We start from the raw sequence: 139802 nt of genomic DNA on the forward strand, positions 1-139802 counted from the left end.
TTACGTTGTGCCTTTCTTTCACATGTATAATGTGGAGGTGTGCAACTCTACGCCGCTGTGAGCTATAGGTTCTGATGACACATTAGTTTTCACACCCAGTGAGCACCAAACTTTGATTTGATTGTTGATTTTCTGGTTGAAAACTGGTCTGAACGTCCAAGACCTATTCTCGCCGTCTTTTCATCCGGCTGTAATGAAGTTACAACATCACCGTGTCCCCAAACACCAATATGTTTGAAAATGTTGATGGTTTGTTCAGTTATAGGTTGAAAGAGAGACGATATTGGTTACTTTGAACGTATTTCTCCAAAGTCGTATTACAGTGCTTGGTGAAATGTGGTCTACACGAATATGTGTATTGAACGCATTTAATGTTTCATATAAAATGTCATAAATATGGAACTATGTAGACTGTGTGCTGTCAACAAGAAGCTTCCAGGCCATCGTAATGGGAGCAGTTCTTTATATTAATGTAAAATAAGGAAGTGTACTACTACTTTGAATGCATTGGGAGAGCCCACATCTGGACTTGTTGAGCAAAGTGAACGAGCTGACGAAATAAAAACCGACGAAATAAAAACCGAGCTCTGCAGCCGGACGCTATTGGAGAATTAGCTGAACCTTTGAATTATCACACTTGGCTGGGAAGGGTCTTTTTGGGGGCCCAAGCAGAACCAGACCCTCCTCCCCCATAACAAGTGGATATATGAATAAATACATGAATATGAGTTAAATAACATAAGCTTTTCTTAATATGAATTACAGACATACTATTAGAGACATTATGAATTGATAATACAGAAGGAAAGAGATACAATTCGACTAAAGCAGTTTGTGTTTTTCTTAAATGACCGTAGTACTTGAACATGGTAATAGAGGCAACATGTGGCTCAGTGGTTTGCACTCTCTGGCCCGTGTGGATGAGGTTCTCCTCATGCCTGCGGGTGTTCCCCACCCTCCGTCTCATTACTACGGCATGCAATGCAGCCATCAGCTGAACAGCTCAGTCGGAAGAGAGGATGGAAAAGAGGAAACTGGATGGAAAGTGACATTTGTGAGTGAGGGCACCACACCGCTAATGGTGTCACAGCGCATTTATCACTCCACATCCAAAGAGGTCACATTACTAAGGCTCCAGTGAGTAGGATCCTTTAATCATGGAAATGGGTGATCTGAATCACAGGGACTGTTCCTATCTTACATACAGAGTAGCAACAGCCACAGTGAGTTGGGCTACAGAATAAAACACACCGTCTTATTTAATTGTTTTTGACAGCTATAGGCATCACATTTCAATTTGGATTGGGATTTACAGACATGACATGGAAACAGTCTGGTATTTTAGTAATTTTTTGTTGATTTAGCATGTATTTAATTTCAAACATTACAAAAATAACTATTTTTTTTAGATATTTACAGATCATTCCCTTACCAGCTATTTGAGAATGTATTAAAATGGGGAAGTGGACCCCCATGCAAAAGGGAAGGTCTCTAAATTCTATAAGGACAGTACACAACATCAGCCCACCCTCAAGGGACAACATCAGACTAGCATGGGAACAGAACTTACATGTTGTGCTTTCTGAAGAGAAAACGTAGCCTAAAACACATTCACACCACCTTCCTTTGCATAAGACGTGGTCTGAATCAGTCCAAGCTTTTACACCTATTAGCAGTAGTACGGCTATCATTATCAACATCCACATGAATATTAAAGTCACCTACAATAATTACTTTATCTGTTTTAAGGACTAAACTTGATAAAAACTTTGAGAATTCAGATAGGAATCCAGAATATGGACCTGTGGCGCTGTTTTGATTAAATTCATTTAAGTGTCCGTGGGACAGACTTTGTGGGGTTTTGGGCGGGTAACTGTTCTAATGGAACACTAATAAACTGGGTCAGATTTCTAGATAAGAGATCCGCTCATATTTTTAAACCCCAATAAACTTAATCATAGTCAGACCATAGCTGGTGGGTTCCTAGATTGCATTTCGGCCAATTTGTTCCGTCTCTTTTGCACTCCGCACGGACTGTTTACCTGCATTCAACCCATATTGGGGCAACTGTGGCTCAGGGGTAGAGCAGGTCGTCCTTCAATCAGAAGATTTAATTCTGTTCTGTTTGTCTTTTGTTTTGCAATAAAATAAAGAATTAAAACATTTAAAAAGAAAAGTTACAAAAATAAGAAACATGTACTGTATGTGGCAGGTTATTTTCATTTATTTGTGGGTGTGGTGGACTGTCAAACTATTGCTTTGGTCCGTTAGAATTCTGTGGTTTCCCTTGACATCGTTGTGGGGAGAGAGCTTGGCCAAACATGTAACCAGATGCTCCCACAGGACAAAAGTATTTACCAAGGTCTTTGTATTGTAATGAAATGGGGAAGGGTGTGTGACCCTCACTCATTCTGTGTCTAAAGACATGAGACAGGTTAACTGACATGTTTCAGAAACATATTAGAAGCTTATTTATATAGTTCACTGTAAAAGACCTATGGCCATGTCTATTATATAACTTGAACGTTGGCAGAGAAAATGCTGCTGTGTAGAGACAATAACACATTTTTCTAAGGAATGTCAAATTGGGGGAGTGACCCTTTGATATCAGAGCAGGCTGTATATTAGTGTCCAAACTCTGCCTAGTGATTCAAATTACCCACATACATTCAAAATGAATATACGTTTAATAAAAGGGAAGGACCACAAAGCAGAACTTGTAATGCCTCAGGAATGGATTTTAAATATCTCAATTAATCGGAAATGTATTGTAACACAGTAACTACTTTGAGAAACCAGGTCTATCCTGGCTTAAATGAACAGTGTGTAGCATTGAGGTATCAAACTGGAGCCAACAGACAAACAAAGGAAATATAGCAGGATATACAACTTATTAGCAGAGTCTGGGACACAGACAGTGAATCCAAAAACTTGACTGAAGGGATGGTTCTGTATATGCTAAGCAAGCAAACAGACTAAGCCTAAAAATACAGAAACGGACTGCAGACTGCTGGCACTACACAGGAGAGGAAGGGTGATGAGGGACAGGTGTAACTTATTGACTGGCAGACAATCACACAGACGGGAAACACACAAGTTAAGATTTATTAAACAAGAGGAAAGGTGAGTATACCAAAATAAAACAGGAAATAATGACTGAAAAGTGGAAACAATGAAATCAGAACCTAATCAGGAGGCTGGGATGTAACATTTTGGGGGATCAATTGGCAGAAATGGAATATAATATTAATATGTATGTTTCTTTAGTGTATAATCACCTGAAAATAAGAATCATTTGCTTTCTTTACATTAGAATGAGCTGTTTGTATCTTCATAGAGAGACGGTCCTCTTCACAGAGTCCGCCATGTTTCTACAGTAGCCCAGAACGGACAAACCAAACACTAGCTATAGAAAGAGCAATTTGCATTTTTTTCGTTTTATGGGGATATTGTCGAGCGGTGGAAAGAGCACTTTGAGGAACTCCTGAACCCAACCAACACATGCTGAGGTAGTCAAAAAGCTCCTCTGAGGCAAGGCACCAGGGGTGGATGAGATCCTTGAGATGCTGAAATCTCTGGACATTGTTGGGCTGTCTTGGCTGGCACGCATCTTGAGTGTTGCGTGGGGGTCGAGGACAGTGCCTATGGAGTGGCAGACTGAGGTGGTTGTTCCCATTTTCAAAAAGGGTGTGATCCAATTATTGGGGTATCACACTGTTGAGATTTCAACGTGTGGCTCTGAACAAAGGATGGGCCTACAGCATTTCAGAGCTGTTCCTCATGGTTCCTCAGGAGGAGCTGGAAGGCGTTGCTGGGAAAAGATGTCTTGAATATCCTTCTAAGCCTGCTGCCCCTGCGACTGGGCCCGGACAAGTAGAAGAGATTGGATGGATGGATTTACTTTCTAGTCTTTCGAGCACTCAAAGCGCTGTCCACTACATGTTAACATTCACCAATTCATACACCGATAGCTGCCAAAGCGCTGTCCACTACATGTTAACATTCACCAATTCATACACCGATAGCTGCCATACAAAGTTGAGCAGCAAACTTGAAAAATGGCATAGATGTGTTCAGCAAATCAGTGTAAGCCTAAAATATGACATACATTCCAGAGATAGTCTGAGCCTCTGTATCCCTGGATGATGCTTACTGTGTTCTGCTTTTGCTAATTGGAGCAGAAAACATGAAGATGGTTAAATATTTTAACAAAAAAATCCTTCTGTAAGCTCGGGCTGCAACTCTTAGTGACATGTCTTCATTAAATGAGTCCCTGTCACATATTAAATTCCTAAATTACACGAATCATGCTGCTCATGTGATTTATTAAAAAGAATATATTCAAGTTAAAGACGAGGAGTGAAGGTCTCAATGAAAACCGCCATAAATGATGGAGAAGAGACAGTGTCGGCCCTAATCACGTCGATCAGATATGAGATTGTCTATGGAAAGAATATATTTAATGTTGCAGTGAACACCCACAGACTGTCTACCTCTGAGCAGGATAACAACACTATTTACAACATGGTGAAGTAATGGGAGTCACTGAATCACTCAAATTTTCAAATATCAAGTATAATTTTACTCCACCTACCTTGATGCCAGAAGCACAAAACTACACACATATCCTTTGCAATCGCAGTCTGTAATTTAACCAGGATCTAAATTTCCATGGTTCAATGTTGCCTCATTGTCCCACCAGAGGGGAACATCAGTGGAACTGTGGGCTAACACTTCCCTATTGGTACCAGAAATGCCTAAATTCACCCATAGTCTGATTAGCATAGGAAGGAATGACATATCAAATCCAAACTGGTAAGCCCCAAGAAATGAAAGTGACACCCACATATCATTAGAATGTAAGAACAGCTGGCCCTGGTTTGGTAAGAACACTCTTAAAACGGAAGGTGACAGCGGGCTTCAGGAGGAGCCCCCCTTCTTCACTGCCCTCCATCCCCACAGTGAACATCACTGTGGAAGCCTTCGCGTGTCTAGGATCCGCCATCTCCTGTGACCTTAAATGGACTTCAATCCCATCAAAGAACCTAAGAAGGAAGGGTCAAAACGTCATCCCGACATGATTCTGATTTTGCACTGGTGCCATACTTTAGTGCCAGTTCTGTTGAAGTTAATGAGGCGACATGGCAAGTCCCGCTATAACCCTTTGACTGAAAAAGGCTTTCACACAATAAAAAAAACATTGTGTAATGTTGAGTGATGCTTTTGTCTAAATGTGCGTCCTTGTTTTTCTTGTCATTGGTCTCCAAACGGATCATGGCTCTGTTAGCAGCTGCAAATAGCTCAACTCAACTCAAGATAGCTACATCATAATACATGACAAACTATTATCATTGACCAGACTGCAATTATAACTAGATTTATTTATTAATGGCTCTGATAATAACTGTATGGACTCAATGTCCGTCAGAGACTCAACTGTATGCTACAACGCCTGCAGTTTGCCTCTGTGACTTTGCAAGTCATCTAGCCTATATTATTAGCTAGCATACACATAACTCATGACAGCGATTAGGCCAGAGGCTGTAATATTCACCGACCCTGCAGTTCCATGTCTGTTTCTTTTACACCTTTACAGGATTATTTATTATTGACGGTAATGGTTTTATCCACAAATGAATGTAGGATGTCTCAACAGAGATATTGCTGGCTAACGTTAGCTAAATAAAGTGCAAATGGTAATTTAGTTCATTGAAGAATAAAGTAACAAGTACTGGTATAAAGGTCCAGATTTATAGAGGCATAAGGCACCACGACCGGTCTAGGGGAAACCTGAGCACAGCATACCGATGGGTCTCCCTCTCTCCCAAAAATGAGCAGTGCTGCTGCCATACAGTCCACAATTTATTTATTGACCAAGGTGTTGGTAGCAATATACGTCAGGGTGAGCCTGGCCCAACACAACAAACAAATCAATCTTCATTAATATACTAACACTATAAACTACCAGTTGCCAATCCGATCAGTAAAATAGATATTGATAATAAAGATGCTCTATTACAATCAAATTCATTAAGAATACCGCCTTGGCATCAATGTGAGTTCAGTGATGTACTGACCCTTCCCTCTTCTATAGGTTCCTGGGACACCATCAGGAAAAAGGTCCAAAAGAGGATGGTCTGGTCTCTGCATGTCCATCACTGTGTGGTTTGGATCAGCCACCAAACAGGACAAGAACAGACTACAACAGTCAGACTGCAGAGAACATCATTGGTGCCCTCTTGGAGGCGCAACAGAAGAATGTACGCCAAAAGAACAACACAAGAACAGATTCTTTCTGCAGGCCGTCACTCTGATACTAACTACTATTAGTCATACACTGTCAATGACCCTCTGACACCAAAACATCTACTGCTGCAACTATAGATTATAATCCTACAGTTTTTAATGTATTATTTGTTTTAAATATGTCAATATTATATGTCACTGTCAATATAAATGCTACACACTGTATATACAGTATATAGTCATCTTTACATGCACATACTATACACCAGGGGTGCCAAATACGTCGATCGCGATCGGAGGTAGTGCATGCGATCGCATGCCATTAAAAAAAATGAGATGTCCTCATGGCATTTGCCACTTGATTGATGTACAGGGCAGCCAGTCTGAGATAACGTCTATTCTAACACACGGGTCACCACGTATGCGCGGTCAACCGCACAACTCCGGCGAGCTAATTAGTTAGCCTCCCAATTTATTTCTACTACAGAAGCTAAAGCTGCAGCGCAAATGATTTGGGGAACATCCAAAACCTCGCGTCAGAGCTGGAGACGCAACGGAAGACGTGTGCGCAACTTGACAGTGCGCGCTACACAGAGCAGATTGACAAGTGTCTGCCAGAGTTTGACAAACGCTTTCAAGACTTTGCTTTACTCGAGCCAGTCGCTACATTTATGTGCTGCACATTTCGGGAAGATATTGAGGTTGATTCAAAAATTACAACGCTGTTTCACCTGAACTCGTCTGGAGTGGAGGATTTTGACACTACTGGCTGACATTCAACTGAAGTCCAGAGCTCGTTCCACCATGACTATATATATATCTATCTATATATATCTATCTATATATATATATTAAATGTTTCAGATCATCAAATGTTTTTTAATATTAGACAAAGATAACCCAAGTAAATACAAAATGCAGTTTTTAAATGATGATTTCATTTATTAAGGGAGAAAAGCTATCCAAACCTACTTGGCCCTATGTGAAAAAGTAATTGCCCCCCCTTGATAAATCATGAATCAACTGTGATTTTTTTTGGAAAACTGAGTTCAATTTCACTATCCACACCCAGGCCTGATTACTGCCAGACCTGTTGAATCAAGAGATCACTTAAATAGAACCTGTCTGACAAAGTGAAGTCGGCTAAAAGATCTCAAAAAGCAACACATCATGCCTCCATCTAAAGAAATTCAAGAACAGATGAGAGACAAAGTAACTGACATGAATCAGTCTGGAAAGACCCCAGAACAACATCTGAAGAACTGCAGGCCTCACTCGCCTCAGTTAAGGTCAGTGTTCATGATTCAACAATAAGAAACAGATAGGGCAGAAATAGCACCCATGGGAGAGTTCCAAGACGAAAGCCACTGCTGAGCAAAAAGAACACAAAGGCTCGTCTCACATTTACCAAGAAACATCTTGATGATCCCCGAGACTTTTGGGCAAATATTCTGTGGACTGACGAGACAAAAGTTTAACTTTTTGTAAGGTGTGCGTCCCGTTACATCTGGCGTAAAACTGACACAGCATTTCATAAAAACAACATCATACCAACAGTCAAACATGGTGGTAGTAGTGTGATGGTCTGGGGCTGCTTTGCAGCTTCAGGACCTGGACGACTTGTTATAATTGATGGAACCCTGAATTCTGCTCTCTACTAGAAGATCCTGAAGGAGAATGTCGAGCCATCAGTTCATGACCTCAATCTCAAGCACACTTGGGTTATGTAGCAGGACAATGATCCAAAACACACCAGCAAGTCCACCTCTGAATGCCTCAAAAAAAGCTAAATGAAGGTTCTGGAGTGGCCTAGTCAAAGTTTGGACTTAAATCTGATTGAGATGCTGTGGCGTGAGCTTAAACAAGCCGTTTATGCTCAAAAACCATCCAATGTGGCTGAATTAAAACAATTCTGCAAAGAAGAGTGGGCCAAAATTCTTCCACAGCGACATGAAAGACTCATTGTCAGTTATCGCAAACGCTGGATTGCAATTGTTGCTGCCAGGGGTGGCAAAACCAGTTATTAGGTTTAGGGGGCAATTACTTTTTCACATAGGGCCAAGTAGGTTTGGATAGCTTTTCTCCCTTAATAAATTAAATCATCATTTAAAAACTGCATTTTGTATTTACTCGGGTTATCTTTGTCTAATATCAAAATTAGTTCGATGATCTGACACATTTAAGTGTGACAAATATGCAAAACAATGAGAAACCAGGAAGGGGGCAAATACTTTTTCACAGCACTGTATATATATAGATATATATTAGATATATATATATATATATATATATATATATATATATATATCTATATATATATATATATATATATATAGATATATATATATAGATATAGATATATATACTGTAGCATTTAGCATTTTGAATGTAGGTAGATCATTTCGGCTTGGTCATTTTAAAAGTAGCTCACTGGAAATGCATTTGTTTTGTTTTCAAAGAACACTTGCATGTAGACATTTTATTTTATAATGTGAGTCCAGGTTTGTTGTCCTTATGTGTAATTATATTGTGAGGGATGAAAAAAAAGAGTCAAATTACTTGCATTCCTACTTGGACAAATAAAGCAGATTCGGATATCAGAACATGTACAGTTGTGGTCAAAAGTTTCCATACACTTGTAAAGAACATAATGTCATGGCTCTCTTGAGTTTCCAGTTATTTCTACAACTCTGATTTTTCTCTGATAGAGTGATTGGAACAGATACTTTTTTGCCACAAAAAACATTCATGAAGTTTGGTTCTTTCATGACTTTATTATGGGTTAACAGAAAAAGTGACAAAATCTGCTGGGTCAAAAATATACATACAGTAACATGAATTAGCAATTTTGGTGACTTAGAAAGTTGTGTCAATGAAATGAGCTTCATAGCATGGCCTCTTAACTTCTTGTGAGTGATTATGAGTGACTACAGCTGGTGACTTCTCTGAGGCCATTTAAATAGGGCTCATTGGATACAAACGGCCACAAACGCTACAATGGGAAAGTCAAAGGAGCTCAGCATGGATCTGAAAAAGCGAATCATTGACTTGAACAAGTCAGGAAAGTCACTTGGAGCCATTTCAAAGCAGCTGCAGGTCCCAAGAGCAACAGTGCAAACAATTGTTTGTAAGTATAAAGTGCATGGCACTGTTTTGTCACTGCCACGATCAGGAAGAAAACGCAAGCTATCACCTGCTGCTGAGAGAAAATTGGTCAGGAGGGTGAAGAGTCAACCGAGAACCACCAAAAAGCAGATCTGCCAAGAATTAGAAGCTGCTGGAACACAGGTGTCAGTGTCCACAGTCAAGCGTGTTTTGCATCTCCATGGACTGAGAGGCTGCCGTGCAAGAAGGAAGCCCTCGCTCCAAAAGCGGCACCTTAAGGCTTGACTGACGTTTGCTGCTGATCACATGGACAAAGATAAGACCTTCTGGAGGAAAGTTCTGTGGTCAGACGAAACAAAAATCGAGCTGTTTGGCCACAATGCCCAGCAATATGTTTGGAGGAGAAAAGGTGAGGCCTTTAACCCCAAGAACACCATGCCTACCGTCACGCACGGTGGTGGTAGTATTATGCTGTGGGGCTGTTTTGCTGCCAATGGAACTGGTGCTTTACAGAGAGTAAATGGGATAATGAAGAAGGAGGATTACCTTCAAATTCTTCAAGATAACCTAAAATCATCAGCCCGAAGGTTGGGTCTTGGGCGCAGTTGGGTGTTCCAACAGGACAATGACCCCAAACACACATCAAAAGTGGTAATGGAATGGCTAAATCAGGCTAGAATTAGGGTTTTAGAATGGCCTTCCCAAAGTCCTGACTTAAATCCCATTGAGAACATGTGGACAATGCTGAAGAAACAAGTCCATGTCAGAAAGCCATCAAATTTAACTGAACTGCACCAATTCTGTCAAGAGGAGTGGTCAAAGATTCAACGAGAAGCTTGCCAGAAGCTTGTGGATGGCTACCAAAAGCGCCTAATTGAAGTGAAAATGGCCAAGGGACATGTAACCAAATATTAGCACTGCTGTATGTATATTTTTGACCCAGCAGATTTGATCACTTTTTCTGTTAACCCATAATAAAGTCATGAAAGAACCAAACTTCATGAATGTTTTTTTGTGACAAAGAAGTATCTGTTCCAATCACTCTATCAGAGAAAAATCAGAGTTGTAGAAATAACTGGAAACTCAAGGGAGCCATGACATTATGTTCTTTACAAGTGTATGTAAACTTTTGACCACAACTGTATATCCAGAACAGCCATACACATCCACACTCCGGTCAGTAGATGGCGGTAATGCGTAAGATAGTTGTTTGCCAAGTGCCATTCATCGAATTCACAAAAAGAAAATAGACGAGCCTCCATCACAACAGCGCATGCGCGAATTCAAGGTGAAGCTAGCGTGAATGCGTCTATGGGATGAACTTTGCTGCTATTGTTATGCTAACTAGCAGACTAGACTTCGGTTTTTCTAAACATTTGCACGAGTAATAGAAAATATCACATAACGCTAGCAGATACAATTCCAACGTCTTTGTATTTGGGTGGTCTGTCCTACACTGCAAATGGGCGCTAAGTAAGGCTGGCTTCTACTTTGAACTGTTAGGTAAGTGCGGTTTCTTGCTCTGTTGTTAGCCTGTAAATGACTTTAACCGCTGGTGTGTTCCGTGACTCGTCAGATTTAGTGACGTTAGAGGACAATCAGTTACTGTAAAGTGGCCCTATCTAAATAACTACACAAGGTTTAGTTACAGCCATCTGTATAGTACAGTATGTGACCGAATGATAGAAGTATGGATCATAGAATACTTGGTTTAGTTCTGTCACATCTTGTAGGATGCAACGTTCTCCCTCTGGGTTAGGTTCTAATGTTACTGGTGTGTGTTTGGAGCTAGTTCCTGACTGCTTCACCTCTCTTCCTCTCACAGAAACATAAGTGGAGACTGCAGGAAAACAGGCCCACCAGGATGACTAGTGTAAGTCAACACGTACCTGTGTGTCTTTGAGTTAGTACAGAAGAAGAATTACTTCAGTAGTCCCTGGGGGAAATTCCGTTTGTTCACTCCTTGTTATTTGACATACATCGGCCTGAAATACATGCATGCACAGTGCACACAGTTGGAGATGTTAGGGGAACAGTGTGTAGGATGTAGGTTGATTTATTGGCAGAAGTTGTATATAATATTCATAACTAAGTTTCAGTGGTGTATACACACCTGAGACTAAGAATCGTTGTGTTTCTGTTAATTAAGAGTATGTTAAACCAAGTCTGTTACTAAAGTGTCTAGTGTATATTTGAAGAGCTCTTCGTGTCTACATAGGGAGCAGGTCTTCTTCACAGAGTCCTCCATGTTGCACCGCCATGTTTCTACAGCAGCCCAGAAGGGACAAACTGAACACAGACTCTAGGGAGAGACTTCCATGTTTTTACGTTGCTTGAAGGCCGCTGTAGTTCTCCTCTCTTTATGAACTCCATCATCCAAAATGATCACACAGTTGAATCAATAACAGGTGCTGTGCAGCAGAGCCAGACTGGTCTGTTACCTCCCAGGGCTCCATGTGTTGGTGCATCGTGTGGCTGGAGCCAGAGCCTCCTCTGCTGCTGGATCATCGGGCTCTGATGAGCCCCGCATAGCCATCACTCCCTCTGACATGGGTAGGGTGTTTGCTTTTCAACATGAATTAGCTGGAGCTGATGCTACAATATAAAATGAGAATCCTAATGTGTGGCCAGTTAACACAAAGCTTTGAAAGGGCATCAAAGGCAACAAGATGGCTGTGCAGCCTCTTCCTCTGAGCCATTGATGTTGGTGTAGACCAAGCCTGTAAGGAAATCATTTTATCTGTTACATTTATTTGACCTGTGAATAATGTAATCATTTTTATGAACTTTGGACAGTGTGGCCCGATGAGAGCATGGGCCCTTTTGGACCCCAGGACCAGCGCTTCCAGCTGCCCGGTAATGTGGGATTTGACTGTCACCTGGAGGGATTAGCAGAGCAGAAGAAGAGCCTGCCACCAAACATTATCCCTGACGTGCTGTCCTCCCCGTCCAGCAGTGACAGACATGATTTCATTCTGGCCCAGGTCATCGGAGAGTTCTTTGTAAGTCTAGTAATGTTGACACTAGTAGTTTTTGCAATAGCGTCCGGCTGCAGAGCTCCAGACTCAGCCACCTCTGTGCTTAAAACGGTGCGTCACGTTGTTGGCGACGAAAAGGAGCGTGTTTGAGTAATTAGCATATATATAAACTAAATTATTGACATCAATAAAATTATTAATGTCAGTAAAATTATTAACGATTATTAATAATAACGGGGAACCACCCTAAGATCAGGGACCAATAACCAAACTATAAACTAAGTCTCATAATTAGTGATTACTCACAATGTCAATAGTCAAAGTACTATTCCACATCCAGAGTGAAAAGTGAAGGTTTGAGTTTGAGAGCATAACTCCGAGCCAAACACGCTATCTAGAATCAACAAACTGTGTGTGTGTCTGTCTGTCTGTCTGTCTGTCTGTCTGTGTGTGTGTGTGTGTGTGTGTGTGTGTGTGTGTGTGTGTGTGTGTGTGTGTGTGTGTGTGAAGAAGTACTAGCCTGAGCCTTCCACTTAGCACTTATTGTATTCATATTAGTTTGTTTCTGTACTTTTGCTCTGGTTTATGCTCTTAGATGATTGTTTAAAAGAGGAGATGCACTTATGACTTGTGGTGACGAGTAGTTCTCTTGAATACACTTCTTGTAAATCACTGTGGATAAAAGCGTCTTCTGGTGTGTGTGTGTGTGTGTGTGTGTGTGTGTGTGTGTGTGTGTGTGTGTGTGTGTGTGTGTGTGTGTGTGTGTGTGTGTGTGTGTGTGTGTGTGTGTGTGTGTGTGTGTGTGTGTGTGTGTGTCAGGAGAAAGATGAGCCAGCCTCGTCTCAGAACGTCAGTAGAGCTGAGCAGTACTTTGACAGCTCCAGTCTGGAGTGTGCCATACAGTCCTGCCCTGAACTTCTAAAGAAAGGTACACAACTGAGACTGCATTGTAGCAACTCGCACAGTTATTATCCATGTTCATGTTTTGAATGATTTGGACCGGTTATTAAGAAACAGGCAGTGTGGCCTTAGTTAAAAGTTTAGTGAATGTTTGTGACTTTGTTCTTCAAATGTTTGTCATGGTCTTTCTGTCCACCTTCAGGAGAACGTGTTGCTCTTACTGCTGGGGAGCAGTGCTTCCTGTTTCTGTCTGATGTGGATGTTTCCTTTACCTTTTCCATCAACAGATTTCCAGTCCATGTTTCCTGAGGCACCATCCACTGGTATGATGGTGGTCACAGTGACCCAAAAGACCCAGAACGATATGACGTCATGGTGTGCTGAGGTGGAACAGGAGAGAGATCAGATGCTTGACAAGGTGAGCTGCTGTGGGGGGGGGGGGTTGCAACTGCTCCAGCCTTTGAGTCCAATAACCATGGAGTCAGAGTCTATCCTAAAGCTCTTCTCAACTAGAAGGCAATCAGAGAGCCCAGTCCTCCGTTAAAGGCTATTTCCATAAGTACAACATAATGCCTGTACATGCCCCATGATTTGGATCCACTCCTGAATGTAATGGCTTGTTCCTTGGCCCATGCTACACCCTTCCACCAAGTTTCTTGTAAACCGGGCCAGTAGTTCTTCTGTAATCCTGCTAACAAAGTGAACCGAAAACATAACTGCTTGGCTGAGGTAATAAATCAAGTGTTTGAGTATGAACTAGTTTAGGCACCGTTCTCTCCAACAGAGCTACGACCTAAAAGATGATTGTTAAGGGTGCCACAACATTTTTGCATGTCTAATTATAGGACTGTTACCGACTTGTGTGATCCAAACATTTCCAATAACTATAGAGCATTGTAAAGCATTTATTGAAAAAAAGAAAGATGAAATCATTTACAAAATCCCCGTTTTTCTCTAATGAAATATTCTGCTTTCATTTGTGCTTCATATTTGTTGGCTTTCAGCCTTCCAAAAACAACATTGTCACTGCAGTCAGGAATCTGTGAGACACAAAGAGAGGCTCACACTGATGACTTAGAGATAGTCTACACATTTATAAAAAATGAAGATTCATTTATTAGAAGGATTTGTGGAAATTAAGCTTTTGCCTGTTTGAATATTCTAATTGTGTCCCCCGTATTTCACACACTGGCTCCAATCAATACATTGCACCTGGCTTATCTTTTGTTGCAAAATCATCATCCGACAAGTCACTGCGTTAAGGACCAGAGAAGAGAGAAGGGTCAATCATCACAACAGAATGCGTACAGTCTCAGTGACGAAGAACAAAGTGAACGTGCTTTCTTTATACAGAAGGAGCAAAGGTGGGGGCCGATGGCCGATGTTACACATCTCGGTCTCAGACTGATAGAAACAACAATGAACAACAAACAGCCAGCAGCAAAAACAAGCGACAGGGCGGCCTAGCGCTGGAATGTTCTCACACAACACAGTTAATTATCTTTGCAAGGGTGAATTCTTCTTCTGCACAACAATAAAAAAAAAAGACACAGTGAAGTCTGAGTTCAGAGCAAACTAAGTAAAAAGATATACTATACTACTTAGAAATATCTATACTAAGTAGAAATATATATACTGAGTAGAAATGTACCATTACACTCCCCGTTAAGCAAACAGAAGGAGGGGAGGAGGGAGGGCCTACAGAGTTGTAATGTTGACAGCCATTGAGGAAACTACAAACAGTTCTGTCCCAATAGTCATGATCTTCTGTCACAACCTGGTGGTGATTTGGGATGACCTCGTGGGCTCATCCCTCTGTCTGTAGGTGAGGAATGGGCACCTGGTGGGTAATACCATCAGAGACCACCAGATGGCAGCATCAGATAACTATGGCAAGGATGATGGCTGGTGTCGAGCTGTCCATTGTGGAAATGAATGTAGATACATCAGATATCACCTCTGTTTCATGCTTGTAGTGATTGTCTGTAAGGCTGATGTTTTCTGGCCGCTTTGTTCCAGAAGAAAGATGTAGTCGGTCTGATGAACCCATCTGACTGAGTACAGGAGTCTGTTTAGAGTCAATATCACTATTAAGCCCACGCACCATAGAAGAAAATGTTGTGCTGTCATGTTTTTGCTGATGAAGCTTTTTGTTACATAAATTCCACTTGTATTGTAAGCTCAGAACAACCTGATATAACGTGATAATGTGACCCTTGTTGATTTCCTCTCTATATGAAGTCTCATTGTTTGTAATCTGGCCGATAACAGTCGTCCTTCTGCATTATCAATTTATACTTTTCACATTGTATCAGTGCACCATATATAGATTTACTTCATTTATATATATATATATATATATATAGTAATATATGTAATATTTAACCATAAATTCATAGATTTTTCCTTTAAGCCCACTTGAATGTGTTTCAATGAGGACTTTTGCCCTTTTGACATTTCCCTCCTTAATTTTGACCTCACCAGATAATGAATACCCATATTTACATATCAGTGATATTGCATGGGTCAATTCATTCTGGATAGACCGAGATTTACTTTCCATTTGAGCGTGACTTTGAGACGACTACAACTGAAGAACTACAGTTCATCACCGTAGAAGCATTGCTGTCTGTACGGAGAGGAAACGATGCAAACTCTTATCTCTGGCAAAAAGTTATGGAGGCGACAATTCAAAGTATTCACATAGCGTCAAATCCTAGCAGAAGTTATCTGGAGACACTTTGATCTCGAGCAGGTCTAGACCGTACTCTATAATTAGAGCCAACGTTCCATAACCGGCAGAACCGGGCTCCCAGATGTGATTTCAATAGAACTGTTTGTATTGTTACGATTTTAAACATCATAGAATTATAAGTGCCTCAAATGAATTTGACCAAACCAGGTGTCTTTTGGGTTTTTGGGAGAAAAATACTTTCAATGGTCTCTTAGCCACACATGGGTAGCTGAAGAGAGTGAATCCCTGATCTCTGAAGTTGTTTCTCTGCTTACAGTTTGTTGATGGAGCAAAGGAGATCTGCTCCGCTCTGCAGAGAGAGGGCTTCTGGGCCGACTTCATCGACCCGTCCTCAGGCCTGGCGGTAAGATAACGCTGTCACTCACTGTTGTCAAGGGACCTCTTCATAAGGGACAGCATTTCATCAAATCTGAATCCAGTTCTGAATCTGCTCATCAAATCCTTTTAAGTAGTTTGTTTGGTGGAATGCGAACATCTTTATGGAAAAAAACCCTCTCTCTTTTCCACAGAAGCCTTCAGGGTCCTTTGAGGAGAGTATTAGATTGGGTTCACTCAAAGTTCATATGGTTCTGTAGGCCTGCCCTGAATTTGAAATGTGCACAGTGACCTGGGAGAGATTACCTGAGACCCATGTTAAGTGGTCTGAGCTGGACTCAACAATGGGGAAAGGTTCAGAGTTGGTGCCGAGCGCCCAGCTCAATACTTTTGATTGATTTATAAGAACTGCTAAATTCCTGCTAAAGAAAAAAGCCAGACCGGCTTTGCAGTTTGAGTTCAAATCATTTTAACTTGGACTGTACAAGCAACTGGCACAATTAGAGCATTGTAGGATAAGGATACAGGCCGTGTTGTTGTTTTTTACATTGTTATACTGTCACCGTTAGGGATGTTAATAAGATGTTAATAATAATTAATAATAATTAACGGCCGACATCTTGTAGGTTTTAACGGGGGTGGGCTATCGATCAGAAAATAAATTCCAACTTAGCATCCTCAGTGAACATTCAAAGCTGCTGATGCATTGTAAACGCATTGAAGAGAATTGCATACGTTTTCCTGGAGATGGATGTGATCAGATAACTATATGATGGATGTGTGTTCCTCCCCAGTTCTTTGGCTCGTACACCAACAACACGCTGTTTGAGACAGATGACCGGTACCGTCACCTGGGCTTTCAGATCGAGGACCTGGGCTGCTGCAGAGTGATCCGACACTCTCTGTGGGGGAGCCATGTTTTTGTGGGGACTATATTCACCAGCGCACCACCCAGCAGCCTCATTATGAAGAAGCTGCAGAGCAGCTGAACACATGCTCAGGAACACTGGGTTGCTGTTAAATGTGTAACAGTTCTTTAAGAACATTATGAACTGTGTTTTTACCTTGCAATATGTATGTATTGATTTCTAATGTAGATTACAATCCCGCTGGCTGAAAGCTGCTGTCTTCATATTAAAGTGGTTGTTGACTAAACTGATTCAGAACCCTCTCAGTACCACAAGCCCTCTGTCTCACTACTGATGTGATTGTGTTGTCTGAACTGTCATCACGTTATTCCATGGCATGAACTCTACTGTAGCTGTGACTGTATCCTGACAATGTACACTTCACCTTACCATCTTAAAATGTACCTTTTTGGAAACTTCAAGAAGCAGAAAATAGATCCTGCTTCTTACTTCCGCTGCTTAAAAAAAAGACTATTTAGAGGAAAGCAGAAATATATGATACTCTAAATATTTTGTTATGTTTTACACTACATGTTCAGTGCTGGAAAACAAAACTGAAATTTTGGGAAAACGTTGTCAACAACACTGTTATTGTAGATAACTTGAAGTAGTTATGGTGAAACATGTTTGACAGTTGCGATAAGCTACCAAAAGTGTGGTGGTCCAGTTACCTGCGCAGTTTGGATCCCCGGTCCTCGTTGAGTGCAATGCATGTTGGGTAGTGATTTTGTCTGACTTCTTTTGGAGGCTCGACTGCATGAAAAATGTGAAAGTCCCCTGGGACGAATACGCACAAAGTTTTGAGCGCTACAGAAGAAATGGTTGATGGGAAATGCTGAGTGCTCACTGGGAGTTTTTACATTTGTGCTACTGATGAAACTCTCCATCAAAAGGCAACACTTCCATTATCATTTTTCATCTTTGGTCCACAATTTGTATCTACATGAACTTAAGCAGTATCAAATGTATTTAATGAGTACATTTCTGACCCATTTGTACTTTCTCCTTAAATGCAAACTGGTCAAAACCACGGACAGAAAACGCATTTAATCAGATTACCCAGGGGCCCTAACAGGTTAATCCAGCCATGTCTGGACCCAGAAAAATGATGAATGCCAGGAATTCTCTAAAGTCACTTGTGTCTACCGCTAAAGAAAAAAATGAGCATTTACACATTAAGTGGAACTAAAACATACAAAAACACTATGCATCTTGCTAAACTAATGTTACTGTTGTTTATTACAAGCACTACTGGCTATTACTGCTAATATGCTCACAGGAAAAGGGATTCACCTTCAAGGCTAGGGCTCAAAGAAAATATGAACATGGTCACAATTCTTTTAGGGCCCCTCATAACATTTTTTAAATATTTACATAAACTTTTGAATGTTGTCAGTATTGGTGAGTCTCTAGTCCTCCGTTCACACATACGCCTGCTATACAAAGGTTAGGGTTACACAACAACTTAAAGTCTTTCTACAAACCTCTCAGTCCCAGCTGCTCTCATTAACTGAGCTAAAAGGGTTTTTATTTTATTTTCCCATGTTTTTGTATCTAAGGTCCAGTCCCAATGTCCCCCTAGGGCCTTAAACCCTGAACCCTCCGGGTCTTATCTGATGTCACCTGGTTTCTGTCAGAGTGTACAGAAACCCACTCACTGTTCTAACCACACCCTTGACCTCGTTCTGGCATATGGCATTAAAATAAAAGATTGAATAGTCTTTCCACAGAACCCTCTTTTATCGGACCATTATTTAGCTCCATGGTATAACTCTCAAACCAGTAAATTAAAGCAAACATCACAACAACTTGAAAGAACAGGGAAGGTTAGAGCTCGGTCTATAGTTAGCCAACACTTCTGGATCGAGAGTGGGCTTCTTAAGAAGAGGTTTAATTACAGCTACTTTGAAGGACTGTGGTACATGGCCTGTTAGTAAAGACAGGTTGATCTTATCTAGTAAAGATGTGCTAATTAACAGTAAAACTTCCTTAAGCAGCCTAGTTGGTATAGGGTCTAAGAGACAGGTAGAAGGTTTAGACATAGACATCGTTGAAGTCAATTTGTCATGGTCGATGGAAGTAAAGCCATCTAAATGTATATCAGGGTTTACAGCTGTTTCCAAGGTTACTCTGTTTGAGGATAGATCAGTACTGGTTGAGGGCAGGAGATTATTAATGTTCTCTCTAATAATTATAATCTTATCATGAAAGATGTTAATGAAGTCATTACTACTGAGGTCTATAGGAATACATTATTAATGTTCTCTCTAATAGTTATAATCTTATCATTAAAGAAGTTACACTGCTGAAGAGAGTTCTTATTTTTCTCTATTAATGATGAATAATAGGCTGCTCTGGCATTACAGAGGGCCTTCTTATATGTTTAAAGACTGACGTGACATCTATCACACTTCTGTCCGTCCTGATAGAGGTGTCCCTCCCTTGTTGCTCTCTCTGAGGGTTCTTCCTTTTTTTCTCACCGTTAAAGGAGTCTTTTCCTCTTATAGAAGAAAATATTATATCTTCAAATTGTATTAACTGTATTCTTTCATATTGCCTGTGTATTCCTAACAGTTTTTGAGTCAGAAGAGTTGAATTACAGATATATGCAATATATGCATTCTAGCTATTAAATGTTAAAACGGCTTGCCATAATTCATTATTGTCTGCACTAGGTGTAAACATCTTGTGTACAGTCAAAATAAAGTCTCTAGTTTCTAAAGATGGTGACATGTGTGGAGGAGCTTTTAAACACATTCCCATCAAGATTTTTAACAGATGTCTGACTAGCTCATATGAAATCATTATAGCTGCAGTAATGCAATGAGTGCTCCAGTTTATGCCTGTGCTTGTGTATGTATACAGTAATACAGTATATATCACATTCACTCAGTATTAGAAAGCTGAACAACTATATTGCATCAGGAGACTATTTTTTTTTAAAGATAAAGGAAAGCCCTCAGTCTTGATACATGTGTAAAACAGTGTTAAGGAAGTGTGTGAAGGTATGAACATGCCAGTATCAGTGTTCTGCTGAAATCGACCAATGGGTTGCTGAGATATAGCCCTGCGTCATCACAGGGGTCTGAAATCGAAAAAAACTTGACTAGGCAGAGCAACAGAGAGAGGGTGCAGAGAGGATTCTGGCCTTCAAAACAAAGCCAAAACTGTATTTGGATGTATTGAACACCATTAGTGATATACAAGTGAAATATATAGTTTGGTACATGAGAAAATTCAAATGGCACACGTGCCAAAATTACCATTTTGGAGACCTCACCTGAAATGTCTGTACTAAAACCTCTCTAATTTTGTTCTGCTTCACTTTATGAAAGTCAAACTTTGCAGAGAAACTGTTCACATAGTGTGCTATGATTTGGGAGAGACTTAGACTTGCAGATGCATCATTCAAAAGAGATAATCATCCGGAAAGTGCTTTTGTTTTTCAGGCGAACCTGAAACATTTAAATTTGTGCTGTGTGCCATCTTCATTTACTCTTAACCAGAAACAAACATCTGAACAAATGTCACAAGTGTTTGTTTTGTTATATCACCAACATTATTCAAATACACCTTGTGGTTGCAGAGATATACTCTTTTTAGTATGGGTATGCAATTTTTGAGCAGAAGCCTAAAAATTAGGGTTAGGGTTCAAGAGGTTTTAAAGTGTTTCCTTGACTAATTTCAAACCATGTCCTGAGTTTCTGCATGTTGTACAACAACTCAAGTCTCAGCGTTCTCGCACACTGTGCCTGCTCACAGTGGCGTTGAGGTCAAGTATTCGTGGCTGTGCCTGTCTTAGGTTGTCCCCAGTTTTAACAGGGGGGATCTTACCCATCATAGGCAAACCAGTCTTCCATACTCGCCTGTTTTTTGGAATATGTTTTTTTTAAATGTAACTCAAAAAAACAGACAATATTGTCTTTTCAATTACCATACCAACACACTATAGAAACAAGGTTTCTATCACATGCAGACAGGAGAAACTGGAGAAAAAACTTGTTTTCTAACACGTAGATCGTAAACCCCTGAATATAAACAGCACCCATTGAAATCGGATGGGAAATGTAACTCAGTAACAGTCCGAATAAGTCAATCTATGATTTAAGTCAATCTAAATCAACGTCATGATTTAGGCCGTTTTGAAACAAAAATACAATCTTTACTGATTATTAGGCCTTAATAGCCAAAGATTATCCTCTGCTTATATGTAGGTGCCATTAGGTGCCACAAGCTGTGAGTGTCACCACTAGTCACAGGAGTGTCGCCAGTAGTCAGAGTAGTGCCACTAGGCGTCAGCCGGGTGCTGAAGTGCCACTGAGGTGCCAGTGCCACAAGGAGGATCTGGCTGTCTCTCTGCTCATGTCTCTTAAAGCATATTTCCTCGTTCCTCTCTCCTTGCATGGTTTCCTCCATGCATCCCTGGTGTGAGGGACTAAGACGCAAGGAAAGGACGCAAGTAAGGGAAACGGGGATGCAATTAAGAGACTTGGGATGTACCCCCGGTAGTTTTGGAAAACAACAATGCGCATGCTCAGAGCTCGTTGCCAGGTGACAACCATTTTTATATTTTTGTTTTCATTTGATTGGCAAATTGCTCAAGTCATGAGGTCTCGAGGTCTGCCTTGTGCAGGACTGAGCTGAAAGGCTTCATTTCAAGAGAGGAGCTTGCAGAGATGACACCAACTGAGGAGATTTAGTTATGAACCAAACTTCGTATTTCTTTGTCAACACTGCTAATGCTAGTTAGCTAATTCGTTGGACTCATTTCAGCCGCGGTTTTCAGCTAGCTGAGGACCCAGAAGGAGAGCTACACACAGTAAGAGCTGATATAACTACTTCTTATTTGTGTTGTGCTGCTTTGTGTTGTGTGGCCGCCGTGTCATCTTTAAGCCGATATGTTTGTTGTGACCGTGGTGTTATGTAGAAAAATGTCTTCTACTAACTTTATTAGCCGAACATTAGCTTATTAATACTGAGACTGACTGGATTCCCACGCTAGGTACTGTTACTTTCCATTTGTGCCATGTTTTTATCTTGAACTAGCTAAAGCCTGCTTGTGTTGCTTGTGTCATCTCTGAGGCGATATGTTTGATGTGTCTTTGGTCCTTTAGTCTGGGTGGTAGAGCCCTGAAAGATTTTACATTAGTTGAAGGTGCTCAGATGTTCCCATTGTTGGGGTGAAAATTGTAATACTTTAGTTAAATTGGTCCACTATTGTGCTGATGAAGATGAGTTATGTTTTATTTCCAAAAGAGGATTATTTAAACTTTGTTTTTAAAGATTCCTCTTCACTTGCATTGTTTGAAGTGTCATGGTCTTCATCATGTTCTTTATAAGTGAAGTTAACTTTCTAGTAGTGCTGGGCAAGTTAACGCGTTAATATTGCGTTAATGCATTAATTCATTAACTGCAACAATTATTATATCGCGCATTAACGCAGGACTGAGCTGAAGGGCTTAATTTCGAGATAGGAGCTTGCAGAGACGACACCAGCTGAGGAGATTTAGTTATGAACCAAACTTCGTATTTTTTTGTCAACACTGCTAAGGCTAGTTAGCTAATTCGTTGGACTCATTTAAGCCGCGGTTTTCATCTGGTCTGCAGACTTTTGAAGCTAGCTGCGGACCCAGAAGGAGAGCAACACACAGTAAGAGCTGATATAACTACTTCTTGTGTTGTGCTGCTTTGTGTTGTGTGGCCGCCGTGTCATCTTTAAGCCGATGTGTTTGTTGTGACCGTGGTCTTGTGTAGAAAAATGTCTTTTGCTAACTTTATTAGCCGAACATTAGCTTATTAATACTGAGACTGACTGGATTCTGTTGGGATTCTACCTCTCTCGCTATGGAAGGCCGCAGCTCACGCTCTCTACTGTACTTTTCGTAAACAGAGTCGTATCAAATAACCAGCTGGTTCCGATTTACAATCAAAAGTATTTAATAACTAACAGAAGTTAAACAATTACAAACTGAAGTACACTATCAATAGAACATGTTCCGCGGATCAGAGTTAAATCACGTTTCACCCAGCAAGCCAGTCCCCTGGTTTACTGCAAAATGGCAGCGTCGATAACTCCAGAGAAATCCTCGGCAACAAAGTCTTATACTCTACAGTTTCCTCCTGAAACTGTAAAAGTCCATTATCAGCTTTGTGATTGGCTGAAATCCAACTGTTCCCTCCTGGCTTCGGACAGTGTCCACTCTCGGTTGACCTCCTTGGCCTGGTCCGCCTCTCGTTCCATAGGGCTGTGTTCCTCAACATCTCTGCTTGTCCTTCCCCCGCTGTGTTCACACCTTTTAGCATTCCTGTAGTCGGCCTATTGAAACTCATCACGGTAGTATCTGTAAAGCCTCTCTTAAAATCCCTGTCTCACCCTCACAGCTCATCACTATACATTTAGTTAATACATCCAATAGGTAAACACATGATACACATATACTATCTTCTTCAAGTAAATATACTGTAAACATATAATACATTCCACAAATCAATATCCTGTGACATTTTAATACATTGTAATATTTAATACATTCCTCAAGGTGTGTTTTTAATCATCCTAAACATCCTTCTAAACTTAAATTCTTAACAATTTCCACGCTAGGTACTGTTACTTTCCATTTGTGCCATGTTTTTATCTTGAACTAGCTAAAGCCTGCTTGTGTTGCTTGTGTCATCTCTGAGGCGATATGTTTGATGTGTCTTTGGTCCTTTAGTCTGGGTGGTAGAGCCCTGAAAGATTTTACATTAGTTGAAGGTGCTCAGATGTTCCCATTGCTGGGGTGAAAATTGTAATACTTTAGTTAAATTGGTCCACTATTGTGCTGATGAAGATGAGTTATGTTTTATTTCCATAAGAGGATTATTTAAACTTTGTTTTTAAAGATTCCTCTTCACTTGCATTGTTTGAAGTGTCATGGTCTTCATCATGTTCTTTATAAGTGAAGTTAACTTTTTAGTAGTGCTGGGCAAGTTAATGCGTTAATATCGCGTTAACGCATTAATTCATTAACTGCAACAATTATTATATCGCGCATTAACGCAGGTTTTTTAAAATGTATTATTAAGCGGACATTTTTAACACAAGAACCGGTGTCATGGTTTAAACAGGGACCCTGTTAACTGGCGACCTTCAGCCGAATGCATCAATTTGCAACAGCTGCCATTACTATGACAACAACAGATGCATTGGTTAAATCATAACACCAGGCAGCCAGCGGTGAACAGCTGTTTGTGTGGCGTCTTTTCCTGTTTCCTTCATTCCCCTGGGTCCTAAGTCCCTCCCGCGCAGCCACTTATCACCCTCTATGTACCAATGTACATTTATAACAAATACCACACATATTACAAGGTACTCAGCGTTTAATATGTGTCTGACGAAAATACCAAAAAAATAAAAAAAATAAATGATTAATTTCAATCATTTTTGTAGAGTTTTTAAAGTGTTTTTGTTTGGAATATGTATAATAAGCATATAATTTAGTTTTGCTACTGAGAATTTAACAAACAAAAAAAGAGAGAAAAAAACATGACTGAGCATGACATGAACTGAGATGGACTGAACAAGAGACTGGAGTTATTGATGACTCCACTTCAAGTGCACATGTTGTTGATCTGAACTTCATATTCATCATTTGGTCTACTCATGTGCTGATAAAGTTAAATTCAGTTGTTTAATTTCCATTTGTGCAATGGTCTTCATCTTAACAGACTGGTTGAACCAGCTATAGACTGGTTGTGTGGTGCTGCTTGTGTTGTGCTGCTTGTGTTGTGCTGCTTGTGTTAACTGGCTGTGCCATCTTATTGTTTATTTGTGTTGTGCAGCTTGTTCTTTTTTGGCCGCCGTGCCATCAAGGAGCCAATATTTTTGTTGTGACCCTGGTTCTGCAGCAGGAGTGAAACATTGAAGGCTTGAAATCCTCTTCACCTCATACATTGTGAAGTGCCATGGACGTCCTCGCTACAGCCTGAACGCAGAAGGAGAGCTACGAACAGTAAGAGCAATTTATTTTAATATGCATTGTGCTTGTGTTGTGTTTTGTGGCCGCCGTGCCATCACAGAGCAGATATGGTTGTTGTGACTGTGGTGTTATGTAGAAAAATGTCTTTTGCTAGTTTTATTAGCCGAACATTAGTGTCTCTGTGACACTGTCTCACTCAGGCGGAGTGTCTGTCTGGTTGTCTGTCTCAGTTGGGGTGTCTGTCTGGTTGTCTGTCTGGTTGTTTGTCTCAGTCGGAGTGTCTGTCTGGTTGTCTGTCTCAGTCGGGGTGTCTGTCTGGTTGTCTGTCTCAGTCGGGAGTGTCTGTCTGGTTGTCTGTCTCAGGCGGGGTTTCTGTCTGGTTGTCTGTGAAGCATGAGCGGCGCCTGCCCCGTTTCTAGGCGGGGAAGTTGTTCGCACCTAACACGGTGGTCACTCCGTCGGCTGTCCCACCTGCAAGGATATACGTTCCTTTTTGAGGTGTTGGAACAAAACCTTCGGCCTTTTATCTCATCCCGTAGCTAAATCGTTAGGATTTCGGATTAATTGTCTTCTTGAAATTCTTTTACGGCTAAAGCCCTAGGCGTTCTCAATGGGATGCAACCCTAGCACCCTGTATATAATAGTTATGTACTTCGTCTGTACTTTACTATTGCCTATTGTGAACATTCTCACCATTTTATGACTAACACTGCCAAGTCTTCACTCAGGGTACTTACCTTAAGCTCCTCTGCATGCTTCAGTCGTCACTTCTGATCACACCATCAACGGACAGGGGAAGAGGGTTAAATTGTTTTAAACGACCAGAATACGTTGTTTGGTTTCAGTCTCTTACAAAATGTAAGGCCGGATTTTTATTTAGGTTTTTCGCACAACAATCACATACAACAATTTCAAGTCAATGAAACAGTTTCTGTGGTACAAGAAATAAGCTCCTTCTATACGGAGTTTTCCTCTTTATCAGTTCTCACTGATTTTGCTATGAGAATAATCCAGTCACTTTCTAAGGGGGTAAGACCCCTAAGTCTAGTTGGGGGGAAAAAAGCCCAAACTCACAGATTCTCTGCTCCTTTTTATGCTGCTAAAAAGCTCCACCTCCTTCAGGCTAATGAGTAACTCTCATGAAGCCTCCTCTCTCTAAGTCAGACACAGAAGGTAACTGGTTTGATCCTGTTCAGATGAGGAAGTAGTGTATAAGTTTAGAGTGAATACTTTATATAAGGCATATATGCAGTTTATATGTTTAATCATATCGATCAAAAAGTAAAGCAAGCTATAGGTTTAATCATTTCTATCAAAAAGTAAAAAGGTTTAGAGGTTCAATGGTTATACGTTGATTCAAAAGGTTACAGGTTATAACAGTTATAATTTTATACTTTCATACTTTTCTACAATCTCTCAACATTTGTCTCAGGCGGAGTGTCTAGTCTGGTTGTCTGTCTCAGTCGGGGTATCTGTCTGGTTGTCTGTCTCAGTCGGGGTGTCTGTCTGGTTGTCTGTCTCAGTCGGGGTGTCTGTCTGGTTGTCTGTCTCAGTCGGAGTGTCTGTCTGGTTGTCTGTCTCAGTCGGAGTGTCTGTCTGGTTGTCTGTCTCAGTCGGAGTGTCTGTCTCAGTCGGGGTGTCTGTCTGGTTGTCTGTCTCAGTCGGGGTGTCTGTCTGGTTGTCTGTCTCAGGCGGGGTGTCTGTCTGGTTGTCTGTCTCAGTCGGGGTGTCTGTCTGGTTGTCTGTCTCAGTCGGGGTGTCTGTCTGGTTGTCTGTCTCAGGCGGGGTGTCTGTCTGTTTGTCTGTCTCAGTCGGGGTGTCTGTCTGTTTGTCTGTCTCAGTCGGGGTGTCTGTCTGGTTGTCTGTCTCAGTCGGGGTGTCTGTCTGTTTGTCTGTCTCAGTCGGAGTGTCTGTCTGGTTGTCTGTCTCAGTCGGGGTGTCTGTCTGGTTGTCTGTCTCAGTCGGGGTGTCTGTCTGGTTGTCTGTCTCAGTCGGGGTGTCTGTCTGTTTGTCTGTCTCAGTCGGGGTGTCTGTCTGTTTGTCTGTCTCAGTCGGGGTGTCTGTCTGTTTGTCTGTCTCAGTCGGGGTGTCTGTCTGTTTGTCTGTCTCAGTCGGGGTGTCTGTCTGGTTGTCTGTCTCAGTCGGGGTGCCTGTCTGGTTGTCTGTCTCAGTCGGGGTGTCTGTCTGGTTGTCTGTCTCAGTCGGGGTGTCTGTCTGGTTGTCTGTCTCAGTCGGGGTGTCTGTCTGGTTGTCTGTCTCAGTCGGGGTGTCTGTCTGGTTGTCTGTCTCAGTCGGGGTGTCTGTCTGGTTGTCTGTCTGTTTGTCTGTCTCAGTCGGGGTGTCTGTCTGTCTCAGTCGGAGTGTCTGTCTGGTTGTCTGTCTCACTCAGGCGGAGTGTCTGTCTGGTTGTCTGCCTCACTCAGGCAGAGTGTCGGTCTGGTTGTCTGTCTCAGTCGGGGTGTCTGTCTGTTTGTCTGTCTCAGTCGGGGTGTCTGTCTGTTTGTCTGTCTCAGTCGGGGTGTCTGTCTGGTTGTCTGTCTCAGTCGGGGTGCCTGTCTGGTTGTCTGTCTCAGTCGGGGTGTCTGTCTGGTTGTCTGTCTCAGTCGGGGTGTCTGTCTGGTTGTCTGTCTCAGTCGGGGTGTCTGTCTGGTTGTCTGTCTCAGTCGGGGTGTCTGTCTGGTTGTCTGTCTCAGTCGGGGTGTCTGTCTGGTTGTCTGTCTGTTTGTCTGTCTCAGTCGGGGTGTCTGTCTGTCTCAGTCGGAGTGTCTGTCTCACTCAGGCGGAGTGTCTGTCTGGTTGTCTGCCTCACTCAGGCAGAGTGTCGGTCTGGTTGTCTGACTGCCTCACTCGGGCGGAGTGTCGGTCTGGTTGGTCGGTAGTGCTGTTTGTGTTAACTGGCCGCTGTGCCATCTTATTGTTTATTTGTGTTGTACAAAGTGTGTGTCTGTCGGCCTCACTCAGATGGAGTGTGTGTCTGTCGGCCTCACTAAGACGGAGTGTCTCTCGGCCAGACACTCCGTCTTAGTGACGCAGACAGACACACACTCCGTCTGAGTGACGCAGACAGACACACACTCCGTCTGAGTGACGCAGACAGACACACTCTCCGTCTGATTGACGCAGACAGACACACACTCCGTCTGAGTGACGTAGACAGACACACACTCCGTCTGAGTGACGCAGACAGACACACACTCCGTCTGAGTGACGCAGACAGACACACACTCCGTCTGAGTGACGCAGACAGACACACACTCCGTCTCAGTGACGCAGACAGACAGACACTCCGTCTGATTGACGCAGTCAGACACACACTCCGTCTGAGTGACGTAGACAGACACACACTCCGTCTGAGTGACGTAGACAGACACACACTCCGTCTGAGTGACACAAACAGTCTGTTTGTCCCACTCAGACGGAGTGTCTTTCTGTCGGCTTCACTCAGACGGCGTGTCTGTCTCTCGGCCTCACTCAGACGGAGTGTGTGTCTGTCGGCCTCACTAAGACAGAGTGTCTCTCGGCCTCACTCAGACAGAGTGTCTCTCGGTCTGTCTGTCTCACTCACACGGAGTATCGGTCTGTTGGCCTCACTCAGACAGAGTGTCTGTCTGTCGGCCTCACTCAGACGGAGCGTCGGTCTGTCTCACTCACACGGCGTATCGGTCTGTCGGCCTCACTCAGACAGAGTGTCTGTCTGTCGGCCTCACTCAGACGGAGTGTCGGTCTGTCTCACTCACACAGAGTATCGGTCTTTTGGCCTCACTCCTTCTTAGTGACGCAGACGGACACACACTCCGTCTGAGTGAGGCAGACAGACACACACTCCGTCTGAGTGAGGCAGACAGACACACACTCCGTCTGAGTGACGCAGACAGACACACACTCCGTCTGAGTGACGCAGACAGACACACACTCCGTCTCAGTGACGCAGACAGACACACACTCCGTCTGAGTGAGGTAGACAGACACACACTCCGTCTGAGTGAGGTAGACAGACACACACACTCCGTCTGAGTGACACAAACAGTCTGTTTGTCCCACTCAGACGGAGTGTCTGTCTGCCGGCTTCACTCAGACGGAGTGTCGGTCTCTCTCACTCAGACGGCGTGTCTGTCTCTCGGCCTCACTCAGATGGAGTGTTTGTTTGTCGGCCTCACTAACATGGAGTGTCTCTCAGCCTCACTCAGACAGAGTGTCTGTCGGTCTGTCTGTCTCACTCACACGGAGTATCGGCCTGTCGGCCTCACTCAGACAGAGTGTCTATCTGTCGGCTTCACTCAGACGGAGTGTCGGTCTCTCTCACTCAGACGGCGCGTCTGTCTCTTGGCCTCACTCAGATGGAGTGTTTGTCTGTCGGCCTCACTAACATGGAGTGTCTCTCGGCCTCACTCAGACAGAGTGTCGGTCTGTCTCACTCACACAGAGTATAGGTCTTTCGGCCTCACTCCTTCTTAGTGACGCAGACAGACACACACTCCGTCTGAGTGACGCAGACAGACACACACTCCGTCTCAGTGACGCAGACAGACACACACTCCGTCTGATTGACGCAGACAGACACACACTCCGTCTCAGTGACGCAGACAGACACACACTTCGTCTGATTGACGCAGACAGACACACACTCCGTCTGAGTGAGGTAGACAGACACACCCTCCGTCTGAGTGACACAAACAGTCTGTTTGTCCCATTCAGACGGAGTGTCTGTCTGTCGGCCTCACTCAGACGGAGTATCTGTCTCTCTGCCTCACTCACACGGAGTATTGGTCTGTCGGCCTCACTCCGTCTGAGTGACTCAGACGAACAGACACTCCGTCTTAGTGATGCAGACAGACACACACTCCGTCTGAGTGACGCAGACAGACCGACACTCCGTCTGAGTGACGCAGACAGACACACACTCCGTCTGAGTGGCGCAGACAGACACACACTCCGTCTCAGTGACCTAGACAGACACACACTCCGTCTGAGTGACACAAACAGTCTGTTTGTCCCACTCAGACGGAGTGTCGGTCTGTCGGCCTCACTCAGACGGAGTGTCGGTCTGTCTCACTCACACAGAGTATCGGTCTTTCGGCCTCACTCCTTCTTAGTGACGCAGACGGACACACACTCCTTCTTAGTGACGCAGACGGACACACACTCCTTCTTAGTGACGCAGACGGACACACACTCCGTCTCAGTGACGCAGACAGACACACATTCCGTCTGAGTGACGCAGACAGACACACACTCCGTCTCAGTGACCTAGACAGACACACACTCCGTCTGAGTGACACAAACAGTCTGTTTGTCCCACTCAGACGGAGTGTCTGTCTGTCGGCCTCACTCAGACGGAGTATCTGTCTCTCTGCCTCACTCACACGGAGTATCGGCCTGTCGGCCTGACTCAGACAGAGTGTCTGTCGGTCTGTCTGTCTCACTCACACAGAGTATAGGTCTTTCGGCCTCACTCCTTCTTAGTGACGCAGACAGACACACACTCCGTTTGAGTGACGCAGACAGACACACACTCCGTCTGAGTGACGCAGACAGACACACACTCCGTCTGAGTGACGCAGACAGACACACACTCTGTCTCAGTGACGCAGACAGACACACACTCCGTCTGATTGACGCAGACAGACACACACTCCGTCTGAGTGACGCAGACAGACACACACTCCGTCTGAGTGACGCAGACAGACACACACTCCGTCTGAGTGACGCAGACAGACACACATTCCGTCTCAGTGACGCAGACAGACACACACTCCGTCTGAGTGAGGTAGACAGACACACACACTCCGTCTGAGTGACACAAACAGTCTGTTTGTTCCACTCAGACGGAGTGTCTGTCTGTCGGCTTCACTCAAACGGCGTGTCTGTCTCTCGGCCTCACTCAGATGGAGTGTTTGTCTGTCGGCCTCACTAACATGGAATGTCTCTCGGCCTCACTCAGACAGAGTGTCTGTCGGTCTGTCTGTCTCACTCACACGGAGTATCGGTCTGTCGGCCTCACTCAGACAGAGTGTCTATCTGTCGGCTTCACTCAGACGGAGTGTCGGTCTCTCTCACTCAGACGGCGCGTCTGTCTCTCGGCCTCACTCAGATGGAGTGTTTGTCTGTCGGCCTCACTAACATGGAGTGTCTCTCGGCCTCACTCAGACAGAGTGTCTGTCTGTCTCACTCACACGGAGTATCGGTCTGTCGGCCTCACTCAGACAGAGTGTCTATCTGTCGGCCTCACTCAGACAGAGTGTCTATCTGTCGGCCTCACTCAGAGTGTCTATCTGTCGGCCTCACTCAGACGGAGTGTCGGTCTGTCTCACTCACACAGAGTATAGGTCTTTCGGCCTCACTCCTTCTTAGTGACGCAGACAGACACACACTCCGTCTGAGTGACGCAGACAGACACACACTCCGTCTGAGTGACGCAGACAGACACACACTCCGTCTGAGTGACGCAGACAGACACACACTCCGTCTCAGTGACGCAGACAGACAGACACTCCGTCTGATTGACGCAGTCAGACACACACTCCGTCTGAGTGGCGCAGACAGACACACACTCCGTCTCAGTGACCTAGACAGACACACACTCCGTCTGAGTGACACAAACAGTCTGTTTGTCCCACTCAGACGGAGTGTCGGTCTGTCGGCCTCACTCAGACGGAGTGTCGGTCTGTCTCACTCACACAGAGTATCGGTCTTTCGGCCTCACTCCTTCTTAGTGACGCAGACGGACACACACTCCTTCTTAGTGACGCAGACGGACACACACTCCTTCTTAGTGACGCAGATGGACACACACTCCGTCTCAGTGACGCAGACAGACACACATTCCGTCTGAGTGACGCAGACAGACACACACTCCGTCTCAGTGACCTAGACAGACACACACTCCGTCTGAGTGACACAAACAGTCTGTTTGTCCCACTCAGACGGAGTGTCTGTCTGTCGGCCTCACTCAGACGGAGTATCTGTCTCTCTGCCTCACTCACACGGAGTATCGGCCTGTCGGCCTGACTCAGACAGAGTGTCTGTCGGTCTGTCTGTCTCACTCACACAGAGTATAGGTCTTTCGGCCTCACTCCTTCTTAGTGACGCAGACAGACACACACTCCGTCTGAGTGACGCAGACAGACACACACTCCGTCTGAGTGACGCAGACAGACACACACTCCGTCTGAGTGACGCAGACAGACACACACTCCGTCTCAGTGACGCAGACAGACACACACTCCGTCTCAGTGACGCAGACAGACACACACTCCGTCTGATTGACGCAGACAGACACACACTCCGTCTGAGTGACGCAGACAGACACACACTCCGTCTGAGTGACGCAGACAGACACACACTCCGTCTGAGTGACGCAGACAGACACACATTCCGTCTCAGTGACGCAGACAGACACACACTCCGTCTGAGTGAGGTAGACAGACACACACACTCCGTCTCAGTGACGCAGACAGACACACACTTCGTCTGATTGACGCAGACAGACACACACTCCGTCTGAGTGAGGTAGACAGACACACCCTCCGTCTGAGTGACACAAACAGTCTGTTTGTCCCATTCAGACGGAGTGTCTGTCTGTCGGCCTCACTCAGACGGAGTATCTGTCTCTCTGCCTCACTCACACGGAGTATTGGTCTGTCGGCCTGACTCAGACAGAGTGTCTGTCGGTCTGTCTGTCTCACTCACACAGAGTATAGGTCTTTCGGCCTCACTCCTTCTTAGTGACGCAGACAGACACACACTCCGTCTGAGTGACGCAGACAGACACACACTCCGTCTGAGTGACGCAGACAGACACACACTCCGTCTGAGTGACGCAGACAGACACACACTCCGTCTCAGTGACGCAGACAGACACACACTCCGTCTCAGTGACGCAGACAGACACACACTCCGTCTGATTGACGCAGACAGACACACACTCCGTCTGAGTGACGCAGACAGACACACACTCCGTCTGAGTGACGCAGACAGACACACACTCCGTCTGAGTGACGCAGACAGACACACATTCCGTCTCAGTGACGCAGACAGACACACACTCCGTCTGAGTGAGGTAGACAGACACACACACTCCGTCTCAGTGACGCAGACAGACACACACTTCGTCTGATTGACGCAGACAGACACACACTCCGTCTGAGTGAGGTAGACAGACACACACTCCGTCTGAGTGACACAAACAGTCTGTTTGTCCCACTCAGACGGAGTGTCGGTCTGTCGGCCTCACTCAGACGGAGTGTCGGTCTGTCTCACTCACACAGAGTATCGGTCTTTCGGCCTCACTCCTTCTTAGTGACGCAGACGGACACACACTCCTTCTTAGTGACGCAGACGGACACACACTCCTTCTTAGTGACGCAGACGGACACACACTCCGTCTCAGTGACGCAGACAGACACACATTCCGTCTGAGTGACGCAGACAGACACACACTCCGTCTCAGTGACCTAGACAGACACACACTCCGTCTGAGTGACACAAACAGTCTGTTTGTCCCACTCAGACGGAGTGTCTGTCTGTCGGCCTCACTCAGACGGAGTATCTGTCTCTCTGCCTCACTCACACGGAGTATCGGCCTGTCGGCCTGACTCAGACAGAGTGTCTGTCGGTCTGTCTGTCTCACTCACACAGAGTATAGGTCTTTCGGCCTCACTCCTTCTTAGTGACGCAGACAGACACACACTCCGTTTGAGTGACGCAGACAGACACACACTCCGTCTGAGTGACGCAGACAGACACACACTCCGTCTGAGTGACGCAGACAGTCTGTTTGTCCCACTCAGACGGAGTGTCTGTCTGTCGGCCTCACTCAGAAGGAGTGTCTGTCTCTCGGCCTCACTCAGACGGAGCGTCGGTCTCTCTCACTCACACGGAGTATCGGTCTGTCGGCCTCACTCAGACAGAGTGTTTGTCTCTCGGCCTCACTAAGACGGAGTGTCTCTCGGCCTCACTCAGACGGAGTGTCTCTCGGTCTGTCTGTCTCACTCACACGGAGTATCGGCCTGTCTGCCTCACTCCTGAGTGACTCAGACGGCCAGACACTCCTTCTTAGTGACGCAGACAGACACACTCTCCGTCTGAGTGACGCAGACAGACACACACTCCGTCTGAGTGACGCAGACAGACACACACTCCTTCTTAGTGGCGCAGACAGACACACTCTCCGTCTGAGTGACGCAGACAGACACACACTTCGTCTGATTGACGCAGACACACATTCCGTCTGAGTGACGCAGACAGTCTGTTTGTCCCACTTAGACGGAGTGTCTGTCTGTCGGCCTCACTCAGACGGAGTGTCTGTCTCTCGGTCTCACTCAGACGGAGTGTCGGTCTGTCTCACTCACACGGAGTATCGGTCTGTCGGCCTCACTCAGACAGAGTGTCTGTCTGTCGGCCTCAGACCAAAACTCCGTCTGAGTGACACAAACAGACAGACCGAAAAAGTGTCGGTCTGTCTGTCTCACTCAGACGGAGTTTCGGTCTGTGGAACACTGGGAAACAAGTCGAAGCACGGCCACCTGGATGGGTTAAAAGTAATGTTCCTGTATGTGTAATGTCTCTTTTACAGGCTTGCCAGCTAGCGGTGGTGACCACGCGCAGGACAGCCACGCCCTGTGTCTCTTGGGTCTGGCACAGCTGGCTCAATATGACAACAACCCAAATTCAGACGGGTCATAGGAAGCCATAGCTGTCTGCATAGTGTGCTTACTGTCTCTGTCTATGTTAACAGTTATGACAGCCTTTTGGAAATTACCTGCTTGTTCATATTAAATCCCCTTTTTCTGTTTGCTCAGAACAGAAGTGGTGGCAGGACCGACCGGAGGCTGAAAATCGGAGAGCTGCCAAGCAGTCCATCGTCCAACCAGCAGGAGTGAAGGGGCCCTCTGAGACCAGCGTGGCCAAGAGAAAAGCTAAGCAGCCAAATCCAGCCAGAACCCCTGCAGCCAGGTGAGTCATGCGCTTGGCCGACGTATTGTGTGGTTGTTTGTTCGCACTGGATGATTTCCTGTGTGATGCTTACTTTTCCTCTCTTCTATCCTGCTGCATATTTATGTCAAGCTTCATGTGGGTTGTTAGCTTCACTGGAACAAGTTTGTTTCCTCGTAGAAACTGCAGGGAATTATTTGAATGAAGGAAACATTTAATGGTTTTGGAAAGTTTGAGTTTGGCAACGCTTAATTATGTCAAAAAGAAGTCCTGACTGTATATATTCAGTCGTCTGTTGTGTATCAAAATGTAGATTATGTCTTATGTGTTGTGTCCTGTAGGGGGAGAGCTGGAGCAGCAGCAGCAGCTGTCAGGCCAGAGAGATCAGCCAAACCTTCCAACAAATGAAGCTCTAGCGTAAGTTCAGACAGGAAGACTATACTCATACATGCCTAAGCCCGTAGCTTATTTACCTTACATCTGCCGTCACTCCTCATGCATGCACACATTATTTCCTTGTAGTTATTGTTTGGGGCTGTCAATCATGATATCAGCTGTCTAAGATCAGCTGGTCTCTAGCCAATAGCACAACGACACAAGGACATCATTAGCCTATCATCTTGCCGCTGTCTGTCTTTAAATATGACCGTCTCTCTACCTTCAGTAGTTCATGCTGCTGTTACGCAACCCTCCACCTCCCCATCTCCGCCCAATCTTCGCAGATTCATCAGCCTCATCAACTCATCATCCTATCAACCTCATCAGCCACCACCACCACCAGTGTCTGGACTCCACGGGGGGATTTATATTGTTGCCGCTCAGGGCAATCACAACTCGATCACAAATCTCCTCGTCGAGTTCAAGCGCCAACGAATTTCTGTGTAACTCATTAACGCACCATCTGTCATAATAAATGTTAACTACTCTAATCATTCACTTGTCTCTCCTGATTGAACTGCACAAAAGCCCAGCTCCCCACCAACAGGTCTAGACAGGACTGTTGCCCCGAAAAGGTTGAGACAGCGGCGGGTAAGGAGAGACAAAAGCATTGAGAGTGACACACATAGATGGATGGAAACCTTTCTACCCCAAAGTCTTAGTTTTTCATGATTTAGAGCCAACAACCGTCTGGTCGAAGCCCGAGCACACGCACAGGCCCCGCTTGTCGGGGCTCCAGTCCAGGCAGGCGATGGGCTGCGTGGACAGAGTGGCGTTCTGCAGGAGAGGTGATGGAGCCGGCGACGCCCTCCTCCGTGTCCTCGGAGTCCACCCTGCTTCTCTGAGCCGGATACTCGCTGCAAAAGAAATGTTTTATAGTAAAGCAGGAAACTTTGATTCTTAGAGAACACATCGTCGTAGGCAAAGGTGAATCGCTCACTATTTCCAGAGATGTAAGTTTCCTGCTCCCCCTGCAGTCATGAAGATGTCTCTGTTTTGGGGAAGATGCTTCACCTGCCAGATGGTCGACTTATGAGCCTAAAACAAAGATGAATCAGTTACTTCCTAAATTAATTCAAAGCACTGTGACCCTGAGGAGGAAACTCTAAACCACTTAAAAGCTATTGACTATTTTAGTAATTATTCCATTGCTTAATCGGCTAAAATATACGTGTGCTTAATTAAGGAGCAAAAGTAAATAGTTGGAGTAGGAGTTGCATTCACATGCTCTGACTGTAAAGAAAACAGTAACTGTCGTAATATCACTGGTACTTATAAGTGAGGGGAAAAATGTTGGATGTAGTTTTTTGAACAAAGTGTAAGCCACGCCTATAAAAGAAGGTCCGCCCAGTTTTACCTGACAGAAGACGACAGTGAGGCGCTGCGGGACTCAGTGGGCTGTTGTCACATGATAAACCGAGGTGTCTCATAACATCATTCAGAATTATTCAATGATTTATGAATGAGAACATGGGTACGTCACTAAAATACGAATGGACAGGAGAGGGCCGCATCACATCGTCTGTTCATTCATCAGGCAAAACAACATGAAGCGCACTTCCTCTGCTATCGACCTCGAACAGGTCTCTGCTCTTGAAGTAGAATGATTACTGCTGCGCGTTTACATTTCCAATGCAATTGTAAGAGCCATTTTGTTTGATATCACTTGATACAGGTGTTGCTGAGTAGACGGGAGCAAACCGTGCAATATTTAATGAATGTTAATGTCATGATGTCTTTAGTCTATGTTGAGGAAATGGATTATGACAGAGTAAGTAGTTGTCCTATGTTTATGTGAGAAATAATGTTGGACACTGGATTTCGTTATTTATAGCAATCAGCAGCCGTGGTGGCCTTTTTCTTGATAAGCAACGGTGTCACTTCACTTTATTCTTATTTTATTTGTCACCATACACTTTATAGTTTGTATTTATGTTGGAGTAAATAGTGGTTAGTGGCTTTTATTTTGTTCATGCTTCATTTGTAGTGCTTGCTCAGGATCAATAAAGTTTCTTATCTTATGATAAACGAGTGGAGAAACTTAACACATGCAGATTGTTCCAAACAGGACCAAACCACTCAGTGTTAAAATGATGTGAATAAAGCGCTGTGGCCTTTTAGTCACCATACCTCGTCCCACTTCAACACCTGGGGGAGATTTTGGTGTTTTCGCACTCTACCACCATCAAAACACCAAATGAGGGAAAATCTTTTGGCAGACTGGTAAACATCTGGGGTCAATGTATCGCGCTTCATAACAGTGAATAACAGAACAATTCTCATAACACTTTGACAACAGGCTGAAACAAAAAACTGTATGAGGCCACAGTCTGTCAGAGACTCAAGAAAACAATGTGGGTGTTATTACTCTGATGTCCACCAAGGGGAGACAGTAGTCTGTGTTTGTGGATGTAGACAATACTATCAGTAGAATGGATTTTCATTTTATTATTGAGAGGTGAACTCTTGTTTTATGCTCACAACATTTATTCTTTGAGAGAGGAGATTAGAGAATGAGTATGTATTTGTGTTTTTGTCTGTTTACATAAGCAACAATACTGGTTGAATAAATAAATACTACTGTAAAATAATACAAGATGTGCCACAGAAGACCTAATCATAAAGTATTGATTACCACTGCTTGTGTAAAAGCAATATTATAAGGACATATTTTTGAAATAATGAGAAATAAATATAAGACAACTGATAATGGTATGTATTGTTTTATTTGTGCGGTGTCAGGACAAGTACATTAACATGTAACAACGACTATAACATGGTAAAAAAATAACTGCAAGACGACATTGGATATTTTCATCTCGGGTACAAAAAAATACAAAAGATAACTTGAAAAAAACTAATTATAGAGTCAAAATGCACATTTTGAGCTGAGGTTGTGTTCACATTAACCAGGGAGTTATAGTACTGTTGCTTTGGCATTATAAAGCATACACAGTAAAGAATAGCTTTAAAGAGCAAGAAGCAAATACAACTCAGACTGAGTTGATCACCTGAGTGCAAATTTAATTAAGTGCCTTCAGTCTGTTTATTTTTAGGGGTATTGTAGTTTCTTGCACGTCACAGAGATAAAACCCTCAGTCAAAGCAGGCCAACAGTAACAGTAAGGATAGATTGAGATCATAAATTTGATGACATTTTGACTTGTGAATAACATGTCTCTCCTTTTTTTTAAATGGAATGTTTTAACTTCCTGTCTGGGTTAAGCCAAGGAAATTGCTCCCCCTCAATCTGAGCTTCCGTCTACACTTTATGGCCCAATCCCAATGTCCCCCCTTAGGCCTTAAACCCAGAACCCTCGGGGACTTACGACATCAACTGTTAAATGGTTGAGTGTGAGAGACTGTAAGGGCTTGAAATACAAACGGGACAATGTAAAAAAATATTATGTCCAATTTTGGGTGTTCATTTTAACTTTTTACTCCATGATTTAAAGGTCTTCCAGGCTCTTTCCTCACAAGATGAGAGGCCATTTTTAATGATCTATTTACTTGGTTTTGTCAAACAGCTTCAATGACAAAATGAAATGTTTGATGAATTAATCTGTGAAATATAATCTCTGTTTCATTCCTCTGATTTCATGTGTTTTTATGTTCCATGTTTAATGTTTCTGAATCAATGTAATATTCCAGGCTGAACACACATGTGCCGTCTTCTTTGTTTACCTATTTTTTAAGTCTCCATGCTTCCACTAATAACCCCTGTTTAACATCACATTGCTATGAATTGTGGGTAATTCCCTTGGGCAAAGTCTGCAGCAATGCAGACTGACGGAAAGGGCTCATAAAGGCCTCAAAATGTCTGTGAGAGATTTGACAGTGGGACAGCCCTAAATTAGGGTTGGGCTTTTATGTCAGCCAGTATATCTCTCTAACTTCCTGTCTTCCTGTCCGGTCCTCACTGAAACAGCAGCCTGGCTTCACTTACTGTAGGTGCTGGCACACGTGGTGCTTTGGGACCACATTTGTTTATCCAGCTAACAGGCTAAGTAATGTGGACATGTGATATTTATTTTTTTTTACTTGGACCCCCACACCTTTTTATCAGTTTTTTATTTTCTTCCTTATCTGAAGCGAGGGTCGAAAAGGATAGAGGGTGTCGTATATACTACATAAAACTGATTTGATTTGAACTTTTTCCTGTTTTGCTCTGCTCCCTTCTTTTCCTCTGTGGCCCCTCCATGATGTTTGCCTGATGTCTATTATTTTAATGTCATACCAGTTACAATCTGAACAATAAGGCCTTTTCATACACAACTAAAACCAGGTTTTAGCCCAGCAAGCTCATGCACACACATTTAAGCACCGAATAACTATATTAACTGAGTTGACCGAGGTTTGCTCCAGAGGGACTGAAATGTCACTGAGGTTAAGTATGAGCTGTGAAGTCAGATGGTGAGCAATCAAAGGCAACTTGGCAACTTGGCAACTTTATCCCCTTGTGAGTGTAAGAAAATGGTTGTTCCCAGTTTTCTGCTCACAACAACGTTAATTATTCACAACACCATGATCCCAGAGAGTTAAGTACATTGTGAGAAGAAAACAGAAAGCAAGCATTTCCTTCTCTTCCTGCTCCAATTGCAGGTCTTACCTGTCTGAAGTAACTGTACAATTGTACGTGCAACATCTCTCCGTCTCCCTGATTACCCCGTGAGATGACTTGTTCAAACACATGGGATGGCGCTGCCCCAGCCGGCTCTACTGCACGAGTCCTGGCATATAACAACTAACCTGTACAAGTTCAGTATGACCACCAGGAAGTTCTTAACGGCGAAGAACACCAGCATTTGGTGGAAAACGTCGAAGTAGGTCATGACGGTGAGCCTGACCACCAGGAAAGGCCCGTCTTGGATAAACAAGGCCTCCACGATGCTCCACATGTCCGTGCTGTACTTAGACAACAGGGACACCTCGCCGGCCTCCTGTTCACCCTCATTGTCTGGCTTGGAGTTCACCACTTTTTAAAAATGGGGAGACGGGAAAAAAAACAGGACTTCAGAATCAAAGTAACAGTCTGTTGTATCGATTTCTTTGCTTAGTTGTTTTAACCTGATTTAACCTGATTTAACCTGCTACTAAATGGACCTAACTTTTCTCAACTGCTGTTTCCAAAGTCAAAAATGAACTTTCAAAATCAGATGTGGATGCATCAGGGGTGCGACTAACAAATTACATTTACTGTTGATAATGTTGAGTTTTTTTTTTTATATTTCTACTTTGTTGTGTATTTTTTATTTCAAGTATTGTAGCCTGCTTAGTTGCATCAAGTTAAATCTATTACAGAGTACAAAAGTCCCACGAAAAAGTGATAAGAGCTTCACAGATTTGACTCTCCGGAAATGATACATGTTGTAGTTTGAGCTCACTGGCCGAGTGGGGATGCAAGGGGGTTAGCGGTTAGTGAATAGTACAAAAAATGAACAACAGTTCAGTCAAACACCAGTGAGCATGCTAGGTAACCAAAATCAAACACGCCCACAATGTCGAGTGACCAGGTGCATGCTGCATGTGGAGATGCTGCATGTGGTTGTGGAGACGACGTAGCGGAACTATCACAGAAGCGGTTTTCAGTACTTTGCCGTGTGTTCATGTCTGTGGACAGATTTTGTCACAAGAGAGAGTCACAACCATGCAAGATGCATACTCTAAACTTTACAGGTGTGTAGTTGAGATCAAAATGAATGCCGAGTTGGAAGATGGGTGTGGTCCGAGCAAGGGTGCAGGACGTAGGAAGAGATAGCCCCCCTTCCCCACTTCACGCCCCTGGCCCGATTTAGCATCACGGTTGTTTTGATGGTCTCTAGTTTATTCTACTGTTAATTCTATAAAAAAAAAAGTCAGGTTATTTAATTTATGTAGCTTGATAATGCTTGTTGCTCCTATAGTGTTTATATTTATTGAAAGCAATTTTTTTAAATTGTCAGATTTCTTTCCTCTTTTCTAGTTCATTTCCATCCCTTTATCTAAATATAATAATACTATTTTCACACAATACTTTTACTTTTCCTTCAGTAAATGTCATTAAAGTAACTTTAGTACAATATTCTAGTACTCCTTCCATCCCTGATGAACATGTTGCATCTGCGTCTGTCAACACTTTGTGTTTACATGCAAATATACTGGACATGACTGCATTAACTAAAAAAAAAGACACACCGATGTGAGCGGACACAAACACAAACTGAACACACGGAAATAAAAGCAGCTTCCTTTGTGAACACAACAGAAAACTTTGCATTCAAGCTCTGAGTGCTCGAAATGCATTATGACGGTAAAGCTACACATGAAAGTATCACTGTGAAGAACCTCAACATCCAATTGTAAATTATTGAATGTTGGGTTATGAATAATTGAGATAATTACTGCGGTTGTCCTTTCCAAGAACCAAGTAACGCTGTTTCTAATCACGTTATAATGTTCTTACTTTCAGTCTTTAATGAGACACCATCCTTTGTTCCCTCAGATTGGTTTACATCCTTTTCTCTGCTCAGCGTAGTAAGTTGCTGAAAGACATCTGCTAGTTGGGCCTTACCTGATAATGGCTGATTCCTCTTGTTTTAAGTTCAGATCAGGAGACTTTGTCGGTCCAAAGCTATTTATGTAATAGATGTGTGAGACTGGATTTCCTCCTAAAGAATATCAACATTTATACAAACTCCTTAAATACACTCTTCCTGTTAGTGATTTATTTTTGTGGTAAGTCTTTTTTAGGAAGTCTGAAAGTAGGGGCATTACCATGGCTCGCGAAGTGAAAACTGATTTTTGGATTAATAATTTGACAAAGCTGGAGACAGAGGAGCCAAACTGCTTTTCACTGTTTACTTACAGCAATGGCCTGGACGCTGCAGACTAAACACGTAGTTTGTCCCACACTGAGAGGAGGTCATGTACAGCAGTGCCCTGCTGTAACTGCTTAATAAGCAGCAAAGTTATTTGTTTAAGACACAAACACACACTGACCAGAAACATGTATAGGGAACTGCAGCATGCTCCAAGTCCATACAGCTAAGACGATGTAGACCAGCTGAGGACTCTTCTCTCTAGAAAAGACACAGAAAATACAGTCAAAGTCAGTCCCTATAGTTTTAATACATGTCAATGGGAAGCTGCTTTTACTAGTTAATGCATTGATGTAATGTCATAATTTGGGGACACAGATTATGTAAATTCCCTACCTTTGTGTCTATTGTTTGTACAATAGTATTTGTACTATGTGTGTGGACATACTTATATGCAATGCGTGATTAGCCACCCACTTGACATCTGACAGCATCTCACTAGTAAATTCGAGGATGTCTGCTGCAGTGCCAACAAAAATTAGGAGAAGCTGCGAGAGCTCATCACGCGTGACTCCGCCTCCCAGTGGGAGGAGCCACTTCCCCACGATGAGGAGGAGGAGCAGGTTCTGATGAAGAGCCAGGATCCAGTCGTTGGAACAGACAGTCGATAACACCTGGTTCAAATTCTGGAAAAGGAGGAGAGAGTTGAGAGTTATTTCTCTGTCAGAAAGTTAATGGTTTGCATCCGTCAATATGAAGCTGTCTCTCAGCTCATGTGATGCTGCCAGTTTCTGTCAGATATTATTGTAGACTTTTAGATTTACATCACTCTAAATTAAACTAAAATAAGGAAATAAGCTATATCAGACCAAAGACAATACTTGTCAGTAGCATAAATTCATTGTGAAAAAAAAAGAGAAAAATAGAGAATATAGCCTCAGAATTTTCCTTGAATGACTCCATTATGTTGCACAACGTGGACTTTGTTTTTCTAATTGAAACACAGTAAAGAGCTGAGGCATTCAGACAGCTTTTTGAGGTGTGTCCCCAGGCTTTCTAATTATCCTGGGCTACAGGGTGTGGTGGTGGTCTAGCTGTTATTTATAGAAGACATTTTTAATGTTCCCCTCTTACGGTTCTTGTCCACAGAGATTTTCAGGCTCTTGTGTTGGTTGTTAATGGCAGAAAGCCTCTGCCCTCTCATTCTAATGACGAAGTAAACTGTTTAAACCTGAGAATGCAAGATGTAGAGCAGCATTCAAAGTCATATGTATTCTCAGATCTGTCTCTATATCTAAAGCGAAGCAAAAAGACGACTCTTCCGTTGCAGTCACATCAGTGAACGTTACATTTGTGTTGTTCTTAATTGAAATGCTTCTATTGAACTGTTGACATACACTATTTAACCAGTTTATCTAAGACTGTGTTTCTCCCCATTTATGACTTTGCAAGTTCTTTGTGTGTATTTCTGGTTCCTCTGACCTGTGAAGTTTGTAATGGTCATTTGTTACGTAGTATATATTTCTACTCAGTATATTGTATTCATGCATAAGTCATTTTGCTCTGGACTTTGTTGAACTTCACCGTGTCTCTGTTGTGCAGAAGAATAATTCTCCCTCTCTGTTCACATAGATAACTAACTGTGTTGTATGACAATGTTCCAGCACCAAGGCCTTTGGGCTGCTTGTTTTGGTTGCTGGCTGTTTGTTTTTGAACGTTGTTCCCATCAGTCTGAGACCAAAAGTCTGAGACTGAGATGTCTGTAACGTTGGCCATCGGCCCCCACCTTTGCTCATTCTGTATAAAGAAAGCTTGTTCACTTTCTTCTTGGTTCTTCCTCACTGAGACTGTACGCATTCTGTTGTGATGATTGAACCTTCTCTGCGCAGAGATTAAATACTCAAAAGACAACCTGGTTTTTGGTATTCCTTATTTCAGCATGAAAAGACTCACGCGAAGGGGTGACCATGGATAAGTAGAGAGCAGGGCTGCCATTCAATCAGAGGGTCGGTGGTTCGATCCCCGGCTCCTGCTCTACTAGTCTCATGTCAATGTGTCCTTGAGCAAGACACTTAACCCCAAAATTGCTCCCGTAGCTGCGTCTACGGTGTGTAGATAGATACTGAATTATAAGTCGCTTTGGATAAAAGCGTCTGCTAAATGACCGTAATGCAAAGCGGGTGTAGGAATATTTTCCACTTTTCACCCCAGCAAAGGCTCGATGTGAACCAGATGAATACAGAGGCATCAGGAAGATCAGAGTCCCTTCAACTGACATATGGAAACCAGACCTGGTGCTGTACAACAAGTAAACACACACTACTCAAACTCACACACACACACACCTATACGTTCAAATGCCACACATGCTTCTCTCACACTCTCCCTCTGTCCCCGTCTTTCTCTTCCTCAGCGCTGACGGCGACTTTGCCATCATCCACGAAACCAAAGTCCTGTTGGAGCACACTGGGATGATAACGTGGAACCCTCCGGCAATCTATAAGAGCTACTGCGAGATCGTCGTCCTCCATTTCCCATTCGACCTGCAGAACTGCAGCATGAAGCTGGGGACCTGGACGTACGACGGACTGCTGGTCGTCATCAACCCAGTGAGTGTGACTTAGATATAATATATATATATATATATATATATATATATATATATATATATATATATTCACAGGGTTATGTTGACAGATCAGTGTGAAAGCTTGTGTCTGTGGTTTCAAATACTACAGATTTAGAAACCATCACCTTTATGGCCCTTTTTTTACTGCGGTGCATTGCCTCCTATACTCCTCTGTCTTCTAGGACAATGATCGCCCTGACCTCAGTAACTTCATGGAGTCTGGTGAATGGGCGCTAAAGGACTACAGGAGCTGGAAACACTGGGTTTACTACACCTGCTGCCCCGACATGCCATACCTCGACATCACCTACCACTCCCTGATGCTGCGTCTGCCTCTCTACTTCATCGTCAATGTCATCATTCCCTGAATGCTGTTCTCGTTCCTCACCGGACTGGTCTTCTACCTGCCCACCGACTCCGGTACGTAGGCGTATACAGAAACTTCTCCAAAAAAAAAAACTTTGAGGGTGTGACTAAATAAAGTAGGTTATGAGCATTTCACCAGTTGCTACAAGTGACACATTTACTTGCTCTCACATGTGGCAAATATCAGGTCGGTATTATGACTGTGGAAACTGAGGAGAAGCACATGAAGTCAGGTATTTTCACACCATTTTGGGGACACTTTCATACATGGAAAATACATGAAATCCAAAGGGATGTGCTTGTACTACATGAGCTTGTTATTCTGTAATATTAGAGCATAAATAAAACACAAGTTAGTTCATCAGTTTGCCTGTAAAGCCATAACTTGCCACCATTTCTACTATAAGAGCTGTTTAAAAGTGTAAAAGTAGCCTGAGTTTGTCTCTGTGTCCGTCTCCCTGTCTCTACAGGTGAAGAGATGACTCTCTCCAGCTCCGTCCTGCTGTCTCTGACCGTCTTCCTGCTGGTCACCGTGGAGCTGATCCCCTCCACCTCCAGCGCCGTGCCTCTCATCGGGAAGTACATGCTCTTCACGAAGGTGTTCGTTATCGCCTCCACCATCATCAACACGCATCACCGCTCGCCCAGCACGCACACCATGCCCGCCTGGATACGCAAGGTTTAGGGTTGTTGTTGTTGTTTTTAGCATCTATACTCGTGATGATTTAAGAAAGTGTTGTGTGTGACTGAATAAAAGGAATGCATCTGTTTGTGTCTCAGGTCTTCATCGAAACCATTCCCAACATGATGTTCTTCTCGACGATGAAGCGTCCCAGTCAGGAGATCCGGCAGAAGAGGTTGTTCCTCACCGACATGGACATCTCCAACATCTCAGGCAAGGCTGCAAATAAATGAATGATACATTTGCTTTATTAGTAAAAAACAAAATACACTTAAAGGTTTCCAGGAAGCCGTTTCTCTCTGCTTTGTATTATTATTATTTTTATAATTATTAAGTATTACCACAAGTATGACCTTTCTCTCCCCTGCAGGTAACCCCACCAGTGTCACCTACCAGTCTCCTATCGCCAAAAACTAAACTACAAATGCAAAGTAAACAGATATGAAGAGATTCTGTGTATGAGATAAAGCAGAATCTGAGTTTTTAAATATTAAATGAAGTGACAGCTTCATATTTAGAATATTTACCATGTTTTCATCAACAGCAGGAATAAAAAGCTTGTAAACACTTGTGCCATCATGTCAAAATGTCAAAATGTGGTCACGGTGTGGAGTCTTTAAATTCATCACATGGTTTCTCTTCAACATTCAACAAACTTTTTGTCCAAAAGCACATTTGCTGCGATGTACTGATTCAAACGGGTAGCTCAAATCTTTGCCAAATAATTCTGGGTTGTTGTGAGTTTTTGAGGAGTTCAAAAATTAACTAGAAACACATACAATTAGTGCGAAAATCCTAAATTAAACATATTAAAAAACACATTTTAATGTGTTGTTGGTGTACCCCTTTAAGCATATTTAGCCTGCGTGTGGTTCTAGTTCCAGACCTGAACAACGCAGGTGACACCACATATTTACATTTGCATAGACACTCATTATTTATTCTGGTTCTATTTCCAGCTGTGATCAGACGGCTCTCTGATCACAGCTGGATCAGCTGTTAATCGGCTTTAACAGCTGTAGAGACTTTAGAGAAGTTTGTGTCTGTTCACATGCCCGCTGTACTTCATAATAGTAACTAATAATAATAATAACTTATAAAGACTGTTGTGGAAAATTTTTAATGATAAATCGGGAGAAGATTTTTGTTCAGAAATCCAAAGAAAATAATAAAGTCTTCAAATGATTCAAAGTTGTCTTGTTCTGTTTATTTGCTTGCAAGTGGAAGAGTGTTCACCATCACATATCACAGTGATCTGTGGAAGAAGCTTCTACGAGACACAATATTCAATATCCTTGATACAGTTGTTATCTTTTAAGGGAGTCAAACCCACACAAGGACTTGTCCTTTGTGTTCTGCTGAGTTCCCACAGTTCTGATACCTTTCAGGAAAGAGGAGGACAAGCTCTTCATTATTGCATAGTTTCAACTTTCTTGACTCCAGATAAGGTAAAAATAATAAGGTACAGTTATTATTTCCAGTTTTGGGTTCACATCAACTTTACACAATTATTTATATATATATTTTTCCCATTACATTCCACTCTTTAGATTATTCATAATCACACAATATTGCAAAAATATGTTACAAGGACATTTCAATAACATCAGAAGTATTACTCCAGAATCTGGTTTAAAATACATCTTCATGTGAGATGTCTTTTTTTTTGTGAGATAAAAGATCTCTGTGATGTAGCAAGCTAAATATGTGTGGATGATTGATTCAAATATTGAATACAATAAAACAAAGAAGTCACATGTTATACCTTCGTTTCCTCCTCGTCAGTCTCGGAGTCAGAGTCAGAGTCGCTTTGGTAGTCAGGCTGATGGTCTCTGTTGTTGGCCCCTTGTGAAATCAGTGAGTACTGGACCATTTGTCTGGACATTAAGTTAGTGACCATATTCCTGAGCATTGGAATGATGCAAGTTACAAAAATGACGAATGCAAGCAATAAAACGGACATTTGTACAAGGTTGCCTTTCCATGTCATCCAGAGTCGAGTGAGGAAGTCGGGTGTGGGTGTTCCGTCTTTACTCATTGCGTCCTGTAGTTCAGTCATGTTCAGTATTGCCTGATGTATAACGTGTCCGTCAACGTCATTCTCGGGGATGAACGTGCAACAGTGTTCTCCTACTATAGCGCAAACCCCACCCTGTGCTGCTGTCAGCTGATCTAACACCATGCGATTTTGCATAATCATTAGACACATCGATGTCAATTCTTCGCGAATACCTGCAATCGCTAACAACGTGGAATTTACAAAACTTTTAAACCGGTAGTCAACGGTTTCTAATCTAAGCGTATTCTTTGCGGTGCCTACCCAAGGAAATAAGCCCCATAATACCTTTGGATGTTTGGATGTTGGATGTTTGTACCTCCGAAATTATAACCGTATTGTCTGTAACCTGAACGGGAGCACATACGCCACTCCAGAATGGGGGAAGGGACGCGTAGACTGTGTGACCACAAAGCCACCAACCTTCTTCCACTGTGTACGTTCCATTAGCCTGTGGCATCATCACCCTTCCTATGGTGATAGATGCTCTTCCTGGGGGACAATTGGCAGGGTTGGTGGGTATATGTTTATTAGCATTCCAGGTGATGTAACCCCCTATGAACCTATAGGCACATCTGTTAGACGGGATACTCCCTACGGGACGACTACCGTTCCTAGAGTAACAATGGTTAAATTGTAGAGTCGATGGATACTTAGCGTGGGTGATGAAGTCAGAGGCCGAACCGCTATCCCCGCTGAACCTGGTCAGTGTGTGTGCTTCAGTGTAATCCCCTGGCTGACCATGCAGGGTGCCCTGCTCTATCTAGTAATCCTGTTAGGCCTTCACACCAGGAATTCCATTCAATTAGGATTCGGATTAGCCTTGAGGTTTGTAATGAGCCACACTGCATGTTCTTGGGCTGACAAAAGCACAAACAGGCTGCAGTCTGGGGCCAGGCGTGTGAAGGAAGGCGTGCTGGGACTTATTGCACTTGTATACATGTCTCAGAGGATATTTGCAAGATCTCCTTATGCATTGTGTGCATCGTGTTTCTATCATCTCTGCCAGGTGATTGGTTGTGTGGGTGCGTTTGAATATCTGCTGTCTACTGCAAATCTCACATTCTGCTGCACCAAACTGAATAATATTTTGGGTGCTCCATACTCAAAGACCTCTCATGGATGTGGTGACCCACACGTTCTCAAAACACATTTTATTGCCTGATTGATATGGTCATTTATTGACTGCTCCCTGATGACTCCTCACTCACTCACCCAAGCATCGCCTCTGCTTGCAGCCAGAGACACAGTGGGGGACATCTGTTTTACTATTATTTTTTAATTGAACCTGTATTTTGCCAGGGTTCCATTTAGATTTTGAATCTCTTAACAAGCGGGTCCTGGTCAAGCTGACAGCATTAAAGTTTAACCACATTGAAACACAGATAACAGACCTAAAAACAAAATAGCAAAATGTTAAAACTTCAAAAACATAGAATTTGACATTAAAGAGATGACAGACTTAAGACAAAACAATAGATTGTGTCAATCAAAGAATTTGCATTCAGTGCGTAGACAAGTTCATTCCTTGCTCAAATGATCGTTAATCCTGTATTTAAAATCTTCATGTTGGTAATCCAGTATAAATGGTCTCAGTAGCTCACAACAAGATGAGGATGCAGCAACTTTAAAAGCACTTTCACTAGACGTACATAATTGGATGTACGGAGGTTGCAGCTACTGTTTCAGAAGACAGGAGAGAAAATAGAAAAGGAAGCAGTTTATACAGAAACATGCACCAGTGTTCCATTCTGCGGTTGTATAAAGGAGGACAAGCCAAGTTTCTCACACAAACACAGTCTAGACTGGGAGTTAGCCAATTGTTGTTTGTATTTATCCAGTCAAATATTACAACAGTGGTCATTGCAGACACACCTGGTGGAGATCTCTACTAAATGCACCTTTCTCGAGATGTTTAGCTTCCAAGACATTTCTTAAGCATTACGAGTGCAACCTGATTGACCACATGTCAAGCTAGTAACACACAACTTTAATAGATGGTGTGTCAGCCCTCTATATATGCCTGTAGAAACACTATTGGATCGGATCAACAGTGCACCACATGTGTCACATACTGTACATTCATACATTAACACAAACAGCTATACAACACAGTACTTTATGTATGGAGTTTCCTTGCTCACAATCACAGGCCTGTGTAATCTCACCTGGCCTGTGCCTCTGACCCACCTCTAATCCCTTTCAAATGACATTCCAGTGGGACAAGGGGAGTGTGTGTGTGTGTGTGTGTGTGTGTGTGTGTGTGTGTGTGTGTGTGTGTGTGCTTCATAAAATCAGCCTTTAGCACTAAGCAGTTCATGGTCCATCCGCTTCTCCAGGTGCAAACGCTTAATTGTATCACTGTTTCAGCTGTCCAATGGACATCACGCTTTATTGGAATTCTTCTGCTCTATATCCAAAAGTGAGCTAAAGAGAGAGACAACTCTCTTGGAAACTCTTCCTGACAAAGTGTGTAAACATGGAGACAGAACCAAACAGATACAGCAGAGAGGTAGAATACCCTGCTAACTGTAGCAGTGCTAGAGCCAAGAAAAAACACAAAGAGGCAACGCTCTTGTCCAATACTTGTCCAGAACCTTTTGCTGACAACATAATATACAACTACAAAAAAAGTCTAAAACAATGTTCTCTTTCATACGGACAACATCAGCAAATGGAAGCAGGTCATCTGCAAGAACTACACACACATTACCCAAGAAGGCATTGGTCGAGGTGGCCGCTTAACTGTGTGTCAGGACAAAAGCCTCAACACAGACAACCGCTCACTGTTACCTAATATACTAAAAAAGGTACAGTGCTATCCGCGGAAATGAGGCAAGCCTCAACTCCTTTGAGGAACTCTTCCCCAAGATAAAGGCTGAGAGAGACCGACCCAGTATCAGCAGCAACACAAAAGATCAGATCAGGGAGAGGGGGATAACACAGTGGACCTAGAAATCATAGAGCCAGACCTGAAGCCAACAACCAGTCCATCTGGCCCCGTCCCTCCAACACCCCCCAAGCTCCTCCAACAAATAAGATAGAGCCTGTCCCTCCTGGAGCTGGATTTTACTGAGTTCAAAGAGCTCACTTTGGCAGACAGCTATCATGTATCTCCGCCAAGCTTCACACATCCAGTTGTCCCAACACCTACCCTTTCCGCTGCTGCCAAAGACAACCTCACTCCGACAATGGCAGCTCCCACCTTCCACAGCCCTTACCTGCCTCTCTGACTCTGACACCCAGAGCCCAACACTGACAGAGCAGCCAAGCCAGACTCCCAGGTGGTCCTACTAATGGACACCAAATGTCTCTTCCCTGGCCTCAACACCACAGCCAAACTGCCAAAATACAGGGCATGCCATGGAGCTGTCTCAGCAGCTCAGGCACCAATGACCTCCACACACTACACTGTGGCACTGGCGAGGCCATGACCAAGGTCGCTGAGGGGGCCTCCAAAGAGTTCCCTGACAGCTGGGTGATTATTTCTACCATTGTCTCCAGGACAGACACCCCTCCACATGTCATCCACCAGATTAACATGGAAATCTTAAGGAGCTGTAAACATCCACCTCACCACACCTACTGTACATTGGAACATGGGATCTTTATGATGGGATACACCTGAACAAGGCTTGGATCAGAACATTGAAGGATGTTACTCTTGATTGCAACGCCAACGGCCTCGCACCCACAACTGCTACTCCCAGGACCTATAGAGCACCCAGATACCGACAAGAAAGTTGGAGGAACCCCCGGTGTTGCAACGCAACCCAGCAACACTCCGTCCCCGTCCTATATCCCACCCTCCTGCCCCACCCAGCTACAGAAGACTCCCCCACTATCACCAACACATGACCTATGCATCTGTGATGAACAATCCTCGCCCTGTCCTGTCCACTACACCAATGACTGATCTAGGAGCCATCAAAGAGATGCTCCACACTGCTGAGGAAAACATACGGTACAGAGATACCTTAGATAAAGATCACACACACACACACACACACACACACACACACACACACACATACACATGCATACACACACACAAAACAATGTCTAAAGATAACAGCTGTCCTTTTAATCAGTTGCAACAGATTGGTCTTTCATCTGTTTCGTTTTATTCCTTTTCTAATTGAATTTTTAAAAAAATGTATTTTTATTTATTTAATTTTTCTGACAAATGTCATCTTTCACAATAAGCATTTGGAATATTCAGGGTTCATACTGATTCCTAAATCAATTTATATGATATTGATATTTAGATTCTGTTAGAAACATGGTGTGGATCTGACAAATGGGACTTGTATAACGCCTTTCTAGTCTTCCGAGCTCTCAAAGTAATTTGACAATATATGTCATTCACCCATTCACACCCATTCATTCAGCAATTTGGGGTTAAGTGTCTTGCCCAAGCACACATCGACATGACTATAGAGGAGCCGGGGATCAACAATCTTCTGATTGAGGGATGATCCGCTCTACCTTCTGAGCCACAGATACAGTTGCTCAATGTCCCTCAGGCTCCAGTGAACTGTCAAACAAAACAATTAACATATTTGGCTAAAAATGAATAAACACATATGCATTTGTGAAGTAGATTTATTTGTGTATCACCGTACCATGGAGAAGAGTTCTACAGCTCCCTACACACACAGATATGTCACTTTCAAGCCCAAGACTTCTGTGTGGGGACTTTAATACTTGAACAGGTGACTATAGACCACACAGATAAACAGATATTCACACAGTTAACCACAAGAACCATTGGAAAGAGTTAGTGCATCTCTGCAGAGCCTCGGGCTTGTATATGTTAAATGGGAGGATCAGAGGAGACAGAAGGAGAGAGAGACTATACAACAGATCATCAGCACACAGTCCAGCTGTCAGAGGTCTCCTTCAGTTTTTACTGTGACCCTGTTTTAGCCCTGGCTTTTGCCTTTCAGGCTACGTACAGGCTTCCCTACTTATTAGTAATAACAAAAATGATAATAGCAACAATCATAATACATTCTATTCATACAGCACTTTTCAAAACAAAGTAACAAAGTGCTTCCAATGGTTGAACCAGGATTAAAACAGTCCATGGCTGCAATGAGGCAAATAAAATGACTTAATCAATTCAAATTATACAAACATCAAATAAAATACCCATCAGCAATTTAAGATAAAATTAATAACAAAACAGATATGTTGGACATAAAACGGACATAAAGCTAGCATTAATAAAATACAATCTTATTAAAAAGATCATTTTTGAGAAGGGATTTGAAAGATGTCAACGATTCTGCTGGTCTCAGACCCTTAGGCAGGAAGTTTCAGATCTGAGGGGTTGTCTCCTTTAGTCTTGAGCCAGGACTTAGGAACAGCCAGCAGAGCCCTTCCTCAGGATCTGAGGCTGTGCCACAGCTCATAGGGGAGCAGCAATTCAGCAATGTAACTTGGAGTTAAACCATGAAGTGCCTTAAAGGTGATCAGAAAAATCTTACAATCACTACTTAAACTGACTGGTAACCAGTGAAGAAGGAGATTTGTTATAAGCCGAGCAGCTGAAGAAACGAGTGTTGTTTGGCTTATCCTGATTTAATACCATGAAATACAATATTCTAAGTGAGCTGATTTAAAAACATAAACAACCTTTTTGCCCAGAAAGACAAGACCTGGCTTTTGAGATGCTCTTCAGCTGATTAAACAAATGATGAACACCTTGTGTAACTTGTTGGTCAGGCACCATCATATCTTAAGGAGCTTATAGTACCATATTACCCCACTAGAGAGCTACGTTCCCTAAATTCAGGGTTACTTGTGGTTCCTAGAGTCCTAAAAAGTAGGATGGGAGCCAAAGCCTTCAGTTATCAAGCTCCTCTTCTGTGGCACCAGCTTCCAGTTTCAGTCCGGGGGTCAGACACACTCAACACACGTAAGAGTAGGCTTAAGACTTTCCTCTTTGATAACTCTTATAGTTAGGACTGAATCAGGTTTATAGTTAGGGCTGTCTCAGGTTTATAGTTAGGACTGAATCAGGTTTATAGTTAGGGCTGTCTCAGGTTTATAGTTAGGACTGAATCAGGTTTATAGTTAGGGCTGTCTCAGGTTTATAGTTAGGACTGAATCAGGTTTATAGTTAGGGCTGTCTCAGGTTTATAGTTAGGACTGAATCAGGTTTATAGTTAGGGCTGTCTCAGGTTTATAGTTAGGACTGAATCAGGTTTATAGTTAGGGCTGTCTCAGGTTTATAGTTAGAACTGAATCAGGTTTATAGTTAGGGCTGTCTCAGGTTTATAGTTAGGACTGAATCAGGTTTATAGTTAGGGCTGTCTCAGGTTTATAGTTAGGACTGAATCAGGTTTATAGTTAGGGCTGGCTCAGGTTTATAGTTAGGACTGAATCAGGTTTATAGTTAGGGCTGTCTCAGGTTTATAGTTAGGGCTGTCTCAGGTTTATAGTTAGGACTGAATCAGGTTTATAGTTAGGGCTGTCTCAGGTTTATAGTTAGGACTGAATCAGGTTTATAGTTAGGGCTGGCTCAGGTTTATAGTTAGGACTGAATCAGATTTATAGTTAGGGCTGTCTCAGGTTTATAGTTAGGGCTGTCTCAGGTTTATGGTTAGGGCTGTCTCAGGTTTATAGTTAGGACTGAATCAGGTTTATAGTTGGGCTGTCTCAGGTTTATAGTTAGGACTGAATCAGGTTTATAGTTAGGGCTGGCTCAGGTTTATAGTTAGGACTGAATCAGGTTTATAGTTAGGACTGAATCAGGTTTATAGTTAGGGCTGGCTCAGGTTTATAGTTAGGGCTGTCTCAGGTTTATAGTTAGGGCTGTCTCAGGTTTATAGTTAGGGCTGGCTCAGGTTTATAGTTAGGGCTGTCTCAGGTTTATAGTTAGGACTGAATCAGGTTTATAGTTAGGACTGAATCAGGTTTATAGTTAGGGCTGTCTCAGGTTTATAGTTAGGGCTGAATCAGGTTTATAGTTAGGACTGGCTCAGGTTTATAGGGTTTATATGCTCATTACTAACTTTGCTTCTTCTTCAGAGTCTTTGTGCTTTCTCTCCTCACAGGTTTCCATGGATCATGGTTAATATCTGGACCCTGGTCCAGCCTCTTGCCATGGTCTTGCTATTATTATTATTATTATTATCATTATTAGTCACATTGCTATTATTATTCCGATATCATTACAGCTTTTATTATCATTATTATTCTATTATATCCACTGCTGCTGCTATTATTAGTAGTCGTAATTTTTCCATCATTATTATTCTTACTACTCTCATTATATGAATAATTTCTGTCATATGCATTGCATGTGTTGTATCTCTGTTATGTTGTTCATTCTGTACACATGACATCTATCACACTTCTGTCCATCCTGACAGAGGATCCCTCCTATGTTGCTCTTCCTAAGGTTTCTTCCTTTGTTTTGTCTCCGTTGAAGGTTTTTTGGGTGGAGTTTTTCCTGTACCTGTGATTTGGGATTTTGGATGATGCAAAATAAATTGAATTGAATTGAATTATCTCCAACCCAACCTGACACGCTAATCAAATCTGCTGTCTGTTCGGAGTTAGTCACGTTTTCTGTGTAGCTCCACTGTTTAATATTTAAACTTGAAAATTAATTTTACAATGTGAATAAATGGGGAACCAAGCTGTGGTGTTGACATCTGTGGTCCTGTTACTCTCTACATAGTGCACATCCATGAAACTCCTTCTAAGTTAACTTAAAATGACATTGGTGGGACAAATACTTTGTTCGATGCCGATTGGATCGTAAAAACAAAACAAAGGGATTCCCTCCCAAACTAAAATCAAGTCAAGCTGAATGAATGAAGGGAATTAAATGGAACTTTAATCAGATTTTGAGGCTTGAAACGTGAAACAAACAAAAAAAATGCTTTTTCTTGAATCTGGGTCTATTCTACCAAATTAATAAGTAACAGTTCATTTCAATAATCAAAATTTGGTCCCCCGTACAGCTGTAATCTTCCCCTCCAAGCTCTCATTGAAGCTGCTTGCAGAGAACAAGCATATCATGGATCAGCAAGCAGGTCAACATTAAATGAACACCATCACAGGTCCTAAGGTCATGGGGGAAACTAATCCCTTCTTGGAAAAAGGATTAGAAATTACACTTGAAGGTAGAAAGCCTGAGAAAGCTGTGAAAGAGGAGAAGGCAGAAGAGAAGTTGAGAGGCTTTTCTTTCTGTTACTGAGGTTGTTTCCAGACTAACATCAGCTCACACCAACACACTGTGAAACCAAATGTGTATGTTCAGCAAAGTCCACTTCATTTAGTCCACAGAGCCCAACTGGGACACAAATGTTCCCTTATACCTCTAGCAGCAGACTTCTCACTGTTCAGTCTGAAAAGGAAATGAGTTATTGAGTAATGTTAGAGATTACAATGGAGATTGTCAAACAATGCCACGCCTTCCTCTTCTGCTATGTTTTCTTGAGATAAGGAAAGAGAAGAATTAAGTTAAATTGTTTTGCATTGTATTGTATTGTATGATATATAGCTGTGACAGGTTTAATCTTGTTAGAACTTGGCAGCAGATAGCCTCCGGCCCCTGTCACCATCCTGATTGAGAAAGTAGAAGTTGTGGACTTTTGGAGTCCACATCAACAATAAACTGGACTAGTCAAACAACATCGTTGTCCTCTTGTTCCTCCAACTTGTGCAACCAGCTGCTTTTCAGAAGTCTGTAGTTGCCAGCGGTTTTTCAGAGGTCTGTAGTTGCCAGCGCTCCTTCTCTGGCTGTGGTGTGCTGGGGAGGAGGCATAAAGACACCAGCAGAATCAACAAGCTAGTCAAGAAAGCCAAATGTGTGTTCAGACTGGGGCTGGACAGTCTGGAGGCTGAGAGATCATGTCTGAGCCATCCTAGATTATCACTCTCACCCACTCCGTGAGAATCTGTGGCAACTGGGCCCCTCATTCAGTCACAGACTACGAGCTAGATTATACTTTGTACGTTGTGTTATCCCAGAACGGCCTCTGTAGCAGACAGTGAAAAGATAGCCGTCATAGAGGGGGGACACATTTAAATATGGATTTGACAGTGCACATTTTCAATAACGATTTATAGAGTTTCACCCTGATGTTCACATGAAAGGGGACAGAAATGGTGGTGTAAGGAATGAAAAAAGAGAGCTGAGAGAGAAGTTCAAACCCTGGTTCCTCTCTCACATTCACACAGCTGGCCAATCACCACGTGAAGTGGGTGTAAATGTCTGATCCTCAGTTTGGTAAAGTTACAGAAATGGTTCGACGCAGCCCCCCTAATTCAATGTCAGAAAGGTGTGTGTGTGTGTGTGTGTGTGTACGTGTTTGTCTGTGTTCTGTAAACCTTGTCCTTTTTTCAGTTGGATGTTTTGACACAATGTTTGTGTGCCAAGTATTCCAAGTGTAGGTTTTGTCTGAGAGGGACATAATGAAGTCAAGGCAGGTCAAACAGTTGTTCTATTAATGCACTCGTAAGGGAACCGGCTGATAGAGCATGTTGTATTTGCATCTGCGTGTTCTTTACCTATAAAGGACCTCATGGTAGTGGGCATGGTCTGTCCTCAGCTGCAGGGGAGAGATGTGTGGGAGTGGTTCAGGGGAACAGTGCCAGGGTTAATTGGCACAGCTGTAACCGGTTGCTATTAGCCCTCATCCTTTGAAGCAGTAGCAGCTGGAGCTCTGGTGACACACACAGAGAGGACAGAGAGACAGAAGCACCGGCCCGTAAAAGTTGGACTTATTTGTGGACACTGGACTGCGTGGGCTCCGAGGAGCCGGGTAGCGTGAGAGGGCCACGTCAGTTAACTGCTGACGACTGTGTGTGTGTTGAAGAGAACCCGTGAGTAGCAGTGAGTCGGCTACAGACCTGTAGCCCATCAGAAGGTTAGGACAGCCTGAAGAGTATTTCTTTCCCTGTCCTTATTACCCTGTCTCTGCCCGAAGCTTTCGTCCATATCATGTGACCTATAGGACTTAATGCTGGTCTCTATGCTCCTGTCGCCCACATGAACACACGTCATCCCTTCTCCTCACACTGGTGAAAGTTTCGTCCACGTAGTGGTAACAGTACATATGTGTACATACCCCGTTACCACAAATTCTTTAGGTAGGTCATGTGACTAATCCATATCCATGAAAACTGAGCAACTCCATCCACTGAGAAAGGCCACAAGATGTGGTTGAACGCTCCTGTAAGTTGTACCTGAGAACCTTCAGCTCAACATTAATACTAGCAGGTGTAGTGCAAAGGCTAACAGGTTCATAGCAGGTAGAGACGGGGTGTAATTCAAATGAACATAAATAAAACATTCTGTGATTCGTGACTAAAGAGACAGGTTTGCTGGTGTAGCCTGTGCTTGGTCTGGTTACTAATAGAACCCTGTCATTCAGCTCAAACACAAAAGAAGGGATGGGTGTTAACTGCATAATGACTACCATCATCTGTTTTCATTTCCCCTTCAAGAAGAGACAGAGGTCAGCAGGAAACTCTTATCTGAGAACACGGCTGCCTGTACTGATAATGTAGGCAAACACTGCAGAGGAATCACTCAGAGGGCTGCAGATAGAAACTACTGGCTGCTTTATTGGCTCCATGCTCAGCCTGAAGCATGGGAAGTCAACCATCAGTGGAAAATCACAGACTACAGCAAACAAGTACAGCAACATGACATGAACTTCACCTGTAACATGAAAAGTGACACGTCTACACATACATACATATACATGTATATTTATATACAGGTTGGGAAAAAACTGGCATGCAACTGTTTGATTTTCACATCCTTTGTACAAAAGTTTGCCAGATGTCAGTGAAGGCAACTTGTGAAACATATTTTGAGTAAATACAGAAGGACGAATTAGTCAAATATAGCTGGATACGATAATATGAAGCACTTCTTAGCCTTGAACTGTTGACACAACAAACTGGATATGTGTCTGTAAATCAGAACTAGAAGCAGTGTTGCCCTGGAACCCTGCTGAAGGAAGACAGATAAGAAAAAGAGAGAGAATGAGAGGGGAAGTGGGCAACCTCCACTGTGTCTCGGCCAGCCGGCCTAAATAATCCGGCACAAAAACACTGCAAATGCAGATGCAGCATTTTGTCAGCGTGATGGATGGGATACATGTCCTCGGACTAGGTCAGGGGTCGGCAACCCGCATGTGGCTCTTTAGCCCCTCTGTTGCGGGGCTACTGGAGAGCATTTACTGCTTTAGTTCCTTTATAGTTTAAGTGTGTGGACTTCACAATAGTTAAGAAATAATAAGAATGAACATTAATAAGAAAAGGAAAGTCCTCCTCAAAGCCGCTAACCATGACTTCAGACGTCCGCTCCGGAGGTCTGATAACGCCGCTGGTCACGCCGCTCACTAATCGCTACAATAACAGCTGCTTTCTCCACAAACAGTAAATGCAGACTTTAACTGGACAACAGCTGCTAGTAAAGACAACAAGGTCAGCACCACCTGTAATCAGTTCTCCATGTTATATTAACCTGGTAGTCGATCAATAATCAATGTTGTTGTTTGTGATCTTCCGGGTAAGGGTCACGTGATAGGGGCGTGACGAATCAGGGAACCAATCAAGTACCGAACGTGGGTGTCTACGTCATCGTTTCTAAACTTATGCGTTTCCAATCGTCCACATGAAGAGGCAACCCCGGAGTTTTCAAACTCCTCCGTTTTCGGTGCTCGAAAACTCCGGCCTAGTGTAAACGTAGCACGACATATGCATTTTCAAATGGAAACGTAGTAGTGTGGACAAGGCCTCACGCTTTAACAAAAAATAATAAATAACGGTTATTCTTATTTTATTTTTTGCACAGTGGACAATCTTTCAAAGGGAATACCTCTTATCTTGGAGTTTTTCACTGAAAATAAAAAAATGTTTTATTATTTTGTCAACTAAAATGTGCGTCACGTCCTATTACGTCGCTGTCAAGAGCCTTTCCCTGCAGGTGACTAACCATGATTTGCAGACTCCCGCCCTCGGTAAACTATCAATGGATAAATCCAAAAAAGAAAAGTCACGGAGGAAAAAAGAGTTTAATTCTGCGTGGATGTATTAATTTGCTTTCACTGCCAATGATGCTGGCTTACCTGTATGCTTGATATCTGGCTAGAAATTAGCAAACAGCAAGAAATGTAAAGTTTTTTTCTCCTCTTCATAAGAGTTTGATATTGTTATAACAGGTAAAATAGCAATAAAATGTCAAGAATTATCTTTATTCTTGTTCTATAATTTCATAAATACAACAATCGTTTTTGTATATATAATATAACTATATATAAAACTTTATAAGCTGTGATATCAAATAGCTTTTGGGGCTCCAGACAAATTTTATTTGGTGGAAAATAGGGAAAAATGGCTCTTGCCGACCCCTGATCTAGGTGATCCAGACACAGACCTGTGGGACTGCAGCAGTAGACATGAGGGGCTGAGCAGCACTAATAGTCCCGAATGTAATCAGTATGTGTGGTTCATTAGCTTTACAGCAGCAAGACTCATGCAATGTTACAACTACTTCCTGTAAACATGCTATCCCATAGCATTGTGGGAAGTGTAGTGCAAACTCAAAACATGTTCTTCACACCTGCCTCCAGTCACGTCATCTGCACAGTGTGTATGTCTGCAGCTTGCTAACGTTAGCCATCATGAGCTACTGGTCAAAAGTAAAGTGGTTTATGAATTCTGCTTTTCAGGAGGCAACAGTCGTTTATTCTTTACATTCACATAGTCTGGCTTTAAGGTCGACAATGTGAAACTACTTATATTAACATGTGTGGTTAACAGAGAGTTGCTGACACGGCAAGTTGTTCTCAGGATAGTTTGTCACCTCACAGCAATGTTTTTATAGAGATAGACTGAAGCACAATAAAAAGCTGTAGCTCCTAGTTTCCCTGACAAGAAGTTAGGGCAGGAGACAGATGGGTTACAAGATGGAGGTGCTGGAGGGGAGGCCAGGGTCAACAGAAACACAAGGTGATGCTCAATATGTTAGTTTTCAGTGAACCAAGTGAAATTTTGACCTGATGGTGGTCCTGTGACAGAGGTCATGGATTTTTAAAAGTAAACACTGATTGAACTGTTTCATGCTCGACACAACCTCAGTGCTGTCAGTTGTGAGATTCTATTTACGTTGAATTGTGGGACTTCTGTTGGCATTTCAACAGCTGGGAAGATATGAGCAAAGCAGCTGGAAACACTCCAACACAGCTTGGACTGGAAGCAACAGAGTATATGAACATTAATCAATTCAGACATGCACTTCACATAAGTAGGACGTTCACCATAGCCAATAAGAGCCAGATATTGCAATAACCAATGAGTGAGCAGCAGCATGAGGACATTGTTGAAGACTATGGGGCTCATGTGAATCATAAAGACTAAACCAGTCCTCTGAACTTTTGAAAGGTTTGATACTTACAGTATAACTGTGAAGACGCTATGAATCAATCATATCCTGACCAGCGTTGGATGATAACGTGGCCATGTGTAATGTGCTCAACACTGCTGCCCACTGAGTCATTAGTTTGCTAATGAGGTGCAAAGCCATTCTGCAGCTGATCATGTGGTCTGAGTGCATTGACATATGTAGACATGCATAAACATGCCAAGAAGGCAAATCAAAATAACTTCAAACTTTGTAAATATTTCATTTCTATTATCTGTTTTGAGTCTGTGTGTTGACTGCACAACAGCTCTTCACTCAGTTAGCAGCGTGTTCTATGACAATAAGCTGCGTATGCTTTCCTTTTAGGGGCAGTGGGAACTAATCCCACTGACATGGAAATGGCATTTCTACCCTCTGTTTTATGAAACTTAACCCAGTGTTTTCAACCGCATGATATGGCAGAGTTCATTCTAGCTGAAATGCATTCAAAGTATTCAGAAAAAGAGAAGAAACCCTTGGAACTGGTAAAGAACACCAAGCTAAATTCAAAATCTCCTAGAAACTGATCTGAGATTTATGTTTATTAGTCATGCATGATATTGATGTTTTCTGTGGTGGATTGTTCTCATGACAGTCAGTTAACTCTTTGACCTCAGATCTGAACCACAAGGTCTCACATCTAACTCTGTAACCTTTAGCTGACAGTTGATATAAAATAAATACTATGTAGATGTACATCAATGACACACACTATGGATTACTGACTTACACATGCAACATCAAATTCTTAAGATTTAGACAAAACAAAACTGTCTCTTAAATTGCATAGGCAATGTTCTTCTGATCTGTTCTGATTTTCTTGACCTTTAGAAGAACCCTGATATATCATTGTCTCTACAAATGTTATTGCAAACAATCCAGAAGACACAGAGCAACATGATCACCCTGCTAAAGTTGTGACAAAACAGTAAATGAGAAATGACGCTGACGAGATGATGAGAGATTGAACGATGCAAAATGTGCCATCGAACCAAAACTATGAGCTAGAAGAGGCAAACAAGTTATGTTGGGATGAAGGGAACTGCATAGGTATGTGATCTGATTCTGAAATAGAAACATGAATGAATGCAGTTTTAATGAGATTACAGGACTCATTTCTATGTTTACAGTGTTTCTCACAGTGGGAGCCTTTTGGTCTACCGTGTCTTAGAGGACAATTGTTTTTATGTGAACTTTTGAAGCTGCTAAATTCCCGATGCTAATAAAACCCCTATTCAGCTTTTGATTGAGTTTTTATGAAAAAAAGTTTTTTTCCCACAATGTAAACAGTGAAAAAAAAACACGCTTTTAAAGTCAATACACACTCATTCTGTAGATATGTATTTAATGTACATGATAATGTACTTAGTTGAGGGGTTGTTCCACCTGCTTCCACTTACGTGTGTTCGGACCTCACAGGAAAAGAAACCTTCTGTCAGATTATAATCCAACCAGTCCACTGACCACCCTTCAGTTTACCTCAATGGACTTGACTGTCTTCACTTTTCAAACCCCACTCGAGATGGTGAAGGAAGCCATGAAGAGTGAGAAAGTCAGTGTGTGGCTTTGGGAAAGCCCCACAGTACTGCTGAGTGGTGAGGTGGTGGTGAAGATGGTGTCCGTTTGGTTCCAGGGCATCGGTAAATTACAGATGTTTCCCTCACAGCAGGCTGTGCACACCTTGACGGGAAGATACACATCATGAACAATGTTTAGCCCCACAGTACAGGTAATATGCTACAACAGCATGTAGGCTTATCTGCTGCTGTTTGGAGCAGTTGTTGAAAACGTTATTTATATCATCACATAAAATCATACACAGCAAAAAAAGAAAGCCCTGAGAGGGAGACTAGATTGTTGTCCTCTTCATATGGCAAAGCACCAGAAACCTTCAGACTACTGCCGTACATGAACCTTGTCCCCAATTACTCTTTGAAGACTCCCTTAGTTTGACTGAATTCACATATGCATACAGATGTCACATTGCATGTGTGACCAGTGCTGTGAACACCACAACCTCTATTCCATTTGCCTCCATTTTATTTTGTTGGGTGCAGATATTAAAACATGGCAATAAGTAATAAGTAATTGAATTCCCCACTCTCCCCACCTTGTTTCCTTCATGACCCATTTCAGTGCATCCTGTAGAGAGACAGTCCTCCAGGGCCACGCAGCGTTTGGTCACTGACACACTGTCTCCCTCCACGTCTATCGTGTGCCGCGTGTAGCAGTATTTGGCTTCTGGAAAACATATAAAAAAAAATAAGCACAAACATATAAGGGCGGGAGTAGAGCTGGGCAGTACGACCTGAAACGTATATCACGGTATCATTTTGAAGCACGGACGGTACCGGTATATTTCACGGTGTATTTGTTTTTCCTAAAATGTCAATATGAATGCTTTTGAAGGGGTGGAGCACTAGTGTAGCAACTGGATGTCAGTGTAAACAGTCAAACATTTGAAATGTTATCTCAATACTTTGTTATTGTCATCTATAGTGCAGAAAACACACAATTCAATTGATTAGGAATTAAATGATTGTATTTTTATTCAAATATTTGCATCTTGGCATTAGTAATTTTATCTAGTGTTAGGAAGTTAAACAGCTCATAATTCATCTCTAATATGTATTAATGTTGCTGTGAAAACATCTCAAACTACTGGATTTAAACACATCAGTAAACACTGCATTTAAACACATCATGATAACGTTTAATTTACGTTCACCCAATACTCATTTTTACTGAGTAGAGCATGAACACAGCATAATCAAGTCAGCGCAACCTCCATAACGTCAGCTGTTTAGCTCTGTGCTGTCAGCAGAAGAGCCGGTCACTGTGATTATTGTGAGCAGCCTGATGGGAATGAATTACAATATAATATGTGTCTGATTACGTAAGTTGTTCCAAATGTTTTCAGGTTGTTCATCCATGACTTATTCTGGACATAAAGTTATGACAAACTGTGAGCTTTATGTCTTCTTCGCTCACCGACACATGTTGTGTGTGAGGCTGTGACATTACCGTCTGTGTTGCTGTGTGCGGACGTAAAACAGCGGCTGCACACATGTATTATTGTGACCGGCAAAAAATCAGAAATATGAAACTGATCCGCCGGCAGCAGATCGATTGGTGCATCTCAAGGCTCTATCGGTCAGCATGGTATAGTCATAATTCATATTGTAGGGCAAATTCATATTGGTTTACTAACTTGTATACCTTCCACCCCTAAGAGCTCAACTGAGAATGCAGAACATAATTTTAAGGAAGACGTCTTGTTCTCAGGTCTCCACGCCTGTAGAGTGATGAACCTCCTGACTTTGCAGCCGAAATGCTGTCATAAATGTCATTGAAAATGTCCAACGCAGCCTCCAAAGCTACCAATCTGGTTGCGATCGAATTTTTACATGACAGATTAGGGACATAGCAGATAACATCACAGAAGCCCTCTGCCATTATTACATATTACTAGAAGTCCCCCAAGTCGGAGACTGCTGTGAATATACTACAACAGGTGCTGTTGTGTTCACATGAATCAAATATCTGAAAGCCAGTGGCATTTCAACACAGAGGGCTTGAGCTTGATATAGATATTAATATTAAGTTAAATGCAGCCAAATATACACATATGTCTTTACAAAAATGTTTAGTTGCAGCTTGTAGTGATTTTACATTTCATTGATGTCAAACACAAACTCCCATCCCTTTTCATTTGTATTACAGTAATCAGATATTGGGTTCATTATTAAAAGCTTGCTTTATTTTTGTTGTTTTGGTCAGTAAAAAGTCTGTATTTAAGGCATGTTCATTTTCCCACTGAAGCCTTCTTTCAGGTTCTTGTTAATCCCATCTGTGCTGTGTTTAATCCAGCCGAAGACAAACTTTCAGGTTTTTGAACAAATATGTGTCAATGCTTTGACATTTAACATTAAATACAATAAAGGTGTGAAGTTTGTGACCATCGGTTGAGCCATGTTTTCATGAGCAGGGAGAAAGGAAGATACCACCTAGCAATCAAACAATGCAGTTCTAAAAACATTGAGAACAAAAAGGTTTCGCAAATGAAGGAAATTCAACACATTTATTAGGCCCAAGGATACACACACTGAAAAACACTGAAACTGTCTTTAAACTCCACAACACACTTCCAAAGCCAGGCTATGTATTTTAACTGTGTAGTTCAGGTACAGACCGTTAATTGACTCAATAAAGTCAGTTACAGCAATAGCTTACTAACATTAAACATCTAAAGGTACTGGTCATACCACTGGCAAAACTGGAACCATCTGTCAATAAACTATTTGGAAAAGGAATTGGATGAACCATCTGTCACTCAAACTCTTCCTGAAGTCAGTAATGAGAAGAGAGAAACCATCTTTTCCACAGAAGCCTTCAGTGTTCTTTTTTCCTCTTCTTTCAATGAAGAAATACTCTCCAGTTGTGATAGAACGAATGCTATTGCAGCAGCTACGCTAACCTCTTCAGGAGCCGGCATTGTTGTTTAGAACCAACAGTCTCCTCCCTGTGTGGGGAGGACCACTCTGATTGGCCAGCTGCAGTGCAAGGTAAGAGTTTGACTGCTTATGAATTTAACTTTTAATTTTACAGAAAAAGAATGTGTTTTTTCTTCCTTTAAAAGTCACATAGACTAACTTTAAGATAAAAAATGTGGCGCAGACATTATTGCGTAAATGTCGCCAGGTGAATCTTACCACGAGGGCAGTACACGTCTGGTGCCCAGCGATTGCACTCAAAGTTGTCTCGTGCATCTTCACAGGTGAAGCACTTGAATCCACCAGGAAATGGAGTGGCTGGGGAAAAACATAACCATCACATCCAATGAACAAAAGCTAATCAACATTCAGCACTAAACATACTTTCTTTCTTAAGAAATGGAATTCATCAAACACATGGTTTTGAGCATGCTAGACTTGCACTGCCCCGTATCACAGATCTTGATGTATTGCGTCCACTTGCTTCTTCACATTAGTATGCAGTTACGCCACCTCTAACTTCACTTCTCATTCCGACTGAACACCATTAAGACAAGTCAAAGTAGATTGGTACATTTGGCAAAGTATACTTCTGTCACAATTCAATGTTTGACAGCAGAAAGCTAACCAATAAAATCAGAAAGGAAAGAAGATGTGCCTTAAGTAGAAATAGTTTATATATACATATACATATATTAGAGCTGGGCAAGTTAACGTGTTATTATCGCAGACTACGTTGGATGCAACGTGTGGGAGAAGTATAGATAAACAAAAGCAAAACAAGACACTTTGAATGTAAATTAGTTAGAGACGCAACAAACAAATCAATACACAGGCAACAATTAGTGATGGAACACCTTCACAGCCTCTGCACTCAGACAGTTTGCACTGTTATTGTTTTGGACGGTGTGTTTGGCTAACCGCTAACAGCTAAGAGCTAACGGAACTTCCAGTGTACGTGCTGCTGAACCTCGCCACCACTCAACCAGACAGCTTGGTGAATTTACCTTTGTGTTTTGGCATGATTGAAGTGTATTATATGACATCATCGAGCCCGTTGCTTTTATAACGTTACATCGATGCTTGTTTTTGGAATTTGGAATGAAGTCTGTTTGACGACGCTTTACAGCTCTCATTTTGAAAGTTCTACACATCATACTCCCATTTCCCTCTCTCCATACTATGGGTCTTAAAAAAGAAGAAGAAACGTGCCGCACCATGAGTAATTACTGAGGAAGTCACATTTGGTGAATTCAATCTCCCTGTGAGGAGGAGCTATGACACTGTGGCAGAAGCTAGCACACAGTATGTCTCCTGAACTGGCCTCCTTTTCTTTTCATCTCATCTCATCTCATCTTCAACCACTTATCCGTGATCGGGTCGCGGGGGCAACAGCTCCAGCAGGGGACCCCAAACTTCCCTTTCTCGAGCCACATCAGCCAGCTCTGACTGGGGGATCCCGAGGTGCTCCCAGGCCAGTTTGGAGATATAGTCCCTCCACCTGGTCCTGGGCCTCCCTCGGGGTCTCCTCCCAGCTGGTCGTGCCTGGAACACCTCCCTAGGGAGGCGCCCAGGTGGCATCCTTACCAGATGCCCGAACCACCTCAACTGGCTCCTTTCCACGTAAAGGAGCAGCGGCTCTACTCCGGGTCCCTCACGGATGCCCGAACTTCTCACCCTATCTCTAAAGGAGATGCCAGCCACCCTCCTGAGGAAACCCATTTCAGCCGCTTGTACCCGCGATCTAATTTTCTTTCGGTCATGACCCAGTCCACATGACCATAGGTGAGGGTAGGAACGAAGATTGCCCGGTAGATAGAGAGCTTTGCCTTGCGGCTCAGCTCTCTTTTCGTCACAACGGTGCGGTAGAACGACTGCAATACTGCCCCAGCTGCTCCGATTCTCCGGCCAATCTCACGTTCCATTGTTCCCTCACTCGCGAACAAGACCCCGAGGTACTTGAACTCCTTCTCTTGGGGTAAGGACTCATTCCCTACCCGGAGTGGGCAATCCACCGGTTTCCTGTTGAGAACCATGGCCTCAGATTTAGAGGTGCTGATCCTCATCCAAACCGCTTCATACCTGGCTGCAAACCGATCCAGTGAGTGCTGGAGGTCACAGCCCGATGAAGACATCAGGACCACATCATCTGCAAAAAGCAGCAATGCAATCCTCAGCCCACTGAACTGTAAACACTCCTCCCCACGACTACGCCTCGATATCCTGTCCATGAATACCACAAACAGGATTGGTGACAAAGCACAGCCCTGGCGGAGGCCAACCCTCACCGGAAACGAGTCCAACTTACTGCCGAGAACCCGGACACAGCTCTCGCTTTGGGCGTACAGGGATTGGATGGCCCCCAGAAGTGGCCCCCTCACCCCATACTCCTGCAGCACCTCCCACAGTATCTCCCGGGGGACCCGGTCATACACCTTCTCCAGGTCCACAAAACACATGTAGACTGGATGGGCGTATTCCCAAGCCCCCTCCAGGATCCTTGCGAGAGTGAAGAGCTGGTCCGTTGTTCCACGGCCAGGACGGAATCCGCATTGTTCCTCTTCAATCCGAGGTTCGACTATCGGCCGAACCCTCCGTTCCAGCACCTTGGAGTAGACTTTACCACGGAGGCTGAGTAATGTGATACCACGGTAATTGGCACACACCCTCTGGTCCCCCTTTTTGAACAGGGGAACCACCACCCCAGTCTGCCACTCCCTAGGCACCGTCCCAGACCTCCACACAATGTTGAAGAGACGTGTCATCCAAGACAGTCCCTCCACACCCAGTGCCTTCAGCATTTCTGGACGGATCTCATCAATCCCTGGGGCTTTGCCACTGTGGAGTTGTTTGACTACCTCAGTGACTTCCACCAGGGAAATTGATGATGCTCCCCAATCAGCCTCCAGCTCTGCCTCTACCATAGAGGGCGTATTAGTCGGATTCAGGAGTTCCTCAAAGTGCTCCTTCCACCGCCCGATTACCCCATCAGTTGAAGTCAACAGAGTCCCATCCTTACTGTATACAGCTTGGATGTTTCCCCGTTTCCCCCTCCTGAGGTTCCGGATGGTTTTCCAGAAACACCTTGGTGTCGACCGAAAGTCCTTCTCCATGGCTACTCCGAACTCCTCCCACACCCGCTGCTTTGCCTCCTTCACGGCAGCAGCTGTAGCCCTTCGGGTCTGTCGGTACCTTGCAACTGCCTCAGGAGTCCTCCGGGATAACATATCCTGGCGGGATAACATATCCCGGAAGGCCTCTTTCTTCAGTCGGACGGCTTCGCTGACCACCGGTGTCTTTTCTTTTCATAGTATTCCCAATTCAACTTGTGCCAAAGGAACATTTGTATTGAAGCCAGGTGAAACATAAAACACACAAAACAGTTAATGTAAATATATAAATACTGCATTAGCGCTAAACAAAGAGCTAATATTCTGTCTTGACAGGACATTTATGGAAAGAGCCAGAATGCTTTCAGTTTTTATCACCTGGTCCACATAGGGAGCAGAAAAATAACTGTGATCATTTTTAACAGTGATGATGTGATGAAAGTAAAGTGTTCAGTCTTCTGCTTTCTTGTGTTTGCTGCGTAATAGTGTGAATCCATTGGCAGCAATGTGTATCATATCACCCTTGTGAGTGCATGGTCCTGTGCACGCACAAGGCAAAATAAAGTGGTAACTACTCATAAAAACATTGCTCCATAGCCCTACTAGTGGTCAACTCCACAGAATACCCAAAAAGAAGCATCCTAGTTGTTTGTACAAATATGTGAAGAGTGCTGTAACAGCATAGACTCACTTTGACTCACATGATCTGAGCTTTGGCATGAACAGCAAACGTGTTCAATCAAAACTCTACTTCAATATTCTCCAGTCTTGTGCATTGGATTTGCAGATTTTCGAGGCTTCATTGGAAAATCTCAATCTTGTCATCTAGAGCAATTTAGCCTGGTTCTAAAGTGTGTATTAACGAGTGTGAATGCCTTTCCTTTGAGTGTAAGGCGTACACACGCACTTCAACTCATTAACTTGCTGCTGACACTAGATAAGACTATGGGTTAAGAAGGTCTGAGCTAGGATCAGTGGAACAATGACTGGTTTACACAGTTTATTTAGTGCTTTACAAGCAGTACTTTTATTACAGCTCATAAGAACTGATGGCTGACTGCAGCGTTACATACAAGTCTCAGTTTCTATTGGAACTCTTGGTTGAATTTGCTGGCATTTCAATTGAAATCATTTAACTCAATTAACAAAGATGGGTCTTAAAAATAATGATCTCTGATACAGTAACAGTGGAAAACTGGTAAAATGGTGAAATAGCTGGAGATTGAATGTATTTTAAATGTCAGAAACGGTCTCTATTATCTCATGCAGTGTTGAGGACGCTATGTCTATTGGACATTGATAGCCACATTTAAACATACATGCTATAGATCTATACCCCAAAACCCAGACTTTCTGCCAGTCAGTAGCTACTGAAGTGGCATTACCTTAGACACAAATAATTTTTCATCCCCAATAACACAAAGGACACTATTTTAAGTGCGAAGCACAATGACAAGCACAAAGTGCTAGGTCTTGGTTGTGTGGACTGTGCTGGCGTCTCCAAGCACATTGGCTGTTTGATTCATGTCAAAGGGCTGCGTGAAGTGGAATATAGATCAGAGGGTGAGCTGATTAATAAATACACTCTCAGCCAGTCACATCACTGGTCTCATCACAGTGAAGTAAGACAACAACCAGGAATCCATACTGAAAAGTTACGACTACTACTAATAACAGCAGCAGTGGATAAAGTAGAATAATAATGACAATAAAAGCAGTAATGGTATCGGTAATAGTAATAGCAATGTGATTACTAATAATGATAGTAGCAGTGTGTGTCAGCAGGACCATGTTCCAGATATAACCACGATCCATGGAAACCTGTGAGGGGGGGAAGTACAAAGACTCTGAGGAAGAAGCAAAGTTAGTAATGAGCATTAAGAGAACAACAGCTCATCAAATAAAAAGACCCTTCTCCAGGAAACCATATTGTAGTCTGATAAACAAAGCTCCACAAATCAGGCAGTGAGGCAGTGTGAATTATTTACAGTGATAGAAATAAATAATAAAAATGTAAACGTTGATATGATTATTATTATGATTATCAGCATTAATAGCTCACTAATTCACTTTTAATTCCACTCTTCCTTACGTCTTAAGTGATCACATTGTTTAGTTGTGGATGTGACACAGATGCTAATGCCTTTAACCTCCCACCTGTGCACCGTGCGCTCTGTATGGGTTCCAAAGTAACACACAGACAGGCAAAGAGAATTTTAAGGGGAGGAAGTATTTGTATTCTTACTCAAGTTAAGTACAGTACAAGTACCTGTAAAAACTGTACTGAGTCATGCTCCACCACTGACTTCCTGAAGTTAGCCAGCAGTAACTTATCGACGCTGTCTCACAAAATCAACACGAACACAAGCAACTGCATCGTGTGGCTATATTAGACAGAGGACAAAAGCTAATCTTCCTAGCATTACTGAGCAAGCATAAATCCTTGTTTTCAAAAGTGACATTTTTCTTTTCACGCTGAAACACAAATCAATGTGTTCGGATGAACCCACTCTGAGCTACTTTTAAATAGCACAGTTTTGGAATGTAAAACATGGAGGCCTATTGTGGACAGATGGTCAAACAGAGAACAATACATGAAGCGTTAAGTGCAGTTGGATGCTCTTCTTGCTCATCCTCATGTAGTAGTAGTAGCAGTAGTAGTAATAGTAGTAGTAGTAGCACTTGCTCTGTAAATGTTTTGATCTGCTATGTGTCTGGAGGGCTCACAGCAGTGTGGTAGAACAACAAAAGAGAAGTGTCTGAAAGTAGACCCTTACTTGAGGGGTGGAGGTGTATGATATCTTGTTCAGTGAAGTCTCTGTTGTGGGCGGTGTTCACAAGGTCTGGGATGACAGTCAGCAGTAGGACCCAGGCCACTGCAGGCCAGAGCTCCATTGCTGGTTGCTATGGTTTTACACATGCAGCTTTCTGATTGTTGAAAGTCAACCAAATACCTGTGAAGTAAAACATAAAAACGAGGATCGTTAGGTCATGGTTGCGTAGTGCACGGCTGTAGTTTATACGCTCTTTGAATCAATCAATCATTGCGTAATCACGCAACATGCTGTGGTGTATCTGGTCACTGCTGTGGTGTTTTTGCTCTGTGACTTTTGTCTCTCGATTCAGCCATCTTGTTGCTCATGGCACTGCCCAAAGGATAAATGACTAGTGTTGTGTCAGACCCCGGGGAAGACCCAGGACACGCTGGAGGGATTACATCTCCCAGCTGGCCTGGGAACACCTCGGGATCCCCCAGAATGAGCTAGAACATGTTGCCGGGGAGAGGGACGTCTGGGTCAGCCTGCTTGGCCTGCTGCCACCGCGACCCGACCCCAGGTAAGCAGAAGAAAATGGATGGATGGATGTCGTGTCACATGTTATCAGAGATCAAGCCTACACATTATTTTGAACCATAGGTAACGAGTTCTTTAACAGTATAGAACTAATAATTCAAATGTTGAATATGTTTTTGGAATCTCCAATCTCCAGTTACTTTAGTAGTCTACGTTTAGTAGTCTAGTAACTCGTAACTTGAGCAGCAACAGTAATGTTTACAACAGCAAAGTCACTATATAAAGACGTTCATATCTCAGTGGAAACAAATCTATAATGTCAATAAAATAAATAATATTTCCGAGGGAAGTTTATAAAGAATGAAGAACACAGACATCAGTCAGTATCAGTCCTTCCTCCTGTCCTCTTTCCTCCTATCCTCCGTCATCTTTCCTCGTGTCCTTCTATTCTCTGTCTTCTGTCCTCTTTCCTCCTGTCCTCCTCTCCTCCGCCATTTTAATTTTCTCATGTACCAAACTATATATTTCACTTGTATCACTAATGGTGTTTAATACATCCAAATACAGCAGTTTTGGCTTTAATTGAAGGCCAGAGCCCTCTCTGAGTCTCTGTGTTCATTCAAATCTTTTTCAGATTCCAGCCCTCCCCCTCTAGCAGAGCTGTAGCTCAGCCCCCCTTTGGTCGATTTTAGTCATTTAGACACCAATACACCAATACCAGCCAATAGAATTGAGCAGTAACCATGTGGAGATGATTGACAGCACTGTTAGCCAATCAGAATAAAAAAAGTGCCCATCGTGAAGCGTCAAATCCGATTTGCTGAAAGTCAAATCATGATATCTGCTTAGTATAGCCTTCTACACGTTCCAAATACCTTGAGTGCGACACAGGATATCCGGTGAACAGATTTGAGTAAGGATTAGCGGGGAAAAATGCATTGTCTTCTCACAACTTCAAAAGGTAAGGAGCATTTTATGATCATAATCGATATTGCAGTTTGCTTTGCTAGTGTTTATTTGCTCATAACTTGGTGATGGTTTGTTGTTGTTGTTTGGCGATTTTTTGAGCTATCATGAGTTAGCACTGCATGAATTAGCGCAGAGCTAGAGCCAGAAATGTGGTGAGTGGGTTGCCTAGGTGGCGCTATATGGCTTTTGATATTTGGTAATAACTTTAATTAGTTATTGAGTTGTGTTTTGAGTGTGTACAAACAGCTTACATGACCTTGTAGCCCAGGGTCTGCAGATTAACCAGGTATGCGACATCATTATATTCATTATTTATAAGTGATTTCTTATTCAAGCGGTACGCTAAACTTTCTCCGCACCCCCTAAAAAGGGTCCGCTCGGGTTTAAGAGTTAACCTTGACAAAGGCAGGCCGACCAGATCCACTTCTTCTGTTCTTACATTTCACAATAGAAGGCCTAGACATATACATATTACATATTTACATATACATAAAGCCATAAAGTAGCTTAGGCTATACACCGACTGACCTCAGACAGACTCTGAGGTAGTCTGAGTTAGTACCATGCCAGAGCGAATCGTTTCCAACCTTTTATTGAAGTGATGCAACTGTCACCAATTTTCTTTGCTGCCAGTATGAATAGTTTTGATGCAAAATATTTACAGGTGAGTGTTTCACATTTTTGTGTTTTTGAGAACCATTGGAATTCTAAGGCCCCCAATGCACTTGCTCTTATTGCCAAGGTGGTAATCTTAATCAAACTGCAACTTCCAACATCACCTCAAACTTAGCTTTACAGAAAGAAAATATTTTTTGAGAGAAAAAACACACATTGTGTTTTAATTGCTACTACATGTAACATATTAATGTTCCTTTTGCATTTTATTCTGTCTCTCAACAGCTCACTCATAAATCAAAAGTTTAATTTAAATTTAGTATTGACATTTTATTTTGTCACTTCTGCAGTGCGACTCAAAAAGTGCTTTGAATTGTGATGTCGTTTGAAATTGGGACAGAGCTAATGACTTTAGCAAGCACACAGCTCATTGTTTTTGTTAGTGTAAGCTTTTATTATATGGTGAAATAATAATGTGACGATTAATCAAAGAATGAAGACGTTCCAATGGCCGGAGATGGCTTCTTCCTTGTTTACACCAGAGAATAGGCAAAGTCCAGGATAGAACGGGAGCCGACAGAACTGGGACCAGTTTCATCCATCACCCTGCAGGTAAAGTCAGGCCAGACTGGGCCCACTGTGAGCATTGGCTCATTCAACAGCCAGGATACACAGGAGAGCTTGTCCCATAGACAACACACCGCTCTGACACAGAAGAAAAAATGGAGCCATCTGAACATTTGTCACATGCACTTGACTCTGGTCCTTTGTGCCCCTTTCTCCACCACAGCCAGATGCATTGAAGGCCCTGCAGGAATCTGGACGGGCTCATTATCAATGAGCTAACTCATTGAACAGCTCACAAAGAGTCCTACACACAGTCAGACGTACATTTATCTCTGAAGCTGCCTGGGTCATATTTGGCTTAGAACAGTGTCAGCTGACTTGAAAAGGCCCTGCTAATCAACCATGGAAAGGTAAACATCAGAGCACAAGGACATGCTCAGTAGTGCTGGGTATTTTAAAACCACAGAAACAGAATGCAAGGCATCCAAACCTGGCAGTGTAAATGCACATTACATCAGTAGCACATTAAGAGAGAGGAGCTCAGCTGAAACCCTTCTCACTGGGCCTCATTCACTAATATATGCATAGAAGTGTTTTTTTGCACACAAAATAAGTGCACACGCAAAATTGCTGTCAGTTTCATGACATGTGGGCACTTTTAACGGAGCCTCCCAGCAAAAGCATTTCACATGATTGTACTTGTGTAACTGGAGTGACAATAAACATTTTGAATCTTAATTCAAAACAGCTTTACTGCTTGTACTGACCTCAGCTCAGGGAGTATGGAAACTAACTGTCCTGTCAGTTTACCTTAGTTGCTTGTTAAACTCCACCCCATGCAGGGGACAGAGAGGCAAAGTTACATCCGCTTCGCCCAGTTTATGTGTTGGGATGTTATATTGAACGCACAGACCCATCACACAAAGAACAGCTGTTTGTGTGGCCGGTAAAGCCCTGTCCAAGACATGCCTGGATGGTTTCCTGAGTGCATCTCCAAAGCCTATAGGCAGTGTCGTGTTGTATCGTGTCGCAGGCTTTGTTCGGTGGGAGGAGTGCTGAGGACATATGTAGGGCGGCATTGTGGTCAATGCCTTGTCCCTTCATACAGGTTTCTTGTTGATATGTCAGCTCCTTTTCAGGGCCTGTGCTCACTGGAACAACACAGGACTGGTGAAAAGGGTGGGCGTGTGTCAGCTGTTTTGCACCTGATCCCCCCTCTGTGCTTGATACATCTAAATGCCCTCGTGCTCCTTAATGACCCGGTTAATGGGGTGTACAGCTCGTCTATGGCTTGTTTTTTGCAGGGTTAGGCCGTGGCTCTACTCAGATCAGTTACGTTCTACTGAGGTTAGCTGGGGGACCCTACATCTCCACTGGGGCGGCCTGAGTTATAAAGAAGTAGGTGGTCTGCAGCAACTAGCCTCAAGTCATTCAGGATCCGTGTGGTTGGATTGATGTTATGTCACAGCAGGGTTTGAATTCATCAAGCTCCACCCCCTGCACCCACAGAGTCTGTGCTTTAATGAGTGGATTAAAGGAAATGTTTTTCCAAAAAATGATGCTGTACCATGAAAGAAGAAAGATGTACATAATGATTATTGACAATGACGTTCCGAAGAATGTTGTGACACAAGTTTTGTAAAAAAAAAAAAAAACGACTAGTATAAAAAGTGGGTTTTGCATATTTCACCAGGAGATGCAGCTCCATATCGTCGCTGTTTGGCAGAAACCTTGTATGTCCAAAACCATTAATTTTCAGGGCCTGAAAATGGTCCTGAACGGACTCCTTGGTCCGTGTTTCAAGACGGGTCGAGTGGGTTGCCGACATCGCCGCAGACCCCTGACGCCTTTTAAGTGAGCCGATCCCCGCCCCGGCGGTTGACAGTCACCCCCCAGCCCCTCTTTACCCCCTTCGGGTATTATCTGCCCCATAGTGATGCAACACACTGTGGGTCAGAGCTTACATAAGGTCATGAAAGTTGATGCCAAAATACAGTTGTGGTGAAAAGCGGTGAGTCACAATAACTGCAACAAAACCCACAGGCTGCAGAGTTACAGCCTCTTGTAACATGCTACCTTTTGACCTCTGCACAAAGCAGCGGGGCACTCTGCAACCATGCTGGACTGCATTGAGTTTCCTCCCTGAGATCCTTGAATCTGAGGTCTAAAATGTTTCCTCTCCAAGACTGGGGGCACAGGAATACTTATCAACTGCTCACTTTGAGCTCCTCAACAAAGAGTCAGCCGTCACATCTGCCCCCCTCCAGAGGACCAGAGACTATCAGGATCCACAGAGGATGTGAGGAAAACCTGATGAGAGTGAATAGGAGTGAAGCTGCTGGGCCTGATAACATCCTGGTTAGTGTACTAAGAACATGTACCGACCAGCTAACTGATATTCACTGATATTTCCAACATATCAATGTCACAGGAGAGAGTTCCACCTGCTTCAAGACAGACACCATCGTTCCTGTACCTAACAACTATCCCCCTGTAGCACTCACCCCCATTCTGATGAAGTGGATTGAGAAACTGGTTCTCCAGCACATCAAAACCAACATCCCAACCAGCCTGGACCTTTAACAGTTTGCATACAGAGCCAACAGATCCACAGAGTATGCCATCTCCACTGCTCTTCACTCAGTCCTCACTCATCTTGAAATTGATACCACTGTAGCGTCCAAAACCTATCACAGAGTGTAAACCTTAAGTTGACACGTGTTTCTGGTCCTAAACACATAGCTCACACCAACACCACTTGTAAATAAAAGCAAAAAAGGGTTTTATTGATCCAATTTCCCTATTACAAGTTGGTGAAACAACTTCCTTTCTTCCTAAAAGTATCGCTGTTTATCTCAACACACTCAATAATTCCATAGGCAAATCCACAATTCGTTCCTTAACATAATCCACAAAACACGGGTGGAAAAATGTGCGGCTCCACTCCAGATACTACTAACTTAAAGTGATAACTTCTGCTCCCTGTCTGAACAGTCTGAACAGATGTCTGCCAGCTGGGGAAAGTGATCTGCAGACCTGGCAACTAGATATACTGAGTTGAGCAACAACCTGTGAAAAGAAATGCAAATGACTGTCTGTGTGGCTCTGAGAACTGGTCTGAACAGATTTGGAGTGATGAGAAGAGGCCTAAGATATCACAGCGAGCCTTTTCCAGTTGTGAACAATGACCGGCTCACTTCAGCGGGGTGTATCTGCCTGCAGTAGTGGAGTGTCAACAATGAATTGGGAGAACAATTTCAGAAATCCCCACAGGAAGCACACCTTTTGTCCATCAACAAATCTATTTAGCATGCTCTCAGAAAGATTCAGTGCTGAGGATATAAAGTAAGTCTGACAACCGCAGCCAGAGGGCCCAGCCTCATCATTGAACTGAGAGTGGCAGAACAGTACAGGACAATGTATGGAAGTACAGCACTCCATCCCCTCCTGTTGTTCGCAAGCAGTGCTGCTACTCCACAACACTGCACATTCGGTACCGATCAGCCTAATCCAGTCGCTTTCTTTTGAAGTACTCCACGTAAACTCTCTCACTTTTAATCCTCGGCTCAGCTTGCTCCATGGAAGTTGTTTCAATTGTGATACCACGGCAAGCAATTCTGTAAGCGACCCGAAACAAAGCCTTTATTCCTGCAACGTGACGACACGGTAAAAAGTGTTGGTTACTTTGATGACATATCATTGCTGGTTCACTCAAACAGCAGTAAACCACTGTTGTTGTGATCCATATCTTGTCATGTGTACCATTTTCACAGGTCAGAGAGCTTTTAATGTGCAGCACAACATGTCAAGTTTGTATTAACAGTAACTTGCAACTACATTTGGTAACATAGGCTTTCTCTAATCTGAGCCCGAACTGGGATAAACCTGATGACATTAAAATAGCATCACTGAGGGCTACTTTGTCAGACCAGAGACAGGGAGACATGCTTCTCCAGGCTGAGCGGGACTAACCATAAAGGTGACTGACTCTGCAGTGTAAAAGCAGCAAAGTGACCCGTTTAAGAGTGACTTGCAGGTTAGAGACCCCAGTAAATCAATGTGTCGGAAAATAATGTAGAAATTACATTTTCAAAGAATATACATAAACATAGACTATAGTGACTCTTCAGACTCACTGAGATGACTGACATTTAGCAGCAACAAATTAGTCGTGTTTTCTTTTTTTAAGACAAAACACTAACAGGAAGAGAAGAACAATGAATACAGGCCAGTTAACAAGCAACAAACAACAAAAATATAGATTATGTGAACTAGATGAGTTATTAAAAATGATTGGACCACACGAGTTGGAAACAATCCCACACAGCCACCACTGGAATCAAATTCAAAATTAATTCACTACCAAGCCTATTTGTTACTGGTACCGAATTTATCTTTAGCTCCTTTCACGCTAAGGTTCCACAACACTGCCTTAAAGAAGATCAGCCATAATTTCAATCTTTGAAGTCAAATCTTTGTCCTCTCATTAGACGATAGCAGCAAAGTTAAGTACAATATAATAATATATTTTAAAACCGATATTCCCCTCTATGTTTTGACCTCACACAGTGAAAGAGGTGATTCACATATATGGCTGGAGTGCATTAAGAGCCCGTCGCATCTCCCATCCCCCATGTTAGAAAGCATATTCTAGGAGAGTTGTTGTCCCTCAACAGACTATCTGTGGGTGTTCCTACTGCTCAAGCGATGGCTTTATCTATTAAATCACTATGGAAACAAGTAAATCTTCCAACACAAAGAACAAGGGGAGAAAGTGCCCTGTAGGACTGTAATCCTTTAGATGATATGGAGGATTATTTTTGTAATGTAATATTGTGTTTTGTGTTATGTCCAAAAAATAGACAGATGAAAAGCTTGTCTGCTCTATGTAACACCTCTTGCTCTTGTAGCAGGGCAGCAGGTTAGTGTCAGTGGGTTTGTGAGCGTGACGAAGGAGCTGCTCCTCTCCTCACTGTGTGCAGTTTACACATTCCTCCAGAGCACCTGTGGGCTGTTGTCGGCACATACCAGCTCTCACACCAGGGTCTGAGAGCCTGCATGAGAAGCAGAGGATGTCAACCAAATCCCTTTGAAGGTTGTGTGGGACATGTGTTTTTCCTGCTCTGGTTAGGTTGAGTTACACAGAGATGCATGAGGGGATAATACAGCTGACAGCTGCAGGGCTGGACGTGGTCCTGCACAACTGGATGGCAATGAACACTGAGACTCAGTTAAATAGTCTGAGAGAGCCAACTGGGATGTAGGTGGTTGACTGGTGTTCTGTTCCATTTTTGTGTCTGGGATTGAAGCGACATAACAGATCAGTGACTGAACCATTCCACATCCCGTGAACCTCACTGCTCTCACAGCCTCATTTCCAGCAGCTGCAGGTAGCTGTTTCCAGTGAAGAAGCTCGGATAAACCCTCTGAACATCACCTGGCCAGCAGCAGACATGCTTAGTTAGAGACTAGCTGGTGAACATAGTGGAGCATTAGCTTCTAAACAGACAGATATTTCCCTCAGGAGTTGGTGGAGACCAAAATCAGAGCTAGAAGAGAGAGAATATTAGACTTCAGATCTAGCAGATGTACACTTTGTGATTGTAACTGTGAGTAGCCAGCCTGTAATGATTGAGCCTCAACAACACCATTTTATCCATTTTTTGATTGATCGATGTTGAATCCTCTCCAAGCCAAGCTGAGGCACTGCTAACTTCTCCTCATTGTGCCAGGAGCATCACCAAACAAATAGCCTTCCCTGTTTAACAGCGTGTAAAGTTTACGTTTCATGTATCAAACTTGTATAAAAGTATGAGTCCTAATGATGTTGAGTAATTATTTCAGAAGTGAAACATAACGTTGAGCTTATAAATAATATATTTTTGACAAAATTCTCAAATTAATATACATTTAGTTTTTTGTAAAGGGCTAAACTATTCATACAAATACAAAAATGATCATGCACCTGACAACACTGCTAAACCACTAATTTAAGCTCAGGAAACATTTGTCAGAGCAAAACAATTTCAAGGGTCATGTATACCATGTACTTAAATGATTTAAAACAAAAATGGTTGGGTTTAGGTCGGAGGTTATCTCCAGTCAACCCCATAATCTCCTGCAGACAGACCATAGACACCTCTGCTGTCAGCTGCAAATCATAACAGAACTCATTCCTCTTTGGAAATAGGAGAGCTTTATGTCCACTTTCTTCAACTATACCTGAGTAGAACAGAAAAGGCACCATTAGACACGCTGCATAAAGCTGGAAGCTGTGTGCAATCCCAACTTCAAAGTCAACCAAGCAGTTTCTCGCTTTGTGAGAAATACAACCAGCATCTAACCTGATGGATTCACACCCAGGAAAGAAAAATGGAAGCATTTAGTTGAATTTAAACATCTGAAGAATTAAGACATTTATTCTTTTTCAATTCTGAGGAAGATCAATGGGTCAGGAAGACACAACTGCATTATTACTGTAAGGAATTACGATTATTAGTGGATTAATGGATTATTAGTGCTTCATTCATAGAGAAATGTGAATGTTGCGTCAGTGCCTGCTACTACAGCTACTATTAGTAAATGATTCATGGAGTAAAAGTGCTCAAGTTCAAAGGAGATCATCAAAGCAGAATCCTCCAGGGCTTCATCCTCTCTGCCTTCTGACAGGCAGGCGGCTGAAACCCTCCGCTGAATGCTAACAGAACAGCTCACTAACATGTAAACCGTGTCAGGATTTATGCACATCTTGCAGATATTCAGGGTAATTACCAACGAGAAAACATAAAGAAAATGTATGAATTGATGAATTACAATCACATCTCATCTACACTTCAGAAAAATGTATGTATTTGTTTTGTTCCCAGACCCTCTAAAATATTCTTCTTCTATTTGTATCCATGTCTCTGTCAACAAACTCTCACAATACAATACAATACAACTCACAATAAAGGGGAATGTTGACATTAAAGGAATATTGAGAGACCGTTACTGAATGCATCAAGAGACTGTGCAAAGGAAGCGTTTAACCGTGACATGTGAGGACAGGAAAGCAACAGAAGGTTGACAGCAGGATCCAGACTGGATGACATGGGGGAGCAAATGTCCCGCAGTGTGGTGACATTACATACATTTAGTCCTAGAACCTTTTACAGCATAATGTGGGCTCCTCTCACACATGGCATGGACATACATACGCTGGGCCAACATCATCAAAGTCAGTGTACAATTAATGGGACACGTTTGCCTTCAGAAGTGAGAAGGACACAGTGAAGTCAGAGTTTCTTTTTTATATTAGCTATTAATATTGCAATTAGGGATGTCGGGAGTAACCGATTTGGCTGTAACTGCAGTTATTTAAGTCACGGTTTCATAACCATACGAATTGAAAAAGATACGATATCGATGGTGTCCTGATTCCTGCATTGAGACATGTTGCTTGTGTGTGCGGTGAAATCTCCTCTCGAGTCAGTCACGTAACACACATGTGTGTGTGTGTGTGTGCAAACCGTTTGTTTTGTGTGTTTGAGAGAGTCTTGCCACTCACCTGAAGCTCTGCTGTACACATTTCAGAGGAAACAAATATTCCAACATTATATCAGGTATAAAGTGACTTAAATCAGCAGTGGGCTCCAGCTGCTTAGTTAAAACAATACAACAGAGTAATATAGTAGTCTTTAATAATGAAAGGTTGTGCTTGATACTTGAGATCTTTTCTAAAATCTTCCTCTATGAACTCAAACAGATACATTTCGTGGAAAGTTTTAGACGTTTTATTTTTCAGACTTAGTTACAGCGCTGTGGGTCTTACTCTATCTCTCTCACCTCACATCAAATTTACTTTAGAATCAACACTTACACAAAAGTTTACTAGATTATGGATCCATAAATGTGGTGAACACACGTCTCTCACTCGTTCCCTCAGTTTGGTTGTCTGTTCTCACTCGTAGCTCTGCTGGTGGCTGAAGTCTCTGTCCTACTGGAGAGCATTTACTGCTTTAGTTCCTTTATAGTTTAAGTGTGTGGACTTCACAATAGTTAAGAAATAATAAGAATAAACAATAATAAAAAAAGGAAAGTCCTCCGTTTTGTGTCTGTCTTCCTCAAAGCCGCTAACCGTGACTTCAGACGTCCGCTCCGTAGGTCTGATAACGCCGCTGGACACGCCGCTCACTAATCGCTCCAATAACAGCTGCTTCCTCCACAAACAGTAAATGCAGACTTTAACTGGACAACAGCTGCTAGTAAAGACAACAAGGTCAGCAACACCTGTAATCAGTTCTCCATGTTATATTAACCTGGTCGTCGATCGATAATCAATGTTGTTGTTTGTGATCTTCCGGGAAAGGGTCACGTGATAGGGGTCGTGACTGCTAAGAATCAATTAAGTAGTGAACACGTGATCATTTCCAGATATATGCGTTTACGCCGTGCACACGACAAAGCAACCCCGGAGTTTTCAAACTCCTCCGTTTTCGGTGCTTTGAAAACTGCAGCCTAGTGTGGACGCTCAGTGTAAACGTAGCAAAACATATGTGTTTTCAAATGGAAATGTAGTAGTGTGGACACGGCCTCAGGCTTTGACAAAAAATAACATGGAAGTAAATAACATCTTTCAAAGGGAACACCTCTTATCTTGGAGTTTGAGGTGATACTGTCACTGAACATAGGTTCGGATCACCCCTCCCGTTCGAATCACCTGTGAACCATTTTGTCTTCCCTGTAACTTATAATGACGGGATAAGGGTGGTGGAAAAAAACGTTACGTATGAAGGCGTTGTTTAAAGAGAAAGACATACGACAACAGCAAAACATCGGACATGTCCACACATATGAAGAGACACCATCACAGTCTGTCAGCGACGGGGGACACTCCGTTGTGGAAAACAAAAGGATTTCAAAGTCTGGTTAGTGCTTGAGCCACGTGACGAAATCCCCTCACACACCCACTTCAGTATGAAGATCGTTCCTCTGTAAAGAGGAAAAGACTGACCGCTCACTTCATCACAGAGGAGAGGAGATTCATAGTCCGGTGCTGCAGACACGATCCGAACCTTGACTCAAGAACCGTGATCCGAAGCGAATCGAGAGGTTTGTGATCCGTTGCACCCCTAGTTGCAGCAGCATTGGGGATTTGTTAGTGGAATCATGTAGGTTGCAGCAGCAGCAGCATCAGCAGCAGCAGAATTGGGTGATTTGTTAGTGGAATTACAATTATTGCAGCAGCAGCATCGTGGGGGAAATTCATGTTGGGTTGATATAGAGTTCCGTTTTGACCTGCTCTATACAATAAGTATAGATAAATTAATTATTCAGGCTCTGCCCATACCTCTTAAAGTGCGCCTTAAATCCCTCATAAGTCATGCTTTAACTGGTGTTGGAGCTTTTGCTACTGCCTTCATTTTGTTGTCCGCGATCATAATCTGCTATTATTGTATCGCTACGCATCTAAATTCTTCCGTAATCATGCCTGCCCACATTCTTGATACATGCATGTAACTGGTGGTGGCATGTTGGCTCAATGGCTATTTTGTTTCCTTTTTATCAGTCAGCTCCAGTCAAAGATAACTCATCAGATCTGATTAATATATAAATGAGCTTATCACTAATATGTATTCAGTTAATTCTTCACATCCAGGTATTCTACTATTACTACGTATTAATTTATTTTGCCAATTACTTAAATATTTCGCTAATAACTACTTGTGTGTATCCTGCAATTGTTTAAACAATATGTGGTGTCATATCAATCATATGGGATGAGTGGTGTTATATTCGTCATAGCACCGGTAAGTAGCGCCATATCTATTCTATTTTTTACAAGTGGTTCATATTCTTGTATTCTCATAATTTTGTCATAGGCTATCTGCCACATTTTCATTGCTTCTATAATCACTCACAATCATCGTATTCTAATAAGTGATGTCATGCACATCGTACATATATATAATAATATACATATAATATATAAGTGATGTCAGATCCATCGCATTGCTAATTCTCAGGTCACTGCTGACGTCTTTCGGTTAAATCCATTCGATGTTTTATGGATAATGTGTGATTCATTTAAAGGGGCAGGTAACGGAGACTTCAAAAATGTCATGCCTGTCATTCCAGAACACTAATCATGTACTAGTCTAAGATTAAACGGTTGCTATTCAGGTCACTGCTGACCATTAGCCACTGCTGGCTAAAGCCTATACATTGCAAGCAGGGCATTGCTGTCCTCAAGCCATTGCAGGCTAAGTTTAAGAAAGTCAATCTCTTAGATGCTCTGGTCAGTGCTGACCTGGTCATTGCAGTGCTTTTGTTCATGTTTACTCATTCATGGTGAATCGTTGATTCTCTTAACCTCAAATTTCTGTCATGCTCCTTGTTATTCCCCATCTCTTAGCAGCTGATGCCATCTTCATTGATCATTTGTGATCTCCCCATTAAAGAGGATTCTCCCTGTTAACGTTTTTTTGGGGGGAGTTTTTCCTGTTCCGATGTGAGGGTCCTGGGACAGAGGATGTGTACAGATTGTAAAGCCTTCTGAGGCAAATTTGTGATTTGAAATTTTGGGCGATACTAAAATAAATTGAATTGACCCGTTTCATTCCTGCTTGGTAAGTAAACTTTTTTTGGGGGGAAATATTTGGCTGTGGTTTATTTCTTCCTTTTGGGGGATTTATCTTGCTGCTGCTCAGGGCAGACGCCCCTTCATTACAAATCTCCCTGTAGAGTCCAAGCACCAAAGATTGTCAAGACTTTATCATTAATATACAGTAGCATCTGTTAATAATAAACAATTATCTTTTCTTTATCTGACTTGTCTCTCCTGATTGAACTGTATTTCGGCATCAGTCATAATAACGTGAGAGCTGGAAAGTAGAGATGTTCCGATTGAAATTTTCTTGTCCGATTCTGATTTCCGATTTTTTAAGTATGACCCGCCAATTCCATCTAAGAACCAGAACTGACAGCAAGGCTCTAGACTATTTTTACCACCGTCCAGTAATAATTTCAGTCAGTGTGACTGTCAAAAATTCAAAATGTTATCCCTTTACTGGAATCTATAGTGGTTCCGTCTCTAATATCTATATATGTTGCTGTGAAAACATCTCCTTCAAAACACTGGATTTATTCAAGTTTCCCACTAACACTACATTTTACAAGATTACATTTGAACACATCATAACAGCGTTTAATTTACCTTCACCCTTTTCTAAGTTTTACCGAGTAGATCTTGAACGCACCATGCAAATCGATGCAACCTCCGTTAACGTTAGCTGTCTAGCTCTGTGCTGTCAGCAGAAGAGCCGGTCACTGTGAATGAATTTAAATATTGTGTGTGTGTGTGTGTGTGTGTGTGTGTGTGTGTGTGTGTGTCATCACTATCTGTGCTGCTGTGTGTGACCGATCATCTGAAAAGCGGCCAGTTAGGATCCCTGCATCTCTAGTGGAGAGCCACATATTTTCTGATGTGGTACGTGGGGTAAAAGTTAGAGAACCACTGGTTTAGAGGAAACTCAAATCCTCCTCCAACAGTGACACACAGAGCAGGTACTGACGAGGGGGTGTCAGAGTGAATTTATGGTAATGACACAAGCTTTCACTTGGAATATCACACCAGTGTCATAACAGCCTCCATTCCCCCCATGTGCTCCTGCTCTGCCTTTGTGCTCACCACACCTGAGAGCATCCCCTCCCACAGACCACAGCCACAGATGTGGGTATCCCCTCCATTACACAGCCATAGTGGAAAGTGTCTGCTGCTAATGAGGGTGAATAGAGTTTCCTTCACAGGCCACAGCCCATTTTTCAGCCCCGTCACTTTAAGAGCTCCAGACACCATCAATCACACAGCAGGGCCAGTGGCAGTCTGGCCCTATCCGTCACTGCTTCCAGACAAAAACAATCTACATACAGAACCACCATCTAGAAAGGATGTTGTGAGATAGCAAATGAGATGCCTCCACAATAGGTGAAAGAAATTTAGATTAAATATACGTCCAAAAGCCTCAAACTGCAATGTACTTGAACAGCCCAGTGATGACAAGGCTTTGACAGTGATTTGGGAGAGCAGAGGAAAGGAAGGTGGCAGGCTTTTGGAGGCTCCTTCTAAACACGTGGGTCTGTAAAAGGACTCTACCCAAAATCTGTCCTTTGCAGACAGAAAGGGTCTGAGGTGAATTCTGCCACCGATGGGATTTCACAGCGGTTTCTTTTCTTATGTGTTCTGTTTCTTATCACAGTCAAAACTTCATCCATGTTTTACCTGTTGTCTTGATAAATTCACTAGTATGTCAAACATAAATAATTTCCACAGCACTAATCTATTTGCGCAACAGCATAGCCACTTAATACTCACCAATCTACGGAAAAACCTTTCTCTTTTATTGCTGAGTCCTATATTCCAGTCAGTCCTAGTCTGCCTCGTTCACCAGCCACGACAGGGTTTAATTTGTGAGGATTGGATCCAGCACCTCCTCTGTCGCTATCATAATCTGTCCATTTTTTCACTTTTATTTCCCATTAAAATTACTTTTAAATTGCCTGTTTGCCTATTTTTGATGCATTTTAACTAACATTTTAATGTTGCTGCACATTAGGCTTGGACTCTCCAACAGTGCCTGGCTGCAACCCCAAGCGTAATGCAGCTTCCGGGGGCTTAGGCTCAGCCCTTCCTGCCCTCGCCCCGGCGGAGAACGCTCCAACGCAAGCAAAAGCAGCGAGGGCTCATCTCCATGACGGGACGGACTCAGCCTCGGCCTTTGTGCTGTGTGCGGTGAAATGAGTATGGTCAACAATATTTGTCATCATTGTGTGCTTAGTGTTTCCTCGGCTCCATTGTCATGTCAGTAGATGCAACAGCATCAGTGCACTGTACATAGCGTTGTTTATGATGTCATCCTTTGACCCAACAGATCAGCTGCCTCTCTGTCAATTGAAGCACTGCCTTGTGAGTCTGTGTGTGAGTCGTCATGGCAAATTGTGATTCTGGAGACACCCTTAGCGGGTCGTGTGGGCCTAGACTGTCCAAGACCAATCATAGGTTACTTGGAAGGTTCTGAAACGCAAATGTTAACCAAAATATGCCATTACAGCCATTTGCCTGAATGCACTATCATCAACAGAGGTAATGTTATAGGAACCAACAAGACGTTATTAAGAGCATGGCATAGTCTGGCACGGCGGCCACATATTCACACACACACACACACACACACAGATGCAGCAGCATCAGTAAGCGTATGCATAGAGGTACAGGAAAGCAGGTTTGTGTTATTCTATAATAACTAGTATTTTACTCAGTAAGGAAAGAAATAGGACTCCTTTGTCTCTAGTAGCTTTAGAAGGTAAAATGCTTTATTTTATACTTTATATGCAAAAATTGGTGCCTTTGCCAGGGATACAAATCATAGCCACATGTGACATTTAAAATAAAAGGGGGGGGGGGGGGGGGGGGGGGATTGTCACCTTTTTCACCCATGATGTGATTGGTGAACCATGCCTGATTGTTATATCATCAGGGTTTTTTTTAACTGTTTTTAGACCTGCTTCGTCTCAATTGGTGGTTGGTACATTACGATTAAGTCGCCACGAGGAATGATGACTCTGTACTTTAGGGATCTGGATTGGTTGATAGTTGGGCTGTTGACAGGTTTTGATCTGATCCTCTGCATAGGTTACCATGGTGAAGTACCCAAGTTAAAAGTGAGCAAGGTCCATGATAACTGACAATCTTTACCCCAAAGATAGCACCAGACCAGAGCTTAGTCAGAGAATGTGCCTTTTACAATGGCCTCCATCTATGGTGCTAAATTCCCATTTCTCTAGTCAAACAGACACCACGGCAACTATAACTATATATAGCGCCTCATTCAGAATATAAGGAAGTACTCTTGTATTATTACTAGGACTAGGGTCTGTTGATGGCTTCCCGACTTGTTATAAAAAAGAGTAAGAGAAACTAGAGATCCACTATCTACCAAGACCAGCGACCGGTCCATCAGTCAATCATGAGGGTTTTACATCACATAGGCTGTGACATCACAGCCACACACCATTGTTGATTTTGGCAACCATTTTAGACTTACTCTTTAAACTAACATGCTTATTAGATTCAGTCACATTTTAGTCCACAACAACTCAAAACGTCAACGAAAAGTCATTACATATTAGTCAACTTTTAGTCATTACTTTAGTCCAAATGTTGTCTCTTCATTTTGTAAGACAGTTTTAAATGTAGTCCTGTGTCCAATGTCCTTTTTCATCAGATTTATTTCAGTCAATCTAGTCAAACCAATCATTTAGTAATTTTAGTCAAACTCAGTAGATTTTATTTTATGATCAAAAACACAAGTTGAAGGATTAAAAATGCAACTCTGGGCATTTCAAGGAAAATAATCAATAATCATTTCAATCATTCTTTTATGAAGAGATTTCATACAAACAAAAACAACTGCCTCACATTAGACAATACTTGAGTTAGAAACACTCAAACCAGTAAAAATGATTGGAAAATGAAGGTGTTAGTGTTCTAATGTTCTAAAGTGTTACAGGTTTTACGGTTAAAGTAAAACTAGTACACTAGTTTGACTTCACTTCAGCAATATAAACATTTTTATTTTGGAGCCTACCGAAACAAAAAAAGACCATCTAGTAATCATGTAACCAGAGTTCTTCCTCATCTTGAATTCAAACACTTCACTCTCCTCCTCCATGTCTGCCCAAGAGGTAACTGGTATCGTGAGCTCATGCCAGATAATTATATCTATGTATGGATATAGATAATATCATTCACGGCCAATTCAGGTCCTGAAGTTCAGTGCACTCATAGTAAACCCTATAGTGATTCCTGATCGTCTGCACAGGTTTTTGGGGTTGTTAAAGTGAGCCCAATTGGCTCTGCAGCTGACAGCGGAGCAGCCCACAGAAACGCTTTTCTCCCTTCATAGTGTCTATTTAATCATTTTCATCTATTGTCATGCTGATTGAATAGAAACACAAAGGCCAACGCATCATGTTAGGCTGAGCAGCAGCCAGATGACTGCTCTGCTCTTCTGGTCAAAGGCTCACAAGTCATGGTGTCTCTGTGAGAGGACGGAGCAAGCGTGCTGAGCTCAGCTTGTGAGCTTTTCTTTGACCTCCAAAAGATGCAACTATGTGAGTGTATCGTAGAGCTGTTGGTGTTTACTGTGCTGGTGTGTGCATACAGGGGTTTGTTTGTTTTTTGGGTTTGCAGTCGACTTTTTGCTGGTCGGCGTGCTGTTCAGTGGAGGAGTGCAGCCCTGGTTGTCGGTCACAGCAGCATTAAGTCTGCTGCTCATACAGTGCTGTGGCGATATTTGTTGAAAAGAAGAACGGGATCGCGGTTAACGCTGCGTTACTATCCGTTCTGCCTCTCACCACACATGAGAATTAGCACGACACGGAAAGGTTGTCTCCCAGATAAGAAGAGTCAGTTCAAACATACAGTGTCACACAGAAGGAAACAACCTTCTGAACTGTACTAATGCTGCTGCTCTAGATTTATTGACATAATATCCATCATTAATTGATAATGATTTAATTAATATATATATAATTATCTATTTTTGAAAGTCATATTGTCATCGCAATGTTGAACCACGTTATCGTACGTGTCAGATTTTCCTCATGTGGTGCAGGCCTACTCTAGATCCAGTCTGGACTCGAGACGCATTTTAATGCTAGGAGTGTTGGAGGACGCAGACAGTCCTGTGATGTGAGCGCCAGTGACGGCAGATGGACAAGAGTTTCATGCAGGGCAGCAGGACACAAATGTGTTCCCAACCTCACGCACACACACACACACACACACACCACTCCATCACATTTACGCACTGAGCCTGTGTAACAAAGCCTCCGTGATGTGTGTGTGTGTGTGTGTGTGTGTGTGTGTGTGTGTGTGTGTGTGTGGGGGGGGGGGGGGGGGGGGGGTGTTGCCCTGCTTTTCTGGCAGCACCCAATCCCAAAAACATCACGTCTTCATGAAATGTGGTGGCGGACCCAGCCCGCTCTCCCTCCCTGTGTGGGGTTTACATTGTGAAGATCAGCGCTGGAACTCTACGTGAACACTATGGATTCTCCTCTTAGATCTGAAAATCATAAACTAAATGCAGACAAACTGAGAGGCATGTGATAAAGTTCACGAGTTATTCATCAGCAATATATGTATTACAACAGAAGCCCTCCGTCTTTGTCCAATGAGGCCTTGATAAAACGAAAATATATCTAATTATCTCATGGGGTGTAAATAAAAGCAGCCTTTAAATTCTCTCAGCTTCAATTTTTGCTTTTCAATTTTTCTTTTCTTTTTTGGAATAAAATGTGAGAGAAAGAAAGAAGGGGCTGAATGTTCTATTTTATGGTTGCCACGGAATCGTACTTCATTGTTTGGAGCTCGATCTGATGTGATGGAGCACATGAGGTCAAAGTGACTCATGAATGAGTGGTTGGCTATTTCAGAGGAATGTCAAGGAACCAAACGCAGCTGGAAATAACACCTCTGGGTATCTGAAAATACTTTTCGGATCAATGTTTGTCCGAAGTGGTAACGTTAGAGGAGGGTCCCCAGAGAGGCTCCATCATCTGTGACGGTGTTCGGGCTGCAGCTCAAATCAAAGTAGTCCTTACTTGAACAGAGGTGTTCCAGCTGTCAAACTCGCTCAGGGTCCCGAGGCGGTAAAGAATAGTCCGCTTCAGTGTGGAAACACTCGTTTGTTGCCTCTCAGGATTATCGTCCCATTGGCGGATCGGCTCGGTTTCACTCATCGGCGTCTGGGGGAGGAAAAGCTGTTTTCTTTGACGGCAGGAGACGGTGAAGAAGTGCGGCTTTGCTCCTATTAGAAGTCGCCGCTCAGACCGCCTCTCATTGGACGGGACGGCCCGGTGGGCGGTGGCTCCGGCGGCCGCACCTCCTGGTTTGACGAAGAAGCTGCTAAAAACAATGAGGGGGAAAACAACGAGTGATTATTATTATCATCACACTTCAATAATAATAAAAAATAATATTTATAAATGATTAATAAATTGTTTTAGATATTGAAAATCCAGCCATCCATTCATTATGTAGCCCACCTGCTTATCCTATATTATTATTAACAACAAGAAGAATGACTTTATTATTCTCCTTGGGGAAAAACAATTCAAGCAATTTATTGTATACATAGCTACTGTTTACTCTACATTCTATATGTATTCCTATTATAAATTCCTGTTAATTCTCTATATATTCATTCTCTACACTCGTTACTGTTTGTTGCACTTCTGGTTAGATTCTGAGTCTTAGTGTCAATGATTGATGACAATAAAGTTTAAATTAAATTCAATGACATTAAAATAAATAACTAAATTATATTTAGATTATTTTTTTTAATATTATATTGATTTAGACATGTCATTGAATGGTGCCCAGCCCTCATGGGCTTACAAGACACTATACTTACTTATAATACCGCGGCAAGAGAAAAGATACTTCTTCCCCAGAGAGAGGTTCTGTCATATTTCCTAAGAACATAAAATCAACTCTTTTGCTGAGAGTGCAGTGTGTTTGCTTTCACTTGTTTGTTAATTACATTTAGCATTAAGATAAAAATGTATCAAGTTTGAAAAAGAATAACTCATAACTAATTCATAGATTTTTCTTTAAAATGTAGAAATGGGGAAATATGCAAACATTGTATGAATTTGTTTTGCTTGATAGAGACTTTTAAGCTAAACTTCATGTAAGTGTCCTAACATCATAAGGACTTGGCCTTTTGAAAATATATGATTTCACTCAGTATAAATTGGAAATCATCACCTTATCACTAAGGGTATTAGAAATGGATAAAACACACAGACTAGACAGTGATTAGACAGGATCCTTTATGTAAATTATACAAACTGTAAATACCTCAAATCCCAAAAGATAACCTCCTTTAGCTAATCAGCAACTACATTTAATAATAAAAACACGTTAACCCCAAAACTGGGTTGGTCTATATATGATCATACTACATATTAAAATCAACACCTAGTATTTTTTCTCTTAACAGACAATGTTATTAATGGGGGCATTTTCCCCATCTGACTTTATAATAGATTCACATAAGTTAAACACACACTGCTTTTTAAAATTTGTATTTTAGCCAAGTCAAATGCTCTGTATGTAAACATATTTCAGTAAAGTATTCAAACAGGCGGACAGAATATTTGTGTGGCAGTGTGGAAAATATTCTTGTAATTTAATTTAATCTGTCAGGCTGAATGCGAGGGTGCAAGGGAAAGGATCCAAATGCAGACAAATCCATGCCAGCTTCTAGATGTCAGGGTTAAGGGTTCAAGTTGCAGGTTCAGCTTCAGCTTCAGGCAGCTTCAGATGGCTGAGAAGCAAGGCACAAAGGAACATTGTCAGTCTTGCAAGGAATCAGAGGAAATGGGCCATAATCTACTACTATATTAATAATTATAGAGGTCTGAGGGCCTCTGGTGGAGGGATGGAGAATTGCAGGCCAGCAACGAGACAGCAGAGTCTAGCTGGAGGTGCTTCTACTTGTATGTGGCGTAGGACCCCATCTTACATCAGATCCAGGATCAAATCTGACCCGCTCGAGGCGACACACGTTTTCTTAAGAACCGGCGGTTACCAACCTTTTTGGGAGTGAGAGCTACCTGAAGGGTAGGTAGTAATACAGAAGGCGACTTTTCTATAATAATTCTCAAATAATACATTTTTCAATAAATAATACTATGCATTTAATAGGCTCTATATATATTAGGACACTGCCTGTCTATGTTCACTGATTACTGTTCATGATTCCTCACAATCATTATTAATTATTTTTTTACCAAGTGATCATAACAAAACAGAGAAATCATCAAATTTATATATAGTTAAACATGCAAGTTTAATGATTTCTCTGTTAATCTTAACAATTAATCTGTTTCAATATTTGAAAGTCATACAATATCACATTTGTCTAATTTTTTCACAAAGTTGTGTGTCCGTCAGAGCGTTTTTTTCCAGCTCAAAACGCCCCCCAGACGCTCTCCTGAAATGACCAGCTGGGAGCGCTTGAGAGCGTTTTTTTTTTCATCTTAGAGCTTTGGTAGCGTAACTAAAAATCACAGCAACAGGCAAAGTACCTGCCTAGGCTCTGGATGATAGGAAGGCTGCAGCATGCATGGGAGAGAGGGCGAACCTGCTGGTCTATGCGGGTTCAGAAGATTTTGAAGGCGAAGAAACATCTCGGTGAGTACCATCGTTTGGTTCACCAGCTGAAGTTGGACAGAACCCAGTTCAAAGAGTAGGCTTTGTTATTGGTACACTGGTCTCCTGACTTTCAGCCAGGAGACCAGTGTTTGTGTCCCAAACTGTTGTTGAGTCATTGACTACATTTACATGCACTGAATATTCTGGTTATTGCCCTTAATGGGAAAAAGACAATGTTTCTAATAAGCTGTTTACATGGCTAATGAAAATTAATATTCCACTAATGTTCCCATTTACATGCAGTCGTGCATATTCCGATTAACATAAAACGAAGCCATGCCGCATCCTCATCACCGGAGCCAGTGAATCCCATGTCGACGTCATTTTGACAGGTCGAGGCCCTAACATGTCCTTTATCACGTCAAAATCTGGAAAAGTATAATGCCATTTTGCTTCTTTGAGTCAAATATGTTTTTTTACCAGTGGCAGACTTTTTGAACCTGTTGTTATCCATGTGTGTTTCTCATCCGACCAGAATTGTGAACTTTTTTTGGGCATGCATCTCTACTCCAGCTTGGCAAACTATTGGCAAGTTGTTTTGTTTACAACGCACAGAGCTTGTCATAACAGGAAAGAAGCTTTGTGTTGCAAAGTGCTGTAAAAAAAACCTGTTGAGACGTATATTTGAATGAGCTGTATACATGTCCAAAGAATGCTCCTAAAACCTGAATAATATTGGCATATCCCACATGTCTTAATCACAAAATGCTCCATTCGGAATAAGACCTAATTCAGACTATCCAAACAGAATAGGATTTTACATGAACCATATCCAATATTGTCATATTCTGAATATGAGTGTGGAATACAAGTGTGCATGTAAACGTAGTCATTGAGAAGTTACATTTGTGACATTCGTGACGTGTTTACATATTTGATTTAGTTTATGTACTTATTTTAAGCCCAGCCATGATGTTTGTCCTACTAAGTAGTTTTGTTGTCTAAACCTTAAGTTAAATTTATGTTTGTGTTCTCGACATGTACTTTAATGCATCAGGTGTCAATCACCACATAATACACTGTTGAGAGGTCGTGGTCATGTCACATACTTCTGTGAGATCACATTGCTTTAACCGAAGAACTCCACCGGTGACTCACCTGGGGGTGACCAGGTGCCCCATGTTGGCTGCCACCGTGACAGACGCAACAGGAGAAATAGAGAGAGGATGAGCTTTTCTGACAGGCAGTGCTAGTCCAATACGACCCACTGCAGTGGTAATCACCAGCAAGAAGTTGCGGCGTCCCAGAAGAAATGACCGGAGGCAGCGGTGGAAGGTTGGCAGCTGGAGCAGGAACCTGGACGTCGTTGATCTCGAGCTCTGGCTCGCCCTCATCGCAGCAAAATATCAAATGGAAGCATCAGAAACGATCACTTCGCTGCTGGTGTCTAACATGGGCAGCGCACTGCAGGCCAGGCAGGCTGGTGGCTGCTGAACACCGTTCTCTGTGTGGTCCATGCCGAGGCACTGAAAGCAGGAGCCTTGAAGATTCGTCCTTGTGAAGGGGTCAGGACATGAAGGGCACTGACTGAAGAGGTTCTTGAAGAGGCGACTAAATCCATGGAGGTAGGCTGTCAGTGGCCACATCACCATTCACTGAAGAGAAGAGGGATGCTGAGCAGCTTTGTGTGCTCACTCATAATTGGTGAATGCATGCGAATGGAGGATGGTATTACCCATAAAGTCCATAAGAGGGCTGAGCCTGTGTGATTTAGAACTTTGGCTGTAGGCTACTTATATTTGCATTTTGGTCATTTTGCTAACAGCAATGCATGTAAATGAGAACAATGTCACCCCCTCCCCAAATCGCAAACTGCGTGCACCTGTATTCAGGCACCTGTATTCACTATAGCCTGAGGGGTGACCGTGGCAAGTGGAGAGCAGGGCTGTCTTTAATCAGAGGGTCAGAGGTTCGATCCCCGGCTCCTGCTCCACTAGTCTCATGTCAATGTGTCCTTGAGCAAGACACTTAACTTAGCAGTGCCTACGGTATATAGAGGTATATATAGATAGATACTGAAATGTAAGTCGCTTTGGATAAAAGCGTCTGCTAAATGACTGTAATGTAATGTACTAAATACATTGAATTGAATACAGTCTGTGCATGTAAATTGGTGTAAATATAAATATATAAATACGCATTAAAAAGCACCAATGACCAACTAAAAATTAAGAAATAAAATGTCTATATACAAGTCAAATGTTTTTGCAAAGAAAAGAAATAGAAGAAAGAGGATGTACTTCCTAAAGCAGCTGAATAAGTTCAACCTGCCAAAGACAATGATGGTACACTTCTACTGTTGAAGTTTGATTTATCATAATAGCACCATTGATTATATCTATTTGTTTAAATATATCTAAATGTTTAAAACTCACATATATGACAACCGCAAATTGAGAACAAGTGTGAATATAGTGTGGTCTGAATGGGTTAACATACAGCCTGTTTGCCTTAGTAAGGATCAAAGTCTCTTGTAGAAAAAACTACTGAGGGGGCGTAGCAGGTGTGTGGTAAGGCTGTCATGGAAAAGGCAAGCGAAAGCCGCTAGGGCTGTGATAAGAACAGCCCAGCTGTGATAAAAAAAGAGTCACATCATGCTAGGCGGCATCAGGAAAAGGCTTTCAACTCCCACTAGAAAGATAAAGCTGACTTGTTTTGTTGCCCTCACATTCAAATATTACACAGTCAAGTCACCCTCAGCTCAGAATAAAATCTCTCCAAGTCCTTCTTTTTGAGAGTGGAAGTTATTTTGTATACAAACAGTGAAAACTCTGTGAAAAGTCAGCTGGAACATTATTCCTATAATATAGAATAATATATATAATATTTCTGAGTGAGCAGTATCGTGGTGCAGCGGCAGAATGTAATTTGGAAGTGAGTTTTTTTAATTGGCTGAGTACAGTGAACTTTTTTATAGTGTTTCAGCAGTGGTGGGCCGTCAGGGCCAGCAAAGCCTTCTATGCTGGCCTAGACAGAATCACAAAGTTATGGCTATTTTATAATGTAATTATTTTTCATAAATACACTGCATGCATTCTAAATATTTTTCCCATTAGCTTATTATCTCATTGTATAACTACTGTCTTCCTCAGTTGCGCTGCTTCCAGCACAGCTTGTTTTAAGTAGAGCTTTTATCCAATCAGATTTCGTCAAGTAAAAAAATCTGCCCGAGGCCTTCAGAACTACAAGTGAATCCCTTTGCAGTTTAAGTAAATGGGGACGATATTGTTGATTGTCATAGTCTTCAACCAATCAGATTTTTAGTTTGATATGTTGGGCGTATTCTTTGATGTGTCAGAGCTTCTAGCTGGCCTACAAGTACGACATCATTAACGTGTGGCTTGATTGGTCAGTGGGAAAATCTCACTGTACTGAAACTAGCTCGCAGAACTTTGTAGTAGCAAGAGTTAAAGTTTAAAGATATGCAAGAAGTTTTTACGTGACATTACATTTTTAGCGTTTTGGCATGTTTGGTGGTAACAATCCCAACACCTACTGTCTCTGTTGAGCGGACATTTTCAGCCCTCAAACAAACGCATTAAAACATATTCAAGAAATACAACTGGGGAGGCTCGACTGTCATCACCATGAAGAAGGACCTCTTACTGGAACTGAACTGAACCGATGTAATGTACAACCATTTATTAGTCATTGAACTCTTTGTCATCAAAGAAAGGAGGATGGACTTTGTCTAAGTGAACTGCTTTTTTTTTTTTTTACATCTGCAGTAGCGTTACTACTGTGTTAATTTTTCTATTGTGTCGTTTTTATGATATGGTTAATATTGTTGCCTCTGATGTGAATTATGTTTTGCTGGAATGTGCCTGTTGAATCGTGGTATTTGGGTTTTATGTTATTCTATCTGCTTTGTTGTCATATAAATATATGTGACTGGTTCTTGTTCTTGTCATTGTGTTCATTAAATCCTTTAGGAAAGCAGACGCAAATCAGTTTTGTGACTTTGTATTTAACAATAGTTTATTTGAGGATTTTCAGTCAGGATTTAGAGAGCATCATAGCACAGAGACAGCACTCGTGAAAATTACTATTGACCTTCTAATTGCATCAGACATAGGACTTGTCTCTGTTTTGCTCTTGTTAGACCTTAGTGCTGCGTTCAACTCCATTGATCATTACATCCTGTTACAGAGACTAGAACATTTGATTACCATTAAAGGAACCGGTCTAAGCTGGTTTAAGTCCAATTTATCAGATCGATCTCAGTTTGTAAATGTAAACAATGAAACCTCGATGAACAACTGATTAGTCATGGAGTTCCACAAGGTTCTGTGCTTGGACCAATCTTATTCACCTTAAATATGCTTCTTTTCGGCAATATTATCAGAAAACACTCCATAAACTTTCATTGTTATGTAGATGATACTCAATTATATCTATCGATCAAGCCAGATGAAACCAACCAGCTCACTAAACTTCAAGCATGTCTAAGGACAGACCTCAGAGTCTTTGTGTTTTCTCTCCTCACAGGTTTCCATGGATCGTGGTTATATCTGGACCCTGGTCCAGCCTCCTGCCGTGGCCCTGCGTCCTGCCTGACACCTACTGCTACTACCTTTATTATTAGTAGTCACATTGCTTGTCATTGCCGATACCATTACTGTTTTCCTGATAGAGGGATCCCTCCTCTGTTGCTCTCCCTAAGGTTTCTTCCTTTTTTGGGGGGGAGTTTTTCCTGTTCCAATGTGAGGGTCTCGTGACAGAGGATGTCGTATGTGCACAGATTGTAAAGCCCTCTGAGGCAAATTTGTGATTTTGGGCTATACAAAATAAATTGAATTTAATTGTATAAAACTTTGGTGTTACTTATTATTGACCCTTTTCCCATATCTGACTTTATTTAAAAGATATGTGCAAGTTCTTTTACTTACCTATTGCCATTGTGAGTCGGAGCTCCATTGATGATGGCTTTTTCAGGCACGACACACAAGCTTAGAGATCAGAGTGATCTCTAAACTAACTCAGAGTTGATTCAACAAACTTTGATCAGCTGTTCTGGAACCAAAAACTCAAGAGTTCAGGGTTAGTCATCTCAGCGTTCAGAGTTAGTTTACTCAGAGCTCAGGGTTAGTCATCTCAGAGTTCAGGGTTAGTCATTTCAGAGTTCAGGGTTAGTCATTTCAGAGTTCAGGGTTAGTCATCTCAGAGTTCAGGGTTAGTCTCAGAGACAGCTAAACCTACTTTCTGAAACAGGGCCATGAAAGAAAGGATGAAAGTTTTTAGTCATAAGGTAGTGGAACAATTCATCCTCTTGTGCACAAAATGACTATTGCAACAAACAACAAAAAACATTTTTCCACCTGTTTCACGGATATTTTTTTAATAAAAGTAATTTAGAACCTTTTTTCATTTGCATCATAAACTTGTCATACATAGGAGAGAAAACTATTTAGATCATCATAGAAAATGGATCTCCAGATATATTTTTTTCATTTGAAAACACGAGCTGTTCAATTGATTTAGCTGATTCCATTATTTTTTATTAAAATATGTTCTTTTGTTGAATTCAAAAGACATTTAAACAAATACAAAGAAAAATGTCAAATAGATTTTTTTTATAAAAAATTTATAAGAACATTAGTCAAATTAATTATGAAAGAATTATGAAATTATGAAAGAAAAATGTACATATCAGTAAATAAAACACAAAAAATAGATTTAACTATACTATTTTGGTCCTATTTCAAAGTAATTTAATTATTTTTTTACAGTGTGGATTAGGATAAGGATGAGGATGTTTATTGTCATCATAAAAACATACAACAAAATTAAATTGGCAACTCATCAGTCAGTACAGCAGCAACAAGATAACAAATGTATAAAAACTTTAAGACAATACATTACTGATTTAAAACAAGACATTCAATAAATATATAAAAGATAAAACACAGGCATCAATGGCTTTAAAGTGAAAAAAGTGCTTTGTTAAAGTGTAGTTTAGGTGTGTCGTGTCTTTGCAGATGTTGCTGTTCTTCTTCTGGAGACAGCCAGCATACACAGTGTCCAGGTCAGGGAGGGTAACTCCCACAATCCTCTGTGCTGTGCCAGGTCCCTCCTGTTGTCTGCTGTGCAGCTGGCATACCACACAATAAAGCACTGACAGAGGATGCTTTCAATCACGCTTCTGTAGAAGTTTACCAGAAGTTCAGCTTTCTTCACCAGGTGGGATGTGTTCAGGGACCAAGCAAGGTCTTCAGTAATGTGGAGCCCCAGGAATTTGATGCTGTCCACTCTCTCCACCTCCTCCCCGCTTATGTAGAGTGGAGAGGGTGTGGTCTTCCTGGATCTCCTGAGGTCCACTAATACTTCTTTGGTCTTGTTGGTGTTCAGGACCAGGTTGTTGTCCGAGCACCACTCAGCCAGATGTTGGACCTCCTGTCTGTAGTGCGTCTCGTCGTTGTTGGAGATGAGTCCCACCACAGTGGTGTCGTCGGCAAACAAAACAGTGTTCAGGATGCACTGAAGATCATCCAAGGAGAAGACAGTTTTGTCTTGTAATACAAATCTGAAAAAGATGTTCTAGTTAAATCTAACCAGAAAATGTATAATTGTGATACATGAAATGTAAATAAAAAGGAATATATTTGTGACCAAGCAAAAAATAGGCCAAGTTGATTGGTTTTCAAATGAGGAAAACATTTATATGTAAACGCCCAATGTGACATATATGTATTTTCAGAAATGTGTTCCATGTGGTTCATTTAGTCTGTTTTATATCCCCTAAAATTGGTTTGGGTTGGTATTAGTTTAAAATATGATATGAGGAGCCTTTACAATGCAGAGCCTTCCAAGTTGGGTTTTGTTATTTGTGAAAAAAATGTTGTCCACCCGTCTCGGCTTCAACAGAGCCCAGCGTGATAGAGAGACTGTTTCTGTGAGAGGAGCGCGAGACAACATAGTCTAATCGACACGCCCACACAAAGCAGCTGTTTTTTCAGCGGGCACCGATAGGCTGATTCCTTTAAAGCTGCCGTTTCTCATAAGGAAGGTGTTTCGTTTCCGCGGAATTCCCCCTGCTGGTGTCAGTGAACGCTACCAGGAAATAGGTTTTATTAAAGACAGCGACTCTCTCACGCTGCTCAGCGGGAACACGTAATCCACCGACAAACATGTCAGCCGCCGTTTGTGCCTTCATCCTGACGTTTTCAACCACACTCGGACCCACAGGTAATATCATGTGATTAATCATTGAACTGAGAGCTAGACATTACAGTAACTAACTTACTTTTAGACGGACGACCAGCCAAGTAGACTACTTCAAACATCACGGAGCTGTTCGTTTAAAATGGCGTTAATAGGAGTAGAGTATTATTGAAGCATGTTCTGTATAATTTATCACTTTTCGATTGCATTAACACAGACTGAAATAATGTGTGTTTGTGACTGGAGAAGAGACGCTACATCCAGAGCATGTGTTTCAAGTGATCTAGTGAAGATGAGAGGGACACCATGACAATGATGATCAGAGAAACACCTGCAGTTAATATTTATGGCTTCAGTCAGTTCAACATTTACTTGAGTCAAGTGATTATAGTAACTCTGTATCCTATTCTATTTGGACTGTGCAGTGGTATCAGGAGTCCTCAGCGCACCCACCAATGTCCGCTTGAGCTCCAATGACATGAATCTGGTGCTGAGGTGGGATTCACCTGAACGTCCAGCCAGCAGCCTAGTCTACACAACTGAGTTCAAGTGAGTCAACACTAATCCCAGCACCAATAAAGGTCTGTTAGTACTGTACGGCTATCAAAGCCTGTTTATGTTGAAGCTACTGCTGTGGATTATGTTCATTGTCAATCATAAGATGCATCAATTTGTCTAGAAAATGTCATAAAAAATAAAAATGCCCATCACAGTTTCTCAGAGCCTGAGACATTGTGGTTTTTATATTCAAATGGTTTGCTTTGTCCAGTCTGAAACCCAATTTACTTTTTACATTTGAACTATAAGAGCTGCATACAGCAGGAAGTAACAGTGACACCAGTACAATATGGATTTACACAACTATAAGCAATATCAAGTTTTAGGTCCCACAATTACTCAGGACTTCCACTCTTCTTACTAACACATAGTAGCTGTAGGCCAGTGAAATGCTATTTTGCATATGAATTGATTCTATCTGCTCCATCATTCATGCCGATTATTTTCTCTGAAGTGCTGTTATCAGACCACACACAATTTTCATCTGACATGCTGATTCATTGCAAATTCCTTGGATGTCAGCAAATTCATCTTAATTATTAAAAATAATTGACAAAGAGTGGTTGTATTTCTAAAGTGGCCAGTGTGGTTTAAGCGGTTGCTGGATTGGTACATCTTTTGCTGTGTATTCTGATTGAGGCTTTGGCTTTAACAGACAGATTTTTGGGGTGGTCTCAGACGTAGAGCGGGTCGTTTTACAGAAGATTGGTTCTTGGTCCCAGTCCATGTCAAATTGTTCTTGGGCAAGGCATTTAACCCAAAGTTGCTCCTGATGGGCAGGTAGCAGCTTGCATGGTAGCCTCTGCCATCAGTGTGTGAATGGGTGAATGATAATATGTAGTGGACAGCGCTTGAAGTGGTTGAAAGACTAGAAAAGTGTTTTTCAAATTTTATCAGGAGCATCATTTTACTAACTGACAAACTCACTTGGCAAATAAGCAGCCCTTCCCCCTCTACCACCGAACACAGAAACTTCCCTCTTAATAACAATAATATGAGTGTTGTTGTACAGAAGTATCTTCTCTTCTGGGAAAGAGAACTGTGTCATGCCCAATGAGCAAACACTGTAAACGTAATCTGAGAACTATGAGCTCAGTGTTCTTCATTTATTTTATTTGTCCATACTGACATTGTACTTGTTCATTTTAACATACAGTTGGTGTTAAATTACAAATCTGCCATTTCTGTCAAATGTGATTTTATTTTATTTTATTTTATTTGTAAATTTACAGTGATTGGCCTAGAAGGTCAAAGTTGCACTAACAACAAATGAATACGGATAATGTGTAAGGTGTCGCTTATAGTGACGAACCCACAGAGAACTAGCACCTGACCCTGCTGCTCTACCCAGCTTTTTGGTTTTCCTTGGTGGTAGAGCGCAAAACTAAAAATCTAAAATGTAAATAGAGAGAAAATGAGAACCACATTCTCATCAACCTCTTTTCCAGCCAGAGCTGAAAAAAACGCGGCAGTTGAAAAAGCTAAAAAAAACTCACTGTACTGTTCCTGCTCAGCAGCAAACAGCAGACAGACACAGTTAGAGACTAGCTGCTGAACATAGAGGAGCATTAAGCAGCTAAAGAGACACATATACAGATAAACAGACATAAACATAAACAGAGCTAAAAGGCTTTAGATTTTTCATGTGAACACTAATACGACTCCAAATGAACGTTTTTAAGTGACAGCTGGATGTGTCAACAGGCAGATGTTTGCTAATATCTTCAACATATCAAGTTAATAATGTGATCATTTGTTAAACGTATGTGATTTTCAGCTTGTCGTAGAGTATGGATACAAACATGACTCCAAATGAATGCTAATATTGCTCCATGTCTGCTGGATGTTTAGATGGGCAACTGTTTGCTCACATGGTAGTCATAGCTGCAAGTAAGGTGATAATATGTATTGATGTAATGGTTAGGTCTTTATTTGACATCATGGGAAACTGCTAGCTTTTTGTCAAAAGTATAGTATTTACACTACATATCCCAGCAGCATTGTACTAGAGTCGCTGTTTTCTGTATCATCTAGTTTTTCAGTAGCATAGCTCTTTTATTTAAGTACTGAGGTAGCATCCAATTTAGTGGCCCTAAAGGGCCAAAACACTGATATTTAACAAAACTGAACATTTCACAAAACACATTTATTCTGCGCGAAATTGCTGTGAAGCAGTTGCACTACAAAAAGTGTAATATACAAGTATTACATAGCCTATACATTATATTGCATTTAAGTGTGGACAACAAATGGATGTGTTAACATTTGCATTGTTTTCACTGCATTATCCTATTTCTTCCCACTGGGTTTGTGGTAAATCCCCCTTTACAGTGCAGGGAGCGTGAATGTAGATATCGCCACTATTAAATATGTCTTAAAACTCCAGATTTAAGGTGTTCAGATATGCACTACAGCAGATTTAGGGTTCAAGTTATTGCAAACTGCACTGCTTGATACAAAGTAACTGGATGCTCTGAAATTCAAGAGAAACAGGCCTGCACCAGCCATGCTCCTAGAAGAGAGGATGTTCTTGTCAGTTAAAATGAAGGTTAAGTTGTTGTAAAGTTGTATCTTACAAAGTCTAAGTGGCGAGAGAGTGCCATTGAGCTAAATTAACGTTGGATAACAGCAGTCCTTGTTATTGAGTAAAGTGGCATTCATTTCTTTTGCATATTTGGTGGCAGCACCCCCATCGTCGTTTATCATCGTCCAACCTGTGTGTCGAGATAACGTACTCCGTCATACTTCAGTTGCCAAACTGCGTGTGCACACTTAGTTGTATGATGAACACAGGACTATGGGGGGTCGAGCGGAGGCAGAGTCTGTTTGCTTCACTGATGCTTGGTGCTCAAACATAGTCAAAGTTGATGGACAGTGTTTTTTTTTTTAGAATTTGTAGATTTTTTTATGTAAAGATTTCAGCTATGTTGCCTAGTAAATTGTTTTGCTGCCGTTGTTTACATTCCTCCTGATGCCAATAAAAAAAATGCACAGCAATGCACTACTGTTTTGTTTGTCATGTTTTCTTGTTTTCCAATGATCAGGGTGTAGCATCATCAATGTGTTAAGGCTTTCCTTACAAAGGGTGTCATTTCCTTTTGCCAGTAGGTGGCGCTATGCGTTTTTGAATTTTTTTTTGCATGGAAATGGGCTCAGGCCTGGATAGGTATCATGCATAATACATTTGCAGCAGACAACTTCTTGTTTCATGACAAATGGCACAAAAAGGGCACCACGCCACGTCAATTGCAAAAATGCAAAAAATGAACGAATTACTGTAGCGCCCCCTAGAGGCTAAATGGAATGAAAATATAAGGGTATGTTAGAGGATGCGATGAGGACATATGCTGCAAATATTGTGACGATAGGTCAAATGTTTTTGAAAATTGTGTATTGATGTACAAAGCCATGCCCATATTAAGTTCATTGGTCCATATCTTCTAAACACAATGAGATATCAACAATGTTTTGATGATATAGATCCAATAATGATCTCAATAATAATTGGTAGCAATCAGATCCAGCACTTGGTAGGACCCTAACCCTAACCCTAATAATAATTGGTAGCAATCAGATCCAGCACTTGGTAGGAGTTTAAGAAATAAAAGAGTATAGTCAAATGTTATTTGGAGGAAAATCGAAATAGGCGTATTTTAATGATCCAATTGTTTTTAGTTTTTTTGTAGAGCTCCGTCACCTGTATAGGTTTGTAAAATTTCCAGTCAATTGGACATATGGGGTGAGGGGTGTGGCCTTTCAAACTTCTAGGGGGTGCTAGCGAGCCATTTTGTCATAACCGAGCATGGGACCCATAAAACCTTAAATTTTTCACTAGTCCTGATGAGCCTGCCAAAATTGGTAAATTTGTTAGTATGAGAAGGTCCTCAAAAATGTGATTACATGCGTGACATAATAAGCGATTACAATAGGGTCTATGCGGCCCTACGTTGTCGTTGCTTGGGCCCTAAAAATACACTACAAAAATGTACAACTGTTTGTTTGTTTTTTGTTTTTGTTTTTTTGTTTGTCATGTGTATGTTGTGTTACAAATGGGCTACAACTGAATTTGGCTGTGCATCCCTGCATAATGACAGAACATGATCCTTGAATCCTCCCAACAACGACTGGTCCTTGTTTTGATTGCTCAGTCATTTTCATTGTGAACATGACAAACTGTAACGAGCGGTCCAGCTCACCTAGGCTTGTCGGGCCGGTCATGTTTTGTTTTTATTATTATTCATTTTCATCTTGCGTCCTTCGGGCGCTCACATAAAGGGCTTCTCAACCTCTTAAGTCCTGTGCTGAATGTCAGTTCCAGTATGTCACTGCTGTCTTTTTCTATGTTGTCTTCACAAACACAAATTTTAGAATGAAAATCAACACAGGCAAGTCCATAACACCAGCACTGTATTTTGTCCACAGATCCTCAGTCTACGAAGCCGCCTACAGAGTGGGCTGTGTGAACATCTCCAACCTTGAATGTGACTTGAGCTGCCTCAACATCTCCGTATTTCATTACGGGACGTACAAAGGCAGAGTGCAGGCACAGTCGGGGACAGAGAGCTCCGCCTGGATGGAAAGTAACCAAATTACTTTGGACAAAGATAGTGAGTAAAAACTCTGTGTTTTCAGGCTTGTCACTCTAAAACACTGCACAGTGATGTTTATTTAGCATTTACAGATAATCTGCTCTCAAAAATAATTTTTAGCACTTAAATGATTCCTCCTTAAATGTCTTTACACACTGGGGGCATTTGTTTTGTGCGATAAAACAGTTGTTTTTTTTGTCATGAGTACTACATAGTATGCCAATATTACACGTGAAAGAGGAAGATGAGTTTTTTTCAATACAATGGTGACTTTTTTGAGCTTTCACATCCCGATCAACCAATCATGTATATACATAATCATGAACGGACATCTTCAAAAAGTGGAGCTGAGGGTTTTGAGTAAATCAACGACACGGAGGCTCCATAGTCCGAACCAAGACGGCAAACTTTATTACTCTTTTTAAACTTGACAAAGGCAGCGCAGACCAGATCCACTCCCTCTGTTTTTACCTTTCACAATAAAAGCACTCGTCATATACAGTGCACTGCGTAACTGTTTACCAGAGCAAACTTAATTTCACTCGGAGCATTTTGTTAAAAGGAAACTCAATACAAGAGCTTACAGTAGCTTTACACCAGCATTTGCTTTTGCCAGAAGCTTTGTCAACTCTGCTCTCTTTCTCCCTCAGCCATCATCAGTTCTCCCGATGTCTCTCTCTTCTCCAATGGGGCTGCTATCGAAGTCAGCATTAAAGATCCGGTGTTCACGATCTCTGCACTCAGGAAAGTTTACCACTCTGCCACCTACAACATCACCTACTGGAAGCATGGCCAGAGGGAGAAGGTGGGATTCATTTAAGTGCTGTTCATATTGGAGTGGTTCTCATGTGGGATACTGGGAATAGAAAGGTACTTGTGTTTAGCAGGTATGATTACCATCCCAGTTCAGCATGATATCATGCTAACACTTGCCAATTAGTACTAGCTAAAGCGTATGGATGAATTGAAAGGGTTCAAGAAGAAGGGAAACGTTAATAATAATAAAAGTTATTAGAATTCATCCTGGGGAACAAGATTATCTGCACTAAAGTTTGTCTTATTTTTGCTGTACATAAGCATTTAAAGGTTAATTATTTGATGTATTTTTGGGGGCTTTTTTTCTAGCTCTTTGTGTAATGTTTTTGATGAAATCTGGACATAAATATGCTTTTGAAAACAGTCGCTGCAGAACAATCATTTTTACTAGGCCATAGAATGATACTGTGACAATATTGTCTTTGCTTCAGTTCATATTTATGTTGGCCATGTCCTGCATGGACTCAAAACCACAAGCCAGTCAGATGCTAATCATCCTTTTTGTGGTGAGAAGTTAAGATTGCAGCCTGATTATCTGTGACCAGTTCTGTTTCTCTGTGGTGTCCTGTAGCTGCTGCAGGCCAGACTAGACCACACAATTGACCACTTCTCTGTTCTTCCTACAGGCTAGAAGCAAGAGCAACATACAGCAGAACCGAGTGGTTCTTAGTGACCTGGACCCCTGGACCAAGTACTGCGTCAGAGTCCAAATCATCACAGAGAGGAAGCCCAGCAAGCCCAGCGCAGCTGTTTGTGAGAGCACCACAAACGGTAAGTGTCTCTTGCTAGATTGTTATCAATTGATTTATTTGTAAAAGCACATTGGGTGGCCTGCCATAAATCTTTGAATCCACCTGTGACTTACACCACCACTTAAAAGGATTTGATTACAATAAAAAACTGATGTGAACAGGTTTCAAGCCATGCTAGAGGCATGACTGGAAAATAGATCTACTGGATGGATTGGTAGCCCACTTTGGACAAATATGAATGGTTCCCAGACAAAAACCTGACTTGCCTCTAGCCCTATCATCAGGTCAAATGTTGTATTTGTTTATGACGTAATACCTGCAAAGCTCATGATGTTCCCATCAGCCTCACTTTGGTGCTAATTAATACATGTTAGCGTGCTAACATGTGAAACTAAGATGATGACCATTGTAAACATTATACCTGCTGAACATCAGACTTTACTCTAAGACAGTAAAAAAAAATTTTTTTTTAAAGTAAGCAACTTCAATGTAGATAATCTGAGTGTAAGTGGACAAAACATTCAGCAGCTGTCATGTGTTGACTTTTGCAGTGACTGATTCAAAGTGAAATGCTCCATGACATAACAAGTACATGAAAACTGGAAACATACAATCTTGTTCTGATTGTGTTGCAGAAGAAGCGGCTCCATGGGTGGCGGCCGTGGCGACGTTTGGCATCGTGGCAACGTTGGTGGCTCTGGTGGTGGTTGCAGTGGTGTATCGGAAACGTTTTTCCCACTTTTTGTGTCCAGAAGATGCACTGCCTCAGCACTTCAAAGAGGTGTGTGTGTGTGTGTGTGTGTGTGTGTGTGCGTGTGCGCGTGCGCGTGCGTGCGCGCGTGCGTGCGCGCGTGCGTGCGTGCGCAAGGTTGTTTGTATTCACCTTCAAACCCTGTCGAGTCTTGGTGCATGTGGCAAGCAAAAAAACATGATCACCTTGTATGTGATGTCCACAAAATTGCCATACTGATTTCCACTGTATGCATGTTAGTATTCATGCAGTATGTTTCTTGAAGTGTTTTCCCTTCTTTTGTCTTTCTTAGCCAGGTATTTAACACAAACCTGAGTCGTTTCCTTTCTGCCCCTCAGTACCTGCTGGCACCCCCCAACTCGCCCATGTACCTAGCCATGCGTAACTCCCATCCACCTGACGAGATCTACAACCAGGTCAGCGTCATCGCAGATAGCAGGACTCTAGAGGAAGGGCAACCGCTGGAGGCAGCAGGGAGAAACTGCAGCAAACAGCCTGACACAACATAGAGGGAAAGACTGAAAAGCACAGACGCAATGATCAAGAGCCAAGCTACAGGCTGCAGTCAGTTGGGACTGTCAAGAGACTATCAGCAGGGGGGACTTTAAAGACACTGAGAAACGGTGTAATAATCGGTTGTTGCTTTACTTAAGAGATTTAATGCAACACATTCTGCAGCAGGCCCATATCATTTCTGGAGCAGGAGTTACTGTGAAGTGATTCGACGTCAGCCACAGAGAGGTGTAGGTATAGGGTTGATACCTTATCCAAGTGTGATTTAATGTTGATCGTGGCATTGCCACATACTGTACTTTACAGAAGGACCGTAACACATTGGAGCTATCCTCGCTAAAATACACTGCCATGGTGCTACAATAGCCACTATTAACCATGCATGATTGATTGTGAGATTGAAGTATGGATGTGTACTTACAAAAACTGCCATTCAATGGTCATCACATTTTTATTTATTTTTTAAAAGCATACATAGTTTCAATTTCCTTGTTGCAATATGAAGGTTTTCCTAATGAACATAAATTCAGTGGTAATAGTTAAGTGAAGCTAGAACTGAAAGTGCATTTGTCATTGTCTCTGGCATGGAGCTGAGGCAAGTGAGTGAGTGAGCGTGCGTGCGTGCGTGCGTGCGTGCGTGCGTGCGTGCGTGCGTGCGCGCGTGCGCGCGCGCGCGTTTTTCTATCCTGGTGGGGTCCGTGACCTGACATATCACTCACGCCATGGGGACCAATTTTCTCTGTGGGGACCAACCCCTGGTCCCCACAGGCACGAGCACTGCAATCAATAGAAAACAGCCTGCTGATATGCCTGGTGCAGTTTTTTTGAAGAAAAAAAAATGGACCCCACAGAGCTGATTTTCACTACTTTGTGTGTGACCTATTGGTGAGAGGGGGTATTGCAGTGTGTGTCGTTGCACTGGTGGGGACTGTTTTCCAGACAAAGTGTGTCAAGTGTGTAAGTGTGTGACTCAAATAAACTTCATATTTCATAGATATTATCACAATTTGTGCACTTTAATGTAATCAGACTTTTATGCTCTCAAATAAGTAAATAAATAAAATCAATAATAATAAAATCAATGACGGAACCCATTTAACCATTAAACTTCCTTTCAAAACAGTTTCATTCATTGAAAAAACTGCTAGTTTTTTGACCTGATGTATACTTAAAGAATATAAATGAATAAGTATCGTAGTATAAACAATCAACAAACCATAAACATGCTTATTGACTAGATTAGCTTTATATTGTGTTATAATTGAGATATATATATATATATATATATATATATGAATACACACTATTTAGAGAAGCACAAACAATGATGAGAGACACCTTCCAGCAACTCAGAGTCACAGAGAGGCAAGCCTCAGCTTCCACAAGGAGAACTGTATGTGGTATGAAATGATTAAATTCTAAGAAATATTATTTTTATATATCATGATATACCAATATTGACTGATAAAAAAAGCTGATGGATTGTGTTCCCATGTCACCTAGCCCTAATATATAGTAAACTGTAAATTAAAGTCCAAAGGACCTCCAAGTGTTTTAAGTTGAGACTTAAGGGCAATAAGGACCTGAAAGTGGACAGCTATAGTACACAGAAGCAAGTAAGAGACACAAACGTTCCCCAGTACTTAAACTGAAACTATAGGTTTGCCGGTGTTCTGATATTTATACAAACTGACACTTTAAGCTAGCCAGTGTTCTGATATTCATACAAACCAAAGCTACAAGTCAGCCAATGTTCTGATATTCATACAAACCAAGGCTAGAAGTTAGGTCATGCTCTAATATTCATCCAAACTAAGGCTATAAGTTAGCCTTGTTCTGATATCTATACAAGCATGAAGCTATAAGTTAGCTGGTGTTCTGATATGTATACATGCATGAAGCTGTAAGTTAGCTGATGTTCTAACATTTATACAATCCAGTGCTAAAAGTTAGCTAGTGTTCTGATATTTATATAAACCAGTGCTATAAGTCAGCTGGTGTTCTGATATTTATACAAACCAGTGCTATAAGTCAGCTGGTGTTCTGATATTTATACAAACTATAGGGCTGTAAGTTAGCCATTAGTATGAGAACCATGGCTATAAGTTAGCCGTGTTCTGATATTTATTCAAACTGAGACAAGAAGTTAGGTTGTGCTCTAATATTCAAACAAACTAAGGCTATAAGTAAGCCGGTGCTTTGATATTCTTACAAACTGAGGCTATATGTCAGCCATTGTCCTCATATTCATATAAACTGTGGCTATAAGTAAGCAGTGTTCTGATATTTATACACACTATAGGGCTATATGTTAGCTGATGTTCTGATATATATACAAGCATGCGGCTATTAGTTAGCTGGTGTTCTTATATGTATACAAGCATGAGGCTACAGTTAGCTTCCACTTTTTCCTCCTCTCTATCTACTGCTAAAGCTGCGTTCTTCCGCTCTAAAATCCTAACCTCTGCTTCCAATCCTAAAAAACTCTTTGAAACTTTCACTTCACTCCTCCAACCCCCACCCCCTCCTCCTACTTCCTCCCTTCTCCCTGATGATTTCGCCAACTTCTTTGACAAGAAGGTAAACGATATCAGATCCTCCTTCTCTCAGCCCCTCTCTCCCTGTCCAATCCTGCCCCCACAGCTCTCCCTCCCATCTCCACGCCCCATCTTACCCTTTCTGGCTCCTCTCTCCCCTAACGAGGTCCTCAACCTTGTTACATCTAACCGCCCCACCACGTGCTCCCTTGACCCGATCCCTTCCCCTCTTCTTCAGTCTATTGCGACTGAACTCCTTCCTTTCCTCACCCACCTCATCAACACATCTCTTGTTTCAGGATGCTTTCCCACGGCCTTCAAGGCCGCCAGAGTCACCCCCCTTCTGAAGAAACCATCACTTGACCCCTCTGATGTCAAGAACTTCAGACTGGTTTCTCTTCTACCCTTTCTATCCAAAACACTTGAACGTGCTGTCTTTAACCAACTGTCTTCCTATCTCCACCAAAACAGCTTTTTGGAGCCTCACCAGTCCGGGTTCAAAGTGGGTCACTTGACAGAGATGGCCCTCCTTGCAGTGACAGAGTCGCTTCACGCCGCGAGAGCTAACTCTCTCTCCTCTGTCCTGATTCTCCTGGACTTGTCTGCGGCGTTTGACACTGTGAACCATCAAATCCTCCTCTCATCCCTCGAGGGGATGGGCGTCTCAGGCTCTGCACTCTCCCTGTTTGCATCCTACCTGACGGGTCGATCCTACCAGGTGACCTGGAGGGGGGCCGTGTCGGAACCACGCATGCTGACTACGGGGGTTCCGCAAGGGTCAGTTCTGGGCCCCCTTCTCTTCTCGCTCTACACAACATCTCTGGGTTCTATTATTCGCTCGCATGACTTCTCCTACCATTGTTATGCCGATGACACCCAGCTGGTCTTGTCATTTCCCCCCGGTGACACCCAAGTGGAGACGCGCATCGCTGCGTGTTTGGCTGACATCTCGAAGTGGATGACGACACACCACCTCAAGCTCAACCTAGACAAAACTGAGCTACTGTTCCTCCCGGGGAAGGGTTGCCCGCACCAGGACCTGTCCATCACCATTGATGATACCGTGGTGACGCCAACTCGGACTGCGAGGAACCTGGGTGTGACCCTGGATGACCAACTGTCATTCTCGGCAAACATTTCATCCGTTACACGCTCCTGCAGATTCCTGCTCTACAACATCAGGAGGATTCGTCCCTTCCTGACTGACGAGACGGCGCAGGTTCTCATCCAGGCTCTTGTCATCTCCCGCCTGGACTACTGCAACTCTCTACTCGCCGGAGCCCCGGCGTCGGCCATCAGACCTCTGGAGCTTGTCCAGAAAGCCGCAGCTCGCCTGGTGTTCAATCGCCCCAAGTTCTCCCACACAACTTCCTTTCTCCGTTCTCTACACTGGCTACCTGTAAGAGCTTGCATCCAGTTTAAGACTCTGGTGCTAGCCTACAGGGCAGTGAAAGGAACAGCTCCTTCCTATCTCCAGGCCGTGGTCAAGCCTTACACCCCCGCCCGACCACTTCGCTCTGCTGCCTCGGGGCGATTGGTCGCCCCGTCGCTCAGAGGTCCTGGCAGCCGATCGACCCGGTCACGGCTGTTTTCTGTCCTGGCCCCACAGTGGTGGAATGAACTTCCCACTGACGTCAGGACAGCGGAGTCGCTGCCCATCTTTCGGCGCAGGCTGAAAACCCACCTCTTCAGGAAGTGCTACCCTGAGCCTTCCACTTAGCACTTATTGTTTTCATACTAGCTTGTTGCACTTATTGTATTCGTATTACTTATAGCACTAACTGTTTTTCTTGTTTCTGCACTGTACTTTGGCTCTGAGTTATGCTCTGCTTCATGCTCTTAGATGCTTGTTTGGAAAAGGAAATGTACTTATGACTTCTGGTGACTAGTAGTTCTTTTGATTACCAATGTTGATGCACTTATTGTAAGTCGCTTTGGATAAAAGCGTCTGCTAAATGACTGTAATGTAATGTAATGTAAAATTAGCTGGTGTTCTGATATTCGCACAATCCGAGGCTATAAATTAGTTGGTGTTCTGATATTTCTACAAATTATAGGGCTGTACGTTAGTCAGTGTTCTGATATTAATGCAAACCATGGCTATAAGTTAGCTGATCTTCTGATATTTGTACAAGCCAAGGCTATAAGTTAGCCATGTTCTGATACTGATACAAGCACGAGGCTATGAGTTAGCTGGTGTTCTGATATTCACACAAACCGAGGCTATAAGTCAGCAGATATTTTAAGTCATACAAACTGAGGCTATGAGTAAGCAGTGTTCTAATATTAATACACACCATAGGGCTGTACGTTAACCAGTGTTCTGATAACAAACCATGGCAATAAGTTAGCTGATGTTCTGATATTTACACAAGCCAAGGTTCTAATATTCATACAAACTGAGACTATAAGTTCGGTCATGCTCTAATATTCATACAAACTAAGGCTATAACTTAGCCTCGTTCTGATATTTATACACACTTTAGGGCTATAAATTAGCTGTAGTTCTGATATCTATACAGACATGAAGCTATAAGTAAGCTGATGTTCTGATATTTTTACAAACCATTGCTATAAGTTAGCTGATGTTCTGACATTGAATACAAACTGAGGCTATAAGTTAGCTGGTGTGCTGATATTCAAACAAACTGAGACTATAAGCTAGCTGATCTGACATTTATACCAACTGAGGCTATAAATTAGTAGTTTTCTGATATTTATACAAGCATGAGGCTTTAAGTTAGCTAATGTTCTGATATTTATACCAACTGAGGCTATAAGTTAGCTGGTGTACTGACATTAAATACAAACTGAGGCTATAAGTTAGCTGGTGTTCTGACATTCAAACAAACTGAGACTATAAGTTAGCTGGTGTGCTGATATTAAATACAAACGGAGGCTATAAGTTAGCTGATGTTCTGATATTTATACCAACTGAGGCTATAAGTTAGCTGATGTTCTGACATTGAATACAAACTGAGGCTATAAGTTAGCTGGTGTGCTGATATTCAAACAAACTGAGACTATAAGCTAGCTGATCTGACATTTATACCAACTGAGGCTATAAATTAGTAGTTTTCTGATATTTATACAAGCATGAGGCTTTAAGTTAGCTAATGTTCTGATATTTATACCAACTGAGGCTATAAGTTAGCTGGTGTACTGACATTAAATACAAACTGAGGCTATAAGTTAGCTAGTGTTCTGACATTCAAACAAACTGAGACTATAAGTTAGCTGGTGTGCTGATATTAAATACAAACTGAGGCTATAAGTTAGCTGATGTTCTGATATTTATACCAACTGAGGCTATAAGTTAGCTGATGTTCTGACATTGAATACAAACTGAGGCTATAAGTTAGCTGGTGTGCTGATATTCAAACAAACTGAGACTATAAGCTAGCTGATCTGACATTTATACCAACTGAGGCTATAAATTAGTAGTTTTCTGATATTTATACAAGCATGAGGCTTTAAGTTAGCTAATGTTCTGATATTTATACCAACTGAGGCTATAAGTTAGCTGGTGTACTGACATTAAATACAAACTGAGGCTATAAGTTAGCTGGTGTTCTGACATTCAAACAAACTGAGACTATAAGTTAGCTGGTGTGCTGATATTAAATACAAACTGAGGCTATAAGTTAGCTGATGTTCTGGAACTACTGGAGGGGTCCTGGGAGTTTGCCGAACCAGTCTACATGTGCTTTGTAGAATTCGAGAAGGCTTTCGACCGGGTCCCTCGCGGGATCTTGTGGTCTGCTTGGGCTGGCCGGATAAGTGGAGGAAAATGGATGGATGGATGGAAACTAAAATTAATGCAAATTTAATTAATTTAAATGTCTCACTTTTTGCATGATGTAACCACACATTTTTTCAAAAATGTAGTCTTTTTATTTACATTAGAAAAGACCTACTGACACTAGTAACCATTAGTATTAATTTCTAAACTATGAATACAGCGCAGTATGATAATCAACTAACCATGTTTTTTTACATGGTTTGGAACACAAGCTAAGCTATGCAATGATACAATTTCTGCACTGACTCAAAAAGATGAGGGAGGAACACACCTTTCCTGACATTTGCGGTCCCCAGTTTACCTATCCCCATCCCCCACCCGCCACGGTCACGGAGTTTCAGATGCTGACAGGCTGCTTACCATCAGTAGGAACATGCGTTATATAATGTTTATTAATATTAATTATAGACACAAGCATTCAATACCAAACTATTAATACAGCACACTATGATCGTCAACTTACTATGTTTTTTTACATAGTTTGCAACATCAGCACAACTTTGTAATATTAATTTAGAAATAAGGATATTAAAAACGTGTTTAAATGTTTTTTATTTCGAAGCACTGATATTTTAAAGAAACACGAATTAAGCAATGCAATGGTACTATTTCTGCACTGACTCAAAGAAGTGAGGGAGGAACACACTTTTCCTGACATATAAGTTAGTTGGTGTTCTGACATTCAAACAATCTGAGGCTATAAGTTAGCTGATGTTCTGACATTCAAACAAACTGAGACTATAAGTTAGCTGGTGTGCTGATATTAAATACCAACTGAGGCTATACGTTAGCTGGTGTTCTGACATTCAAACAAACTGAGGCTATAAGTTAGCTGATGTTCTGATATTCAAACAAACGGAGACTATAAGCTAGCTGATGTTCTGATATTTATACCAACTGAGGCTATAAGTTAATAGTGTTCTGATATTTATACAAGCATGAGGCTATAAGTTAGCTGATGTTCTGATATTCAAACAAGCAGAGACTATAAGCTAGCTGATGTTCTGATATTTATACCAACTGAGGCTATAAGTTAGTAGTGTTCTGATATTTATACAAGCATGAGGCTATAAGTTAGCCAGTTCTCTGACATTTAATACAAACCGAGACTGTAAGCTAGCTGGTTTTCTGATAGCTCTATGGAAACTGTAATTTAAAGTCCAAAAAGCTCCAAGTGTTTCAAGTTGAGATTTCTGAGGGGAATAATGGCCTGAAAAGAGGACAGCAACGGGACACAGAACCAAGCAAGATATACAAAAGTTACGCAATGTTCTCATCAATACAAAGGCTAACTAGCCAGTGTGCTAATATTATACACAGAGATATAGTGCCAGCTTGTGCAAATCTTTGAGGATAACCAACATATAATCTGTGGCTGTATGTCATTTTTTACAAGATCTCTTTCTTTCAACAGTGCTACTACTACCAATCAATTTTACTACAACTAGCCTACTACTGTATTTCAACTACCTAAGTTAGCCTAATTAGTCTAAACATTGAGTACTTGAACCGGTATAGTTCCAAAGGCAGCTGAATATATTCTACTTATATCAGATATACCTTGTAGCAATAACTAAAACTTCATACAATTGTCATAATTTAACATATTTAACCGTTTGCCAAACCTCGGATAAAGAGGAGCTGTGGAACAGTGAACCAGTTCTTTACCCTTGCAAAACTACTGGAGGGGTCCTGGGAGTTTGCCGAACCAGTCTACATGTGCTTTGTGGAATTGGAGAAGGCTTTCGACCGGGTCCCTCGGGGGTTCTTGTGGTCTGCTTGGGCTGGCCGGATAAGTGGAGGAAAATGGATGGATGGATGGAAACTAAAATTAATGCAAATTTAATTAATTTAAATGTCTCACTTTTTGCATGATGTAACCACACATTTTTTCAAAAATGTAGTCTTTTTATTTACATTAGAAAAGACCTACTGACACTAGTAACCATTAGTATTAATTTCTAAACTATGAATACAGCGCAGTATGATAATCAACTAACCATGTTTTTTTACATGGTTTGGAACACAAGCTAAGCTATGCAATGATACAATTTCTGCACTGACTCAAAAAGATGAGGGAGGAACACACCTTTCCTGACATTTGCGGTCCCCAGTTTACCTATCCCCATCCCCCACCCGCCACGGTCACGGAGTTTCAGATGCTGACAGGCTGCTTACCATCAGTAGGAACATGCGTTATATAATGTTTATTAATATTAATTATAGACACAAGCATTCAATACCAAACTATTAATACAGCACACTATGATCGTCAACTTACTATGTTTTTTTACATAGTTTGCAACATCAGCACAACTTTGTAATATTAATTTAGAAATAAGGATATTAAAAACGTGTTTAAATGTTTTTTATTTCGAAGCACTGATATTTTAAAGAAACACGAATTAAGCAATGCAATGGTACTATTTCTGCACTGACTCAAAGAAGTGAGGGAGGAACACACTTTTCCTGACATTTGCGGTCCCCAGTTTACTTTTTTTTTTTTTTTTCCTCTTTTTCTCTTCTTTTTTTTTTCAGTACAAAACAAAAGTGCTGTGTGCTCGGGTCAAAAGTCCAACAAATGCCATGGGAGGGACCGGCTCTTATCAACAGTTCTCCTTCTCCTGAGTTCAGTGACTATATGTTTCACCACCACGTTGCCGTCCATTATAGTCTGTTTCACTACCATTGTACATCGGGTTTTCCATATTTTGAAACATGCAATGCCAACGATGAGCTGGTAAAGTTCTTTTTGTTTGACAGACATCTTTTCATCAAATACTGCAAACATCACAGATTTATAATTCACACTGAAGACCAGGCCGAGGCCTTGAAGGGAGGCCCAGACCTGTTGAGCTCTGTAGCAGTCTATGAAAAGGTGGCTCTGTGTTTCGTCCTCGTCGCAATGTATCATGGGACATTTTTTTGTCGTGACGTAGCAGCTCCATGACACCGTGGCTCTTACAGCGAGTCTGTTTACCGACATGAGCCATCGGACGTCTCTGATGCTCTCTGAGAGGTTCTTGTCTTTCAGTGTTTTTAAGACCTCATCACCCTCGTCATCGGTCAAATGTTTGTATTTGACAAGTCCACCATGTTTAAAATCATTGATCCTTTTATAAATACTTTTACTAGATAGACTGTTCCAGTCTATCTGTAGATGTTGATATTGATTAGTAAAGTCTCCATATGATAATTTGTATTCAGGACCTATTCTCAGTTTTCCTCTTCTCTTTCTCCACATGGAGACGTCTCCTAACCAAAGAGCGTTTCTGGAGATGGCAGCAGAGATGTTTTTGATAAAGGAAACATGTAGTCTGACGCCGAGCTCTAGAGCCCCTAACCCCCCGTGTTCTTTACTTTTATACATCAGTAGTCTTTTGGTCACTTCCCTGGTTGTGCCCCAGATTAAGTTTACACACTGTTTATTTAACTGGATAATCATTTTGTTTGATGGAGGAAAGATGTTTGATAAAAAAAGTAGTTTAGATAGAATGAACGTCTTGACTATATTTACTCTGGATTTGTAATTAGTATTTTTGTTTTCCCATTTTTTCACCTCTTCTTTAATTTCACACAACTTATTTTCCCAATTTCTTTCACTACTTTTTCTGTCACAAAATATCAAACCTAGTATTTTTATTTCTGGTTTTACTTTAATGTTAATATTACATTTATGACATTCATCTCCGATCCAAACTCCTTCAGTTTTGTTATGATTTAATTTAGCTCCAGATGCTAGTTCATACAGAGCTAGATTGTTGGTTAAGGCATCCATCTCCAGCTGGTTTTTAATAATAACAGTGATGTCATCAGCGTAAGCAATGGCTGTGACTTTGGGCATATGACCTACACTTAAACCTGAAATTAAATGATCCGAATTTATTTTTTTAATTAAAGGATTTATGGCGAGGACGTATAAAGCAGCACTCAGAGGACAGCCCTGCTTCACTCCTCTCTCCACTTGAAAGGCTTCAGTTAAAACTCCATTCACATTTACACAGATATTAGATTTAGCGTACAGACATTTCACCATGTGAACAAAGGCATCGGGGAAGCCGTATGACTTCATCACAGTCCAGAGGTAATCTCTGGAGATGTAATCAAAGGCCTTCTTCTGGTCCAGCCCAACAACATAGAAACCTTTTTTATCAGGTTTATGTAAAAGTTCTCTTAATATGCACAAGTTGTCCCACATCAGTCGACCTTTAATTGCACAAGTTTGTTCTTTATCTATGATTTTGTCTAATATATCATTTAATCTGTTCATAATTATTTTAGCAAGAATCTTATAGTCTGTATTCATAATAGTGAGATGTCTGTAGTTGTCCAAGTCAGCATCATCACCTTTCTTAAACAATAAACATAAAACACCTTGATAAAAGGAGTCTCCCATACAGCCGCTGTTTATACCTTCGTTGTACACAGCAGTGAGGAGGTTTAAGACGTCGTCGTTGTAAAGCTGATAGAACTCAGTGGGCAGACCGTCGGGACCTGGACTTTTACTGACGTTAAGTTGTTGGATGGCCTCCATCACTTCCTCTTTTCTTATCTCTCCACTAAGATGAGTGAAGTTTAAGTCGCTGTATGAAGGCATCGTTTCCAACAGAATATTGACACAGCCTACATCTATGTCTATTCTCTTATATGCATCGACACACAGATTTCTGATAACCTCTCTTTTTTCCTTTTCACAGTAAAAAGTATCACCTTTATGGTTTTTTATACATTTAATACATTTAGCTTGAATTTGTTTTTGACTTGATTTCAGAGCATGAATTAAATTCCCTCTGTTATCTAAGTGTGACTGTTTATAGATATTATACAATAACTCATGATTAAAGTTGTCTATTTGTTTCTTAATACTTGTCATAGTTTCCTCATCTACTGTAGATTTTTTTTTTCTTCTGTTTCAGACTAATGTATTGCTTCATTAATTCATCATAATATGTATTTTTTGCTTTATTTAATTCTCTGCATTTAAATTTGAAGAAATCTTTCACTCTATATTTCAATATTTCCCATAGTTTAATATTAGATTTGGTTAGGATTTTTAGTGGTGTTATTTTGTGTATTTCCTGTTTTAGCTCCTTTAATAAATCTGTATTTTTTAGGCATTGAGTATTTAGTTTCCAGAAGCCTCTGCTAGCTGAGGTTCCAGAAGATACAGATGTTTTAACTATGAGGTGATCTGAGAAGTCATTTAGTATGGTTCTATAATTTACTGCTTTGAAGTGTGACGATACATAAATTCTATCTATACGAGTTTTGGTGTTTGAGTCAAACCTGGTGAATTCATATCCTGAAGGATTTACAGATCTACATACATCTATTAATTTAGTTTCTTCACATACTTGTTTTAAAAATTTGCCTTCTGGACTCAGTTTGAAGGGCTTCTTACTACATCTGTCTTTGTCTTCAGTAACTGTGTTAAAGTCACCACATAATATAATTTTATAACCTACTGACAATAATTCTCTAAGTCTTTTAAATAAACATATTTTTTGGGATTTGTCGGGAGAAGTATAAACATTTATTATTCTGTGTTTTTCTCCTCTAAAAAGGCAATCTAGCATCAAAAGTCTACCTGGAATAATATCCCTTTTTCTAATAATGACAACATCATGAGTCTTAAAAAAAATGCCGACACCATCAGCGCTGCTCTCACCTATAGATATTACACATTTACCTTTAGGCCACATGTCACACACATTGTCAACGTCGTTACTAGTTTTTAGTCTAAGTTCCTGAGTACATAGAATGTCAAAGTCAGTGTCCAATAAATACTTAATTTTTTGTTGTCGATAAACACTCGACTGAACTCCACGAACGTTCCAGGTGGCGATTTTAAGAAGGCTCATAATGGAGTAGAGGTGAAAGCTATGGTGACGGGTTATTGTTTAAACGTTTCTCATTTTTATGAGAGGTGGAGTGGGCTCGCCTCTTCTTCTTTTTCTTGGTGACCAACTGGAAAGGTGCATCGTTCGGTGTCTCACTAGTTGTGGGGGCAGGAAACTCAGGTGTGGGAGAGAAAGAGTCTGATTCTGCACCCGTGGGGGGGTGGAGAGGGGTGCTGCTGGCTCTCTGGCCAGATGTCAAACCGATCGAGCTGAATTCTGAGCTGGGGCTCTCACTGGCACTCTCATAATCATTTTCATCACTACTATTCTCACTCACTGATTCACTTACAATAAATAATCTCCCCTCACCTGAAAGAGAGGAGACATCATCATCGGGAGGAGGAGCTGAGGGTTGAAACTCGGATGTGGCAGGTTGATCTCGCTGTGGAGGATGTTGTGGAGGAGCAAGAGGATCTGCAAAGGGCTGCTGGGTCCGAGGAGGTGCAGGTCCCGGCCTTAGGTTTGAGGGATGGAAAAGGGCCCGAAGCTGGTGGAAATCCAGCTGTCCGTCAGGCAGCTGAGGGGATGGAGGAGGATCCGGAGGAGGCTGAGGGGGTGGAGGAGGGTCAGGTTGAGGCTGGGGGGGTGGAGGAGGATCAGGTTGAGGTTGGGGGGGTGGAGGAGGATCAGGTTGAGGCTGGGGGAGTGGAGGAGGATCAGGGTAAGGCAGGGGGGGTGGAGGATTGGGCAGCTGCAGGGTGGAAGGATGGGGAGCAGACTGGTGTTGAGATCTCGCCTTGTTGGAGTATGAGGCAGGGCAGCCGAAGAAGGTGTGGCCTTTTTCTCCACACAGGCTGCACTGACTCTCTGCAGGACACTCTTTGGCCTTGTGGCCCAAACCGCTACATCGCCAGCATTTGACAAAAGTACACTGCTTCACCTGGTGGTCAGCAGAGTGGCAGATGAAGCAGGTGACTGACTGACCGGGGTATATGATGCGTCCGTTGTAGGGACCAAGGGAGATGGAGTTGGGGATGGATACAAGATGTCCGTTGATGTCTTTACGGAGTTTCACCTTGTATCTCCTTACTCCGTACCAGATGCCGAACTTATCTACCGGCTTGTTAGTGTGCAGGATATCGCAGTACCTGCTCAGGTATAACTCAATGTCAGCATCAGGTATTCTACCTGTCCAGAACTTCACTATTATAGTGGTTATGTCCATTTGAATTGAAGATTCAATTGTCCAGTCTATCCATCTAGATTCGAAATCTTTTGAGCGTTGGATTTCCAGGAAACGCCTGAGAGGAGCTTCATGAAAGAAGCACAGCTCAAAGTCTCTTTTGCTTGGTTGAGCAATGTACGAGTAAACTTCTGATGTGTTGATCCAGGAGGAGTCAAACAGAAGAGTTTCACCAACATGATCACGGCTGGGAGGTTCACCGACACCAGTGTATTTCAGACGGACCCAAAACTGCCCAAATTTTGAGGAGTATTGAGGAATGACTGTGCGTGGAGCCATAGCACCTAGCAGCAGCCCAGAGCAGGACACGCTCTACTTGTTGTTGTTGTTGTTGTTGTTGTTGTTGTTGTTTTTTTTGATAAACGCTCACAAGTTCCGCAATGAAAAACAGCGCACACTGTCTATTGAGACTCCGGTTTTCCTCCTTTTCCTCTTCCGCTCATCTTGTCAGGTTCTAGTTAGTTAAACTCCCCAGTTTACCTATCCCCATCCCCCACTCGCGGCAGTCTCACTTTCCTGTTGACCACCAGAAGGAACACGAGGCATCAGCAGCAGGCCGCACAAAGTACGGACAGAAACACAACTGATGGCCAAGAAGGAAAACAAATGACAACAAAGTAAGTAACATTACATAAAACTAAACCGTTAACCGTTTTAGTTGATATTTGTTAGGCTAAACACATGTTTGCGGCCAAAATCTCACTCAATTGTATATTAGCATGGGATGGTTATGCTAACGTAACATAGCTTCCCGCCAGCATTGGACTATATTGTCAGCATTATTATATAGCGTTATTATATAGTTCTGCAGATCAGTAACAGGCTTGAATTTCGAATATTTTTATAACTACTTATCTAATTATTACTGATAGACGCTGCTGGCGGCGTGCGGGGGGGGGGGGGGGGCGGGCGTGTCGTGTCGGAGCCGAACTGCGCAGTGAGTTAGACAGAGAGCCTCTCAACGATTAACGGGTCTAAATGTAGAAACAGTCAGTTGGTCATTAGTGGAAACGGACGTAGTCTGCTTTGTGTTAGTTTAAGTTTTAGTCGGACTTTAGTTGCAGCTATTTTAAATACGAGGACGCATCGCTTCGTTTAAAGATCTTTGCTTTCATCCGCTCCATCTGTTCTGCACGTCCGCACTTACTCACTCATGTAAGAAGCAGGTTAGAAACCCGTTTAGCGTTACCTGCACTGGTCTCTGAAATCCACTACCCTGTCCCCAGAAACCATACTTCTTTTTGACAGTCATGCCAGTTAAGAAGCCAGCTGACTGGAGAAAGCCACTGTAAGCTGATGAATTAAGTGCAGGTTAACACACTGACTAGAGCTTCTTGAACTTCACTCAAGCCAGTTTATTATCTCTATAACAAGTGTTTAAGTATGGAAGATTATTACTTTGAATAGGTTCAAGCATGGACTTGATTAACTTTATCTCCACAAGCTGTAAACATGAAGTTTTCTTGACTTAAATATAGCCAGGTTAACTGTAGAGCTGGTCACACCTCAAATGACAGATATTTCTATTAGAAGTTAAAAGTGATGGATCTCGAGGTAAATAGACGTCACATCAACTGTTCTGTGTTTAACCTCCTGCAGACAGAGTGCACCATCCACCAGGCTGAACGCACGCTTAGATCACCTGAGGAAGCATCACAATCAATGCTTATTCAGGCACATGGAATATGAAAAACACCAAATACAGGTAATGATGGTGGGGCTCTTTAAAAAGTCATACAGTATTCATAGAACCAAGACTTGAACATATGATCTTAAATTACAAAGACTTTTCAATGGGGCCTCTTGCACATTATGTTTTAGTTTTAGTAATAAAGAAAATGTGTGTATGAGTGTAGAGATCTGGCTCTTCAGCTTTTTGTGAACGTCTTGTTCTGGAGAAATGGTAATATGTGTTTGTCTCTGGTGTTTAGTCCTCAGGAAGTCCAAACCCAGAGAGGGAGACCTCATCAGCACCAAGCCTTCCATCTGAGCTACTGGAGTCTTCCAAGTGTTTGGTAAGTGTCAAACAAGTAGTGCTTTTGGTTTGTCCCATATGGCAGCCTCCTGATAGGTTACTTTAACCTGGCCTTCATGGCTGGTATGTTATATATACATGTAAATGTATATCTACCCCCAAAATTCTATATGCTTTGCCTCTTTGACCTGAAAAACTCACACATTACATGACAGTGATTTAGCAGACGCTTTTATCCAAAGCGACTTCCAATTCAGATTCTATCACACCGTAGGCACAGCTACGGGAGGCATTTCAAGGTGAAGTGTCTTGCTCAAGGACACATCGACATGCGACTGGTGGAGCAGGAGCCGGGGATCAAACTGCCGATCCTCTGATTGAAGGACGGCCCTGCTCTCCACTTAGCCACAGTCACCACACCATGACTAAATTATGTGTTAATACAGCTCAATATAAGTGTAATGAAAAAAATACTTGAACAAATAATACATTTATATAAGAAACAAATTGAATTGGAAATTAAACATCAAACCCTTTTCTTTAACGAACACATTTAAAGGGTTAATTAGCTCTCCATGACAGCTAGCTCTATCATGCACACTCTCCTCTCTCACACACACACACACTATCTCTATCTCTCGGTGTGTCTCTTTCTTTTTCTCTTTCTCTCCTTGATGCAAGCAGACCAGTTCATAGCAGTGAAACAATTAGAAAGGGCGAAGGGAGAGACAGAGAACTGCAATTTTTAATGTTGACACACTAAACACTTTTTCTATTTTTCTCTTTCTGAAACTCATTTTCTTGAGAAATGCTAATACATGTGTCCTCTGTATCTGCCTCTCCCTCTGTTGTTTTAGCCCTCAGGAAGTCCAAACAAAGATGGGGAGATCTCATCACTATCAGAACTTTCACCTGAGCCACTTGCAGCTTCCAAGAGCTTGGTAAGTGTCAAACAAACCTTTTGAACTGGTCCTGTCCCTAATGACAGGCCTCCTAATAGTTTACTTCACCCTGTTATTGTTACTTGCCAGTTACAATGCAAGTATCCACCCAGGTAATCAGAAATGACTGTAGTGAGTGTGCTAGGGCTGTACTGAAGAGTTGGAAGCTTCAAATCTTCAATCATAAAAGATGACAGGCAAATTCTAAATCAACATTTTAATTTTGCACTACTTTTTTTTTTTTTACATGTCTATTCATTCATTGTGTTTAAAGACTTTAATTCTTGACAGTTGCAGATGAATATTAGGTAAAGCTAATATTAGTAATGTTAGGTTTTCCTGTATGCTCCCAGTGGTTACTCCTCTGTTCTTCCCCTGTCTGGTTTGTTTTTGAGGGCCATGTGCTTATGTTTTGTTTTTGTCAGCCTACAGTTTTCATCCCCGGGTTCCGCCCTCGACCACGCCCTTCTCCTTGGGCTCAGCTGTGGGTAATTCGGATGATCAGCTCCAGCTGACTTAAATACCTCAGCTTTCCTCCGACACGCCGTCAGTCCGTCAGGTTACTTGTCTGGATTGTCGTGCCACGTGAGTCCAGATTGTCTGTTTTTAGGAGGAGGATCGCCTCTAACCCTTTTTGACTGTTCTTCTGCTCTCGGGCCGCGCTGAGTCGATCCTCGGGAATTCACCAGTGCGAAGAGGCCGATCCGGGTGGTGCCACGGAGCGCACCGATCGAGGTCCTGTTTGTTCCCCTGTCCGGACTGTTTCCAGACGTGGTTTCGGTGGAGTTTCCCTCCCGACTTCGGTTCGCTGGACACGGTGCTATAGTTTTGTTTGTGTTTTTTCTGTTTCAAACTTGTTTTCTTGAAATAAAATCCTTGGCTGGATTTAAACCTGCTGTGTGAGCGTGCATTTGGGTCCACCTACTCCACCACACAACAAGTAAGCTATTATACTATTTGTGGGTGGGTGGTAAGGCTGCGCTGAATGTCTGTTTTTTTACATTCAAAGCTTTTATTGGGGTTTTTGAATGAAGCTTTGAATGTAGGTTGTCATATTTTAAGATGTTATCACCCTAGAATCATGGAAATGGGTTAGGGTTAGTAAATATGATTTAGTGTTTAAGTGGTAATATAAATGTAATTGAAGTTGCTGTCGGTTGACTGCATTGATACGGTTATTTGCGAAAGCCTTAACTCCAAAAAATATGGATTGATGCACAATAGTTTGTTCAATAAAACATGTTCTTTTTTCAATCAATTTTGACTTTTGGACTGGACAATTACAGAGATGAGGACTGCGTCACTCGCTGTGTGTGTGTGTGAGTGAGAAAGAAGGTGAAAGGTGTACTATTGCATTCAATGTTTCTGTAAGTTATTAATATTAGTAATTTGAGTGTCAACATTATGAATGATGCTTAAAAGCTTCAAACTATTCAGTATAGCAAAAGAAAGTTAAAGGAACATTGCATGCAATAGTCCACCTTTTACCTTCCCTTCCCCTCTCTCTGTCACTCTCTCTCTCATTGACAGCAAGCACCACGGCACTCTGCACCTATTGTTATGTCATTTTGTGAACAAAAGTTATTTTCATTCAAGGAAGTTCATTTAATAAAAAGGACTACCTCATTTGATGAATCACTTCATTCAATGACAATTTTGTTTGAGAAATACATTTTTTGGGTGATGACGACATAAGCAGATGACAGACATTCTGAGCTTCATCCGTAAACCTCAAACAAATGTAAAAAAAATGACATTGGGTAGAGCCCCAGCTATATGTGCAGCTACAATGAGATTGCACTATATGTGAGTTGTGGGTGTTTTGAGACAAAATAATTCATTAGTGGTTGTGTGCAAGCTATATGCTTTCACCAAACCTAACATTTGGCTACAATGTCTACACCTGGGCAGCGCCTCACATTTTACTTTGCCATTGTTACTAATGGGAAAATCTACTGCATTTGGAACTTGCAGCATGTATCTACTCTTGATATCTGCTTGTTTGCAACCCATTCACTTTTTTATAATGTACAGTTTGTATCAGAATAAGTTAGGTTGTCATATTTTCATCACATGGAAAAAATGGCAAACATGGTCCCAACCATACATTCACTGCTGTGTTGTTATCATATCTTTACTTAAAACTACAAGGGTTTCATATCCTTCTTCAATGTATAACAGTAACTACTGCCAGTGCTTTATATTGTTTTGTTTTTCCCTTATAGGAAACAAGCCTGGACTTTGAGAGCAACACAGAGATATTATCCCCTGAAAGTCCATCCTCTGGTGTTGGTGATGGCCCAGATGTTCCACCTCTGAGCAGAACTGACAGCATATTTGTAAGTTTGCATGATGAAAACTAGCAGAATAGTTATTACATATAATAAACATAACGGATAATGCTGGTAATTCTTTTCTCAAATTGTATGTATGGTTACATGGTATGGTTACTAACCCTAACCCAACAATGAACTGATCTACTAACAAGTATTGTGAGTGCATCGAAAATGATAGAATTCTGTTTAAAAACTATTAAAAACATATTGAGATTTAGTGACGAAGAAAAAGTGAAAACATTTTGAGCCAACTCCTTCAACATTCATTCCAAATTATTCTTTGGTAAATGAAGTAATCAGTGGAAGTTAACCCTGTAGCTGTTAAAACAACCCTGTCAGTGCATGTTATAACCTTACCCTGAATGGTGGTTTGAATGTCAGGTTCAGTTGCTCAGGTTTTAAGGGAATCTTAATGACAATGTAAGATTTTCATGCTAGCTTCCTGTTTCTTGCAGATAATTTAGCTATAATCGTCTTGTATATTTAAATTCCAGCTCACCAAAGAATACCTGGAATCCAAGCATAATGTATCAGAAGCCTCCATGAGCTGCAGTGGAAGCAGTGGTGATGAATATATTCCATCAAAAGACTCAATACATGAAAGCAGTTCAGAAGGATCTTGTGATCAAATGAGCAAGGTTCCATTGGTGAAACTGAAGAAACAGAAGAAGTCACAGAGGACTTACAGTAAGACATTGCCCAGTACCTCCTCAGATAAAGATAATAGGAGAGCTAAAAGTCAAAACTCTGATAACACAAACCATGCAAATGTGTCGGTAAAGAAGCTGCAAAAAAGAAAAGCTGGTGCCAGAGATTACAGTAAAATGCATTACTGTCTGTACTGTCCCACGCACTGCCAAAAAATGGCGAGGCACTTAATACGCAAACACAGCAATGAATCAGCTGTAGCACAAGCAATCACTTTTCCTTTGAATTCAATGGAACGAAAATTGCATTTTGCCCTTATCAGAAACGAAGGAAACCGTGCTCATAATAATGAAGTCCTAAAAGCTGGTAGTGGAACGCTGATCCCAAGTCAGCAATCTGGGAACCAGGTGAAAGCAAGTGACTATATGCACTGCATTAACTGTGAGGCTTTGCTTAAAAGAAAGTCATTATGGAGGCACATGTCCAGGTGCAAGCTTGCTCAAAAATGCAGAACAACAAAGCCTGGTAGAAGTCGGATCCAATCACTCTGTGCCTATGCACAGCCCGTCCCAGGTGATGTTAACAGAAAACTTTGGGATCTGGTAAATGCTATGCATCAAGATGAAGTCACAAGCATCATCAGAGAGGAGAAAAGCATTTTGAGACTTGGAGAACATTTGTATGCAAAGCATGGACATGACAAGACCAAACATGAGTACATTAGACAAAAAATGCGAGAAGTGGGACGACTAATTTGGCACTCACGTGAAGCTGGAAAACTGAAACGAATTGAGGACTTCTATGTACCTTCCAACTTCAACTTTGTGGTCAACGCAGTAAAGGACACGGCTGGCTTTGATGAAGACAGAAACATCTACAAAATTCCATCCTTGGCTCTGAAGCTTGGTCATAGTCTCAAGAAGATTGCAGATATTCTTGAGTGTGAAGCAAAGATGTCAGAGTCTGACAATGAGGAATTTCTTAAGAATCTGGAGAGAAGCCGGGGTCTGTATGAGAAAAAGTGGGATGTATGTGTCATCACGTGCCATACAAATTCTAAAAGAGGGGAAATGGAACACTCCTCAGCTCCTTCCTTTCACTGACGAAGTCAAGAACATGCACATACATCTTGATAAGTGCAGACAAGAAGACCAAAGCAGACTTGAGGATGATCCAAATAAGAAGAACTGGTCAAAGCTGGCCAATTTGACTCTGTGTGAAGTGATCCTGTTTAATCGCAGAAGAGAGGGGGAGGTGTCAAAGATGCCACTTAGTGCATTCACCCTAAGAGACACTTCAGAAGTCCATTCAGATTTGGCACTAGGACTTTCAGAGTTGGAGCAAAAGCTTTGCCAGCATTTTCAGCGCATTGAAATCAGAGGGAAAAGAAACAGGAAAGTTCCCATCCTTCTAACACCAGACATGCTCTCCTCAATGGAAGCCTTGGTTTCACATCGGCGGGCCTGTGGTGTGCCTGATGAAAACCCCTTTTTCTTCTCCAGACCTGAAGCAGAGACTCACTTAAGAGGATCAGACGCCATCAGACAGATTGCAAGGGAATGTGGGGCCAAGCACCCTGAAACCCTCTCTTCAACTAAGTTGAGAAAGCATGTTTCCACACTGTCCACGGTTCTAAACCTGAAAGATAATGAGATGGACATACTTGCCAATTTTCTTGGCCATGACATCCGGGTCCATAGGCAGTACTACAGACTACCTGAAGGAACGCTGCAGTTGGCGAAAGTCAGCAAAGTGCTCATGGCCCTTGAACAAGGCCAACTGTCGGACTTTAAGGGAATGAGTCTGGACCAAATCCAAATAGATCGTGTGTGTGTGTGTGTGTGTGTGTGTGTGTGTGTGTGTGTGTGTGTGTGTGTGTGTGTGTGTGTGTGTGTGTGTGTGTGTGTGTGTGTGTGTGTGTACCATTTTTGAGTAAATATCTTTTTCATGTCATATTTGGGTTTATTTTCCCTGATTTTCAGAGGAAGTGCTGGAAGCTATGAACAGTGATGTCTCAGAGACTGAGGCGGAGAAGGACTCGTCTTTCTTCTCTGCGTCATCATCAGGTAGATTACACATTTAACTGTTTTTACCTTCCAGCACAAGAGGCATTGCTTAGTGTGGTGGCTGAGTGAGTGTTGAGATAAACATTTATTGTAATTTTTTGTCAAAGGATCCTCAAGCTCTAAAAGACGACAGCTAACCACTGATGAGTTTGGTGATGACATTGAGCCCATAGGTATCTGACAGACTTATTTACACTTTCTTACATTATATCCTTGTTTTTATATAGACTTAGGAATTAAAAAGATAGTGATTTTAACATCACTCATTATTTTGACAGAATCCTCAACACTTAAGAGAGGAAAGGAGACTGTTGAGTCTGACAGTCATGATGGTGCTTCAGGTGCTTTTACACATTAAAGGCTGTGTTTGTTTTTTGTTGGTGATATGTCTTAACTCAACCTTTCATCAAACTTAAGAAAAAATATATATAAATAAATTGGCTGATTAATGACATACAGGTCTGTCTTTCTTCAATATTTTAATAGGATTCTCAACACCTAAGAGAAGACTGCAAGTGTCTGACAGTGAGGACCCTACAACAGGTATTTCACACACTAAATGCACTCCTTGGTATTTGTCAATTACCTACTTTTACAAAAATGGTTGAAATTAAAAAAAAAAGAATGTGCTTGCGTTCTGATATTCTACCAAATTTACACAAACTGATTTTGAACTGAAAAAATAGAATACTGAATTAAAATTAGGCTGTCGGGCAGAAATCTGTGGTGGAGCCAGTCACCTGGGCTCTACCTCAGCTGGCTGGATCCTTTCAACGAATTGATTGATCTGCTGCATGAAGCAGACGAGCAGCTTTTGGCTAATCTTCTCGACCAACTCATTCCTTCAAGATTTGCTGCCATTGCCCAGTTGACTGGCTCCTCCCACATACATTTAATTGACAGCCTAATTTGTAAACTGAGTCAGATGATTGTTTATATTATATTATAGTACAGTGGTTGATGATTTTAATAGACTAGGTGACAATTGAGTGGTTGGCATATTTGCAGAAAGTTGGTTGTAAAAACAGTTACCATGCGCTGTATTGCAATCACTGTTTTTTTCATATTTGCGTCCCCTGTTATTCTGTAGTGGCAACCTACATAATTTTCATTATTTACTCTTCTAATAGGACCCCAAATATTCAACAGTGGACAGCCGACCTCTGATGATCCAGACAGTGTTGATCCTGCTATCACAGGTAACCCACAGATTGAGGCCATGGCACTTGGTGTCTGCATGTCCATTGCCCTTTTCTGACTGAACAGTTAAACAGGCATTATAAAACAAGGTCAGATTGGCAGCTTTCTCAAACTCACTTGATGATTTTGTTTCAAAGCTGCAGATTGCTCCAAGTATCACTTTTATTATCTGAAAAGACACCCTGTCTGTACATGGTTGAAACAAAATACAGAATTTACTGATTATTTTTTAGCAATCTTAAAAAAACGTAAGAAATGTAAGAATTAATGATATACAGTGCTATTAATTAAGTGACTGATAGATTAGTGTTTAGCATTTCTGCTTTCCTTCTAAGAAACTTTGATTCCTAGTCAGTAAATGTGCCTACTGAACCTCCCGATGTGTAATTTTGGATAGTGGTAACACTAAAACAGGTATATCACGCACTCATTGCAGAGAAATATGACCACGTTTAAAAAAATGTTTGCTTTAATTTGAGAGATATGTAGTTAGTTTGTATAGACCACCAGTCTTCACACTGGAGCAAATACATACAGATAATTAAAACAAAGCAGTTAATAAGTAAATTGATGCCAACTTCTGATTTCTGTTATTGATATACTCATCATTTGTTATTTTTACAGGATCAAGATCTAAGAAAAAACAGTGCCCTGAGTCAAACAGAGGTGACCCTAAAACAGGTATTTCACACACTGAATGCTCTCCTGTTTTGTTACCTGTTTTTACAGAAAGATAGACAGATAGATAAGAAATTAAAAGAATAATGTCCTATCGTTTTAATATTCTACCTTCTTATTATTCTTTATCACAGTCCTGTTTAATCTGTCACTCACTTCAGTTATGTTGAGGGCTTGTGCACCCTAGCCTGATTGAAAAGGTCTTGATTAATGGCTACATTTAGACATTGAGGTTGTCTGGGTTATCTCCAATTGAGGCTCTAAAATCCTGATATAATCTGCTTTGGCCTATACATCGGAATTCTCTCCTGTCTACCATATATGTTTATTTGCAGCCAAGCACATGCACATTTCCAATTGGATTTAAGTCAATATGTTATTTATTTTCATGTTTAAAGATGCTGTCATTTTAACAGTACTTTCCTGCTAGAGTTCATGAACAAATTGCGCAGCTGTTGAGGTGGGCAGGTTAATGCTAAGTAGTTGAATTTGGTATGTACAGCTGTGAAAATCTTTTTGAAGTCTTATTACTAGATCTACTGTTCAGTTTCTGACAGGAGAATACATACACCTCAGTCAATTTAAAGTTGACACCTACTAGCTTATATTAAAGTTGACACAATAGGGGTGTCTGCCATCTGAAGTTGTCCATGTGTATCCACTCTCCTGGTACAAACTGAACAGCTGACCTGGTAAATAAGACAATTTCCACAGTTGAACATATGAAACTCCATAAATCAGCCAACTCAAGTGCTGTGTTGGTACCTGAAAAGACAGTAGGCTGCTCTTAAAGTGACAGCAGCTCTATACAGGGAAATGTTTTGACTTAATCCACTTCAAAACATGAGTGCGCAAGTCTTAAAATACTATATATTTTAATGGGTGGGAAAGGAATTTGGTTACTGACCATCTGCAGGTAACATTGTTTTCAGTAAGAGATAAGACCTCTGTACTGACAACAGGAAACAGTGCCATGTAAATATAGTAAATCGTTCAGCTTATGCTATTTGTTTTCTGTTGTGAAGAGAGCTTGATACTTAACGCATAAGCTTTTAATCCTTCGCATCCCAAGTTTATTCCTACTCGTGTAGTATGAATATGATGAAATAACACATTTGATTAAATTAAGGCTGATTGGTCACTGAATGATGATTTACATTGCTTATTTATACCCCTGGCTGTTTTTTTCTTTCTTTGTGTCTTTCTTAGAAACCTCAAAGAGGAGGAGTTGGTCACTTAATGAGATACACGCAGTGGAAAAGACGCTGATGGCCTTCATACAATCAGGGAAAGTACCAGGGAAGTCCGACTGTGTTGCATGTATTAAAGCTTCACCAGAAGCCCTTAAGAAAAGAAGCTGGACCGCAGTAAAGTTCTATGTGAAAAATCGGATCACTGCCATCCAGCATGAAAGTGCAAAGAGAGTTTACTAAATAGAACTTTACACTAGTGCCTTTCATGTTTCATGTTTCAAACATAATGCTTTTTGCATTTTTTTGGAACTGTTAGAGTGCTTAAAACAGTTTTTGGCACCTAGTGCCTTTCATGTTTCACACATAATGCTCTCTGCATTTTTTTTGTAACTAGCAGTGTTTAAAACTGCCTTTGGCACCTTGTGCCTTTCATGTTTCAAACATATAATGCTTTTTTGCATTTTTTTTGGAACTGTTACAGTGTTTAGAACTGTCTTTGGTACCTAGTGCCAAAACAATACAAAAGGATGCTTTGAATAAAAGCTTTGTTAAAATCTGAGCTTAATTTGTCTCTCCCCTTTTGTACAGTAGGTCTAAGTGTTTTCCCAGCAGATAAAGTTTGAAGACTTCATTGTTTAAAGGGTAATAATTTGCCGGAGTGGATAAAGATAACATCTATATTGTTGAACCAATCAGGTGAAACACCATGTCTTGTTTGTTAGAACGGCCAGGTAAATTATCCATCATGTATCAACTGTTTAAATGTATGTTTGCTCAACAATTATACTTTAACAGAATATGGTTTGTTTTTGAAAAAGATCTGGCAGTCTGGATTATTAGATTCAGTGTTTATGTAATCTCATAATAAGGTTTCATCCAATATAGGTTGATTAAATGCTTGTCATGAACTGTGAGGTACCCAACAGTGGTGTTGATTGTATCCCAATAGAAGTAACCTGACTTTTGAGACCCATGGGGACCAGTCCCCAGGGGGGTCAAAAATTCAGGTTTTAATTTTTCTTGAGAGTTTGATGTTTAAAGTCATTTTTGTGTTAACTTAAAATTATCATGATTTTAGCAGTTAAAACCATGTCTCTAGACCCTTCAGAAAGGGTGGACCCCACCAGGCGGCTTCCACTCAGTGGATCCCACGGTGTAGTAAAAACGTGTGTGCGTGTGCGCCAACACAGACAAAAATCATGAGCAAAGAACTAGCATAACAAATCAATAGTTACTCCATCATCCACTTAGACCAAACAGGCTTGATCAAAGAAAGACACTCATTTAATAACCTACGCAGACTCTTCACCCTAATATATTACACATTTCATACAAATTCACCAGCATAGTCTGATTGAATGCAGAAAAGACATTTGATAAAAGCAAACCAATTCTTATTTTATACACTAAATAAAATTGGTTGTGGTAAATCATGTATCCATTGGGGGGAGAATTTTGTACATGCATCAATGGCCACGATCACCACCAATGGATTCACTTTGCACAGTGGTAGGCATGGATGCCCACTCTGAGAACCCCGTGCAGCAACCGCCTTTCAAAAAAAAAAAAAAATAATAATAATAATTTACATACAAAATATATGCACAAAAAGACCAGCCTTTATGCAGATGACATTCAATACCTACAAAATCATTCTTCCATTGACCTCAGAAACACCATTGACCTCAAACACCTTCTCTAAAGTCTCTATCAGCTGGTCTAAGTCCAACATTCTCCCACTCAGCCCTAAAAGCTGGGATGTGGCAGTCCAAACACCACCCATTTCTTTGTACACTGGTAATATCACATTTAGGAATCAACATCCCCTAGGCTGTCAGAGTTAGTCCATCTCAACATCAAGCCACTTCAAAACAGACAAGGACAGCCTTCATCGTTGGATGAATCTACCAATAGCCATCAGCAGAATTGCTCCAAACAAAATTACCATACTACCCATGATAAATTACCTGTTCTCAATTATTCCAATCAAGCCCCCACTATCCCTAGACTCCATTGTCTCAAAATTCTACTGAAAAATTACATTAAAAATCAAACTAGCCACTTTACAAAAATCCGAATCCCAAGGAGGTCTGGAAGCACCAACCTTCCTCCATTACTTCATTGCCCATCAACTCCAACACAAGCCATCAGGGGGAGAAGGCAGACAGAAACCAGAAGAAGCAGAGCCTATTCTCGTGGTCGGGGACAGAAGGCTGAGTCGTTTACTGGGGTAGAGGCAAGGCGGAGAAGTCCAAACAGGCAGGGTCGGCAACGGGAAACCAGTCGGAGGGTAAACGCGGGGAAGTCTAGCATACTGCGGAGAACGATCTGGCAGTGACTGTGTGTGAGAGACTGGGGTTTAAATAGTAGGTGCCGCAGACTGAGAGGGTGAGAGTGATTGAGCTGATGACGTGGGTGTGTCTAACAGGTGCACTGAATGAGCTGATTAGGTGAGTGAGAGAGAGTGGCAGGAGAGAATGGAAGCTGAACTGTGACAAAATCTTTCCTACGCTTAGTGTGGCGTAGTGTTTTGTTTGTTTAACTCATAGATTTACGTTTTACGTAACTGGATTTACGTTATGTCTTTTGTCATATTTGTTGTGGCCTTGGCTACTATTTTTTTATCTGTGATGTTATGTTTAAAAAAAGTCAGGTACAATAGTAATATTATTAATAAAAAATATGCTTTAAGCATTATCCGTCAGTGTATTTATTAATTGACAAATATGGTGGATTCTGAAGTCTAGTCCAGGAAGATGTACAGCACTACATATGTTAGCTTTTTTGTCATTTCATTCTGAGTTGATAAGGATTAACTATGGGGCAGGAGATAGTTCCCTCAGGACCTGATGCAGGAGCCCTGGAAATACATTGAAGGCTGCTTATTGTACACAAAAGGAGAAAGTTATAATAGCATAATATAATGAATACAAATCTGATTGTGTAAACGCAAACATGAAAAGACACTGCCCCTCATTAAGGAGAGTGGATATGACTTTTCGGTAACACCTTATAATACCGATCCGTAACCGTGTATAACCGTCTAGTTAATAATGAACTAATCATCAACAAAACATATAATTAATATTTTTAAATTATCAATAATTGCTATGTTAACATATCACAAATTTCTTGAAAGTCATCTAGTCTATATAACCTTAGTAAATAATGAAATAATCATTAATAAATGATTCATGATTTATAGTTAGTTGATATATTATGATTCACTGGGGAATAATATCTGCACACGTTATGACCTTCACCATTTCTTGATCAATTCTAATGATGTGGTCTAACACATTTTAGGTTTTTACAGTCGCTAATCTAAAGTATAAACTATTCAGCATTATGTTAAAAAGACAGACCGTGTGTCCAATCAGCGACGATCCTGGTCATAGAGTGCGTCCAATCAGCGAAGATCCTTGTGGAATGCATCCAATAAGCAACGATCCTGGTCATAGAGTGCGTCCAATCAGCAAAGATCCTTGTGGAATGCGTCCAATAAGCGATGATCCTTATCATAGAGTGTGGTGGAAAAAAAACTATTCAATAGTACCGAGTGAGTCCTATAATACTGAATACTGAAACAAGAAACATTGAGGAAAGAAGTTTGTCTTTAAAGTATTTATTCTCTGGCCAGAGAAGGCTTCACCAGGATCGTCGCTGATTGGACCCACCATCATACAGACTGCGATCCTTGTCATAGAGTGCGTCCAATCAGCGACGATCCTTGTGGAATGCGTCCAATAAGCAACCATCCTTGTTATAGAGTGCATCCAATCAGCAACAATCCGTATCGATAGAGTGCATCATTTCCATTGTAGAGCACTTAGCAATTCTCTCCAACCCTATCAAATTTGTCTTGAGTTGTTCAAAAAGAAAAGACGAGAAATCAATGGTGATGGACCTGTCCATCACCATTGATGATACCGTGGTGACGCCAACTCTGACTGCGAGGAACCTGGGTGTGACCCTGGATGACCAACTGTCATTCTCGGCAAACATTTCATCCGTTACACGCTCCTGCAGATTCCTGCTCTACAACATCAGGAGGATTCGTCCCTTCCTGACTGACGAGACGGCGCAGGTTCTCATCCAGGCTCTTGTCATCTCATCTACTGCAACTCTACTCGCCGGAGCCCCGGCGTTGGCCATAAGACCTCTGGAGCTTGTCCAGAAAGCCGCAGCTCGCCTGGTGTTCAATCGCCCCAAGTTCTCCCACACAACTTCTTTTCTCCGTTCTCTACACTGGCTACCTGTAAGAGCTCGCATCCAGTTTAAGACTCTGGTGCTAGTCTACAGGGCAGTGAAAGGAACAGCTCCTTCCTATCTCCAGGCCATGGTCAAGCCTTACACCCCCGCCCGACCACTTCGCTCTGCTGCCTCGGGGCGATTGGTCGCCCCGTCGCTCAGAGGTCCTGGCAGCCAATCGACTCGGTCACGGCTGTTTTCTGTCCTGGCCCCCCAGTGGTGGAATGAACTTCCCACTGACGTCAGGACAGCGGAGTCGCTGCCCATCTTTCGGCGCAGGCTGAAAACCCACCTCTTCAGGAAGTGCTACCCTGAGCCTTCCACTTAGCGCTTATTGTTTTCATACTAGCTTGTTGCACTTATTGTATTTGTATTACTTATAGCACTAACTGTTTTTCTTGTTTCTGCCCTGTACTTTGGCTCTGAGTTATGCTCTGCTTCATGCTCTTAGATGCTTGTTTGGAAAAGGAAATGTACTTATGACTTCTGGTGACTAGTAGTTCTTTTGATTACCAATGTTGAATGCACTTATTGTAAGTCGCTTTGGATAAAAGCGTCTGCTAAATGACTGTAATGTAATGTAATGAAATTAAGCTAATCCCCCCCAAATAAGGATGCAAAAAGAGAAGTGTACCAAGGAGGACACTGTTGCTTACAAACACTTGAGGTGGCACCAAATATGCCATGTTCAACAGACTGGGGTTGGATAGACCCAAGATATTGAAGACAATTGTGATCAAATCTTCCACAGGAAGTCCATCCTTGAACTCTAAAGCTGTGACTGCAAGAAACGCTGCCGGAGGCATTGAAAATGCCAACAACAATCAGACAAACGTGTTTTTGAAGCCAACCTTTGTGTTTGACTCATCCTTTTTAAGCTGTTACGGTCGTATTGAATATTGTTTGACTCTTTACAGTCACTATGTTGTCAGGTCCAAGGAACAAAAGGATCAAGCTTTTATACCTCAAACAACATGCATGGACAATGATGTTATAAAGTCTAGCCTAGGTTCTCAGATACTGTCCCTCACAACGTCTGAATTTACCAATAACTATTCACCTGGACAGTTTATGATGTTGTATGTGGTATCATTGTAAACATTGATCACCAAAACATAGGGAGAGACATCTTTCCTATGTCATCATCACGTCTCTGATTATCACCAATCACCAACTTCAGGAGACCAATCACCAACTGGCTGACAACCTGAATGCCTTCTCCTGCAGGTTTGATAAGCCCACTTCAAATGCCCCATCATCAAACAAACTGCCTCCTTCTCACCTCTCCCAACCAACCCCCCACCGACACTGAGGATCTGTGAAGAGGATGTGATTCGGCTCTTCCACAGACAGAAGATCAGAAAGGCTCCGGGCCCAGACGGTGTCCCTCTCCTGCCTGAAAGTCTGTGCTGACCAGCTGGCCCCCATCTTCACGCAGATCTTCAACCGATCACTGGAGCTGTGTGAAGTCCCCTCATGCTTCAAACGCTCCACGATCATCCCGGTCCCCAAGAAATCCTCCATCACAGGATTAAATGACTACAGGCCCGTCGCCCTGACGTCTGTGGTTATAAAATCCTTTGAGAGAATCACAGGCCCCTGCTGGACCCCTTGCAGTTTGCCTACCGTGCAAACAAGTCGGTGGATGATGCAGTCAACATGGGACTGCACTACATGCTGCAACACCTCGACTCCCCAGGGACATATGCAAGGGTTCTGTTTGTGGACTTCAGCTCAGCGTTCAACATCATCATCCGAAAATACTCATACCCAAACTCTCTCTATCAGCACTGGCGCCCCCCAGGGATGTGTGCTCTCCCCACTGCTCTTCTCCCTCTACACAACGACTGCACCTCAGAGGACCCATCTGTTAACTCCTGAAGTTCGCAGACGACACAACGGTCATCGGCCTCATTGGGGACGGTGATGAGTCTGCGTACAGACAGGAGGTTGAAGAGCTGGTTCTGTGGTGTGGTCAGAACAACCTGGAGCTGAACAAGCTCAAAACTGTGGAGATGACAGTGGACTTCAGGAGGAGCCCCCCAACGCTGCTCCCCCCCCCCCTCACCATACTCAACACTGTGTCTGCTGTGGAGACCTTCAGGTTTCTGGGATCCACAATCTCCCAGGACTTGAAGTGG

The 139802-nt window shown here is 42.0% G+C and overlaps 5 protein-coding genes, 1 long non-coding RNA gene and 1 pseudogene across 12 annotated transcripts; 5 read left to right on the top strand and 2 right to left on the bottom strand.

Moving 5' to 3' along the window:
- The first annotated feature begins 10606 nt into the window (after positions 1-10606).
- mmadhcb (metabolism of cobalamin associated Db) lies at positions 10607-17458 on the top strand. The gene is made up of 8 exons (XM_068725177.1): positions 10607-10854; positions 11177-11224; positions 11760-11904; positions 12148-12353; positions 13149-13257; positions 13517-13647; positions 16241-16327; positions 17094-17458. The coding sequence occupies exons 2-8, from the start codon at positions 11216-11218 to the stop codon at positions 17286-17288; spliced, it is 882 nt and encodes a 293-aa protein (XP_068581278.1). The 5' UTR covers positions 10607-10854; positions 11177-11215; the 3' UTR covers positions 17289-17458.
- A 7619-nt stretch (positions 17459-25077) lies between these two features.
- Positions 25078-35512, top strand: LOC137883670 (uncharacterized). The gene is made up of 3 exons (XR_011104598.1): positions 25078-25198; positions 34966-35119; positions 35440-35512. It is a non-coding gene; the product is annotated as an uncharacterized lncRNA (long non-coding RNA).
- A 4705-nt stretch (positions 35513-40217) lies between these two features.
- Positions 40218-44189, bottom strand: LOC137883614 (transmembrane protein 26-like). The gene is made up of 4 exons (XM_068725162.1): positions 44175-44189; positions 42810-43018; positions 42514-42593; positions 40218-40510 (listed from the first exon to the last, which is right to left on the bottom strand). Exons 1-4 carry the CDS (start codon positions 44187-44189, stop codon positions 40218-40220), a joined length of 597 nt encoding a protein of 198 aa, XP_068581263.1.
- An 82-nt stretch (positions 44190-44271) lies between these two features.
- Positions 44272-46426, top strand: LOC137883615 (acetylcholine receptor subunit alpha-like; annotated as a pseudogene).
- Positions 46427-58637: 12211 nt separating this feature from the next.
- On the bottom strand, positions 58638-91363 carry LOC137883642 (ly6/PLAUR domain-containing protein 6-like). Its single transcript, XM_068725205.1, has 5 exons — positions 91192-91363; positions 71884-72060; positions 66216-66314; positions 63614-63744; positions 58638-63183 (listed from the first exon to the last, which is right to left on the bottom strand). Exons 2-5 carry the CDS (start codon positions 71999-72001, stop codon positions 63010-63012), a joined length of 522 nt encoding a protein of 173 aa, XP_068581306.1. The 5' UTR covers positions 72002-72060; positions 91192-91363; the 3' UTR covers positions 58638-63009.
- Positions 91364-100844: 9481 nt separating this feature from the next.
- LOC137883669 (interleukin-10 receptor subunit beta-like) lies at positions 100845-110079 on the top strand. 2 transcript variants are annotated; one of them, XM_068725244.1, is made up of 7 exons: positions 100845-100996; positions 101398-101521; positions 105953-106137; positions 106770-106924; positions 107562-107706; positions 108326-108468; positions 108777-110079. In XM_068725244.1, the coding sequence occupies exons 1-7, from the start codon at positions 100939-100941 to the stop codon at positions 108945-108947; spliced, it is 981 nt and encodes a 326-aa protein (XP_068581345.1). In that variant the 5' UTR covers positions 100845-100938; the 3' UTR covers positions 108948-110079. The 2 variants fall into 2 exon arrangements, with proteins under 2 accessions (XP_068581345.1, XP_068581344.1); XM_068725243.1 differs by having other exon boundaries at positions 100846-100996; positions 108323-108468.
- A 12827-nt stretch (positions 110080-122906) lies between these two features.
- On the top strand, positions 122907-133969 carry LOC137883634 (uncharacterized). 6 transcript variants are annotated; one of them, XM_068725191.1, is made up of 10 exons: positions 125827-126106; positions 127515-127628; positions 128120-128312; positions 130256-130339; positions 130447-130512; positions 130618-130680; positions 130826-130882; positions 131470-131538; positions 132164-132220; positions 133427-133969. In XM_068725191.1, the coding sequence occupies exons 3-10, from the start codon at positions 128168-128170 to the stop codon at positions 133648-133650; spliced, it is 765 nt and encodes a 254-aa protein (XP_068581292.1). In that variant the 5' UTR covers positions 125827-126106; positions 127515-127628; positions 128120-128167; the 3' UTR covers positions 133651-133969. The 6 variants fall into 6 exon arrangements, with proteins under 6 accessions (XP_068581297.1, XP_068581292.1, XP_068581293.1 ...); XM_068725192.1 differs by having other exon boundaries at positions 125827-126092; XM_068725193.1 differs by lacking the exon at positions 130618-130680.
- The last annotated feature ends 5833 nt before the right edge of the window (positions 133970-139802 follow it).

The sequence above is a fragment of the Cebidichthys violaceus genome, unplaced genomic scaffold (assembly GCF_023349555.1).
Source record: "Cebidichthys violaceus isolate CVI_PGR_0920_01 unplaced genomic scaffold, fCebVio1.0.p SCAF_34, whole genome shotgun sequence".
NCBI classification, from domain to species: Eukaryota; Metazoa; Chordata; class Actinopteri; order Perciformes; family Stichaeidae; genus Cebidichthys; species Cebidichthys violaceus.

Excerpts from the sequence above, each read along its gene's own strand:
- LOC137883634 (XM_068725191.1), top strand. The coding sequence starts at position 128,168 with ATGAGCTGCAGTGGAAGCAGTGGTGATGAATATATTCCATCAAAAGAC. Across the intron at positions 130,340-130,446 it reads CTTCTCTGCGTCATCATCAG|GATCCTCAAGCTCTAAAAGA; the intron begins GTAGATTACACA and ends TTTTTGTCAAAG. Across the intron at positions 130,513-130,617 it reads TGATGACATTGAGCCCATAG|AATCCTCAACACTTAAGAGA; the intron begins GTATCTGACAGA and ends TTATTTTGACAG.
- LOC137883614 (XM_068725162.1), bottom strand. Across the intron at positions 42,594-42,809 it reads GAGATGCTGTCAGATGTCAA|AGAGAAGAGTCCTCAGCTGG; the intron begins GTGGGTGGCTAA and ends TGTCTTTTCTAG. Across the intron at positions 40,511-42,513 it reads GTTCCCTATACATGTTTCTG|TGGTGAACTCCAAGCCAGAC; the intron begins GTCAGTGTGTGT and ends ATTTTTAAAAAG.
- LOC137883669 (XM_068725243.1), top strand. The coding sequence starts at position 100,939 with ATGTCAGCCGCCGTTTGTGCCTTCATCCTGACGTTTTCAACCACACTC. Across the intron at positions 100,997-101,397 it reads AACCACACTCGGACCCACAG|TGGTATCAGGAGTCCTCAGC; the intron begins GTAATATCATGT and ends TGGACTGTGCAG. Across the intron at positions 106,925-107,561 it reads AGCATGGCCAGAGGGAGAAG|GCTAGAAGCAAGAGCAACAT; the intron begins GTGGGATTCATT and ends TTCTTCCTACAG.
- mmadhcb (XM_068725177.1), top strand. Across the intron at positions 11,905-12,147 it reads CATCACTCCCTCTGACATGG|TGTGGCCCGATGAGAGCATG; the intron begins GTAGGGTGTTTG and ends AACTTTGGACAG. Across the intron at positions 13,648-16,240 it reads GAGATCAGATGCTTGACAAG|TTTGTTGATGGAGCAAAGGA; the intron begins GTGAGCTGCTGT and ends CTCTGCTTACAG.
- LOC137883642 (XM_068725205.1), bottom strand. The coding sequence starts at position 72,001 with ATGGAGCTCTGGCCTGCAGTGGCCTGGGTCCTACTGCTGACTGTCATC. Across the intron at positions 66,315-71,883 it reads CATACACCTCCACCCCTCAA|CCACTCCATTTCCTGGTGGA; the intron begins GTAAGGGTCTAC and ends GTTTTTCCCCAG. Across the intron at positions 63,745-66,215 it reads AGACGTGTACTGCCCTCGTG|AAGCCAAATACTGCTACACG; the intron begins GTAAGATTCACC and ends TATGTTTTCCAG.